At 43.5% G+C, this 144,179-nt stretch overlaps 3 protein-coding genes and 1 long non-coding RNA gene across 6 annotated transcripts; 2 read left to right on the top strand and 2 right to left on the bottom strand.

The window, feature by feature from the left end:
* The first annotated feature begins 36,084 nt into the window (after nucleotides 1–36,084).
* Nucleotides 36,085–47,123, top strand: LOC110529371 (reticulon-4-interacting protein 1 homolog, mitochondrial). Its single transcript, XM_036984754.1, has 9 exons — nucleotides 36,085–36,760; nucleotides 36,897–37,048; nucleotides 37,779–37,847; nucleotides 38,938–39,062; nucleotides 39,503–39,551; nucleotides 39,724–39,860; nucleotides 40,689–40,872; nucleotides 45,297–45,389; nucleotides 46,553–47,123. The coding sequence occupies exons 1-9, from the start codon at nucleotides 36,463–36,465 to the stop codon at nucleotides 46,757–46,759; spliced, it is 1,314 nt and encodes a 437-aa protein (XP_036840649.1). The 5' UTR covers nucleotides 36,085–36,462; the 3' UTR covers nucleotides 46,760–47,123.
* On the bottom strand, nucleotides 45,961–93,418 carry LOC110529370 (beta/gamma crystallin domain-containing protein 1). 2 transcript variants are annotated; one of them, XM_036984752.1, is made up of 23 exons: nucleotides 92,015–92,281; nucleotides 88,719–88,794; nucleotides 86,606–88,098; nucleotides 82,417–86,230; nucleotides 81,583–81,750; nucleotides 81,014–81,052; nucleotides 79,796–79,914; nucleotides 75,092–75,251; nucleotides 72,047–72,186; nucleotides 68,903–69,029; nucleotides 67,867–67,902; nucleotides 67,331–67,482; nucleotides 66,672–66,798; nucleotides 65,734–65,879; nucleotides 62,798–62,924; nucleotides 62,407–62,436; nucleotides 62,176–62,288; nucleotides 61,819–61,951; nucleotides 58,578–58,717; nucleotides 50,218–50,341; nucleotides 49,658–49,813; nucleotides 48,415–48,574; nucleotides 45,961–47,731 (listed from the first exon to the last, which is right to left on the bottom strand). In XM_036984752.1, the coding sequence occupies exons 2-23, from the start codon at nucleotides 88,767–88,769 to the stop codon at nucleotides 47,643–47,645; spliced, it is 7,644 nt and encodes a 2,547-aa protein (XP_036840647.1). In that variant the 5' UTR covers nucleotides 88,770–88,794; nucleotides 92,015–92,281; the 3' UTR covers nucleotides 45,961–47,642. The 2 variants fall into 2 exon arrangements, with proteins under 2 accessions (XP_036840647.1, XP_036840648.1); XM_036984753.1 differs by lacking the exons at nucleotides 88,719–88,794; nucleotides 92,015–92,281 and adding an exon at nucleotides 93,063–93,418.
* Nucleotides 93,419–106,695: 13,277 nt separating this feature from the next.
* Nucleotides 106,696–115,197, bottom strand: LOC110529368 (melanocortin-2 receptor accessory protein 2A). The gene is made up of 4 exons (XM_021611508.2): nucleotides 114,902–115,197; nucleotides 114,584–114,743; nucleotides 111,892–111,991; nucleotides 106,696–108,147 (listed from the first exon to the last, which is right to left on the bottom strand). The coding sequence occupies exons 2-4, from the start codon at nucleotides 114,708–114,710 to the stop codon at nucleotides 107,676–107,678; spliced, it is 699 nt and encodes a 232-aa protein (XP_021467183.1). The 5' UTR covers nucleotides 114,711–114,743; nucleotides 114,902–115,197; the 3' UTR covers nucleotides 106,696–107,675.
* Nucleotides 111,682–129,027, top strand: LOC118965492. 2 transcript variants are annotated; one of them, XR_005052773.1, is made up of 4 exons: nucleotides 111,682–111,795; nucleotides 111,921–112,031; nucleotides 125,960–127,017; nucleotides 127,145–129,027. It is a non-coding gene; the product is annotated as an uncharacterized LOC118965492 (long non-coding RNA). The 2 variants fall into 2 exon arrangements; XR_005052774.1 differs by having other exon boundaries at nucleotides 111,687–111,795; nucleotides 111,924–112,031.
* Nucleotides 129,028–144,179: the final 15,152 nt, after the last annotated feature.

Genomic DNA, 144,179 nt, shown 5'->3' with positions numbered 1-144,179 from the left:
GGCCCAATATATCATGCCAATGTGGACATGTATGATGGGACATTGCATCGATTGACAGTCTGCTGTTCATTCACTTGCTGACGGCTCGGTATGTTTTAAGGAACACCTGCCAGTGGGTGTCAGACAGCTGTCATTTTCGACCATTTCTACAGATCTAGGATCTTAATTTGATCAGTCTTTTGTTGCTGAGAATTTTCCTTGTACTGTCTTTTAGTTTTAAAAGTGCATCTAAAGTTTGTAATTTCCATTTCAGACTTGATTTGCCCAAATCAAAAATATATCAACTCCTACAATCATTATAATCCACATAATTATTCCCATTTCCTGTTGCTGCAGGATTGTTTTCCTGCTGTAGCAAACTGGCTCAAATTATGATCTTACTTTTCTGTACATGTAGAATCGGTTTAAACTTGGTTTGCAAATTATGGCCGACACTACTGGTCTGTCTGTGCCTTAAGATCAGCTTCCCCTCCCCTCCCCCAATCTTAACCTTAAGAATTAGTGGGGAAAATGCAAAAATTATCAAAAATCAGCCTTTAGGGGCAACTTCACCCTACATATACAGTATATGCTGCATCCCTCTGACCCCTCTCTCCACACTGCCCCACCCTCAATTATATAATCCCCACAGAGAGCAATTTTGAAGACTTTAACAGCGCAGTCCAGCTTCAGTGCAATCATCCCAGAATCAATATACAGTAAGCACTAAAACAACTACCACTCACCCATAAAACCAAACACTTGTATATGACCCCTGTTTTCTGTCTAGCTGTCTATCAGTTTAGTTTAGTGTAGTGTAGTAGTGTGGTATAGTGTAGTGTAGTAGTGTAGTAGTGTAGTGTGGTATAGTGTAGTCTAGTAGTATAGTGTAATGTAGTGTGGTATAGTTTAGTGTAGCCGTGTAGTGTAGTGGTGTAGTGTGGTATCGTGTAGTGCAGTCGTGTAGTGTAGTATAATTTAGAGTAGTGTGGTATAGTTTAGTGTAGTAGTGTAGTGTGGTAGAGTAGTGTAGTGTAGTTCAGGGTAGTAGTGTAGTGTAGGATTGTAGTGTAGTGTAGTCTAGTGTATTGCAGTAGTTTAGTGTTGTGTAGTGTAGGGTGATGTAGTGTAGTGTAGTGTAGTGTAGAAGAGTAGTGTTGTGTAGTGTAGTAGTTGAGTGCTGTGTAGTGTAGGGTGATGTAATGTCGTGTAGTGTAGTATAGTGTAGTGCGATGTTGTTTAGTGTAGTCGTAGTACATTAATGTAGTACACTAACTAGCGTAGTCGTAGTTTAGTGTAGTATGGGCTCACTCACAATTTTGCCAAAGAACACAGCCATGAATAAAGAATGGTACCAACACATCCTTCGAGAGCAACTTCTCCCAACCATCTTGGAACAGTTTGGTGACGAACAATGCCTTTTCCAGCATGATGGAGCACCTTGCCATAAGGCAAAAGTGATAACTAAGTGGCTCAGGGAACAAAACATCGATATTTTGGGTCCATGGCCAGGAAACTCCCCAGACCTTAATCCCATTGAGAACTTGTGGTCAATCCTCAAGAGGCGGGTGGACAAACAAAACCCCACAAATTCTGACAAACTCCAAGCATTGATTATAAAGAATGGGCTGCCATCAGTCAGAATGTGGCCTAGAAGTTAATTGACAGCATGCCAGGGCGGATTGCAGAGGTCTTGAAAAAGAAGGGTCAACACTGCAAATATTGACTCTTTTCATCAACTGTCAGCTCGGGATTCTATCCAGCAACCTTCCGGTTACTGGCCCAACTCTCTATCCACTAGGCTACCTGCCATCCCGTAGTGTAGTATAGTGTAGCGTAGTAGTGTAGTTTAGTGTAATAGTGTAGTGTTTTGTAGTGTTTTAGTGTAGTGAAGTGTAGGTTAGTGTAGTAGTGTAGTATAGTGTAGTGTAATTTAGTTGAGTGTAGTGCAGCAGTGTAGTATAGTGTAGTGTAGTGTAGTATAGTGTAGTGTAGCAGTGTAGTTTAGTGTAGTATTTTGTAGTGGTCATGTAGTATTGTGTCGTGTAGTAGTGTCGTGTTGTGTATTATAGTGTAGTGTAGTAGTGTGGTGTAGTAGTGTGTTAGTGTAGTACAGTGTAGTGTTGTAGTGTATTGTAGGGTAGTATAGTGCAGGGGTGTTGAGTAGTGTAGTGTAGTAGTGTTGTTTAGTAGTGTAGTTTATTGTAGTAGTGTAGTATATTGTAGTGTAGTAGTATAGTGTAGTATAGTGTTGTGTAGTGTGGTAGTGTGGTGTAGTAGTGTAGTGTAGTGTAGTACTGCATTGTGGTGTTGTAGCATTTTTTATTTTTTTTTATTTATTTAACCTTTATTTAACCAGGTAAGCTAGTTGAGAACAAGTTCTCATTTGCAACTGCGACCTGGCCAAGATAAAGCATAAATATACAACAACACAGAGTTACACATGGAATAAGCAAAACATACAGTCAATAATTCACTAGAAAAAAATATATTTAAAAAAGTCTATATAGGGTGAGTGCAAATGAGGTAAGATAAGGGAGGTAAGGCAATAAATAGGCCATGGTGGCGAAGTAATTACAATATAGCATTTAAATACTGGAATGGTAGGATGTGCAGAAGATGAATGTGCAAGTAGAGATACTGGAGTGCAAAGGAGCAAGATAAATAAATACAGTATGGGGATGAGGTAGTTGGATGGGCTGTTTACAGATTGACTATGTACAGGTGCAGTGATCTGTGAGCTGCTCTGACAGCTGGTGCTTAAAGCTAGTGAGGGAGATATGAGTCTCCAGCTTCAGTGTTTTTTGCAGTTCGTTCCAGTCATTGACAGCAGAGAACTGGAAGGAAAGACGGCCAAAGGAGGAATTGGCTTTGGGGGTGACCAGTGAGATATACCTGCTGGAGCGCGTGCTACAAGTGGGTGCTGCTATGGTGACCAGTGAGCTGAGATAAGGCAGGGCTTTACCTAGCAGAGACTTGTAGATGACCTGGAGCCAGTGGGTTTGGCGACGAGAATGAAGCGAGGGCCAGCCAACGAGAGTGTACAGGTTGCAGTGGTGGGTAGTGTATGGGGCTTTGGTGACAAAACGGATGGCACTGTGATAGACTGCATCTAATTTGTTGAGTAGAGTGTTGGAGGCTATTTTATAAATGACATCGCCAAAGTCGAGGATCGGTAGGATGGTCAGTTTTACGAGGGTATGTTTGGCAGCTTGAGTGAAGGATGCTTTGTTGCGAAATAGGACGCAGAATCTAGATTTAATTTTGGATTGTATATGCTTAATGTGAGTCTGGAAGGAGAGTTTACCGTCTAACCAGACACCTAGGTAGTTGTAGTTGTCCACATATTCTAAGTCAGAGCCGTTCAGAGTGGTGATGCTGGACGGGCGGGCAGGTGCGGGCAGTGATCGGTTGAAGAGCATGTATTTAGCTTTACTTGCATTTAAGAGCAGTTGGAGGCCACGGAGGGAGAGTTGTATGGCATTGAAGCACATCTGGAGGTTACTTAACACAGTGTCCAACGAAGGGCCAGAAGTATACAGAATGGTGTCTTCTGCGTAGAGATGGATCAGAGAATCACCAGCAGCAAGAGTGTAGTGTAGTATGGTGTAGTGTAGTAGTGTTGCTTAGTAGTGTAGTTTTGTGTAGTAGTGTTGTATATTGCAGTCTAAGGTAGTGTGGTGTAGTGTAGAACTGTAGTGTAGTGTAATGTAGTGTAGTGTATTGGTGTAGTAGTGTAGTATAGTGTAGTGCAGTATTGTAGTGTAGTGTTGTAGTGTAGTACAGTGTAGTGTAATGTTGTTTAGAGTAGTTTCGTGTAGTATAGTGTATTTGATTTCAGTTCATTTTAGTTTAATCTCCCCATGTTTGGTGATTATATTGCAAACAGTTTAATAGACATAGATCATTGTTTCCCAACTGCCACTCTCCCCCATTCCTCCACTCCTCCACCTCTACCTCACCCCCTCCCCACACACATCTCATCTACCCTCTACCTAATCCCTAACCTACTCCACCCCTTACATTACCCCCCCACACCTCTACCACTACCACACTCCCCACTCCTCCACCCCTACCAAACTCCCCACTCCTCCACTCCTACCTCAACCCTCACCTCCTCCACCTCCTACCTCGACCCCACCCCCACACCATCTCCTCCACCGCCTACCCCACCCACCCCGCCGCACCACACCTTTTCCTAACCCTCCACCCCCATGTCTTCATTGAATGCCACTAAAGCCAGCCCTGTGTGGTGTGAGGTATGATACATGAATACCTTTAATCATTGATTGGCACCATGAATTATTCATGCCACTGCTTGTGTTCCTGTTACAGGGCCTGTGACCATGTAGTCAGACACACAAACGCACAGACACATACGTGCAGACACACACACACACGGACACACACGTGTGGGTGTGTGTAAGTGTGGACAATGGATATGTGTATGCAACCTGGTCTCAGAGCATTTCATATTATTCTGTAATTAATCCAAAACCCTAAATTTGGTATGATATGTTTGGTATGGTTACAGATGGTTACCTAAGGCAATAACAAAAATAGGGTGCAACTACTTAACATGTTAGCTAAGCCTTCCCCTAATCCTAACATGTAAATCTTGGTGGGAAAAATAGTCCTAACACCTTACCACTACTACACATGCCTATCAGCGGAGCCTTGTCTGGCAGCGAAAAAGTTCATTCAGTCTTTAAAAAAACACATGAAATGGCTAACTTGCTTAAACAAAATGGTTTCTACTGACAATTGAGATGTACAAACTATGACATAAGGGGACGACACGTAGATAAGAGGCAATCCGTAATTTCGATTAAGACATTAATGAGCGAGCTCGGATGGATGTAGTTAATATAACAACTATTTGTTCAGCACTTTTGAAATGTACAGCGACATAGGTCTTAGTATGTTCTCCCTGTACACCAAGTCAGAACCGTAGGATAAATAAAGGGGGCATATAAGCAGACAATGAAAGCTCTTACAATATTCGATGATTACATTTCTCTAAAACAGGTTACAGGCTTCATGTGAACCACCAAGTCAGAACAGTAGGCGAAATTAAGAGGGGAAAATATACCAAATTATTAGGTTGAGGCACATGAGCTTACTACACAGCATACACTTAATATTACTATCTTAGCTACAGTATACATAACTCCCTGGCATATTACATCATTTATGCAGCAACATACAATACATTTTTGGACTTACCTTGCTGTGCTCACTTGAACAGGAAGGTGGCACGGCGGTCCTTCAAGAGCAAATTTTGTAATCAAACTTTGTCATCAAAGTCTGGCATTCTCTGGATTCATGGTGCTTTCAAGACAACTGGGAACTGAAAAAAAAACAAGGTCAAATCATGATGCCGTCAGCGATCTTCAGGTCGTAGCTCTAGAAAGAGGCCAGAGTTCCCGACTTACAATTCCCAGTTGGATGACAGTTGAAAAAGTATTTTCCCAGTTGGAAGTCAGATTTCCCAGTTCCGAGGTAACAGTTGTTTTTAGCGCAGCAGAAATCGTGCTCGATTGACAGCATGGCCAATGTTGAATGTTTATCATTTTAAGCTTGGAAAAGAGACCCTTAAATCCAGATTTGGGACCACACAGCCACTACTGAATAGCAGGCTAGTGATTGCTTTGCAATGCTTGTAGTTAGCCACTAATCCCTTCTGAACCACTCATTGCTGAATTTGCGATTTCCAACTTGTTGTTGTTGTTGTTGTTTATGTCCAATGGCCGATGAGCACCAATACGTTTTATCTATAATTTCTCTTCATATACAAAGATTAAAAAGCATTTGCCAGTAGATTGTCAACTTGTTTCATGATGATGACTGCTAGCTTGCTAGCTAAGATTTTAAAAGTATGATGTTGACATCAAATCAAATTAAATAAAATGTTATTTGTCAAATATGCCGAACACAACAGGTAGTGTTGAAATACTTACTTACATGCCCTTAACCAACAATCCATTAAGAAGTTAAGAAAAAAAGAACAAATAAGTGTCAAGTAAAAAAAATAGATAAGTAAAAAATGTAAAATAAAAGTAACAAATAATTCAACAGCAGCAGTAAAATAACAAGCAAGGCCATATACAAGGGGTACCGGTACAGAGTAAATTGAGGTCATTTGTACATGTAGGTAGAGTTAAAGTGTCCATGCATGGATTATAAACAGAGAGTAGCAGCAGCGTAAAAAAAGGGTCTGGGTAGCCCTTTGATTAGCTGTTCAGGAGCGTTATGGCTTGTGGGTAGAAGCTGTTAATTAAGAAGCCTTTTGGACCTCGACTTGGCGCTCCGGTACCGCTTGCCGTGCGGTAGCAGAGAGAACAGTCTATGACACGGGTGGCTGGAGTCTTTGACAATTTGTAGGGCCTTCCTCTAACACCGTCTGATATAGAGGTCCTGGATGGCAGGAAGCTTGGCCCCAGTGATGTACTGGGCCGTTCGCACTACCCTCTGTAGTGCCTTGAGGTCGGAGGCCATACCAGGCAGTGATGCAACCCGTCAGGATGCTCTCGATGGGGGGAAATAGGCTTTGTCGTGGCTTCTTCATGACTGTCTTAGTGTGTTTAGACCATGATAGTTTGTTGGGGATGTGGACGCCAAGGAACTTAAGGCTCTCAACCTGTTCCACTACAGCCCCGTCGATGAGAATGGGGGCGTGCTCGGTCCTTCTTTTGATGAAGTCCACAATCAAATCAAATCAAATCAAAGTTTATTTGTCACGTGCGCCGAATACAACAGGTGTAGGTAGACCTTACAGTGAAATGCTTACTTACAGGCTCTAACCAATGGTGCGAGAAAAAAAGGTATATGTATGTGTGTGTGTGTGTGTGTGTGTGTGTGTGTGTGTGTGTGTGTGTGTGTTTGTGTGTGTGTGTGTGTGTGTGTGTGTGTGTAGGTAAGCAATAAATTAAAACAACAGTAAAAAGACATTTGAAAAAAGAGTAGCAAGGCCATATACAGACACATGTTATGCTTACTGAGGTAGTATGTACATGTAGGTATTGTTAAAGTGACTATGCATATATGATTAACAGAGAGTAAGAGAGTAGCAGAAGTGTAAAAAGAGGAGTTGGCGGGTGGTGGGACACAATGCAGATAGCTCTGTTAGCCAATGTGCGGGAGCACTGGTTGGTCGGGCAAATTTAGGTAGTATGTACATGAATGTATAGTTAAAGTGACTATGCATATAAGATAAACAGAGAGTAGCAGCAGTGTAAAAGAGGGGTTGGTGGGGGGCACACAATGCAAATAGTATGGGTAACCATTTGGTTACCTGTTCAGGAGTCTTATGGCTTGGGGGTAAAAACTGTTGAGAAGCCTTTTTGTCCTAGACTTGGCACTCCGGTAACGCTTGCCATGCGGTAGTAGAGAGAACAGTCTATGACTGGGATGGCTGGGGTCTTTGACAATTTTTAGGGCCTTCCTCTGACACCGCCTGGTGTAGAGGTCCTGGATGGCAGGCAGCTTTGCCCCAGTGATGTACTTGGCCGTACGCACTACCCTCTGTAGTGCCTTGCGGTTGGAGGCCAAGCAATTACCATACCAGGCAGTGATGCAACCGGTCAGGATGCTCTTGATATTGCAGCTGTAGAACCTTTTGAGGATCTCAGGACCCATGCCAAATCTTTTTAGTTTCCTGAGGGGGAATAGGCTTTGTTGTGCCCTTTTCACGACTGTCTTGGTGTGTTTGGACCAATCTAGTTTGTTGTTGATGTGGACACCAATGAATTTGAAGCTCTCAACCTGCTCCACTACAGCCCCGTCGATGAGAATGGGGATGTGCTCGGTGCTCCTTTTCCCGTAGTCCACAATCATCTCCTTTTGGTACTGGTACTGGTCTTGGTTACGTTGAGGGATAGGTTGTTATTCTGGCACCACACAACGAGGTCTCTGACCCCCTCCCTCTAGGCTGTCTCATCATTGTCTGTGATCAGGCCTACCACTGTTGTGTCATCGGCAAACTTGATGATGATGTTGGAGTTGTTCCTGTTTACTTATGGACGTTTTCAGGTCATTGAGTGTGGTCTTAGTGCCAGCATTGGTCTGCGGTGGTATATAGACAGCTATGAAAAATATAGATGCAAACTCTCTTGGTAAATAGTGTGGTCTACAGCCTATCATGTGATACTCTACCTCAGGCGAGCAAAACTTTGAGACTTCCTTCGATTTTGTGCACCATATTTTGTGCACCGCCCCTTATCTTACCAGAGGATGCTATTCTATTCCACCGAAAAAGCTTAAAACCCTCCAGCTGTATGTTAATCATGTCGTCATTCAGCCACGACTCTGTGAAACATAAGATATTACAGTTTTCAATGTCCCGTTGGTAGGATATAAGTGATCATAGTTTGTCAATTTTATTATCAATTGATTGTGAATTGGCTAATAGGATAATAGTTACCCTCTTGGCGACAAATCCTTACATGGCACCCAGACCGTCGTCCACAATACCTCCGTCTTTTCCTCCTGCGAATGATGGGGATGAGGGCCTTGTCAGGTGTCTGGAGTAAATCCTTCCTGTCCGACTCGTTGATGAAGAAGAATTCCTCCAGTACGGGTTGAGTAATCGCTGCCCTGATATCAGGAAGCTCTTTTCGGTCATAAGACTCGGTGGCAGAAACAATATGTACAAAATTTGTTTAAAATAACACGAAAAAATATACACAATAGCACAATTTGTTACTGGATCGCAAAATGGCGGCCATTTCCTTCGGCGTCATTATCCTGATTTGACTGATCATCCTCAATCCAATCAAAGCTACTGTAGATATAACGTGATTTGACGCCATTTTATCTGTGGCCAATGACCTTGAGATTTATTGGATGGCACTTCTAATGTAACTCTACGGCAGCACCCAAGGGGCTTGAATTTTCAAGCTCTACCTTTAGATAAGGCAGTAACTTAGTGTGCCCATGAGTGACAGAACACTGAGCCAATCACGGCGCAAGTAGAGAACATTACCAACTCCTACACTCCGTATATTTACCACTGGCACCCCCACAGCAACCACAGAAAGCACTAAGCTAGGCTGAAACACCTACATTTTGGAGCTTCCTTACTCAAGAACGCAAAAAGAGACCATGTTTGTATGCGGCTTTATTGACGCAATGATTATTATATATATTTTTTACATTGTTTGCAAAGTGATATGTGACATATATTAATGCCCCAAAAAATATGGGCCTTAAAACAGGTGGGGCTTCTTTAGTAGTGGTTTCTTTGCAAGAATTCGACCATGAAATCCTGATTCACGCAATCTCCTCTGAACAATTGATGTTGTGTCTGTAACTTGAGCTGTGAAGCATTTATTTACGCTGCAGGCTGAGGTGCAGTTAACTCTAATGAACTTATCCTCTGCAGCAGAGGTAACTCTGGGTCTTCCCTTCCTGTGGTAGTTCTCATGAGAGCCAGTTTCATCATAGTGCTTGATTGTTTTTGTGACTGTAATTGAAGAAACTTTCAAAGTTCTTGAAATGATCCATGTCTTAAAGAAACAATGGACTGTCGTTTCTCTTTGCTTATTTGAACTGTTCTTGTGATAATATGGACTTGGTCTTTTACCAAATAGGGCTATCTTCTGTATACCCACCCTACCTTGTCACAACACAACTAATTGGCTCAAACGCATTAAGGAGGAAAGAAATTCCACAAATGAACTTTTAACAAGGCACACCTGTTAAATGAAATGCATTTCAGGTGACTACCTCATGAAGCTGTTTGAGAGAATGCTACAAGTGTGCAAAGCTGTCATCAAGGCAAAGGGTGGCTATTTTGAAGAATCTCAAATATATTTGGATATGTTTAACACTTTTTTGGTTACGACATGATTCCATATGTGTTATTTCATAGTTTTGATGACTTCACTATTATTCTACACTGTAGAAAATAGTAAAAATAAAGAAAAACCTTGAATGAGTAGGTGTGTCCAAACATTTGGTACTGGTATACTGGTACTGTACACTGAATAGAAACAGAAACGTTATTTCAGGTATATCACCTTCAAGTAAACTGGAATCACGTTCAATCAAAAAAGTAAGCCCATAAATAGTATTTCAAAAGTTGTTTAAAATTTCACAACAAATATGTTCATTTGTAGGTTTGTAACCAAAGCACTTAGTTATGATATGAGCAGGTAACAGCAGGTCAGTCAGTAATGAGGTGGGGTTTAGGCGCATGAATAATCCAGAACATATCTTTGTCTACCACGTATCTCTGTGTCACACACCTGCCCAACGCATAGTCTGTTGCCTAGCGCCTGGAAGCGCCCCCTCTGTGTTGGAGGAATTGGAGGGAAGGCTCAAGGCTGAAGGATACTGAGGCCAATAGGCTTTAACAGGTTTCCAAAAAATCTGACAATTACAGTGAAGCACAGCTACTAATTTATGGTGTGCGTCCCATATAGCATATTCCCTATGGGACTCTGGTCAAAAGTAGTGCACTATGTAGGGAATAGGGAGCCATTTGGGATGAAGTTAAGGTTCCAATGAACCAGTCTTCAATGGTGTCAGATTTTTTAAGTGTGAGCAGAGCATCTCTTATCTCCCCATCTTTACAACCATTGAATTATAAGTTTTTTATTTATTTAAATTTGTACCCCTTTTTTTTCTCTCCCCAATTTTGTGCTGTCCAATTGTTTAGTAGCTACTATCTTGTCTCATCACTACAACTCCCGTACGGGCTCGGGAGAGACGAAGGTTGAAAGTCATGCGCCCTCCGATACACAACCCAACCAAGCCGCACTGCTTCTTAACACAGCGCGCATACAACCCGGAAGCCAGCCGCACCAATGTGTCGGAGGAAACACTGTGTACCTGGCAACCTTGGTTAGCGCGCACTGCGCCCGGCCCGCCACAGGAGTCGCTAGTGCGCGATGAGACAAGGACATCCCTACCAGCCAAACCCTCCCTAACCCGGACACGGACCTCCCGGTCGCGGCCGGTTTCGACAGAGCCTGGGCGCAAACCCAGAGTCTCTGGTGGCACAGCTGGCGCTGCAGTACAGCGCCCTTAACCACTGCGCCACCCGGGAGGCCCGAATTTATACGTTTTGACCATGACAGATTACAATCTAGGATAATTTAGTCTCCTCAACTTGTTCAACAGCCACACCATTCATTACCAGGTTGTAAACTGTATTGTAAACTGTATTGCCAGGTCTAGAACTTAACTTAACATTATCACAATGATTTGTACCAAATACAATGCTTTTAGTTTTAGAAATGTTCAGGAACAGTTTATGACTGGCCACATATTCCAAAACAGACTGTAACTCTTTGTTGAGGGTTTCAGTGACTTCCTTAGCTGTTGTGTATATGGTTGAATCATCAGCATACAGGAACACACACGCTTTGTTTAATACCAGTGGCAGGTCAATAGTAAAGAGCAGAAGGTCGAGAGAGCTGCCCTGCGGGACACCACACTTTACATATTTGACATTAGATAAGCTTCCATTTAAGAAAACCCACGGAGTTCTATTAGATAGATACTGTAGCTCTGCATCCACAATATGGCAGAGGTTGAAAAGCCGTAACACATACATTCTTCACAACTAGGATATGGTCAATCATATCAAAGACTGCACTGAAATCTAACAGTACAGCTCCCACAAGCTTCTTATTATCTATTTATTTCAACCAATCATCAGTAATCTGTTACAGTGCAGTACATGTTGAGTGCCCTTCTCTATAAGCATGTTGAAAGTCTGTTGTTAACTAGTTTTCTGTAAAATAAACTTGTATTTGGTCAAACATGATTTTTCCCAAAAGTTTGCTAGATCCCTTTCCACAGAGGGTTGGTTCTACATGGAACTCAAAGGGTTCTACCTGGAACCAAAAAGAAAGTGTTCTATCTGGAACCAAAAATAGTTCTCATATGGCAGGAGTGTCAAACTCATGCCATGGAGGGCCTAGTGTCTGTGAGGTTTTGTTTTTTCCTTTCAATTAAGGCCTAGAAAACCAATTCCTTACTAATTAGTGACCTTAATTCAACACTCAAGTACAAGGGAGGAGCGGAAACCCACAGACACTCGACCCTCCTTGGAATGTGTTTGACACTTGTGTCTTATGGGGACAGCCAAAGGACCCCTTTGGAAGCCTTTTTTCTAAGATTGTAGTATTATTGTATTTCCATCAGGAGTGTGACACTTAAGACTTAAGATGAGCAGAATAAACAACCTGTCACGTTCTGACCTTTATTTCCTTTGTTTTGTATTTATTTAGTATGGTCAGGGCGTGAGTTGGGTGGGCAGTCTATGTTTGTTTTTCTATGATTTGGGGATTTGTATGTTTCGGCCTAGTATGGTTCTCAATCAGAGGCAGGTGTCATTAGTTGTCTCTGATTGAGAATCATACTTAGGTAGCCTGGGTTGCACTGTTTGTTGGTGGGTGATTGTCTATGTTGATTGCTTGTGTCATCACAGTTCTCATTTAGCTTCACGGTCGTTATTTGTTTATTGTTTTTGTATTCAGTGTTCAGTACTTTCTTTAATTAGATATCAAGATGAACACAAACCACGCCGCGTTTTGGTCCGCCATTTCTTCAACAGAGGTAAACCGTGACACAACCTCAATAGTTGCTTTGTGAGAAGGTGTTAAAGTCCAGAGTCAGCCGTTGTTATGTAAATGCCAGCTGAAAGTACCTGTAGCCTGGCTTTGGTTTCAAGTCAGAGCAGGCCAACTGATGCCACAGTGCAGGTCCGCATCGATAGAAACAGTAAAGTCTGAGCCTTTTGGATTAAAACAGTGGGGTAAATCTTCAGCGGAAATATGGCAAAAGTACCATTCAGGGGAGATAAGAGCATTGGGTAAGGCCCCCCCCCCCCCCCCCCCCCCCCGCCCGCACAAAAAAAACAAAAAAAAAAAAAACGTATCAGCCATTTAGATCCTTATCTTCATTTGCCTAAACAAACAAAAAACATTACAACAGGACTAGAGCCTAGGGGCTGGTCACAGGTGGGCTGTGGGGAGGGCAGAGAGGAATCCCTGTGTTTGCTCTGTAACCGATGCACCGTGCAGTGTGTGATTATAGAGGTCACTGGCAGTGATGTAGCAATAGCATTGTGTTACAATTTTTTTTTTTATTGATGTTGGTTAATGATACAGTGGAAGGAAAAAATGGAAATGCTAACAATTGATACCATCCTCACTACAATATTCTTTAGACATGTCCACATAACCATCTTTAACCATTACAAGGGTTTATTCTTGGATGTACTGAACATTGTGAAAAATAGCCAGAATCAGTTGTTGAATGAGGTTATTAGTGTGGACAGGGTTTCTTCTGGTCTTATTATATATCACTTTTCACAATTACATTTTTGGTCATTTATTATTCCCAAAGAAAATTTGTCAAAATGTATTTAGAATATGTGACATTGTTTCTGTAATAATTGTTGAGTTTTTGTTTGAATCGTATTGCAACTGTAAAAGTACTGGTATGATTTCAACATTTCAATGAGATTAAATATAATCCAATCATCTGATAGCAATCATTTGATAGTCCGATATGAAACTGACAGTGCTGCTTTATTGAGGAAAAATGTACTTAAGATGATGGTGATATGTGCTTATCTCAACTAGCTACCTTAAGATGAATGCACTGATAAGAGCGACTGCTAAATGACTAAACATGTACATGACAAATGGTAGACCAGGCCCCAGTTTGAATTTGGTTTGTTTGTAGGAAAAACAAAGCTATTCAAATAAAGATGAAAAAACAACACGTTTTCTTCTGCGTACACAACAGCCGACTCAGCGGACTTTGGATTTGCATGGATTTACACATTTCCAAGATGTCAGATACCAAGATTTGCAAAGATCCCCAAGGATCTCAATAGGTTTGCAAACTTTCCATTGTGAGGATTACCTTTTTGTGGGCTACCAGGGGGGAGTTTCCTCTAGCTTCCTGTCCCCAATACTAATCTAAGATCAGCTTCCTGTCCCCAATCCTAAAATGCTAAACTGAACCAAGATCAGCATCTAGGGCCAACTTCACTCTTCTCTGACTAGCAGCCAGACGTACTGGTCCCCCTTGTTCTTTGTACGGTGACCTATGACTAAATGTAAACATGAACTTCAGTGGTCAGGCTGATTGGTGGGTTTACAATTGTAATATTGTAGGATGTTTTTTTTTATAATTGTATTTTATTTATTTCACCTTTATTTAACCAGGTAGGCTAGTTGAGAACAAGTTCTCATTTGCAACTGCGACTTGGCCAAGATAAAGCATAGCAATTCGACACATACAACAACACAGAGTTACACATGGAATAAACAAAACATAGTCAATAATACAGTAGAACAAAAGAAAACAAAAAGTCTATATACAGTGAGTGCAAATGAGGTAAGATAAGGGAGTTAAGGCAATAAATAGGCCATGGTGGCGAAGTAATTACAATATGGCAATTAAACACTGGAATGGTAGATGTGCAGAAGATGAATGTGCAAGTAGAGATACTGGGGTGCAAAGGAGCAAGATAAATAAATAAATACAGTATGGGGATGAGGTAGGTAGATAGATGGGCTGTTTACAGATGGGCTATATACAGGTGCAGTGATCTGTGAGCTGCTTTGACAGCTGGTGCTTGAAGCTAGTGAGGGAGATATGAGTCTCCAGCTTCAGAGATTTTTGCAGTTCGTTCCAGTCATGGGCAGCAGAGAACTGGAAGGAAAGACGACCAAAGTAGGAATTGGCTTTGTGGGTGACCAATGAGATATACCTGCTGGAGAGCGTGCTATGAGTGGGTGCTGCTATGTTGACCAGTGAGCTGAAATAAGGCTGGGCTTTACCTAGCAGAGACTTGTAGATAACCTGTAGCCAGTGCTTTTGGCGACGAGTATGAAGCGAGGGCCAACCAACGAGAGCGTTCAGGTCAAAATGGTGGGTAGTGTATGGGGCTTTGGTGACAAAACAGATGGCACTGTGATAGACTGCATCTAATTTGATAAGTAGTAGTAGTATTTTATAGATGACATCACCGAAGTCGAGGATCGGTTGGATGGTCAGTTTTACGAGGGTATGTTTGGCAACATGAGTGAAGGATGCTTTGTTGTAATATAGGACACCAATTCTAGATTTAATTTTGGATTGGAGATGCTTAATGTGAGTCTGGAAGGAGAGTTTACAGTCTAACCAGACACCTAGGTATTTGTAGTTGTTCACGTATTCTAAGTCCGAGCCGTTCAGAGTAGTGATGCTGGATGGGCGAGCAGGTGCAGGCAGTGATCGGTTGAAGAGCATGCATTTAGTTTTACTTGCATTTAAGAGCAGTTGGAGACCCCGGAAGGAGAGTTGCATGGCATTGAAGCTTGTCTGGAGGTTAGTTAACACAGTGTCCAAAGAGGGGCCAGAAGTATACAGAATGGTGTCGTCTGCGTAGAGGTGTATCAGAGCATCACCAGCAGCAAGAGCAACATCATTGATGGATATAGAGAAGAGAGTCGGCCCGAGGATTGAACCCTGTGGCACCCCCATAGAGACTGCCAGAGGTCCGGACAACAGGCCCTCCGATTTGACACACTGAACTTTTTCAGAGAAGTAGTTGGTAAACCAGGCGAGGCAATCATTTGAGAAACCAAGGCTGTCGAGTCTGCCATTTAGAATTTGGTGATTGACAGAGTCGAAAGCCTTGGCCAGGTCGATGAAGACGACTGCACAGTAATGTCTCTTATCGATAGCGGTTATGATGTTTAGGACCTTGAGCGTGGCTGAGGTGCACCCATGACCAGCTCTGAAACCAGATTGCATAGCGGAGAAGGTACGGTGGGATTCAAAATGGTCGGTACTCTGTTTGTTAACTTGGCTTTTGAAGACCTTAGAAAGACAGGGTAGGATAGATATAGGTCTGTAGCAGTTTGGGTCTAGAGTGTCACCCCCTTTGAAAAGGGGGATGACCGCGGCAGCTTTCCAATCTTTGGGAATCTCAGACGATACGAAAGAGAGGTTGAACAGGCTAGGGATAGGGGTTGCAACAATTTCGGCAGATAATTTTAGAAAGAGAGGGTCCAGATTGTCTAGCCCGGATGATTTGTAGGGGCCCAGATTTTGCATCTCTTTCAGAACATCAGCTATCTGGATTTGGGTAAAGGAGAAATGGTGGGGGCTTTGGCTGGTTGCTGTGAAGGGTGCCAGGCAGTTGACAGCCGTAGAGACATGCTTATTGAAATTATCAATTATAGTGGATTTATCAGTGGTGACAGTGTTTTCCTAGCCTCAGAGCAGTGGGCAGCTGGGAGAAGGTGCTCTTATTCTCCATGGACTTTAAAGTGTCCCAGAACTTTTTTGAGTTAGTACTACAGGATGCAAATTTCTGTTTGAAAAAGCTAGCCTTAGCTTTCCTAACTGCCTGTGTATATTTGTTCCTAACTTCCCTAAAAAGTTGCATATCACGGGGGCTATTCGATGCTAATGCAGAACGCCACAGGATGTTTTTGTGCTGGTCAAGGGCAGACAGGTCTGGAGTGAACCAAGGACTATATCTATTCCTAGTTCAATATTTTTGTAATGGGTCATGCTTATTTAAGATGGTGAGGAAGGCACTTTTAAAGAATAGCCAGGAATCATCTACTGATGGGATGAGGTCAATGTCATTCCAGGATACCCCGGCCAGGTCGATTAGAAAGTCCTGCTCGCAGAAGTGTTTTAGGGAGTGTTTGAGAGTGATGAGGGGTGGTCGTTTGGTCGCAGACCCAGTACGGATGCAGGCAATGAGGCAGTGATTGCTGAGATCTTGATTGAAAACAGCAGAGGTGTATTTGGAGGGCGAGTTAGTTAGGATGACATCTATGAGGGTGCCCGTGTTAACGGATTTGGAGTTGTATCTGGTAGGTTCATTGATAATTTGTGTGAGATTGAGGGCATCAACCTTGGATTGTAGGATGGCCGGGGTGTTAAGCATGTCCCAGTTTAGGTCACCTCGTAGCACGAGCTCAGAAGATAGATGGGGTGCAATCAATTCACATATGGTATCGAGGGCACAGCTGGGGGCAGAGGGAGGTCTATAGCAAGCGGCAACTGTGAGAGACTTGTTTCTGGAAAGGTGAATTTTTAGAAGTAGAAGCTCAAATTATTTGGGTACAGACTTGGATAGTAATACAGAACTCTGCAGGCTGTCTTTGCAGTAGATTGCAACACCGCCCCCTTTGGCAGTTCTATCTTGGCGGAAAATGTTTTAGTTAGCGATGGAGATTTCAGGGGTTTTGGTGGTTTTCCTAAGCCAGGATTCAGACACGGCTCGTACATCCGGGTTGGCAGAGTGTGCTAAAGCAGTGAGAAAACAAACTTAGGGAGGAGGCTTCTAATGTTAACCTGCATGAAACCAAGGCTTTTACGGTTACAGAAGTCAACAAATGAGAGCACCTGGGGAGTGGGAGTGGAGCTACGTTGGGAGGAAGTAGTCTAGGATTCATGGGTGCCTTCCTTGAATGTTGGTGGAACATTGAGCGAAAGTTGAGGGAACGACTTACGCCAAGTAAATCTTTCAGTGATAAGGTCCAGAATGCATTGCTGAAGGGGACGTCTTGCCAAATGGCTGGAGCCTTTTCACTGATTTGGTTGGTTTTAGCTGCTCTCCTGTTAAGAAAACTGTTCTTGTTGTTGTTGGACAGACTAAGCTTCCCCTTATTCTCTATGTCAATACATGTGCACTTGTCAATAGATTTTGCTCTGTAGACATTTAGGGCCAGTTTCCCAAAAATCAGATGAAGCCTATTCCTGGATTAGACACTTTTGATGGAGAATAAGAGTTTTCAATCTTGTAAAACGCACAAAAATCACATACTCTTTGCTAACTATGACTCTAAACTGCTCCATTACGACCACCAACTCCCCTGGGTACAATTTTTCTCATTCACATCATGCAACCACTATCACCATGGAGACCAAAAACAGGAGAAATCTTTGTAGGCGGCCATCCTAGACAGCTGCCTCACGATTGGCTGTGTGTGTCCCTGGGTTAAACAGCAGAGAGATTCTGGGTATTTTACCTCAGCTCTGACCAGAGCATCTCACATATCATAACATATAATCCTTCCATGTAACTACAGAAGATGTTTTTCTCAAATAAAAAAAAACTAATTTGGATTTTTCCAATGTCAATTTGGTTTGGTTGGATACATACGGTCAGGGACTACTGATTAAACTTAACCGCCATATTGAATTCTCTACCTGCTCTTTCTCTTTCAGCTTCAACAAGGCTGTAATGTTCTGATGGATAAACCAACACAAACACGCACGTACGCACGCACACACACACACACACACACACACACACACACACACACACACAGCTTCAACAAGGCTGTAATGTTCTGATGGATAAACCAACACAAACACACACGCACGCACGCACACACACACACACACACACAGCTTCAACAAGGCTGTAATGTTCTGATGGATAAACCAACACAAACACGCACGTACGCACGCACGCACGCACAGCTTCAACAAGGCTGTAATGTTCTGATGGATAAACCAACACGCACGCACACACACACACACACACACACACACAGCTTCAACAAGGCTGTAATGTTCTGATGGATAAACCAACACAAACACGCACGTACGCACGCACGCACAGCTTCAACAAGGCTGTAATGTTCTGATGGATAAACCAACACGCACACACACACACACACACACACACACACAGCTTCAACAAGGCTGTAATGTTCTGATGGATAAACCAACACAAACACGCACGTACGCACGCACGCACGCACAGCTTCAACAAGGCTGTAATGTTCTGATGGATAAACCAACACGCGCACACACACACACACACACACACACACACACACACACACTGACCTGTTTAAATGACAGGAGTGATGAAACCCACTTGTCTAACCTAATTTCTTATGAACAAATCAGCTTCCATCCCAGATTTACACCATGGCTACCACCTTGTGTGAAGTGGCTCTATAACCTGCTGATGAAACCTGGTTTCAAATACTATTTGAAATCATTTCTATTACTTTATCTGTGCTTGAATGAGCTTTCCTGGCTTAATGGACCAATATGAAAGTTCCAAAACGGCACATAAGGCAGGCTAGAGCCAACACTCAAAGTATTTTAAATATTTTGAATACTATTTGAACCCAGATCCACTGCTCACTTGTCCTCTGAGAGCATCTGTTCTAGTAACAGCATATCTAGGACAAGCTCTGGCTTCATCTCTTTTCTATTCCTGACCTTTGGAAAGGACACCTGATGCCACCTGATGGCACCTGTTTGCTGCTGGGAATAGCTTCCACCCACTCTGTCTACTGCCTACTCTGTCTACTGCCTGGGGAGTGTGGCGAAAGATGCCATTTGAGCTACCATAGCCTGGCAAAACCAGACTGAAAGCTGTGGCTTCTTGAAACAATGGTGGGTGACCAGCTAAGCATTCAGTTTTGTTTAACCAGGATATATTTAAGCTGGCTCAGCCAGAAACCCACAAAGTATATGTGGATAATACCTGAGTACAATGACTGTTCAATACAATGACTGTTGACAACCAGACGCCATCTGCAGGCATCAGGGTTGTGTTCATTAAACACCAAATGGAAAAAAACTGACTGAAACACGGAGCACACCTGAACTTTTCCAATAAGAAATACTAATTCCCATTTTCTGTAGCAAAATATTTTCTGTCACATGGGGCGGCAGGTAGCCTAGTGGTTAGAGCGTTGGACTTGTAACCGAAAGATTGAATCGCCGAGCTTTGTTGTTCAACGCCTGAACAAGGCAGTTAACCCACTTTTCCTAGGCCGTCATTGAAAATAAGAATTTGTTCTTAACTGAATTGCCTAGTTAAATAAAGGTAAAATAAAAAAAATAAACATGACACAAGCTTCCCGAAACTCTCCTTACTGGTCAAGAACATCTGACAGCTCCCAAATCAGCACACTCACACAGTCTGGCATGCACACTTGGATAAAACATACAGTACATTCATACTGTAGAAAATGATATCGCCTCATTATAATTATATAATCAATTATTAATTAATTACTGTAGATGACAAATTTACTGACCTGGAATAAACAGTCAACCACATTTTCAAGTACTGAAATACCAAGTCACAAATGTTATGTTTCTAGACAGAAAATATATTTTTCACAAAACAGCATGGCACCCTGACTATTCTGAACTATAGCAACAAATATTTACAGTATATAAACAAAAAACACAGCAAGAATTAAGTCAGTGTTTTTGTCAGTATGGTGATTCATCAGCCCCATGGGATTGTGGGTCGGGTTGAGGAAAAGGAAGTGGCCCTCTTTCCCTGCATCAATCTGCCACTAGGTGTTGATAAAGCAAATGAATATTAAAATACTGATCAGATAAGTCAAACTCCACAAACAAGAGCCTACTACTCCGTCAGAAATGCCCCAGTCCAACATTGTCATAAAAACACTTGTCCTTAGTTACAGTTCTCAGAATAAAAAGTATTTGGGAATGTGAAAACTCTTGCAGAACCACAATGAGTGATAAAGTGCAGAAGTGGCTTATATCATCCACATCATCCCCCTCTTCCTATCATTGATTTTTTTCATTCCCTTCTTCAGTCTCTGCTCTCATCCCAGATGTCCATGACACAGGCTGTCCTACATCATTGGCTGGTCCATGTGACATTCTGCAGGGTCCTGTGGCTAGAGGAGACACTTGCTCACTCCTTATACACACGGAACCCACCAAGCAAGCATTGGAGTACAAATGTATTTTTCCTGATGTAATTGTTGGATACCAAAGAATAGGAGGCTCCTCCAGGAAGGGAAAATTATAATCAATACAAACAATGAAACACTAAAATATCTAAATGTCGTCCATGTAATTAAAACGATGTATACACCATTGACAACAAAGTTCTCGCTCTTCAAAAATGGATGATGTTTTAAGTCACCCGCTGCCGTTGTATCGAAGACTCATTCTAGTATTCACCAAAAACACTTCTTTACAGCAGCTGCAGTTTCTCAGAAACCATTGAGGCACTGGTTTCTTTCGTCAGAGATAAAGATATCTCACTCATCACTATATCAACACTAACAGACCCTCCAACAACTGACTGGCATAACACCTTGCAGAGCACCTGGCAGAGCACCTGGCATAGCACCTGGCATAGCATTTTTCCCCTTATTGTTTCATGGCAAACAATAGGGCTAATGTTTGCCCAAATCACATACCCAGGAGGCATTGCTTTCAGACACACATTGGGTGCGTTTGAATGGTAAGCCGAAAGCAGCCGAAAGTCGACGAGTAATGTCGGGGAGGTACAGTACAAATGCACCGACAGCAGTCAGACAACTTCTGCTGTTACTAGGAATCACAACTATGGCAGACATGGCATTCACCTCTGTTATTGCCAAGGAAGTTGATGTAAATCAAAATTCCACTTCTCCTACACAAAGCAGAACAGGATCAACATGGTCCAAGGAATGAATATCCTGATGATAAGGAAATGAAATACCAGCCCAAGCTCTCCCTAGCATTCACAAGACTTGTATTGTATTTTTGCGATGGTTTTCTCAAAATATTACCAGGTAGTGAACGCAGAGGCTTCTAGAATGAGAACACATAGGTGTTTTTGCAGCTCTGTTGTTGGTCATTACATCATGCCCTTGTACCTTCCTCATTATTATTTGTGACTGTACAACATGGAATTGTAACAGATGTGATTAAATGGAGTCCACAAAGAGTGTTCATGAACCTTTATGTTGTTTTTTATTCAATCACATGAAGGACAAAACACTCACTTTCTAGAAAATAATTAGCCTACACGTGTACATCAGTTCAAATAAGTTATTGGATAAACAATATGAAAATAATTAGATGATGTCAAAATATGCCAGGCAGTCAAATAGACCTGGTATTGACCCCACGACTGGTGTCTAGGGTACTTGATCATTAAGGGACGGTTTTCCAGACACAGATTAAGCTACAATTTCTACAATAATCCATGTGTAGTCTACAATATGATTTAAATTTTATTCACATTTAAAATACAATCAACAAATGTATGTTTGTTTGTTTGCTGACAACAATATTACAGACAAGACTAATTGTAGGCTACAACATGGGACACCACATTACAGTAACATCTGGATAAATACATTAGCTATATTGTCGTAAGTAGGATATTTCATTTATTTGTGTTAGAAATTTGGATCACATGTAGGCCTATGTAATTCGATCTTAAGGGTGTCAGGATAAAGATGTATTTAAGCTCTAAATAGTCATCCATCCAAAACAGTACACATGCATTGATAATAACCAATGATAGGTGGCGACATCAACCATTTATGAGCATGTACAGTTGTGCCTTTTAATTCCCCAAAAAATGAAGAAGGTCGTCTCCCACAATCACAGAACAACGAGACAGACATTACACCGGACGTATAAATGTGAAGCATCCGCTTGCCGTTTCCACTCACTACCAAATATGGTAGTGAGAGGAAGCCCACAGCCGGCATTGGGAGAAGATGGAACGAGATGGATTTTGGCAGACATTCTGCAAATCTTCTCATCAATGAAATATTTGATCTCAAATCAATTTTCTCTTCCCAAAACTATAATATTTTATGAACAGAGTGGACTAAGTTTTGTCGACTTTACCCATTGCGTAAAAAAAAAAAAATGGAGTTCCCTGATGGAAAAATGCAGATGTATACTAGAATGTGCCAATAGGATCTCGATAGCTTGTGCTTGGCTCTGCCCACCTCCTTGCTTGTTCAGCCCACTATGACTCATTTATTCCCATTGTAAACGATTAGCTGTGGTCTATCTTGGTTTATTTATACAAATCTTTGCCACAATGCTTTGTTTCTGACTTCAAGTTTCAGTTGGCGAGGAGCAACTGCAGAAATGTCCAGTCTACTGCAGTTGAAAGTTCATGACCTTTGATCACATGGTTGTTATAAAGGTCATGCAGTCGACAATTTTTATATCCATAATGCAGCACACTTGGAAAGGCGGTGACCAACATTGGTCAACATCTTGACAAAAGTGATCTGCTGGAAGGCGCCCAAAGGCTACCCTGTCTCCCTCTCGCCTCAGGGGAATCAAACAAGAGCTGTCATTTCCTGTTCACACCTACGGATCACACCTACAATCCCCCTATAAACAGGAAGTAGGTTTCAGGCGGATTTGCATGGGAAATTAAGTCCATGGGAAATGTCGCATTGAGGAGCGGATTGTCACATCAGTGAGGACAGTGATGGCCCTCAATATATAGATAAATCGACCTCAAATCAAAAACTGAGTTGTGTTCAGTAGGCTAAACTGTTGCCTGCACTGCAGGCTCCGGACTGGAGGGTGAGTCTGGAGTGAAGGGCGCCTCTGGACTGAGGGGCTGCACTGCAGGCTCCGGACTGGAGGGCGAGACTGGAGTGAAGGGCGCCTCTGGACTGAGGGGCACCTCTGGACTGAGGGGCTGCACTGCAGGCTCCGGACAGGAGGGCTAGTCTGTAGTGAAGGGCGCCTCTGGACTGAAGAGTGCCACTAGACTGAAGGGCTGCACTGCAGGCTCTGGACAGCAGGGCGACTCTGGCAGCTCTGGACAGGAGGGCGACTCTGTCAGAGCTCTTTCAGAGCTCCACGCTTTGAGCGCGCAATGCAAATAAAACAAAATTGCACAAATCCTATATCACACAAATACACAAATAGAATAACACACTTATAAAGAAGAGAACCTGATCATTAAACTATTGAACTTCCAACAAGTAACACACAAACTAAATTGTACAACTAATTGCATTAGTACTGTACAAAGTTAGAGGTGCGCTGTTTGATAGATTCCCCAACTCCCCCTACCTCGGGCTTCCAGTGGGGAGACCTGAGGTCAACCTACCCCCGCCCCCCTCCCCATACCATACTTCAGAGTGGGAGCCTGCCTAGCTCACAAACTAGAATCAGGGCGCCCACACCGACAAGGTTACTTGACCCACAGTCCCACACTGTGACATGATATCATTGACGTGACGGACATATGAGCGATAGAAAACCGATCGTGCAAACGTCACCATTCCATTTTGCTTTTGTGCGAGCACCCGGTGCCACCCATGTCACCTGTACCTAAATCTGCCACTGCACACACACACACACACACACACACACACACACACACACACACACACACACACACTGGATGTGAGGTCTGACTGAGAAACCTTTCGGCTGGATGAAATCTCATTAGCAGCTCCACTCTCCCACTCCTTCATTAAGTCCATCAGCTCCACTCTCCCACTCCGTCATTAAGTCCATCAGCTCCACTCTCCCACTCCTCTATTTAGAGTCCATCAGCTCCACTCTCCCACTCCTCTATTTAGAGTCCAGCAGCTCCACTCTCCCACTCCTCTATTTAGTCCATCAGCTCCACTCTCCCACTCCTCTATTAAGAGTCCATCAGCTCCACTCCCCCACTCCTCTATTTAGAGTCCATCAGCTCCACTCTCCCACTCCTCTATTTAGAGTCCAGCAGCTCCACTCTCCCACTCCTCTATTAGAGTCCATCAGCTCCACTCTCCAACTCCTCTATTTAGAGTCCAGCAGCTCCACTCTCCCACTCCTCTATTTAGAGTCCAGCAGCTCCACTTTCCCACTCCTCTATTTAGAGTCCAGCAGCTCCACTCTCCCACTCCTCTATTCAGGCCATCAGCTCCACTCTCCCACTCCTCTATTAAGAGTCCATCAGCTCCACTCCCCCACTCCTCTATTTAGAGTCCATCAGCTCCACTCTCCCACTCCTCTATTTAGAGTCCATCAGCTCCACTCTCCCACTCCTCTATTTAGAGTCCAGCAGCTCCACTCTCCCACTCCTCTATTTAGAGTCCAGCAGCTCCACTTTCCCACTCCTCTATTTAGAGTCCAGCAGCTCCACTCTCCCACTCCTCTATTTAGGCCATCAGCTCCACTCTCCCACTCCTCTATTTAGTCCATCAGCTCCACTCTCCCACTCCTCTATTTATTCCATCAGCTCCACTCTCCCACTCCTCTATTTAGTCCATCAGCTCCACTTTCCCACTCCTCTATTTAGTCCATCAGCTCCACTCTCCCACTCCTCTATTTAGAGTCCAGCAGCTCCACTCTCCCACTCCTCTATTTAGTCCATCAGCTCCTCTCTCCCACTCCTCTATTTAGTCCAGCAGCTCCACTCTCCCACTCCTCTATTTAGTCCAGCAGCTCCACTCTCCCACTCCTCTATTTAGAGTCCAGTAGCTCCACTCTCCCACTCCTCTATTTAGAGTCCATAAGCTCCACTCTCCCACTCCTCCATTCCACCCTCCCTCCATCCCCTGGCAGCACGGCACTGACATTTGTATAATGAACTTGGTGTATTTTTGAATGTGTGCCCAATCAAGTGGCAGACGCCATTGCCGGTGACAGATGTTATGATGTGTGTTAGACTGGAATATACAAGTCAATTTTGTCTGGAGAGAGAGAGAGTGTGTGTGTGTGTGTGTGTGTGTATGTGTGTGCGTGCGTATGTGCGTGCGTGCGTGATTTACTGTAGCTAGCAAATCCTTCATTGGCTTCGATACTCTGATTGGTTAGAGATGATCCTATCGCTGATAACTTTGTTTTGGACAATACCCCTCATTTTGACGTCACCACAAATGGCTTCAATGATGGCAGTCTCAGACTGAAGAATGTAGCAAACATAGAGCAGGGGAAGAATTCAGTTTGAATCGTCAGGCAAGGGCAGAGCAGGAATGAGCACTGATCTCCTCAACCAAAACACAACCAAAACACAACCTCCAACTCTCATAGAAACTCAAACTCAGGGTGACGTGTTCCAAACCTGGGTTCAAGTAGTATTTGTTGTCTTCCAAATACTTTAAGTGTTTAATCAAATATGTCTGGAGTGATGCCAGATGGGTGGGGTTTGCCACTTTGGGTACTACTCTATTGGTTCCATTTAGCCGATTTGCACTTTTGGAACTGCTCAATTGGTTCCATTGCACTGCCAGCCAGGCAAGCTTAATCGAGAGCAGCTAAACTATTTGATCGACAATGAACACCACTTGAGCCCAGGTTTGGTGGTGTGTGGGTCGACTAGTACTGTCCGTTCTGAAATCAATGTGCTGACCGAAGGACTTCTCTCTGTAGGCTACTTTTCCAACACAGAGGGCAATAACTCCCCCACCAGCATAAAAAGCCTGCTAATCTGCAGGATAAACAGAGGCCGGAGCGTGTATTATATTTCCTATGCTGTCCTTGCACTGTGGAGGAAGCCTGCAGATAAGATGCTATCTGTCCTCCGATGAATGACGTACTGCATTGTGTTTCCTATATGCTAGAGCCTCCTTTCTGAGAGACAGTGACCAATGATGCGAGAGACCTGTGTGTGTTTGGGACGGGGGTGGTTGTATCAGGGGAATGTGGTGACACATTTTTACACATTTTATTAGACAGGGACACCCATGTTGATTCACGGGTCTGTCTGATATTAAGCAGGTCTGGCTGGTATTAAACAGGTCTTTCTGATATTAAACAGGTCTATCTGGTATTAAACAGGTCTGGCTGATATTAAACAGGTCTGGCTGATATTAAACAGGTCTGGCTGATATTAAACAGGTCTGGCTGATATTAAACAGGACTGTCTGATATTAAACAGGTCTGGCTGATATTAAACAGGTCTGGCTGATATTAAACAGGTCTGGCTGATATTAAACAGGTCTGGCTGATATTAAACAGGTCTGGCTGGTATTAAACAGGTCTGGCTGATATTAAACAGGTCTGGCTGATATTAAACAGGTCTGGCTGATATTAAACAGGTCTGTCTGGTATTAAACAGGTCTGGCTGATATTAAACAGGTCTGTCTGGTATTAAACAGGTCTGTCTGGTATTAAACAGGTCTGTCTGATATTAAACAGGTCTGGCTGATATTAAACAGGTCTGGCTGATATTAAACAGGTCTGGCTGATATTAAACAGGTCTGGCTGATATTAAACAGGTCTGGCTGATATTAAACAGGACTGTCTGATATTAAACAGGTCTGTCTGATATTAAACAGGTCTGGCTGATATTAAACAGGTCAGTCTGATATTAAACAGGTCAGTCTGATATTAAACAGGTCTGTCTGATATTAAACAGGTCTGTCTGGTATTAAACAGGTCTGTCTGGTATTAAACAGGTCTGGCTGATATTAAACAGGTCTGGCTGATATTAAACAGGTCTGGCTGATATTAAACAGGTCTGGCTGATATTAAACAGGTCTGGCTGATATTAAACAGGTCTGGCTGATATTAAACAGGACTGTCTGATATTAAACAGGTCTGGCTGGTATTAAACAGGTCTGGCTGATATTAAATGGGTCTGGCTGATATTAAACAGGTCTGTCTGATATTAAATGGGTCTGGCTGATATTAAACGGGTCTGTCTGATATTAAATGGGTCTGGCTGATATTAAACAGGTCTGTCTGATATTAAACAGGTCTGGCTGATATTAAACAGGTCAGTCTGATATTAAACAGGTCTGTCTGATATTAAACAGGTCTGTCTGATATTAAACAGGTCTGTCTGATATTAAACAGGTCTGTCTAATATTAAACGGGTCTGTCTAATATCAAATGGGTCTGTCTGATATCAAATGGGTCTGGCTGATATCAAATGGGTCTGGCTGATATCAAATGGGTCTGGCTGATATCAAATGGGTCTGGCTGATATTAAATGGGTCTTTTTGATATTAAATGGGTCTGTCTGATATTAAATGGGTCTGTCTGATATTAAGCAGGTCTGTCTGATATTAAATGTCATATAGCCTACTCTACTGTAAATGTATTGGATTGAATCAACTGAGACTGCAGCAAGTGAGGTCTCAAATCAAATTTACGAGTAACCTTGTTGAAATGTACACTCGCGTTCAAAAGTTTGGGGTCGCTTAGAAATGTCATTGTTTATGAAAGAAAAGCACATTTTTTGTCCATTGAAATAACATCAAATTGATTAGAAATACAGAGTAGACTTTGTTAATGTTGTAAATGACTATTGTAGCTGGAAACTGCAGATTTTTTAATGGAATATCTACATAGCTGTACAGAGACCCATTTTCAGCAACCATCACTCCTGTGTTCCAATGGCACGTTGTGTTAGCTAATCCAAGTTTATAATTTTAAAAGGCTAATGATCATTAGAAAACCCTTTTGCAATTATGTTAGCACAGCTGAAAACTGTTGTCCTGATTAAAGAAGCAATAAAACTGGCCTTCTTTAGACTCGTTGAGTATCTGGAACATCAGCATTTGTGGGTTCGATTACAGGCTCAAAATGGCCAGAAACAAATTCCTTTCTTCTGAAACTTGTCAGACTATTCTTGTGCTCAGAAATGAAGGCTATTCCATGCGAGAAATTGCCAAGAAACTGAAGATCTCGTGCAATGCTGTGTACTAATCCCTTCACAGAACGGCGCAAACTAGCTAAATTAGCTAACACAACATGCCATTGGAACACAGGAGTGATGATTGCTGATAATGGGCCTGTCACGCCCTTTCACAAGCATTTTTTATTCTCTATTTTGGTTAGGTCGGGGTGTGACTTGGGGGGGTGTTCCTATCTAGGTTGTTTCGTTCTACAGTATGTTGGTCTGGTATGGTTCCAAGTCAGAGGCAGCTGTTTATCGTTGTCTTTGATTGGGGATCATATTTAGGCAGCCATTTCCCCACTGTATTTTGTGGGATCTTGTTTTTGTGTAAGTGCCTTTGAGCACTCCAGAACGTCACGTTTCGGTTATTGTTTTTGTGTGTTTCATTAAATGAATATGTGGAACCCAGATCACGCTACGCTTTGGTCCGAGTTTATGACGATCGTGACAGAAGATCCCACCACAACAGGACCAAGCAGCGTGCCCAGGAGGAGAGGGTATCCTGGACTTGGGAGGAGATATTGGATGGGAAGGGATCCTGGACTTGGGAGGAAATCCTGGAAGGACAGGATCACTTTCCGTGGCGGCAGACGCAAGGAGAGAAGGGAGGACAGCGACGACGTCGGGGTTCGTGGCCACATAGAAAGCCCAAAAGACAGCCCATATTTTTTTGGGGGGGGCACACGGGGTGGTCGGCGGAGCCGGGGAGTGATCCAGAGCCCGTCTGGGAGAGGATGGAGAAATTGGATGAGAGTGAACAGAGGGAGTCAGCTCCCCGTACTTGTCCTGAGGAGCGTGCGATCAGTCTGGGGAAATCTGTGCCGGCTCCACGCACCAGGTCTCCAGTGTGCCTCCACATCTCAGGACGTCCTGTGTCAGCTCCCCGCACTCACCGTGTGGCGTGTGTCATCGTTCCGTTACAATTTGTGCCGGCTCTACACACCAGGTCTCCTGTACGCCTCCACAGCCCAGTTACGTCCTGTGCTAGCTCCACGCACTCACAGTGCGGAGGTTGTCATCTGTTCGGTACCAGTTGTGCCGGCTCCATGCACCAGGTCTCCAGTACGTCTCCCCAGTCCGGTACCTCATGTGCCTGTTCCCCGCACTCGCCCTGAAGTGCGTGCCACCTTTGCCGGATCCACGCATCAGTCCTCCAGTGCGCCTTCTCAGTCCGGTAGGTCCTGTGCCTTCTCCCCGCACTCTCCCTGAAGTGCGTGTCACCAGTCCGGTGCCACCTGTGCTGGCTCCACTCACCAGGCTTCCGGCGATGTTCCCCAGTCCAGAGCTTCCGACGACAGTCCACAGTCCGGAACCTCCTGCAACGGTCCACAGTCCAGAACCTCCTGCGACGGTCCACAGACCGGGACCTCCTACGACGGTCCACAGTCCGGACCCTCCTGCGACGGTCCATGGTCCAGAACCTCCAGCTCCAGGGCAGGAGCCTCCCTCTGCGCCTGTGCCCAGTCCAGACACGGTGTCCAGTCCCGCTCCATGGCAGGAGCCTTCCTCTGCACCGATGTCCAGTCCAGGCACGGCGTCCAGTCTCACTCCAAGGCCAGAGCCTTCCTTTGTGCCGGAGCCTTCCTTTTTGGTACTGTCACGCCCTGACCATATAAAGCATTTTATTCTCTATTTTGGTTAGGTCGGGATGTGACTTGGGGTGGTGTTCCTATCTAGGTTGTTTAGTTCTATGTTTGCCTGGTATGGTTCCCAATCCGAGGCAGCTGTTTCTCGTTGTCTCTGATTGGGGATCATATTTAGGCAGCCATTTCCCCACTGTGCTTTGTGGGATCTTGTTTTTGTGTAGTTGCCTGTGAGCACTCCAGAACGTCACGTTTCGGTTATCCTTTGTTGTTTTTGTGTGTTTCATTAAATAAATATGTGGAACCCAGATCACGCTGCGCTTTGGTCCGAGTATGCTTACGACGATCTATGTAGATATTCCATATATATTCCATAAATCAGCTGTTTCCAGCTACAATAGTCATTTACAACATTAACAATGTCTACACTGTATTTCTGATCAATTTGATGTTATTTTAATGGACAAAAAATGTGATTTCCTTTCAAAAACAAGGACATTTGTAAGTGACCCCAAATAGTGTAGTGGTAGTGTAAGTTATCATACAGACGTGTAATTGGTGTTGTTTTATATCCTCTTAGAGCCAAGATTATCACATGATAAACTGTACTGAATATGGTCTGTCAACCGCTGCGCTTGAAGCAGAGGGGTAGGGGAAGCAATGGTTGCATACCAATAACCTCTCCATTCTCCCGAAGTATACACTTGTTCACTTGACCGGTATATGAAAAGTCCTTCTTTCTAGCCCGGGCCTACATCGGTCCAATGCTTTTAGCCTTGTGGGGAGTAGTGAACGAGTGCACACTTCAGGAGGAAGAAGAGATTATTGGGACGCAAACCAAAGGGATTTCCAACTGACCAACCAGACACGAAGAAAAGACAAGTCTCATGAGTGTGAATCATCCCCACACACTAGGATAATGCTGAGTTGATTGTGCTGTGATGAACAACATCATCCTGGGTTGTGATCATTGCGGCACAAAAAAAATACAATAAATAAATCAAATGAAAACAAGCATTTCTCATTCGACAAGCCCAGCTAAAACATCCGTGTTTCAGCTGGTTTCCTCCATTTGGTGCTTAATGAACACAACCCAGGTTACTCTGAAACAGAAGGGGCATTTACTACGTACAACACCTCTGCCTTGAAAAAAAGCTTTGGGTTCCAGCCCATCCATAGTGATAAGCCTTCCAGGAGCTAGTTAGGCCTCTATTCCTTGGTCCACGGCTTGGCTTGGCTGACGTCAAGTACCCAATCACTGAAGCAGCAGCAGGCTGGTTTCCAGGGAGAACAAACCACTTGACCGTTCTAAAAATATCCTCCTTCAGCGCAGCCCCTTTCATATGGGTTGTCGTGGAACCTGTGCACCTCTCAGTCTTTATTAACGCATCCGCATCAAGGCATCCATTCAACATCAAATCAAATCAAACCACGTGTTATTTTTCACGTGCCGAATACAGCTGGTGTAGACTTTACTGTGAAATGCTTGCTTACGAGTCCTACTCAACAATGCAGATTTTCAAAATAATAATTCAAATGAAATAATAGCACAACAAATAAAATAAAATATGCAAGAATGGAGCTATATACAGGAAGTAACAGTACCAGATCAATGTGGAGCTATATACAGGGAGTACCAGTACCAGATCAATGTGGAGCTATATACAGGAAGTAACAGTACCAGATCAATGTGGAGCTATATACAGGGAGTACCTGTACCAGATCAATGTGGAACTATATACAGGAAGTACCAGTACCAGATCAATGTGGAGCTATGTACAGGGAGTACCAGTACCAGATCAATGTGGAGCTATATACAGGGAGTACCAGTACCAGATCAATGTGGAACTATATACAGGAAGTACCAGTACCAGATCAATGTGGAGCTATATACAGGAAGTACCAGTACCAGATCAATGTGGAGCTATATACAGGGAGTACCTGTACCAGATCCATGTGGAGCTATATATAGGAAGTAACAGTACCAGATCAATGTGGAGCTATATACAGGGAGTACCAGTACCAGATCAATGTAGAGCTATATACAGGAAGTACCAGTACCAGATCAATGTAGAGCTATATACAGGGAGTACCTGTACCAGATCAATGTGGAGCTATATACAGGGAGTACCAGTACCAGATCAATGTGGAGCTATGTACAGGGAGTACCAGTACCAGATCAATGTGGAGCTATATACAGGGAGTACCAGTACCAGATCAATGTGGAGCTATATACAGGGAGTACCAGTACCAGATGAATGTGGAGCTATATACAGGGAGTACCAGTACCAGATCAATGTGGAGCTATGTACAGGGAGTACCAGTACCAGATCAATGTGGAGCTATATACAGGGAGTACCAGTACCAGATCACTGTGGAGCTATATACAGGGAGTACCAGTACCAGATCAATGTGGAGCTATATACAGGGAGTACCAGTACCAGATCAATGTGGAGCTATGTACAGGGAGTACCAGTACCAGATCAATGTGGAGCTATATACAGGGAGTACCAGTACCAGATCACTGTGGAGCTATATACAGGGAGTACCAGTACCAGATCACTGTGGAGCTATATACAGGGAGTACCAGTACCAGATCGATGTGGAGCTATATACAGGGAGTACCAGTACCAGATCAATGTGGAGCTATATACAGGGAGTACCAAAATTTTGAAAGGTAGGATATATAAGATATAGATATTTGTCAAATATATATATGGCCATTGGAAATGATGCAGACAATTACATTGATGGAAGCCAGATTCTATCTGCAATATTGAAGCTGATCTACTCCCAATTTTTATTTTATTTTTTATTAAAAAAATTAACACACTAAATGTGATCAATTAAACACATGTCTATTTAGACTGTAGTCTGCCTCGACCATGTGATGTAGGCTATCAGTCCCAGGATGGCAAAAGAGACCCAGATAAGAAGCTATACCAGGCTGTTATAAGACTGAGAATCAGGACGCCCCTCCACAGCCCCACACACAAACACATTTTAAAAGGGATGCTAGTGAGAGTCTGATCCATTTGTGTCCTCATAAGTCTCTGAGGGAAAGCGCTAGCCATCTCTAAACCTTTTCATACAGCGTGAAATCGTAAGGACACTCAGAACACAGAACTGCAGCCAGGTTCCTCAGGGTGTGTCCCAATAATACAGGGTTTATATACAAATGTAAGCAAGATTTGAAGTAATTATGTTTTAGTCAAATATTATATCTGTTTGGGCTTCTTGCAGTCAATTTGCAGTCTACAAATGATTTGTAATTACGTTCTGGCCCCCCGACCGTCCGCTCAAGAAGAAATCAGCCTGCGGCTTAATCTAGTTGATGATCCCTGCAATAATATCTCCTTTCTCCCAAAGTTTGCACTTGTTTACTTGTTCCCCACATATCCAAAAGCATTGGAAACACACACCATTTTAGGTAAGGTGCTGGCTAGGCGAAATTCCACCATATTAATTATACCAGCAATTTTCTTTCAAATCAGTGAAGGGACATGAACAGCTGCACACTTTGGGAGAAAGGAGCGATAATTGGGACTCACTCCTTGTTATAATGAGAATGGCCCCTCACACTTCATTAGGCAGCCTCTACTGTAATGAGGTGGTCTGAAACAAAGTATCCAATATGTGCGTCCTCCTTCCTATCCCCCAAGAGATCTGTGTGATTTTAATACCAGCTCAGTTTATTGGCATGCTGAGTCATGGGCTATATCCCAAACGGCACCTTATTCCATATGTAGTGCACTATTTTTGACCAGGGCCCATAGGGATCTGGTCAAAAGTAGTGCACTTCATAGGGAATATGGTGCCATTTGGACGAGGACCATGGTTATTCCGCTTCAGAGGCTCTGGGTACAATCTTTTGCTCCAATCTCAACTAGCACTCATTTGAGGCAGAGTATTTCTGTGAAACTCTATGGGTTCATCTTCTACTGTTTGAAGTTGAACCAATGCTCTGTAGACTACTGCTCGTGAGCTCATTAATCAAATTAAATCAAATGTTATTTGTCACATGCGCTGAATATTAACAGGTTTAGACATTCCGGTGAAATTCTTTCTTACAAGCCCTTAACCAACAAAGCAGTTTTGAGAAAATAGAGTTAAGAAAATATTGACTAAATAAACCAAAGGAAAAAAATAGATAAAGTGATACAAGTTGGGCTACTGTATATTTCTGACTAGTGTCTTTTCATTACAAACAGGGAAGCAGTAGTGAAATAGGCTGCACATGTAGTATAACTGTAGTAGAATCAAGGCAGAGATACTGCAATCAAGATAAACCAGGATAGGCTAAGCTCATTCAAATGATCCCCATGTCATTATCATCCGAAAACCCAAACCATCAACTGATACCCCCTGTATATAGTCTCGCTATTGTTATTTTACTGCTGCTCTTTAATAAAAAAAAATTTTTTTGTTTTTTTGAGGGGTATTTTTCTAAAAACGGCATTATTGGTTAAGGGCTTTTAAGTAAGCATTTCACTGTAAGTTCTACAATTGTTGTATTCGACACATGTGACAAATACAATTTCATTTGATTTGATTTGACACAAACTATTCCAAATGAATGTGAGCCAATCTCTGTTGAACTGTCCTCTCTGGCCTCAGGGGACCCAAGGCATCTTTATTCATATAATTTGGTCCCAAGATCCTGGAATTGCATGTCACCATGTCTGTGCAACCTGTTAAATAAATTAACCTACATTAGAATCTATGGTGTGGCCGGAGGTCAATCCTAGGGAACCAAAAGCAGGAGTATATTCATTAATGCACACCGTAGAAAAATGTTTTGCAACTGAAACAAGGGTTTCTTATTGGACAAATTCAGTTAATAATGCCTCCCCTTTTCGTCCTGTTTGCTTCCGTTTGGTTCCTAGAGTAAATAAACCCCTGTTGTTCTTTCCCTGAACACATACTGTACTGTATAAAGCAGGGTTGGGGTCAATTCAGAATTTCAGAATGTAATTCAATTCAAACAATGAATCTAATACATTATCGGAAATGTATTTTTCTGATATTAAAAAAACATTAAGAGGATTATGAATTATTATAGACAACCCACAACATAATCTTAGAATATTTCCAGACCACTGTAATTATTGAAAATTGTTTTAGGAGAATGAGTTTTAAAAATGAACTACATAGTAGTGTTAACCATAGAGGATGGTCAAATAAACATGATCATGGTGATGTGTAGAGTAAACAAGCCATTTGAGTTGCATTGGATTCAATTCTACTTCCTTTCATTCAAATTCAATTCACATTCTGTGGCCAATTTTAAGTCAATTCAAATTCAATAATTTAATTGGAATTAAAGAGCAATTTCTCAACTCGATTTAGAATTGACTCTAACCCTGGTATAAAGCTCCAGAGTCTCAGGTGATCGATTATGCAAACAGATGCTAAGAGAAACACTACAAACAAATCATTACAGCAAGCCAAAGTTACTGATCTGTCCCTCACACCATTTTATCAAGCAGATTATTCCTGGCTGACACAAAGATTTGGCACACTAGAGAGAAACAGTAATGGAGCCTTTTTGTAGGCAATAACTCCAGCATTGATTCGGTGGACAAAGCCTATAGGGAAATAATCGTTTTTTGTAGGGTTTTTTGGATAACTGTTGAAAATAAGGTATGTGATAAATACAGGTTTAGGAGATCTTATGCGTTTTGTTTTATGACATAATCTTCATCAGCTAACGTCACCTTTTTTTATGTTATCAAAAAGTGCAGAAGGCACATAAAGGCTTCATAATTCATAAAGGTCGTGTTAACTGGCTGATATCATCCTAGAACAAAACATATAAGATATCCTAAACCTGTGTTAACCTTGGACCTTGTTTTCTGCATTTTTCCCAAAACCCTAATCTTCCCCCATTTATTTTCCCCATAGGGATTTAGGACGACAAGCTGGCGAGTTCTATTAGCCTAGTTCAGTGGTGGCTGGAGGGAGACATGTTAGGTGGATGGGGTTGAGAAGGGAGTGGGAGGTTGGGGTGGAGCCTCACGTCTTTTTCTTCTTCTTCTTCTTTTTTCTCTCTTTGCATACTAAATGTATAGTTCGTTTTCGGCTCTGTGAAGGAAATGTGCAATTCACACTCCGACCTGTTAACGGCAGCAATACACGAAAAGCATATAGTCTGCCGGAAAACTACACGAAGAAGAATGAGGTCAGCGGTAATTGAGAGCACAGAGTAGGAAGCGAATGTTGTGTAAGTTATGTACCAGAGGCACGTCATGTAACTTATTAATTTTAGTTATCAAGATAAAGATATTTTGGGATTTTCGTTCGTGCATAATTTCGGGTAACACTCTCGTAGCTTCATGGTAATTAATTAAACCTTTAAGGTATTTCTATGAGCGTGTATGTTTAATGAATGCTACATGTCACCTCAACGCTGACATTCATAATTATCGTACTATTGACATGTAGCCCTTACATTAGACAGTGCATGAAGCCATTTCTACTTTTATACACAGTTGATTTGATAGACATTTCAGGAAGTGGATAATAACATTCGATATGGGCTCTGTCAAAGTCACGGCGTGCTGCAGGCAGCTATTTTTGCCCCATGCAAGAGCACTTGCTTTAACTACAAAGATGGCTAGTTCTGGGAACATCATATGCTCCCTCCGAAGAAATCTCAGCTCCTCTTCGAGATTGCGGTCCAGCATGCCAGCTTGGGTGATTGACGAGTATGGCAACAATGGGGTACTGCGGTTCACTGAAGATGCCACAGCTCCCAGTGTCAACTCAGCAAGTGAGGTCTTAATCCAGGTCCACGCTGCAAGCCTCAACCCTCTCGACATATCCATGAGGAGTAAGTATCTATAAGTCTATAATGTCAATATGCTCATTGTCATATCTCCTTTCAGGCAGTTGCATTAGCTGTCACGGGAATAATTTTGCATCAAAACCACGATTGTTTTACTAATCTGTCTGTTTATATTTCTCAGGAGGGTATGGGTCAAATCTTCTGAAGCTGAGACGGGACCCGGTGTCTTTGGGTCAGAACGGCGGCGAGTTTCCCATCATACTGGGTCGGGATGTCTCTGGCATGGTGTTGGATTGTGGGTCGGGAGTGACCCATTTCAAACCAGGAGATGAGGTACGTAGTTGAGCAGCTCTGATGTGATGTGGCCTAGTAACAGTCATTAGGTCCGACCGTAGCAAAACGTTTTGCAACGGAAAATGAAAATGGACATTTGTTATTGAACAAGTCCAAGTTGTCTCTCCAGTTTTTACTCGGGTTCCTTCATTTGGTGTTTACTGAACACAACCATGCTGAGTCGGGATGGCATGCACAGTGCCTTCTTGTGACATTCAAGAGAACAGTCGTTTTGCTGATCGAATGAAAACGCACCTGGCCATACTTTTTACCTACTGGTAAATTATTTGCATTGTTGGCAGGAATGAAACAGGTGTTGTTTTTTCTTCCACACTTGTCACACTCATTATCTGGTACCTTGTTAATCAAGTAGGATTACAGAGATACCCTTAGAATGTATTTTTCCATCCCTAGTGGTTGTGGCTTGGCTGGCCCCCTCAGCAGGGCCCCGTCTGGGCTCCTCTGCTGAGCCTCCGCCGGGCTGCAGGTGGTGTGCAGAAACTCATCTAGTCCAAACGTTCCAACTGTCTGGTGGTTGCCTGTCTGCTTATTGTAACAAGTTTAATTTTGTTTTTAGAGGACTTCGGCGTTGTTTTGTGTTTTTCGTATGCATTACGATGTTATTGTAAATAACTGATGTGTTGAAAATATAAAATGTTTGAAATAATATATATATTATTTTGCATGTGTTTTTTTTTGTGTGTGTTTTGTGTGTGTTTTTTCTTCACAGGTGTGGGCGGCCATCCCTCCATGGAAGCAGGGCAGCCTAGCAGAGATGGTGAATCTGACAGAGTATGAGGTAATTCTACTATGACTGTGTATGCTACGTGTACATTTTATTAATGCAATGACATAGGGTGGTTCTCAGCTAGTAGAGCATGTCCCCTCCGATGCCAGGATAGTGGGTTTGATTCCCGGGACCAACCGTCCATAAAATAAGTGTGTGTGTGTGTGTAACAATACATTTAATTTAGCAGACGCTTTTATACAAACAAACAAGCATGCATGTTTGTTTGTGCATGCATGCATGCTTGTTTGTTTGTTTGTTTGTTTGGATAAAAGCGTCTGCTAAATGGCATGTAATTGTTATTATGAATTGTTTTCCAAACAGGTTTTCATTCATTGTGTTATCCCATTATACATGTAGAAACTGAATTGTTTCATGAAATATATCTTAGTCTTTGTAAGACAGACCACCCTCTTGGTGTTCAGTCATCTGCTGAATAGAAAAGAACATGGGCTGTTATAGAGGAGAATATTAGCTTATTTTAATGGCTCTGTTTTCAAACAAATGGAAGTACCAGGGGGCATCGCTTTCTATGAACCCTTCAACTGAGAAAACGTGGAAAACAAACTTGGATGAGGTGCAAGTCTATTATTATGTAATCATATTGCAACGAAGTGTGCATAATTAATTAAGACTCACAGTACAACTGGTCCCATGAGCCAGTGAAAGCAGCAATTAGGCTAGCCAGACAAACTGAGTTGTGGGGTGCATCATTTGTTTGGCACTTATCAGCATGCTATCCTGGTGTCCTGCTCTCCTGTCCTGCTGTCCTGTCCTCTGTTGTCATGTCCTGCTCTCTGTTGTCCTGTTGTCCTGTCCTGTTGTCCTGTCCTGTTGTCCTGTCCTGCTGTCCTGTCCTGCTGTCCTGTCCTGCTGTCCTGTCCTGTTGTCCTGTCCTTGCAGCAACTCCAGTCGTTCTGCTTTCCCATCGTTGCCTGAAACAAAAGAAAGGGTAATGGGAGGGAGGAGTAACAGTTAAGCACGGACAGATGTGTGTTTGTGCCTAGTTTGTGCCTACTGTATGTCCTTCTAGTAGTTACCCTGTGTGTATGTGTGTCCTTGTATGAATGAAAAATGGTATTTGTGTGCCCTCCCACCTCAGGTCTCCCACAAACCAAGGTCGCTGAGTCACAGGGAGGCGGCGTCCATCCCCTACGTGGCTGCCACGGCCCTGTCTGCCCTGGTCAACGCGGGCGGCCTGTGCAGAAACAACTGCACTAACAAACGGCAAGTACACACACATCCATACGTGACCAAATTTCTCCCTCTCCAAGACATCGCTCCTGCTCTGTGACAGTAGGTCCCCACCGTGTTCCACTTTGGCCACAAACCCTCGACCAACACTTTGCACTTCTGAAGCAGCGTTCTAACCAATCACTATACCAAAAACCATGGTCTTGGTTTGAGCAAGAGTAGCTTTACTTTAAGTGTCACGTAGAATGACATCACTGCTGCATGATGCTCACTCTGGCGCTCGGCTAAGCAGCCAGCGATACTATGTCTGATATATGTGTTACACTGAACATAGATGGATCATCTTCTCTCTTTGAATCCTGACCTCCATGTCTGATCTCTCTCTCTCCCACCCTGTCTCTCTCTCTCTCTCCCACCCTGTCTCTCTCTCTCCCTCTGCCCCCCCCCCCCCCCCCCCCCATTCTCTCTCTCAGAGTTCTTATCACCGGAGGCTCAGGTGGTGTTGGAACGTTCTCCATCCAGGTAAGGACCTTTCAGATATGGCCAGCAGCTCATAGCACCAACACTAAAGACTCACCTCACACCAGCACCAGTGGTTGGTTGACCTTGTGCAATCATAAAGAGTATACACACATCAACACACAACCACACACAGAGGTGTGTCTCGCTCACTAAGTGTCTGTTTCTTCTGTAGCTGCTGAAGGCCTGGGGCGCCCACGTGACAGTGACCTGCTCCCACAATGCCGAGGGACTGGTGAGGGGTCTGGGGGCGGATGAAGTGGTGGACTACACGGCGGGAGACGTGGCCACGGAGCTGGGACTGCTGGAAAAGTGTGTTTTATTAGTTGGAATAATGTAAAAGTGTGTGTATCAAGGAATGTTTAAAACACTTTTTACAACCCTGTGATGTGTCGACTGAGACAGGGCCACAACACTAGAAGGTAATGAGTGCCTCAAAGAGATCATGTATCGTAAATAAACCCTATTTTATCCATTGAGATTTTCCTCTAGTTTTGATCTGTTAACATATTTCTAAGACATGAGAGTAGCTAGCTGGCAAGGTCCAATCTAATGACATACTACATAGTCACGTTCCCACTTGAATACCACTTTCCCCACCGACTCTCTCCCTGGCCAACGTCATAAACAACATTACCCACCCACGCAGCTGAGCATGGTTGATTTGGCATACCTGCTCACTGATTCACTTCCTGGTTTCCATGGCAACGTGGCTCAAGGACTAGAGTGGGAGACTAAATGCTCTCCATTGGGGGAGGGTTGGGTGGCTGATAACCTTGTCTCAGTGGTCCTGAGTGAAGACACACTTCAATCCCTTAGGCTTGGCTAGACATCTCAGTTTATCGTCAGGTCGACTTCTATATTTGTCTATTGAATAGCATGAAGGTATAGTACTTAAGACCATCTTGAGTGTTGTGTTGTTGTGGATCGGATTCTCTCTCTTTCTCTTCCTCTCTCTTACCATGTTTACACTAGTGAATCAAGCAGAATTCTACTGCGCTGAGCTGGTTACACATCCTCCATCTTAGTTGGAACCGTGCTGGACTGAACAAAGAGAAAGAACCCGAGTCAATACAGAGTCTCAGGATCGTGTGTTAGACTTTTTCATTATAACCACTGTCTCCCTGTGTTCCCCCTCAGGTTCGACGTGATCCTGGACAATGTGGGCGGGGACTCGGAGCAGTGGGCCCTGGGCCTGCTAAAGTCCTGGTCAGGGGCCAAATACGTGACCCTGGTCACCCCCTTCCTGCTTAACATCGACTCCATGGGCTTGCTGGAGGGAGCCGTCCACTCAGGACTCAACCTGCACCAGAAGGCCATCACGGTAAGCTAGCAAAACAAGTTGATGCCGGCAGTGTGAACATTGCATACGTGTCACGGATGAGGTCTGAACTCCGGTCTTACGCTCGGGAAACAAACGCCTTAACCATTAGACCAAGTCGCTGGTAGGGCTTGAGTCCGATTCACCTCTGTTACATACGTATGGCAAAACTTCCTAAAATATCAATGCACTCTCATGTAAAAGTTTAAAAAGCCTTTATTGTAACTTGACGAAACCAACCGACCCCGCCCCTCTGTCAGGGTGGGGGTTACAGGGGTGGGGGTTTCACACCGCTGAGTTGCGCTGGCCAGGTTACACATCAAACATAGTTGCTAGAACCATGCTGGAAAAGACCATGTAAAAAATAAAATCTGTGCCAATGCTTTACAATAGTGTGAAAAATAGATAAGTGAAACCCCTTAGTTTGGCCAGGGTGGGGCAGTTGGCACCATGTGACTGATTCAACCATGGCCTGTATGACTTATATTTTTGTTTTTATGAGCGTTTGTCTGCTTGTTCTCATGTTGTCTTTTTGGTCTTGTTCGCTCCTTCTGTGCTGTGCACCTTCCCATTTACACCAGAGATCTGTATATACAGTGGGGCAAAAAAAGTATTTAGTCAGCCACCAATTGTGCAAGTTCTCCCACTTAAAAAGATGAGAGAGGCCTGTAATTTTTATCATAGGTACACGTCAACTATCACAGACAAAATGAGAGAAAAAAAATCCAGAAAATCACATTGTAGGATTTTAAATTAATTTATTTGCAAATTATGGTGGAAAATAAGTATTTGGTCAATAAACTTTTGTTATCTCAATACTTTGCTATATGCCCTTTGTTGGCAATGACAGAGGTCAAACGTTTTCTGTCTTCACAAGGTTTTCACACACTGTTGCTGGTATTTTGGCCCATTCCTCCATGCAGAACTCCTCTAGAGCAGTGATGTTTTGGGGCTATTGCTGGGCAACACAGACTTTCAACTCCCTCCAAAGATTTTCTATGGGGTTGAGATCTGGAGACTGGCTAGGCCACTCCAGGACCTTGAAATGCTTCTTACGAAGCCACTCCTTCGTTGCCCGGGCGGTGTGTTTGGGATCATTGTCATGCTGAAAGACCCAGCCACGTTTCATCTTCAATGCCCTTGCTGATGGAAGGAGGTTTTCACTCAAAATCTCACGATACATGGCCCCATTCATTCTTTCCTTTACACGGATCAGTCGTCCTGGTCCCTTTGCAGAAAAACAACACCAAAGCATGATGTTTCCACCCCCATGCTTCACAGTAGGTATGGTGTTCTTTGGATGCAACTCAGCATTCTTTGTCCTCCAAACACGACGAGTTGAGTTTTTACCAAAAAGTTATATTTTGGTTTCATCTGACCATATGACATTCTCCCAATCTTCTTCTGGATCATCCAAATGCTCTCTAGCAAACTTCAGACGGGCCTGGACATGTACTGGCTTAAGCAGGGGGACACGTCTGGCACTGCAGGATTTGAGTCCCTGGCGGCGTAGTGTGTTACTGATGGTAGGCTTTGTTACTTTGGTCCCAGCTCTCTGCAGGTCATTCACTAGGTCCCCCCGTGTGGTTCTGGGATTTTTGCTCACCGTTCTTGTGATCATTTTGACCCCACGGGGTGAGATCTTGCGAGTATCCCCAGATCGAGGGAGATTATCAGTGGTCTTGTATGTCTTCCATTTCCTAATAATTGCTCCCACAGTTGATTTCTTCAAACCAAGCTGCTTACCTATTGCAGATTCAGTCTTCCCAGCCTGGTGCAGGTCTACAATTTTGTTTCTGGTGTCCTTTGACAGCTCTTTGGTCTTGGCCATAGTGGAGTTTGGAGTGTGACTGTTTGAGGTTGTGGACAGGTGTCTTTTATACTGATAACAAGTTCAAACAGGTGCCATCAATACAGGTAACGATTGGAGGACAGAGGAGCCTCTTAAAGAAGAAGTTACAGGTCTGTGAGAATCAGAAATCTTGCTTGTTTGTAGGTGACCAAATACTTATTTTCCACCATAATTTGCAAATAAATTCATTAAAAATCCTACAATGTGACTTTCTGGATTTTGTCCCCTCATTTTGTCTGTCATAGTTGAAGTGTACCTATGATGAAAATTACAGGCCTCTCATCTTTTTAAGTGGGAGAACTTGCACAATTGGTGGCTGACTAAATACTTTTTTGCCCCACTGTAATGACTAGATGCTCATGTCTCCGCCCTAACAATGGGAGTCGTTGTCCCCCTTGTCCCAAGGCAGACAAAGCTTAAGTTCATAAAACCGCATTGGGCTTTTTTTGGACAGATTTTGGCGAGAGTGGCACCTCTCGCTTCGCCTCTTTCTCCCAAGCCCCTACCACACACAACAACAAATATGAGAGATCACCACTTCTTCTTTGTGTGTGTTTGTGTGTGTGTGTGTGTATCTCTCTGTGTGTGTGTGTGTGTGTATCTCTCTGTGAGTGTGTGTGTGTGTGTGTATCTCTCTGTGAGTGTGTGTGTGTGTATCTCTCTGTGTGTGTGTATATCTCTGTGTGTGTGTGTGTATCTCTGTGTGTGTGTGTATCTCTCTGTGAGTGTTTGTGCGTGTGTCTCTCTCTGTGAGTGTGTGTGTGTGTCTCTCTGTGAGTGTGTGTGTGTGTGTGTCTCTGTGAGTGTGTGTGTGTGTGTCTCTCTGTGAGTGTGTGTGTGTGTGTCTCTGTGAGTGTGTGTGTGTGTGTCTCTGTGTGTGTGTGTGTCTCTGTGTGTGTGTGTGTCTCTGTGTGTCTCTGTGAGTGTGTGTGTGTGTCTCTGTGAGTGTTTGTGCGTGTGTCGCTCTGAGGGTTTGTGCGTGTGTCTCTCTGTGAGGGTTTGTGCGGGTGTCTCTCTGTGAGTGTGTGTGGGTGTCTCTCTGTGAGTGTGTCTCTCTGTGAGTGTGTGTGTGTCTCTCTGTGAGTGTGTGTGTGTCTCTCTGTGAGTGTGTGTGTGTGTGCGTGTTTCTCTGTGAGTGTGTGTGTGTGCGTGTTTCTCTGTGAGTGTGTGTGCGTGTGTCTCTCTGTGAGTGTTTGTGTGGGTGTCTCTTTGGGGTAGTGTGTGTGGGTGTCTCTCTGAGTGGGTGTGTGTGTGTGTCTGTGTGTGTCTCTCTGTGAGTGTGTGTCTCTCTGTGAGTGTGTGTCTCTCTGTGAGTGTGTGTCTCTCTGTGAGTGTGTGTCTCTCTGTGAGTGTGTGTCTCTCTGTGAGTGTGTGTGTCTCTGTGAGTGTGGGTGTCTCTGTGAGTGTGTGTGTCTCTGTGAGTGTGTGTCTCTCTCTGTGAGTGTGTGTCTCTCTCTGTGAGTGTGTGTCTCTCTCTGTGAGTGTGTGTAATTGGTCAGCTGCTAGATTAAGTTCAAGGTCCAGACATGTTAAGAGAAGAGATGAAGAGATGTTAGAACGAGGAGCTCCACCCTCTCTTTCTCTCTTTGCGGGCAAATCTATGGGCCGAATGTCCCGAATGTCCCGAATTCTAAAGATGTGAAATCATGATTGGTTCAAATAAGCTTAAGCACGGGAACTATTGCTGTTTGTTGGCTATCAGTGCCCATAGTATAAAGACTGATCTATGGCACCATTCATGTTTAAGTAGTCTGCCCACGACAGTTTACTGCTTTGGGGACTTTGCTATGTAGCAAATGTAACAAGCTATGTAACAAGCCTGGTAGGCAAGGACAATGACTCTGGCAGGGAGTTATAATAGTCACAAGACTGTCTGTCTGTGAGTTACACACACCGGGGTGGGGGGCTGCTGAAACGGTAGTTTTTAGGCAGTCAAATCCCTAAATGCCTGTATGTGTATGTTTGTGTGTGTATGTTTCCTGCCAAGCCTCTGGCTCAGGGCCCTATTGTCTGGGTGAGCAGCTGGCTGGCCATATCGGGCGACTGCGGGGCTAAAGCATGAGTCACACTGGACAGACAGACAAACTAGGGCTGGAGCTGGACACAGTACCTGAGAGAGCACAGCCAAATGGGGACCTCTAGTGGGCCAACATAGCCTTACTAGTCAGGCACACAAGTGGCACTTTCATAGCCTGTTCTGAGATCTGTTTGTGCCATCATCATGTCGTATCCTTGTCATGACGATAACTTGACATGTTTGGCATAACAAGGTGTTGACATAATAACGCAGACCTGGGACCAGGCTAGCACATTCACTTATTTCTGGAGACACATAATATAATGCCACCATGTTAACTTAGCATTATTATGTGACTATGCAGTGTTGTATAGGATGTGTCCACTGCAGTAGATGGTGCTACCAAACAGTCATTATCAAGGTCATTTACCAGCGTTTGCTTGCTGTTCATATTTAGTCCCTGGTCGGTTTTCTGTATGTTTATGGCCTTTGGGGACAATAAAGATGTATTGAATTGAAGTCGGATAGTATCTTGACGTTCAGATCTTTCCCTGTCAGAACATGTGTAACGGGGTGTTCTACCGCTGGGGGTTCTACGCTCCAGACGGCCCGGCGCTGGACGAGGTCAGCCAGCTGGTGGATGCCGGAAAGGTACTGCTACTGCATTCTCTAGTCTATAACATCCTACAGTAACTCATTTCTACAGATGGAAACTAGCCAGGTAGGTGGGTCTATACATGCCACAGATTCCAAGCATTGTCCTATATTCAGAGTCCCTCTGTCTTTGTGTGTGGGCGTTCCCCTTGTCGATGGCTGCGAGTCAGATTTGAACAGTGAATGGGTTTCCAACAGTGCTGAGCAGCCATTAGCTAAAGTGCCCCCCCCCCCCCTCAGTCACGGGTGTAATCCATACCCCTTTGTCCCAGGGATTATAGGGACAGCATGGCATTTTGGGGTGCGGGGGTGCCGTGCTGGTGGCAGGAATCCATTCACACAGACATACCTCACACACACACACACACACATCCCAATCGCTGTCAGTATGGAGATAGATTTCTATCAAAATGTTTAAAATATATTAGTTGTGAGTCATGAATAGAAGATGCAACTTTTAAATATCAGACTGTAAATATGCCCATATAGTTTCACGAACATATGTCATGATCCAAAAGCAAATGAGTCATCAACAACAACAATAAATAACAAATAAATGCAAGACAGGTTTTTTCTGGTTAAAACAGAACATTTTACAAACATATTTCTTTCTTTGCAAACAAAAGTGGTCAAATATTCTTTTGTGAATTTGACAACATTTGTTACTCCACAGATTGCATTTATGACCTTCATTTGACATATTTGTGACTCACTACTTAGTTTTCTAATAAAACGTTAAAAATATATATCTCCACCGTCTCTCACTGTGACTCCAGTAGCCGGTCGATTCATTGTTAATGACGAGACGCAGACGAGAATAACATGTTGGGTGGTGGGAGGGGCGGTGGCACAGGATTGTCATTTCCTCATCACATTTTTAACACTAGCCCCTCCCTCGTTGTGCATTCATTTGGAGACGATTTGCGCATGGGCGGTTGAATGTATTCATAGATTACAAATGTGTTTAGGGTTCTCCTGCCGTATATATTAGTTTGGTTGGTTGAGGTCCATACACACAGCTCACTGCAAAAACAAGCAAGTCATTTCATTGGTTCTAGTTACACATAGTCCTAGGGCATTTCCTTGAGGTGGTTGTTCATTGGTGGATTGTGTTTTTACTGTTCATGTGTGTACAGACACTCAGCGTTGTCATTCCTTAGATCCTTCCAGTGGTGGAGGACACGTTCCTGTTCTCCCAGGTGCCCCTGGCCTTCCAGAAAGTAGAGCGTGGTCACGCCAGGGGGAAGACTGTGGTCACCGTGGCCCAAGAGGAGGAGGGGACCGGAGTGACTGAAGAGGAGGGGGTGACTAGTGACACCCCAGAGCAAGTCAGGGAGGAAGTCAGGCAAGCAGCGCCAAAGAGCTAAACCGCTGTGATGTCAACACTAAGCATTGGGGCATTAAGGCACGCAACTGTTTTGTTTTTTTAAACGCTTTGCAACGGGCAACTTCAATCATTTTAGTTGTTTGGTCCCGATAGTCCCACCCTGTTTGTCAGTTTTCTTACATTTGCCTAATATGTACAAACCTGGATATGGTTTGTCCATGTCCATCCTGTAGAATGCTGAACTCTTGAGCTCTACTGCAAAACACTGGTTGGTATGCATTGTTTGCGCTTTTGCAGATAAACTGCTTGTTTGAGAAAGGCAACATTTATTTATCTTATAGTTTGTCTTGTGTGTTGAGAATTCTTTACGGAAAAGTCAAATATATACATTTTGGCCTGCGCAATTGATTCATTCTTTTATGACATGTTTTGTTAGGCAATTTGTTATTCCAAATATTCTAGATAACAAAATATAATCACATTGCATATTTATTTACATAAGGACGTTAATGGCAGAAGGGAATAAAATGTCAAAAAAATACATATTCATCAAAAAATATTATTCATCAAACTCGTATATTATCAGATATTAAAGGGTAGGTAAAGTATTTCAAGTTTAGTCTGAGTCCATTTTCCCATAATGTAGTAATGAATACTATTGTTTTGTCCCTGTTTGTTCGTGAAGAAGTAATGCGATATTATAGATTATCCAGGAAATTGTATATATTTTTCATCTTGACCTCAGAGGAAAGATTATACTGTATATAAGCTTCTCTTCCAGCAGCAAATGTTCTGTTCCTGGGGCATCTTGTCCTTGAGACTTGTGTGGGGCCCACGCTGCAGCTGCGCCACAGAGCGCTGAGGCCCCTCACCATACTGCACCTCAAAGACTACACCTAGTTCTTCCCTCTCAAAACAAGACCTCAGAGAATCTCCACTGTCCATCTTTGGTTGGGTTTGTTTGGATCAAACGCGTTGAGAATCACCTGGTTTCTGTCATAGTGTTGACCACCTGCAAGGACAGACAAAATTATTTGAGTTGTGCCTTGTTTAAATACAATGTGTCCCTTCCTTCCTTGGGCCAATCACTGATCTGCCAAGGTTGGATCAGTGAAAGCACAATGGAAACGTTGCCTTAACTTATCCAGACAACATTGCCTTATCTAATAACTTACTGATTAGTGAATACCTCAAAGGAGGGGCAAATTTGAGGGGGGTTTTCATAGCCTATCGGTGAATCCCAAAACACCCCGTGGTCCCTACCAACTCTCTTGGAAGGCCCTTCCTTGGGACTTGTGCATATGGCGGAGGCGCGCGCAAATGGAGGAACGAGGAGAAGGGAGTGATTTGAGATTCAGCCTGTCTGTCTGAACTTGTCACAAGCCTACTTGATACTGAATCCAACTGCAACCCATTGTCATGTCTCTGTCCATCCACAAGGTGTCACTAATTCACAATTATTCTAGTCAAGTTATCTAATATAAATAAAACCCCAGATCTGAATGAAGTGAAACCAGTGAACAATACAATACACAGACTAGTTCATGTAGAACTGAGAGGTAGAAGCATTATTGCAATCGGTTTCTCTTTCCTTCTGATTGGCTGGGTGGCGATGTCGTCATATTGCTCCTACCTATCAAATCTTCTCAGATCTACAGGAGTGGCATCCCATATTTGTTGTTGTTTTTGCCTCACCTTTGACCTCCAGGAGCAGGTCAGGGCTGGCGGTGTAGCGGATGAGGCCATCAGGCGTGATGCTCCAGCAGGAGGGTTGTTTGCCAGGCTCAGGTGAGAGGCCCATACGACTGCCTGGCATGGCCACGCTGCACGGAGCCACACAGCAATCCTCCTGCACCTGGCCAGACAAGAGTAGAAAACTTTATTATCCTGTTAAAGAGGAAATCATTTGTACCGACATTCAATCACACACTTTAAATAAAGAATGTGCCTGCATCAACTAGTTGAGTGTTGTAATAAACCATATAAGTGCAACATAGAGCATGATGCTGTGAGACGTGGCAGGGAGTCCAGAGCTGGAGCACAAAGGCTGTCATAAACTCACTAATTGAAGTCATGGGTTGGAAATTTAAAGTTCATGAAATAATAATCAACATGCTTACTCAAAAAGTTCTACTCCCAAAAATAGTTGGGTGCAGGATCCTCGTCGATAGTCCATGAACAATGAAATGGATGGCATTCAATTTATGTGAAGTTACAAGTGTCAGAAGTGCTTCAACCTCGTCAAATATAAAACAAAGATTATTTAAAATAACGTCTCATGTTCCTTGAGTTTAGTGACCAAAAGTAGCTAACAGCTAACTGCTCTCTCATGTCTATTCGTTTGTTGAGCAGAGCCAGAGATACTTTTAAGGAGATGGAAAACTCCATTGGAATCCTATTAACGGCCATTGTGTACATTGCCCATGCTACATCAATGGGACACATGACCCATTCTGGGTGATTCTGGGACAAGGAGAGCTTTCTCTCAAGGCGTGAATGGGAATCAATTGGGTGCTAGCTAAAAAACCCAACATTAGCATGAATTTTGTCAACAAGAAGTACAACATTACAAATCTTGGGAGATGTGAGATAATTAACTTGCTATCTGTATAGCTTTGGAATTGTGACATTATGTACTTATTGAGGAAAATAGGCACATTTCTGGACTCGCACCCTGATTTTGAGAAGGGATTGTGTGACGATTAGCTTAGCAACCACATGACGCAGCATGAGAACGTGAACGAGATTGGTTGACAGTCTGCTGGGTGGGGCGTTATACGTTCCTCCATTCATCCTCCATTCATCCTCCAGGGCCTTACATTGGTCAGAAGCAATCGGGCCTGGGTAGGGTCTGAATGTCACGGGCATGGGCAAGGCTTAAAAATTCATGCCCCTGCAGGGCTTTACTCTAAACACACTGTTGCCATGACGATGCTACCTTGCAGTGGAGATGTCCGTCCCGATAGAACCATATCTGTTCGACTCCGCCCATCTCATCCGTTGCCTGGATACGCATCAGCTTGATGTCATCCATCTCCCCAGTTACAGACATTAGAAGGCCCTCCTGGCTCCTCAACCGGAAGTGCACCTGTCGCTGCTCAGGTAACAAACACCCCCCCCCCCCCCCCCCCACACACACACACACACACACACACACTGGATTAGGGTTCACTGTCTATGAACCATAAGTAGTTCTCAGTTCAACATGCTGTCAATGTATTCCTGTGTGCCATGCAGCCCCTGTGCTCACACAGAATATTATGCAAAGCTCCATTGATGGGGCCGTTACAGAGCAGTGCACTATAGAAGCCAACAGCGCACCCTTTAATAGGTATTTTCCCTGACTTTTGCAGAGATCAGATTAACGGTACGCAAGTGTAAATTACCTTTAAAAATCTGTTATAGTGCGTAGCTCTATAACGAAACTAGGATTGAATCCTGGCCTTAATCTCCGTGTGCCCATATAATCATGTTATCACATTTGAGATGGCTTCTTACCTGGATCAGTGGGCGCAGGGATCCGATTCGCTGCCAGCTACTGAATGTTCGCCAATCGAGCACCTCGCCGGGCTTCAGCAGAATCTGAGCTCCGCGGTAGTTGATCCCCTCATACAGCACCCACCTGTCAATCAGAAGTAACCAAGTGTCAATCGAAAAGTATCAATACACACTAGCAAAGCTTAGTGTCTCACATATCAGACAAATTATTCCTTGAACTTTTCACACGGTGTCAATCAAAGACGAGGTCAAAACACAGTTACCAAACTAAGCATCTCACATATCAATTAGTGAGGAATGATTGCTTTGCCTTTTCACCCACTCAACCCCCATAGAAACTGGAACACATCAACACAGGAACATCCTGTCTGTGCTGATGTCATCACTTTATCTGGATCAAAAGCTCCATTCATTTGGCCTTGTCCCATGTCTCTCCCTGCAAGAAAGTCCCACTCATGAGTTATAGGTCTGACCCTGCCGTGTCTCCTTGTTTTTCTGTGTGTTGCAGAGCTGAGTCCACATCTCCAGTCTGAATGTCACACACCATTGGGAACTTTCCACTGGTCTGGACCAAGCCTCACTACCTCATAATATCCCATGATCCCAAGACTCTTCCCTTCCAAATCAAGCTTTATTTATACAGCACTTTTCAGACATGGAATGCAATGCAAATTGCTTTAAAAAACTTGAATATTTACTACACAACAAACATAAGAGGATAAAAAAAACAAAATAATAACAATAACTGAAAAGCACCCTTAAGAAAAACAAAGCTAAAAAGGTGTGTTTTAAGATGTCTTTTAAATATATCCACAGTTTCAGCCCCCCTCAGGTTCTCTGGCAGGCTGTTCCAGAGGCTGGGGGCATAGTAACTAAAGGCTGCCTCTCCATGCTTCTTGGTCCCCCTCAGGTTCTCTGGCAGGTTATTCCAGAGGCTGGGGGCATAGTAACTAAAGGCTGCCTCTCCATGCTTCTTGGTCCCCCTCAGGTTCTCTGGCAGGTTATTCCAGAGGCTGGGGGCATAGTAACTAAAGGCTGCCTCTCCATGCTTCTTGGTCCCCCTCAGGTTCTCTGGCAGGCTGTTCCAGAGGCTGGGGGCATAGTAACTAAAGGCTGCCTCTCCATGCTTCTTGGTCCCCCTCAGGTTCTCTGGCAGGTTATTCCAGAGGCTGGGGGCATAGTAACTAAAGGCTGTCTCTCCATGCCTCTTGGTCCCCCTCAGGTTCTCTGGCAGGCTATTCCAGAGGCTGGGGGCATAGTAACTAAAGGCTGTCTCTCCATGCCTCTTGGTCCCCATCAGGTTGTCTGGCAGGCTATTCCAGAGGCTGGGGGTATAGTAACTAAAGGCTGCCTCTCCATGCTTCTTGGTCCTGGGCTTTGGGATAGTTAAAAGGCCATTGTCAGAGGACCTGAGGGACTTACTGGGTACAACTTAAAAGCATGTCTGACATGTATTGGGGTGCACAGTCGTGGATTGATTTAAAAACCAATCGAATAATCTTCAAATAAATTCTGAAACTCACAGGCAGCCAGTGCAGAGACCTTAAACCCAGTGTAATGTGTGCTGTTCGTCTGGTCTTGGTCAGTATCCGTGCTGCAGCATTCTGTATGTTTTGCAGTTGACCAATGGCTTTTTTGGGTAGACTAGACAGGAGAGCATTACAGTAGTACAGCCTGCTTGTAATAAAAGCATGAGTGAGTATTTTTGTATCAGCCTGAGAGCGAAACAGCCACACCGTGGCAATGTTCCTCAGGTGGTAAAAAACTATTTTGGTCACATTTCTAATGTGTGATTTGAAGTTCAGAATCTAAAATAACACCTAGATTTTTTAGTTAGTTTTTGATCTTTTATTGCCTGTGAATTAACATTTGTGGCCAGATTCTCTCTCTGTGCTTTGGCTCAAGCAATAATTACCTCAGTCTTGATTTAGCTATAGGAAGTTGTCAGCCATCCAAGTATTTAAATCCCTAATAATTTATCCATGGAGCTAAAAATCCTCTGATGACACAAATGTAAAGTTGTGTATAGTCTGTGTACGTGGGAAAATCAGTGCTGTGCTTTCTGATAACGCTGCCAAGGGGTAACACATTAAAACTGAACAGTACCGGACCCAAAATCGAACGCCACATGCTAATTTGCTAAGAGCTGAAGAATCTACATTACTTTCTTCAGAAGGGGTTTCACCATAGCAGTTTTTAGTGCAGTGGGGAAAATGCCTGTAAACAGGGAGTGATTAACAATAGCTTGCATTTCTTCAGAAATGCAATTAAAAACAGTTTTGAAAAGGTGGTGTGGATAGGATCGACAAGGCAGGTAGAATACTTAAGTTATAATATAACTTTCCTGAGCATGTCTGTGTAAACCACGGAAATTAAATCCATAGTGCTTTGCGTGTTAGGTTAGCGGACATATCAAACTTCTCATCAGGTCTTGCTTGTCTGATAGCCAACATAAGGCAGGGTATCTTATCTCTGAAACATGCTACAAGCTCATCACATTTAGATGTGGAGGAAAGTTCACATAGGTCTGCGGGGGTAGGATTTATCAGGCCATCAATGGTTGAGAAGAGCACTCTCTAATTAAACTGATTATTAATGATCAAAGTTAGAAAAATGAGCCCGTCTGGCATTTCTAATTGCCTTGTTATACAGTCATTCAGAAACTATTCAGACCCCTTGACTTTTTCCACATCTTGTTACATTACAGCCTTAAGCAAAAATGTATTCAATCGTTTTTTTCCCCCTCATCAATTCACACACTACCCCATAATGACAAAGCAAATCCAGGTTTGTAGAAATTTTGCAAATGTATTCAAATAGAAAACGGAAATATCACAAGTATTCAGACCCTTCACTCACTACTTTGTTGAAGGACCTTTGGCAGCGATTACAGCCTCAAGTCTTCTTGGATATGATGCTACAAGCTTGGCACACCTGTATTTGGGGAGTTTCTCCCATTCTTCTCTGCAGATCTTCTCAAGCTCTGTCAGGTTGGATGGGGAGTGTCGCTGCATATCTATTTTCAAGTCTCTCCAGAGATGTTCGATCGGGTTTAAGTCCGGGCTCTGGTTAGGCACCTCAAGAACATTCAGAGACTTGTCCTGAAGCCACTCCTGTGTTGTCTTGGCTGTGTGCTTAGGGTCATTGTCCTGTTTGCCCCAGTTTGAGGTCCTGAGCACTCTGGAGCAGGTTTTCATGAAGGATCTCTCTGTACTTTGCTCCATTCATCTTTCCCTCGATCCTGACTAGTCTCCCAGCCCCATTCACTGAAAAACATCCCCACAGCATGCTGCCACCACCATGCTTCACTGTCGGGATGGTGCCAGGTTTCCTCCAGACGTGACACTTGACATTCAGGCCAAAGAGTTCAATCTTGGTTTCATCAGATCAGAGAATCTTGTTTCTCATGGTCTGAGTCTTTAGGTGCCTTTTGGCAAACTCCATGTGCCCTTTACTGAGGAGTGGCTTCGGTCTGGCCACTATACCATAAATGCCTGATTGGTGGAGTGCTGCAGAGATGGTTGTCCTTCTGGAAGGTTCTCCCATCTCCACAGAGGGACTCTGGAGCTCTGTCAGAGTGACCATCGGGTTCTTGGTCACCTCCCTGTCCAAGGCACTCAACCCCTGATTGCTCAGTTTGGCCATCTCTATGAAGGATCTTGGTGCTTCCAAACTTCTTCCATTTAAGAATGATGGAGGCCACTGGGTTTTTGGGAACCTCCAATGCTGCAGAAATGTTTTGGTACTCTTCCCCAGATCTGTGCCTCGACACAATCTTGTATCTGAGCTCTACGAACAATTCCTTTGACCTCATGGCTTGGTTTTTGCTCTGACATGCACTGTGGGACGGCCCTGAATTTGTTTGAACCGTTTTGGTGCTTCTCCTTCCAATAGGGTGCTTCCCTTTTAACCTCTCTGGGATGGTAGCGTCCCACCTCGCCAACAGCCAGTGAAATTGCAGGCCGCCAAATTCAAAACAACAGAAATCCCATAATTAAAATTCCTCCAACATACAAGTATTTTACACCATTTTAAAGATAAACTTGTAAATCCAGCCACAGTGTACGATTTCAAAAAGGCTTTACGACAAAATCGCGAGGCGCGGGCAAGTCCAGGCGAAAGTTCAGACGAAAAGTCACATTACAGTTCGTAGAAACATGTCAAACGCAGTATAGAATCAATATTTAGGATGTTTTTATCATAAATCTTCAATAATGTTTCAACCGGAGAATTCCTTTGTCTGTAGAAATGCAATGGAACGCCGCTAACTCTCACGGGAGCCCGCGAGACTGAGCTCATGGCACTGCCAGACACCTGGCTCAATCAGCTCTCATTCCCCCCTCCTTCACAGTAGAAGCCTCGAACAAGGTTCTAAAGACTTGACATCTAGTGGAAGCCTTAGGAAGTGCAACATGACCCCATAGACACTTTATATTCGATAGGCAATGACTTGAAAAATTACAAACATCAGATTTCCCACTTCCTGGTTGGATTTTTTTCTCAGGTTTTTGCCTGTCATATGAGTTATGTTATACTCACAGACAACATTCATACAGTTTTAGAAACTTCAGAGTGTTTTCTATCCAAATCTAATAATTATATGCATATTCTAGCTTTTAGGCATGAGTAGCAGGCAGTTTACTCTGGGCACCTTTTTATCCAAGCTACTCAATACTGCCCCCCCAGTCCCAAAGAAGTTAATTCCTAATTATATAGCCAGCATCAGCTGTGCAAAAGGGGGTTGTGATGGTGGTACGAATGAGGATGTGTTCAAACCTCCGTTCCGAATCTTCGTCCCTCATTTGTTTTGTTGTATTTAAAAGTGTGCTTTGTAGCCTTGTCTCAAGTTTAACCAGGATCGGATCCACTCATTTCTTCCCTTGGACTACACATCTCAGTTGGTCTCCGCTGTTTCTTCGTGGCCTTTCTCTGCTGGAGATCTGTTGGTGGATTGGATTGTCTGACTGACCGACTGACTACAACTTTTTGCATAAGGTATTTTAGTTGTTTTGGTGTGATGTATACCATGATGATTTATGTGTTTAGTTGTAGTGAACACTACAGAGATGACACACTTTATAGTTTTGTGGTAAAAGAGTTGATTGCAATCTGATTTGTATTAATGAAACCAAGTTTACGTATCACTTTATTAAATGACAATTGAGTGACTGAAGTCACTTGAGTTCACTGAATTCCTTTACCGGGCTGGACTCTTTTAGGCCCGAGGTACGTGACTTTTCTTGAGGAACCAGAGCTCATTGTTTGTTATATTATTATGTGTGTGATCATTTATTTTGGTAAGACAACCAATGCAAAAGAACACAGTTGTTTTGCAGTTATTTCCAATGTTTTAAGGGTTTATGAAAAGTGTATATCCATACTAACTTTTACATGAGTCCTTTGTATTGGTGTAGACTTGACGGACCAGACAGGACTCATTCCCTCACAAACCTCACAAAATGTTCTCTGGTAGGCACAACCTACCTGGCACCTCTACAAACAATAACCTCAAGTCAAAACCGTTACAAATGTCAACAATGGGCCCTTATATAAACAGGTGTGTGCCTTTCCAAATCATGTCCAATCAATTGAATTTTCTAGAAGAAAAAGAAACGCACACCTATTAAGACGAGGTGCTGGCTAGCGGAGTAGAAAACTTGAAAATAAAAGAGAGCCGCACACTCTCGGAGCTCAGATGCAAAAACTGAATTACCAATGTTTCCACAGCCAAGCTGTCTTCATCAGGGTATAATCACAAACACTGCGGGATGACTCGTTTATATAGTGTCAAAAGACACAGGTGTCTGTAATCTTGGCCAAGAGTGGCCTAATATCATTGGTTAATAATCAAATACTAAAATGTCATACAAAGAACAGCATACAAACAACAAATGGATAGCATACGATCATAAATTAATTTGACTACACAAGCTTACAAACAATTACTGACCGTGTGTTCTACACTAGACTAAACTCCTATTTCCTGCTGACCCGCGTTCTACACTAGACTCCTACTTCCTGCTGACCATGCGTTCTACACTAGACTCCTACTTCCTGCTGACCATGCGTTCTACACTAGACTACACTAAACTCCTACTTCCTGCTGACCATGCGTTCTACACTAGACTACACTAAACTCCTACTTCCTGCTGACCATGCGTTCTACACTAGACTCCTACTTCCTGCTGACCATGCGTTCGACACTAGACAAAACTCCTACTTCCTTCTGACCGTATGTTCTACACTATATTAAACTTCTACTTCCTGCTGACCGAGCGTTCTACACTACACTAAACTTGATGCAACATTTCCAAAACTGTGAACTGTGCAATAGTAGCTCCAACTATAGGCACCTGATCTAGTCTGTTCTACACTAGACTAAACTCTTTCTTCCTGCTGACAGTATGTTCTACAATAGACTCAACTCCTCCTTCCTGCTGACTGTGCGTTCTACACTAGACTAAACTCAATGCAACATTTCCACAACTGTGAACTGTGCAATAGTAGCTCCAACTATAGTCACCTGATCTAGTCTGTTCTACACTAGACTAAACTCCTTCTTCCTGCTGACTGTGCGTTCTACACCAGACTAAACTCAATGCAACATTTCCACAACTGTGAACTGTGCAATAATAGCTCCAACTATAGTCACCTGATCTACTACCCACGCAGGTGACTTGTGTGAAGTGTACTTCACTCTGTGTTTACAAAAGGTTGATTAACTGGTCTGGGGGTGTGAAGTAGTGCTATGACTCATGAGCAACCTTTTGGCATTTTTAAATACTGTGATTAATTGGCGCAGTGTGTGAACTGCTTGTATTAAGCGTTGAAAGAAAGACTACAAATGGCTTTGTCAGTTGGATTAAGGACTACACATGGGCTGTGTCAGTGGATAAAGGAATACAAAGGGCTGTGTCAGTGGATAAAGGACTACAAAGGGCTGTGTCAGTTGGATTAAGGACTACACATGGGCTGTGTCAGTGGATAAAGGAATACAAAGGGCTGTGTCAGTTGGATTAAGGACTACACATGGGCTGTGTCAGTGGATAAAGGACTACACATGGGCTGTGTCAGTGGATAAAGGAATACAAAGGGCTGTGTCAGTGGATAAAGGACTACAAAGGGCTGTGTCAGTTGGATTAAGGACTACACATGGGCTGTGTCAGTGGATAAAGGAATACAAAGGGCTGTGTCAGTAGATAAAGGACTACAAAGGGCTGTGTCAGTTGGATTAAGGACTATACATGGGCTGTGTCAGTGGATAAAGGACTACACATGGGCTGTGTCAGTGGATAAAGGACTACAAAGGGCTGTGTCAGTTGGATTAAGGACTACACATGGGCTGTGTCAGTGGATAAAGGAATACAAAGGGCTGTGTCAGTGGATAAAGGACTACAAAGGGCTGTGTCAGTTGGATTAAGGACTATACATGGGCTGTGTCAGTGGATAAAGGACTACACATGGGCTGTGTCAGTGGATAAAGGACTACAAAGGGCTGTGTCAGTGGATAAAGGACTACAAAGGGCTGTGTCAGTTGGATTAAGGACTACACATGGGCTGTGTCAGTGGATAAAGGAATACAAAGGGCTGTGTCAGTGGATAAAGGACTACAAAGGGCTGTGTCAGTGGATAAAGGACTACAAAGGGCTGTGTCAGTGGATAAAGGACTACAAATGGCTTTGTCAGTTGGATTAAGGACTACACATGGGCTGTGTCAGTGGATAAAGGAATACAAAGGGCTGTGTCAGTGGATAAAGGACTACAAATGTCTGTGTCAGTGGATAAAGGACTACAAATGTCTGTGTCAGTGGATAAAGGACTACAAATGTCTGTGTCAGTGGATAAAGGACTACAAATGTCCGTGTCAGTGGATAAAGGACTACAAATGGCTGTGTCAGTGGATAAAGGGCTACAAATGGCTGTGTCAGTGGATAAAGGATCAGCTTTTGTGTCACACGACGGTGTCGTTTCTAACAGCTCCATAGAAAAATGATCTTTCCAGTTTGGTGTTCCTTTATATAGTATGCACTGTAAGGATAGAAACATAACAGATAGCTTCCTGGAGAACCGTCAGTAGGATTCTCTTAGAGACACACACAGAGACACACACACACACAAAAAAAAAAATATCACTACCCATTGACACACCCACACAAAGAACATAGAGCTCTGTCTGTGGATAGGAAGGGCCCCAAAACCTTGTCCACAGGCTATTGTGCACAATCTGGGGAGGACTATCTGGTGCATGAGACTAGGAGGCCCATATATACAAATATATGACCTTCGACAGAGAGACAAGCAGGCAGGCAGACAACAGACAAGAGACATGAGGACAGAAAGGCTGTGCTGTATGTACTCACATGCCTCCCTCCACCAGGACAGACTGGACCAGGCTGCAGCCTCCGGCAAGCTGCAGGTTAACTGAGCTTTCGGTCAGAACCACCCTCTTCCCCCGCAGACCTGACCTCTCAAACAGGGTGACAGAGGGCATTGAGAACTCCTATGGGGAGAGAGTGAATAGGAGAGGGAGGGGGATGGAGAGAGGAAGAACGAGAGGGAGGGGGATGGAGAGGAAGAGAAGGATGGAGGGAGGGGGAGAGAGGAAGACAAGGATAGAGAGAGGGAGGGAGAGAGAATAGGAGAGGGAGGGGATATATAGAGAGGAAGAGAGAATTGGAGAGTGAGGGGGGTGGAGAGAGGAAGAGAAGGATGGAGAGAGGTAGGGGGAGAGAGGAAGACCGGGATGGAGAGAGGGAGGGAGAGGAAGACAGGGATGGAGAGAGGGAGGGAGAGAGAATAGGAGAGGGAGAGAGAAAGAGAAGGGGGAGAGAAAGAGAAGGATGGAGAGAGAGGGATGGGGAGAGACGGAGTGGGAAAGAGAGAGAGAGGTTATTTATAGACCTGACAATGGTATGAGAACACCAACTCTTACCATTACTGGTGACCGTTTTATTGTTTGAATGACTAAACATATTAATACATTTAAATAGTGACCTTCTTTGTTTGATACCGACCGTCAAGCTACTTAAACGTCTCCTGAGCCCACATATACAGTCGTGGCCAAAAGTTTTGAGAATGCCACAAATATTAATTTCCACAAAGTTTGCTGCTTCAGTGTCTTTAGATATTTTTTGTCAGATGTTACTATGGAATAGTGAAGTATAATTACAAGCATTTCATAAGTGTCAAAGGCTTTTTATTGACAATTACATGAAGTTGATGCAAAGAGTCAATATTTGCAGTGTTGACCCTTCTTTTTCAAGACCTATGCAATCCGCCCTGGCATGCTGTCAATTAACTTCTGGGCCACATCCTGACTGATGGCAGCCCATTCTTGCATAATCAACGCTTGGAGTTTGTCAGAATTTGTGGGGTTTTGTTTGTCCACCCGCCTCTTGAGGATTGACCACAAGTTCTCAATGGGATTAAGGTCTGGGGAGTTTCCTGGCCATGGACTCAAAATATCGATGTTTTGTTCACCGAGCCACTTAGTTATCACTTTTGCCTTATGGCAAGGAGCTCCATCATGCTGGAAAAGGCATTGTTCATCACCAAACTGTTCCTGGATGGTTGGGAAAAGTTGCTCTCGGAGGCTGTGTTGGTACCATTCTTTATTCATGGCTGTGTTCTTAGGCAAAATTGTGAGTGAGCCCACTACCTTGGCAGAGAAGCAACCCCACGCCTGAATGGTCTCAGAATGATTTACTGTTGGCATGACATAGGACTGATGGTAGCGATCACCTTGTCTTCTCCGGACAAGCTTTTTTCCAGATGCCCCAAACAATCGGAAAGGGGATTCATCAGAGAAAATGACTTTACCCCAGTCCTCAGCAGTCCAATCCCTGTACCTTTTGCAGAATATCAGTCTGTCCCTGATGTTTTTCCTGGAGAGAAGTGGCTTCTTTGCTGCCCTTAACACCAGTCCATCCTCAAAAAGTCTTCGCCTCACTGTGCGTGCAGATGCACTCACACCTGCCTGCTGCCATTCCTGAGCTAGCTCTGTACTGGTGGTGCCCCGATCCTGCAGCTGAATAAACTTTAGGAGACGGTCCTGGTGCTTGCTGGACTTTCTTGGGCGCCCTGAAGCCTTCTTCACAACATTTGAACCGCTCTCCTTGAAGTTCTTGATGATCCGATAAATGGTTGTTTCAGGTGCAATCTTACTGGCAGCAATATCCTTGCCTGTGAAACTATTTTTGTGCAAACAATGATGACGGCACGTGTTTCCTTGCAGGTAACCATGGTTGACAGAGGAAGAACAATGATGCCAAGCACCACCCTCCTTTTGAAGCTTTCAGTCTGTTATTCGAACTCAATCAGCATGACATAGTGATCTCCAGCCTCGTCCTCGTCAACACTCACACCTGTGTTGACGAGAGAATCACTGACATGATGGTCCCAGTTGCTCCTTTTGTGGCAGGACTGAAATGCAGTGGAAATGTTTTTTGGGGGATTCAGTTCATTTGCATGGCAAAGAGGGACTTTGCAATGAATTGCAATTCATCTGATCACTCTTCATAACATTCTGAAGTATATGCAAATTGCCATCATACAAACTGAGGCAGCAGACTTTGTGAAAATGTATATTTGTGTCATTCTCAAAACTTTTGGCCACGACTGTACTGTATATAGATTGCCACTATTCCTATTGTAACCCTTTATACCAAACAATTGTCCAAAAACAATTATTTCATTGGATGAAGTCACGTGATTATGTGGATCCAATGTATTGGATGAAATAGGTTTTTCTTTGTGCCATAGAAGGTTGACATAGACCAGGGATGGGCAACTTTGATGTGTGATGTGAGCAAAACATCTTAGTGGCCCACCTCTTGTCAGCAGAGATAAGTTGTTTATGTTTTAGAGTTCATTTTTTGCAATTCTACACATTTTGCCATGAGGGAGGAGAGAAATGTTTGCATTTTTTAATATGATATCTAAGTGACACTGACAACAAAAAAATCAATGGGGGACCCCCGGCAGGTAATTTGACCAAGATAACAAGTTTAGATAGCTGGCCGCTAAACAAATTTAGCATTCTGAAAAATTTTAGCAGCCTTGGGCTAATTGACTGACTATCAATGACTGACATAACAAGAGTAAATCTGCTGATGCACAACCACATTTCAAAATTGCACTTTGGGTAGTCTACTATTCTCAACATCAGAAAACGTCATCTTCCAATGCATTAACCTCCAGCAGAGAGATGTGAGTTGCAGGAACAGTGTGGGAATGTTTGGGATGTCTATGCCCATCCCTGACATAGACATGTCTATGCCCATCCCTGACATAGACATGTCTATGCCCATCCCTGACATAGACATGTCTATGCCCATCCCTGACATAGACATGCCTATGCCCATCCCTGACATAGACATGCCTATGCCTATCCCTGACATAGACATGCCTATGCCCATCCCTGACATAGACATGCCTATGCCCATCCCTGACATAGACATCCCTGTTCATCTCAAATGGCATCCTATTCCCTATATAGTGCACTACTATATATCCTATGGCCCTGGTCAAAAGTAGTGCACTATGTAGGGAATAGGGTGCCATTTACAACACAGAAAGAGAGCTAATAGACAGAGTACTCACAAAGCCAGTAGTCTGCAGGGACAGGACAGAGGAGTTGGGCTCCACGCACCCCATGGCCCTCAGATCAGGGTAGTCCCCCTCCTCTAACACATACATCCTCTCAGTGAAGCCCTGGCCCTCAAACGCCAGCCAGCTGGAACACAGACACGCACAGACATGGCGATTATCAATATTTTTCTCCACCATTTTAACAGCGAATGTATAAAAGTATAGGCATCATTATAAAACTGTAGATATAAATGACTGTTGCCAACAGTAACTTCGTCTTGCAAATGATGTAGCTAATGGTACGGGAAAGATACTGTACGTGTTACAATCTGCAGATTACGTTGGATGAATAACAAGTACGACACTCACCTGCCAGCCAGCACCTTGCAGGAGCCCAGGGAAAAGCTGTGTGGCAGGGCAGAAACACTGTCCTCCACAACGTGGACAGAACCCTGGAACCCCGGCTCCGAGAACAACTGCATCTGAGACACATAACGGATACACTGTCAGATTCTGTCAAATATGGGGCTGTCATGGAGTGGTTTACAAAATCTCGGACAAAGAAATGTAGGTTGGTCCTGTTGCATTTGGTTGACATACCTTAAACTTGGAGGAATTTCCCAGATTATCCTAGAAGAGACCACAAATGAGGGCATTATTGAGAGAACTGAGGAAATAATTCAACAATTCTTGGATCAGTGTATTGGTCATTGATGACTTTGTTATCATCATTGGATGCATCTCAAATTGGCACCCTCTTCCCTATATAGTGCACTATCAAGTCTCTTTAGATCATCATTATCCCATACTGTATGGCTCATGTCATTCCCCCGACCTTGCCCCCTTTCCAAACGGATGTAACTGATTACAGAATATTTCAATTATTTAATATTTTATCATGTTAATCATTTATTGTTGCAACATGAATACTATATTATATGATTAGTTTATCATTATAATAATTTGTAATTTAATATTGTGTTGATCTTACCAGAATGACGGGCATGACTGATGCGATCTTGGAGCTGAGGGCCCCCCAGTCTTCTGGGCTTCCGTAGAGGCCTTTCTCCAACACATACGCCTTTCCAGAGAACCCTGCCTCCTCAAATGCCACCCATCTAGGAGGGACACATGAGGACCGTATTCAGGACTGTTTCTTATTGCTCAAGTTCAGGTAGTCAAATCAAATCAAATTTATTTATATAGCCCTTCGTACATCAGCTGATATCTCAAAGTGCTGTACAGAAACCCAGCCTAAAACCCCAAACAGCAAGCAATGCAGGTGTAGAAGCACAGTGGCTAGGAAAAACTCCCTAGAAAGGCCAAAACCTAGGAAGAAACCTAGAGAGGAACCAGGCTATCAAGGTAGTGCCTTGATGTGTCAGTCCGAGGGCCAACATTTTGCGTGAACAGTTGGCAGTTTGCAAAATAACAACATTTCAAACAGAAGTGTCAAAGACTGCAACTCGCAGTTGCGTCCACACTTGACTAAACTCAGGTTAAGGTTGACATTTTTTTAGTAACTTTCCAGAATTCCCAGGTTTTCCAGAAATCCCGGTTGGAGATTTCCCGGAATCAGGGTTGAGTAAGCAGGAAATCCTCTGTGGGAATTTAGGGAAAGATACTGTAATTTGGCAACCCTAAACGCACATCATTAGGGAAAGGGGGAAATTAAACTGTGCTGCACATTATAATGAGTTTTACGGTATTTTTTGTGCTCCTATGATGGATGACGCCAAAGGCAAAATCTATAACAACGAATAGATAGATGGAATCAAAGTAATTAAAACCAAGGTTAATATTAAATGTTGACATTTCAGATCAAACATGTAGATAAGATACAGATAGTGGTTAATTAGCTCTTACGCTCCTACTCAATATTGACTTTGATTAGTGTGTATCTGATGACTGTGCCTGTGTGTGTGTGTGTGTGTATCACACAGCATAGAAAAGACCACAGCAGAAGCTGACGAGAAAGAGAAAGATAGGGGAGAGAGAGAATGATATGAGAGATGGGGAGAGAGATAGGAGGAGATAGAAAGGCAAAGAGAGAAAGGGAAAGAGGGAGAGAGAGATAAGGGAGAGAGAGTCTGCTGGGTTGAGTCAACAGGTTGAGTAACAGAGTTTAGTCAGCACGACAAGGGAGAAGGACGATGGGGGAGAGGGACGACGGGGCGAGGCTATGTAGTACACTATAATAAGGGTTCACAACACTGTAACAGAACCAGAGACGTTCCTCCAAAAGCAAGTGGAAGTGCTCTGCTGCACATAGTGTACTCCACCCTGTTCCCAACTGACAGAGAGACCCAGGAAATGAGGCGTGGACTGAACTGAACGTCTCGGAGGAATTTTGGTCCCGTCTGAACGTGCCAGCCGGGGAGAGGCAGCCAGCCTACAGTCAACTGTTCATTAGGTTCCAAAAACGAAGTGAAACGTGTATGAACAACCTGATCTTGAAATGCTTGTTTTTGTATTCCGTTTTTAATGTTTTGGTACGGTGTGCCCTAATGAACAAGACCCTTATCCGGAGAGAAGGAACTTAAGATAACATACTGTACATGAATGAACACGCGTTAGACCTAGCTCTGCAGGCAATACAGGAAGATATTTCAGCCAAAGTGAGAAACAATTAGCTTGCACAGACACATTAGTAACAACGATTAGAGGGCTACACATGCTGTAGGATAGTATGTGTCAAGGTTCACTTATAAGTTAAACATCTGAGACTGAGATATGATGTTGCCACGAGCAGCACACCAGATGTTGCAGATGAGTGCGATGCCAGAAGATGCACTCCCAGAGTAGCGCAGGGTATCTGTGCATGTTTCAATAGCTCCAACATGCGGGACTAAAACCAGCAGGGAAGTTTAAACAGGGGCTTCAACGCTCTTAGTTGTAGAGGAAATCGGCCCAATATTGCTGTTTACTTGGTGCTTTGCTGAAACTCTCAAGGTAGACTCAGCGAGGGGAGGTTGAATGCACGTCTACACATAGTGGGTTCATTTCTGCAACAACTTCTTCGCTGTTTTGGCCCCGTAGCTAACACGATGTAGCAGCGTGAAGCACACACATGCACATGTTTAGATCAATGGGGGCTGGTGGGAGGAGCTATAAGAAGACGGGTTCATTGTAATTTACTGGAATTAAATGAATGTAGTCCAACATGTGGTTTCCATATGTTTAATGTGTTTGTTACCGTTCCATGTACTCCATTCCAGCCATTACAATGAGCCCATCCTCCTATAGCTCCTCCCACCAGCCTCCACTGGTGTAGATCCTCTGTGTGACTGTGTGAGAGCAAAGTCTTGCATCACGGTCATCTCACTATCTGCGGTACTGCTCGTTGCAACGTCATCTCGCTGAGTCTACCTTTAACTATACAGAATCAAACATGCTTTTAGAAGTTGCATTGTAACTTTGCCTCTGTTTATTAGAACTCTACATTTCCATCTTTGTAGTGTTCATTTTTAACTATGTAGTCCGCCAGGCCACAGGACACAGTGATAATAATGAAACTTACAAGACACCTGACCTGAGTTACTACAGATCACTGGAGTATTTAAATCAGGACAGTAAATGAGTGGTTAACAGTATGTAGACTTCTCATTACATTCACACTGAATAGCAGAGCACAGCCCGGAATTCCTGTAATCGACTAACTGGTCATTTTCATATAAAACACACAAGACTGGGCAAGGTAGATTTAAAGCCACAATCTGTAACATTTCCTGTGGTTCAATGGTCATTTCAATTAATTATCCATGATTCCATAGGTCTGTATGAATTTGAAAGTGGTTACATTTCCCCAGTCCCATCCCCAAGCTTACCAAACAAAGTGACAGGGTCAGGCTGTTGAAATGGCAGATTGTAACTTTAACTGTGCACATCAGAGGTAGAAACAGAGAAAGAAAGAGATCTTATACTTACACTCCGCCCATAACGTCAACAGACTGCGTTTTCAGCCCATAGCCGGTGTCCTCTATATTGATGATAGGCTCTAAGATGTCGATGTTGGCACCCAGCTCGCCAAAGTCTCTCTCACTGAACATCTTGAGGTGTGGTGACATGAAATCCTGTCATGGGGAAATGAAACAAAGAACATCCTTGGTCCTGCCCATAGAAGTAGAACTACTAGAATGTACAAAACCCTCAGTTCACAGCAATTTGACTGGTACACTCATAGGTACACCCAATATGACCGCTGGTCCATTAATCACAGAACATTGACCTGAATGGGGAAAGTCTGTTTTAGTACTGCATAACTAATTGTATGGTCATGGCATACCATAACAAACAATATCCTATCATGACTTCCCTTTACATCATTGGCATGGCATACCAAACAACATCAAACATTAGGTGCCCAACCCTCCTCATTGGCGAGAGCTCCCCTGCATGCTTTTGTTCCAACTCTAATATAGCATACCTGACTCTATTGATTAGATGAATCAGGTGTGTTTGTGTAGGGCTACAATACACTCTTAGAAGAAAAAGGTGCCCGGCTGTCCCCATATGAGAATCCTTTGAAGAACCCTTTTTGGTTCCAGGTAGAACCATTTTGGTTCCTGGTAGAACCCCTTTGGGTTCCATGAAGAAACCTTTCCACAGAGGGTTATACATGGAACCCAAAAGGGTTCTACCTGAAACCAAAAAGTGTTCTACCTAGAACTAAAATGGGTTCTCCTACGGGGACAGCCGAAGAACCCCTTTGGAAAGACTGTAGAGCACAAAATAAGAGTGTAGAGCAAAACCTCTCCAAGAGGAGGGCTGATGCTCATTTATAGCAGGGGTTCATCCATACTGTAATTCATAATTTCATACCAAATCGTACAACATTCAGTTCTTGGTCATAGCATGATACCTACAGCCAGTACAGGTCGTATAGATAGCAGCTGATCAGTCATTCCTCCCCAGTCCCTCCAGTCCAGGTACTCGCCTTCCTCCAGGACATGCTGGTGACCCTCAAACCCTAGTTGGTCATACCCCACCCAGCTGGGACAGTAAATAAAAGGGAATTAGACAATAGCTACATTGTAAGCACTGTATAGTATATTACTTCATATGTACAGTGGGGCAAAAAAGTATTTAGTCAGCCACCAATTGTGCAAGTTCTCCCACTTAAAAAGATGAGAGGCCTGTAATTTATTATAGGTACACTTCAACTATGACAGACAAAATGAGAAAAAAAAATCCAGAAAATCACATTGTAGGATTTTTAATGAATTTATTTGCAAATTATGGTGGGAAATAAGTATTTGGTCACCTACAAACAAGCAAGATTTCTGGCTCTCACAGACCTGTAACTTCTTCTTTATGAGGCTCCTCTATGTGGGAGAATTTTCACAATTGGTGGCTGACTAAATACTTTTTTGCCCCACTGTATGTTGCATCACTGACAGTACCATTTTGTAACACTCTATCACAACACGACACCTTGATTGTGTATTGTGTTTCTTAATAACCAGGAATAAAGTATTCTCCCACATAAATACACATGAATGTTTTAAGAGCTATATGAACTTACAGTCCTCTGAGGATCTTCACAGAGCCCACTGACTTCAGTCTGTTTGACTCCAGGTTTGATGCCTCTTCATCTCCTTCATCTCCAAAACAGAACACTTCCCCATCGATCTCCAGACAGGATCCCTCAAAGCCAGGCCGCTCATACACCACAGCCTGAGGAGACAAAGGTCAAATGTAGGAGGGAGCGGTTCAAAGGGTGTTTGACCCCTGATTGACCCCAAGACCTGATCGTAATGATTTGTGATTGGTTGTTTTTCAATGTGTTTCCATAGTCAGACCAACAATACGTTAGTTGACAACATGCTAAAATAGTATGTGAAATTATAAAAAAGGTTTTAAATGATTTAAACATTTGATTGAGCCTGTCTGGGGTGCCATAAGGGTTTGTCCTTTTGGGACTATTGTATTGGCTCCATTGTGCCAGGAAAACTCAATCAAACGAAGCTAAAGTATTTGAATGAACACAAATACTATTTGAACCCGGGGCAACTTGAGGACGACAGTGAAACAGAATGTAATGGTAAAGTAATGGCATACCTTGACTTCATTAGGATTCTCCACCTTGAAGGCACCCTGTAACAAACAGAGATAATCAATCACAACCGCACTATAGTCCACTAATTAAAAAAGCACACAACATTGAGGTGGGAGTCAGCAGTATGCAAATTCTTCCATTTACGCACATAGCATTACGAACTGCGACGCTGATGGGGACAGATAGGAGATATAGTGAGAGATTGCATTGCCCAGAGACTGGACAAGCCTCATTCAGATTGAATGAGTAATTTCAGTAATTTGGTACAACAGTGAACTTAATAACCTTCATGTAGAAGGGTATAGGACATAGAAAGACAAGGCAAAATGTCATTAGAACACTTGACAATTGCTCACTAGTCACTATCCAATTTTGAATGCTTGTTGGCCAACAGCTCACTCACTAGTCAGTCATGACTATTTGCACATTAATCTTATCACATGTCCATAAAATACATGGGTTAAACTACATGTCCATGAAGATACATGTTCATAAAGATATATATACTGTAGCTTTAGACACATTTCCACAATTCAATAAAAGCTCAAATGTGGCTAAACGAGAAGATTATTCCAAAAATAAAGATATACTTTTATAGATTAGTTCATCCTTTGCATGTACTGTTCTTCTGCCTTGGAAATTATTAAATTAATTTCAAAAGGTAATTAAACATTGAAAACAGAAAAAAAGGTCAAACAAAGGTTAGGAGAAAGAATAAAACAAAAAGATAAATTGTAAATGAACACAAGCCATGTATTTAATGTGCAGTACATATGTAGGATATTAATTTGAGCCAGTTTGTTACAGCAGGAAATGAATCCTGCAGTAAAAGGATACAGAATGTGGATTATAATTCATGGCCATTTGTTGTAGGGGTTGATATCTTTTTTCGTTAAAGAAAATCAAATTACAAACTTTAGAAACCTTTTGAAACCTTGAATATACTACAAGTTTGCATTTCCTACTGCATTCTCGGCAACAAAAGAGTAATCAAATTAAGATCCTACATCTGTTATTGCGAGATACTGTAGCACCCACCATTTTGAGGGGTCTGAGGGATCCGATGAAGGGTGTGTTGAACCCCCAGGCCTCGGGATAGGGGTACTCCCCTTTCTCCAACACCGCCAGGAGGCCCTGGAACCCTGGGTCACTAAACACCAACCACCTGTGTTGGGGAGGAACAGGAATCCCTAAACATTATGTACACACAAATGGATCTGTTCTTCCAAGCAGGGTACCTCCCATTCCAATTCAGCAGCGGGCTAATCCAGACTTGAGATCAGTGTTTACATCAATTTATTTTACCTTTATTTAACTAGGCAAGTCAGTTAAGAATAAATTCTTATTTTCAATGACGGCCTAGGAACAGTGCCTGTTCAGAGGCAGAATGACATATTTGTACCTTGTACGTTGTCAGCTGAACTTGCAACTTTCCGGTTACTAGTCCAACGCTCTAACCACTAGGCTACCCTGCCGCCCCAAATCAATAAATGATTTACATGAATGTCCAAATTGTCTTAAATTTAAATCGGTCCACAGGTGAACTGAGATTAGATTCAAATAATGGGCAATTTTGAAATAATGGATTCAATTTCCATTCATCGCCTGAATTGATTAAACTGAAATGTTAAGTTATTGATGCCAATCCTGGTTCATATTATGCCTGTGTATCACACATAAAACATCAGTGATAGATTTACAGATAAACTCTATTCTCCATCCAATGCTGTGCCAGCTTCTTTTACCCCCAGTTCTGTACAATGCTAGATTACCTTGAGTGAGGCTAAGGAAAGAAAGACTGTACAGTACTCAGATATTCCGTGTGTGAGTCAGAAAAAGAACCGCAGGGAGAGTTGCTAAGGAAACACAGGCGAAAGTATTCAGGGAATAACATTGGTGTTGAGTTGATTACTAGCCTGGTTCAACTAGACTGAACGCTGTGCTCACCATTCAGTCTGGTGCCATGATGTACTGTATCATTGGTCTGAGGCTAGATGATCACTTCTTTGACAGCCACAAGTATTCAACTCTAATTTTAACTGCCTCCAGTAAGAATTTCCGGGATGGTCGGGCACAGAAAATAAATTATTCCTGATAGGGGACTTTTCGATCTCACGTGCCTAAGTAAACCGTCTTTAGTCGCAGTTTGGCAACGAAGAGGGAAATGGTCTATTGTCTATTGTGGTGTACTTCAGCTAGAAGCCAGGGCACACAATGTTCTGAAACGTACCTCTCACGTGGGAAAAATAACCTTTGAAATCTTTGCCAGATTCTTTCTTTCCTTTTTTCTCTCTATACCTCTCTTTCTCTCTCTGCTTTTACCAGTTTCTTCCCTCACCCCCCCATTTTTCTACCTCTATATATCCCCCACCTTTACCAGTCTCCTAACCCACCTCTCTCTCTCTCTCTCTCTCCCTCCCCACTTTTACCTTTCTCTCTATAGCATGCAGGAGCAGGTTGCATATGGGACATTCTGGGGAGGGGGGGGGGGGGGGGGGGGGGGGCGGCAGTAGTAATCATTATCTGTCAGTGCTTTCTCGCTCTCCTCAGCCTGCAAATCAATTGCATTAAAACATTATTTATCCCTGAGGGGCAATCACTTTGAGCATGTGAATCTGCAACAACAACACCATGACAGCATACCACATGCAAGCCACATTAAAACGAACGCCTCATTGAAAAACATCAACATGCCCATCATTATTTAATCCAGTATTTCCCAATCCTGCACTAACACACATGATTCAACTAATCAACTTACGCCTTTGATTAGAATCATGTGTTAGTGCTGGGACAAAAACAAAAATGTGTACCTGGGTTCCCAGGACCAGGTTTGGGAAACACAGATTTAATAATTTCCTGACTCTTCTTCAATCCAAATTCTTTGAAATACTTAAAAAAAAAAAAAAAAAAGCTTATCTGATCTGGCACTCTGAGCAGGCTTAGTTTTAAGAGTAAACAAATTATATTTGAACTCAGGATCAGGTTCATTAGGGCACACCCCAGAAAGGAAAACAAAAATCAGCATTTCTTGTTGTCCCTCCCTGGTTCAATCAGTTTTATTCCCATTGGAACCTAATGAACATGACCCAGGTTTGGTTCAGTAGCAGCCAGAAGCGATGAAATAATTAACGTAGAGAATTAGGATTGCCTGGTCGCTCAAGGCTCCGAAATGTCATTATCTCCAACTGAAACAGTAATTGAATTCTCTACAATGGCAAGAGTTGTATTGCACGGCAGTATGTAATGCTGATCCCCCGCTGCCTACCCAGATCTCATTAGAAGAACCATGAGGAGAATGCCTTGTTGCTGAGGAGGTTTACAACAAGAGCCAAGCAGCATACTAAACAAACTAAAGAGGTACCATAGACATCTAGAGGTACCGTTCAGGAGGACTACACACACTGACAACCCACAGTGGATCAAAAAGGTACCATAGACATTTAGGACAGGGGTGGGCTAACTTTTTGTCTTGAGAGCCACATCAGGATTTCGAAAATCAACAGGGCCGTAGATTTATTTCTACCAATTTGTTTGTGAAAATCTATTTGGGGGCTAGGAAAAGGGCAGTTGTTTTAAAATATAAAGGTCCATTATAATTTTGACATACTTTTTAATCTAGTTTCAGACGTTCACGCGTGTCCTGGATTTTTTTTCTTCTTTCAAATAATACATAAAAATAAATCAAAGATGTATGCCGGATGTTTCAGTAACTACATATCTGCACGCAAGAGTAATAAGGTAGCGTACCAAATTACACCCTATTCCCTATTTAGTGCACTGCTTTAGACCAAAAACTGTCCGTCCCGTGGGCCATAGTTTGACCACCCCTGATTTATGAGGAGCAAATATGCACTTACACAGAGTGGACTGATCCACTGAACCACTACACCATAGACATTTATATGTAGCATTTTAGGAAGAGCAAAGATGCACCTACACCCAAGAGCAGGGTTTCCAAAAGCTCGGTCCTGAGGCCCCCACGTTGTGGTTTTTTGACCTAGCAGTACACAGTTGATTCAAATAATCAAAGCTCGATTATGATTTGGTTATCTGTGTAGTGCTAGGGCAAAAACCACAACGGGCACCCAGGACGGGTCACAGGAAAGGGCTTGGAATACCCTGCCCTAGAGTGGACTGAAGAGGTACCATGTAAATACAACAGCCATTAGATACACTTACACTCCAGAGTTGACTTTGATGGAAGCTGTGTTCTGTGGGATACCGAAGGAGCTGATCTCTACTGTGTCGTCATGGTACGGTGCTAGCCTGCCGTGGCCCTCTGGCTCAGTGAACAAGTCAATATGGGGAATGCTGTAGTCCTACAGAGGGGAACACAAACCCAGGAACAGTCACCATACTGTGGAGGGAGAATTGTGATTGATTGCATTGTGGTAACACTTTATTTAAAACTGACAGATATAATGCTTTATATAAGCATTTATACCACAGCATTGTTGAATACACGTTTCTAATTACCTTTACAGGGCATTCTAGGGTGTGCATTATGTTTCTCTTTATACAATGGGTGGGTCTAATCCTGGATACTGATTGGTTAAAACCGCATTCCAGAAGGTGTCTATTCCCCAAATTACCACCGGCAAAAGACGTTGAAATGACTGTTTACTCTGTTCTAATCTCACTGCGCAATCCACTGTCTCATCAGCCCAGCCAGGCAATTTATAAACTTGATCTCCGCTATAAAAAGCATCTAGACATTATCTCCCATTTCCACAGCGGTGATTTGTATAAACCTTGCTGCCTGTCTCTCTGAAATTTGCAACATTGTTTCAATATTGAAATTTGGTCTCCAGCTGTCCCATAGTAATGAGTGTGTTGGGAGTCGGGATGAGACAGACAGGCAGGCAGGCAGCTTTTCTCAGCCAGTCAAAATCATCAATCAACTGGCATCATTTTTATGGATACATACAAAGTAATGTCAATAGAAAACAGGTCAAATTAAACACAGCTAGTTTGCTGTGTTTTCAGCTGCAGTTTGAAGTGATTGTGTTAGCTGTGTGTACATTTAGCAGACGCACTTATCGCAACTTACAAGTAGTGAGTGCATACATCTCCATTCCTACTGTTCCCCCTTTGGACCCAAACTCACACCTCTGGCATTGCCTGTGCCATGCTCTACCCACTGAGCCACACGGCTAGCTCCCTTGAACAACAGTGTCCTGACAAGAGACCACATTTCCTATGCCAGGCAAAATTGTGCATCATTATCTCATTGTTATGGATGTATCCAAATAAATGTCACCAGAAAACAGCTTAAACAAATGCAGCTATTTTTCTGTTATTCTGTCTGCACTGTTTGACGTGACAGTAAGTTAGCCGTAGTTGGCTAGCTAGCAAGCAAGTGATAAGAAGATTGCAAGACTTAACAACTGGGTCAAGTCTCTGATCAGCCGATTTTGGTAGCAACCTTAGATTTGTGTCGACACTATATCTCTTGGAAGAATGAAATAGTATGAATAAATGAATCAATCATTATTTGAATATGTTGGTAACCCGTTGTATAAAAGTGATAATGCCCTCTAAGCCGGGGTTTGGAGGATATATTGGCACGGTTTGCCGGCCGTCGACTTAATAACACTCCAAACACCGTCTTTTCCAGCATTATCACTTAAGTAATGCACGGCAATAACCAACAGCTATGAGGTTCATTCTAATATGTTCTATGTTTGAGTTGCTTTTGAAATAAAATTTGAATTGAAAAGATCATTGGCATTGTTGAATTCGATTTTCATAATAGCAAGGACTAACGTTTTGGTTAGCTAAGCTAAGTCTATTTGTTTGGTTACCAAAACAACTAATGTAGCTATCTAGCAAAGTTAAACTTGCTAGGTACTTCAATGGATGTTTAACACATTTCTATAAGCAAATTAACACATTTCTAGCTGCAAATGGGTTATATTATAACCGTGGGATAAGCAGAATAATCAACTCAGGCCTTTATGCGTTCTGTGGAAAATAATGCAACTCAGTCGACGGTCAGTGGCATTCTGCTGTGCGTTGTGGCACACCTTTCATATCGTGCATTATTTTTAACAGAACTCAAAGCCCCTCGTCAGGGTTGCCAGGTCTAGCTACATTTCTAACCAATGACCTCGGAAAACCCGTCCACAAGGCCTGAAAACTAGCCATGCAGCAAGAGAGGAGTTGCCACATTTATCCAATAAACCTTTTACCCATAACGTTATCAAGTGAATTAAGAAGGAATATAGAAGTAATTTATAAGGATGTAGGCTACGAAGCAAAATTTGGTTTCCATCAAAATATTACTTATTGCCAGTTTAAGAATATGTCACAAGAGAAAATATAAATAGTCCGTATCAAACTTTCCAGATCATTTTCCATCAATGTATGTCGATTTAACTTGTTTTGACTGCTATGTGTTTATAATTGCAAATCAACTTTGCCATGTTTTGCTGAGCTAGATGTAGGTAGCCTATATATTGCCCCTGATAGTCCAACATCTAATTTCAGGGAAAAGTCCACAATGAAGCTGACATTAAATCAGGAGAATGATACATTTGTGATAGGCTGTGACCATGATCACAATTGATGACTTCAAATTGAATTAACTGACATGGCCATTAATCATTTCATAATAACACAAGGCTACAACTACAGAGTTATAGGCTATTTATTAAATCTGTTTGCCAGCTCCAGGTAGGCTGCACAAGTGGCGCAAATTGATTTGCAACGACTCCAGCGATATCGTAGGTTCAACATATTTATTGAATCAAATGGTAGGCTACAGTAGCCTAGAATGGCATAGAAATGAATAGCCTACTTGATGGCCAACAGATGCAGATGTACCCTATCATTCTCCACACGTTTTCCCATAACAGAAGCCCACCAGGGAGTTCCATAACTTCCAATTCAAATGTACACCCACGCTGTGCTCCAGACCCTAGAACTGAGCATGAGTAAAATGCAGTGAAATATACTGTACATTTCTTTGAGAGAAATGCCATGGCGGCCGCAGTGCAATTAGAAGTAGCCCAAAAACCTGCCACCCGCGACCAATACATTTTCACCAGCGACAACGTTTTCAAAGTAACCCAACTGGTGGGAAATCAGCAAACATGGCAACCCTGCCCCTCGTTGATTATCCCTTATGTAGTATTAGCCTTTATTATGTCTTATTATAAGGCTCATGATATGTTACGCTGTGTCTCTCTATGTAGCAACATTTACAGCAGAGTGGACACTCACCCATACAGCCAGTCGGATGGAGCCGATGACCATTGGTATGTCGACATGGGGGTGTGATCCTGGTGGCCCTGCATCTGCCCAGACATTGGTTAGCTCAATAGGCCCCTCCTCTAGGGCAATGGAACGTCCCTCAAACCCAGGCCTCTCGTAAAGCACCCAGCTGCAAAGACAGATAGGAGCAGGTAAACAAACACATAAAATATGAATAATAGAAATAGAATAATTTGAACAAATGATTATCTCTTTCTCTTAATTGATGTATTATTTTACATTTATTTGATCACTGTTGCATTGATTATAGATGATCTGCATTAAACATATTCGTGTGAGTGGGGAGACGCTGAGACTGCCTCGTTCACGGGCAGGAAGACAGATTTTCACCTTGTCAGCTCGGGGGATCAAATCTTGCAACCTTACAGTTAACTAGTCCAAGCAATAACGACCTGCCTCTCGACTGATTAATCGGTATCGTCTTTTTTGGTCCTCCAATAATCGGTATCGGTGTTGAAAAATCGTAATCGGTCGACCTCTAATCTGTACGGCTAGTTACCAAGACCACTGTGCCTTATTTGGAGGTTCATACAAGATTTAGTGACATTGTCGACAGAACAGTTGTTCCTGATAGTGGCTATGTAGACCTCCTTTATTCTAACTGCAGAAATGCATACAATTCACTCTCTCGTCCTCCCTTTGGCAAATCTGACCATGACTCAATTCTCCAGCTTCCTGTTTACAAACGATAGCTCAAATGGGAAGTACCAGTGATATGCTCATTACGGAAGTGGTGGGATGAAGCAGACGCGAGGCTACAAGACTGTTTTGCTAGTACAGACTGGGATATGTTCCGGGATTCACCCGATAGCATTGAGGATACCACAACAGTCACAGGCTTCATCAATAAGTACATAGACAATGTCGTCCCCACAGTGACTATAAGAGTGAATCCTAACCAGTGCTTAATTGTACATTTGGAGGTGCCGGAACAAAAAGTGAGCCAGAGAAGGGGGTTAAAAAACCTCCTTTGTAACAAAGCATTGCATGCATTATCTTGCTTTTGTGTACTGGCATAGATCAGTAGAGGCGCCTGCAGGAGTTGCACACAATGGGGATTTTTTTTAATAGCCTAAGTGGCCCTTATAAACGCATTTCATGCAATTCTATTTCATTTTAGAATACCTCACAAATGATCGAAATGATAGGCTACTTTGACACTGACAAACTGAGATGAATAAAAACGACCTTGACTTCAATCCATCATTGGCCTAGGCCTAGGTGTGTGTAAATGGATGGAGGAAAGGGGGAAGGAGGAAATTCTAGTCCTAAAAAAAGCTTTCTAGTTTCACTCAATGACTCACCCAATGATGCTCAGCTCACTCACCGGCGACGGCCGATACGCTCGTGCCAAAAGCTTCTCTCTCTTAATTCACTTGGTAAAACAATGCTGTTCGCTCAATAGGCCTATATGGAAGCTGATAACTTGGTAGCCTACAGACAGATTAGTATTTTTTTCAGTGGGATCCCTTTGTTTTCCAGCAATTGTATTTGAAATATTGTGAAAGGCTTGTTTTGGCTTTATGCTGTTCACTGACAGGTTTGCAGCATGTTCCTGACTGTAGGCATGCCTCGTGATTGGGCTACACACAATCCACAACTAGGCAATTTTGCTTTTTGATTGGCAGTCATTGTAAATAAGAATGTGTTCTTAACTGACTTGCCTAGTTAAATAAAGGTAAAAAGAAAAAGAAAGGTTAAATTATTATTTTTTTAAACAGGGCTGTTGTGGGGCAGGTCAAGAGCTTTAAGTTCCTTGGCGTCAACATCACTAAGGACTTAACAGGGTCCACACACACCTGCAAAGTCGTAAAGAGGAGACGGCAGCGCCTCTTCCCCCTCAGGAGGCTGAAAAGATTTGGAATGGGCCCTCAGATCCTCAAAAGGTTCTACAGCTGCACCATCGAGAGCATCTTGACTGGCTGCATCACCGGTTGGTATGGCAATTGCACCGCCCTTGACCGCAGAGCACTACAAAGGGTGATGCGGACAGCCCAGTACATCACTGCGGCCGAGCTCCGTGCCACCCAGGATCTTTATATCAGGCGATGTTAGAGGAATGGCCGAAAAATTGCCAAAGACTCCAGCTACACAAGCCAGACTGTTCACTCTGCTACCTTCCAGCAAATGGTACCGGAGCATCGGCAGCATCGACAGCTTCTTCCCCCAAGCCACTGCTAAATAGTAAACTAATGCGCTGATCCTACACACACTCACTAGACTATATATACACACCATATCATTCACACACACTACATTGGCACTCCCACACTTTGGCACTGCTACTCTGTTCTTTTCTAAATTTGACTCTTATTATTATTATCTATCCTGATATCTAGGTCACTTTACCCTGCCTTCATGTATATATTTTTTTTATTTCTTTAACCTTTATTTAACTAGGCAAGTCAGTTAATTAAGAACACATTCTTATTTACAAAGATGGCCTACCCTGGATGACGCTGGGTCAATTGTGCGCCACCCTATGGGACTCCCAATCACAGCTGGATGTGATGCAGCCTGGATTCAAACCAGGTACTGCAGTGACTCTCTTGCACTGAGATGCAGTGTCTTCGATCACTGCGCCACTCGGGAGCGCACATACAGTGCCTTCGGAAAGTATTCAGACCCATTTATTTTTTCCACATTTTGTTACGTTACAGCCTTACTCTAAAGTAGATTAAATAAATAAATAAATCCTCAGCAATCTACACACAATACCGCATAATGACAAAGCAGAAACAGGTTTTCAGAAATGTTTGCAAATTTATTCAAACTAAAAACCAGAAATACCTTATTTACATATGTTTTCAGACCCTTTGCTGTGAGACTCAAAATTGAGCTCAGGTGTGTCCTGTTTCCATTGATCATCCTTAATTGTTTCTACATCTTGATTGGAGTCCACCTGTGGTAAATTAATTTGATTGGACATGATTTGCAAAGGCACACACCTGTCTATATAAGGTCCTACAGTTAACAGTGCATGTCAGAGCAAAAACCAAGCCATGAGATCAAAGGAATTGTCCGTAGAGGTCTGAGACAGGATTGTTGTGAGGCACAGATCTGGGGAAGGGTACCAAAACATTTCTGCAGCATTGCAGGTCCCCAAGAACACAGTGGCCTCCATCATTCTTAACTCCATCATTTCTGCAGCACTCCACCAATCAGGCCTTTATGGTAGAGTGGCCAGATGGAAGCCCCTCTTCAGTAAAAGGCACATGACAGCCCGCTTGGAGTTTGACAAAAGGTTCTCTGGTCTGATGAAACCAAGATTGAACTCTTTGGCCTGAATGCCAAGTGTCACGTCTGGAGGAAACCTGACACCATCCCTACGGTGAAGCATGGTGGTGGCAGCATCATGCTGTGAGGAGTTTTTTTCAGCGGCAGGGACTGTAAGACTAGTCAAGATCGAGGCAAAGATGAACAGCGTAAAGTACAGAGAGATCCTTGATGAGACTTGAAAATAGCTGTGCAGCGACCGGGAGGGTCCAACCTGACAGAGCTTGAGAGGATCTGCAGAGAATGGGAGAAACTCCCCAAATACAGGTGTGCCAAGCTTGTAGCGTCATACCCAAGAAGACACAGGGCTGTAATCGCTGTCAAAGGTGCTTAAACAAAGTACGGAGTAAAGTGTCTGAATACTTATGTAAATGTGATATTTCAGTTCTTTATTTTAAATAAATTATCAAATATATTAAAAAAACAGTTTTGCTTTGTCATTATGGGGTATTGTGTGTAGATAGATGAGAAAAACAACAACAATTTAATCCATTTTAGAATAAGGCTGTAACCTAACAAAATGTGGAAAAAATCAAGGGGTCTGAATAGTTTCCGAAGGCACTGTACCTCGTACCTCTACACATTGATCTGGTACTGTTACTCCCTGTATATAACTCCATTCTTGTCTATTTTATTTTATTCCTCGTGTTAGTTATTTTATTTTGTATACATTTTTTTTAAAACTCTGCATTGTTGGGAATGGTTCGTAAGCATTTCACTGTAAAGTCTACACCTGTTGTATTTGGCGGCCATTAGACTTTTTCTGTGCTCTTGCTGGATGTCTTTCTGTTGCAACTTGAATTAATCCAGATGCATTTTTTATTGACTATCAGAGACCGCTCATCTTAATTTCACCTGGAAATTCTCTTTTACACTTCACGTTTAACTCTTTCTGTCGCCTGAAATCCTGAACCTGCTTGGCTAACATTCCACTCCTTGTACCCCATGTTTTGCATGACAAGGAGTGTAAAGACTGGTACCCAGGCCACTTGACTTTGGACTAGTTTATTGTTTGTGCATGTCCCATTATCATGTAGGACAATAACTTTGGGTGGTTGATTCAATAAAATGAAGTAATATGAATGATAAACAGTCCAATATAATTGTTATCACACATTGGTATTTCCTGACATGAGTCATAGGATGGGATGGTATTTGAAACCATCGAATAACTCAGCTTGGCATGCCAGATATTCTCTGCCAAGGAAGCACTACGCTACATGTTATGTAAATATGCTTTCTACAGACGCCAGACAGAGCATCCAAACTTGTGTTTTTTCTGTTAACTGGATATTCCTATTCCAGACCTTGCTTGAACTTTGAAAACAGAACATTTACTCTGTAGGATATAAGAGACAGTTTGGCTGTGTGACTCACCATCCTCTCAACACCTTCACAGAAATCCTAGGAGACAGTTGGAGCTGGGTGGCATCCACCACGTCTCTGAAGACTTCATAAGTCTGGCCGCTAAACTGATCATGCTCAAACAACACCATCTAAATCATAGGAACAGGGAAGCCATTTTGTCATTTCAAAACATCAAAACAAAAGGATGTCATGAGCAGCTCTGATGAAGGCAGAGAGAACGTAAGCTTAATAAACTAAAGTGATACTGGCAAGGTGCACTGTGGGTTTTATTTTCTTGAAGAAAGCATAAAGAGAGAAGGAAATGCTCAAACATCACCATGGAAACACCATGTGTCATTTCAAAATATCAACAGAAAAATAAATGCTGTCACTGCCTCATTTTGAAACGTGTTGGTTTAAAAAAAGAATGTATATGTTTTTGAAGAAGCAAACTTCCATTTATCCGACTACCAAAACGAACTGTCTTTTAATCAAGACATTAAGAAAAGGAAGTACATTAACTCTCCCTCGCTCTGAATCTGATGTCGATATTCCATCACATTGTATGACTCATCGGGTGACTCATCATATGACTAATTTGGCAGAGCTACCATGAGAGCTTGTTAGGATGTTTCATTCCATTCACTTGTAATTCTCATCTTCAAGCATTATATAACCTCACGATATAACATCCCAAAAGGCAGCCTATTCCCTTTATAGTGACTGCTTTTGGCCATCGAGCTCTTGTCAAAAGCAGTGCACTGTATATGGAACAAAGTGTCATTTGGGATGCCACCTTATCACTCTTGCATGCAAACCTACAGTTACTGAAACAGCATAAAGAAAATAAAGTACATGTTTAACTGCCTGCCTTCCATCCCCACCCCTGAGATTCCACAATGCAATGCTTTTACCACAGAGTTTAAATGACTCTTGGCAGTACAGAATAGCTTGTTCTTAAACATATCCAGCTGTAGATCTGCTCCTTTCTCAAACAACCCCATTTTCCCTTGATGCGAAACCATATGAAACAGATGTCTTCAATAACACAATGGTAGAGTCCCAAATGGCACCCTACTCTGTATAGTCCTATGGGTCCTGGTCAAAAGTACTGCACTACATAGGGCATAGGGTGCCATTTGGGACACAAATAATAGCTTCTCCTTCCATTCAGTTTCAATTCTATCCTGCTAATTCTTTCAATTCTATCCTGGTTCTTTGAAAATATCTGTTTGAAGCTGTGCCTACCTTTCCTGGTCTCCTATGGAATCCATTCACATCCTCTCTCTGTAACACCAAAATCACATGAATAGTGCAATTATCATGACATTCTAGATGGTTATCTTCAATTTCATAAAATCCAGGTTCCAGAGCTGCTTATCAGTGTTTAAGTTAATGATGTGTACTGTGTACTGTCCACTCTTAGAAAAAAGGGTTCCAAACGGGTTCTTCAGCTGTCCCCAGAGTAGAGACATTTTTGGTTCCAGGTAGAACCGTTTTTGCTTCCAGTACAAAGGGTTCTACATGGAACCCAAAAGTATTCTTTAAAGGGTTCTCCTATGGGGACAGCCAAGAACCCTTTAAGGCTCTAGATAGTTTTATTTTCTAAGACTGTGTTCTGCGTACTGTGTACTTGTTTGTGGGTCAGGCCTTTCTGACTCATGGTTTGACTATGGTTTGTTTTATTGACTATTATGATACATGTTTAAGTCAATTAATATAACTGTTTTATACATAATACTTAATGAATATTACACACGTGTAACCCCCCAACCCACCCATCCATCCATCCATCCCCTTCTCCCACACACACTTACATGGTCAGTACGAGTCCCTAGTGGGCCAGCCAGAGGGGCCATGGCCTCGAGTAGGGAGGATGGAGGAACCAGAGGAAGATTCGGTCTTCCATCCAGCATTAGGAGTCCAGGCCTGATATTCAAGTCTCCTCTACCACCTCCTTCAAGTGACTTCATCCCTCCAATAACCTGATATAACCAAACAATAACCATTAAATACCCATCAGATAAGGATCCGTGTGTGAGGCAGTAAGACACGCATCCCTCCCCGTAAAAACCTACGGAAATACAAAAACAATTACTGAAATAGGATAACATGTTTAAACACAGAACAGAGTGTCTGCGTTCTATGATAATGTTCTTCTAATCAACAGGAAATCCAACAGGAAAGCCAAACCCGGACGACGTTGGGCCAATTGTGTGCCACCCTATGGGACTCCCAAGCACAGCCGGATGTGCTGCAGCCTGGATTCGAACCAGAGACTGCAGTGACGCTTCTTGCACTGAGATGCAGAGCCTTAGACTGCTGCGCCACTCGGGAGTACACTGCTTGCATTTCACACCATTCAATCAAGATTGATCACACACTCTATAGCTTTCAAACATCTCAATGGCAGTGTTACCCAAAACACCTGCCAGTACCCGCACATCTGAATGGTCATCTAATCGTTAAGCATTGGATTAGAGTATCAGGTGTGTTGGTACTGGAACTAGAACAAATACGTAACATGACTTGGGATTCTCAAAAAGAGGTTTGAGAAACACTACCATTGAGATGTTCAAAACTGCTAGATTCAACATGTGGTGTGGGATGCAAGCACTACTCAATAGAATTGAGAGTTGTCGAAAACCTACCTCTGAGTTGAGCAGTTCCTGCCCTGTGCTCAGCTCTAGTTTCCCAGCAGGCTCTCGGAGAGGAAGGTACTTCTCTAAATACTCCGGCAGCTTGATGTCGTTAAAGGACGGGAACGGAGAAGCTGAGTCACTGACCACAGCAGTCTGGGCAGTGGGCCTGTTCCCCAGGTTACGACTTTGGATGGTAGCCTCCCCAGAGGAAGTGGGGGAAGTCTGGGGGACTGGTGGTGGTGGCTTAGTGACTGGTGAAGGGCTGGGCTGGAGGTGAGGGGCCTCAGTGGGAGACACCTCCCCACCCGGAGTGGTGTCCATCTGGAGTTGAACTCTGGGCCTCTTGCCCCGGGTGGAGGAGCTGTTCAGGCTACTAAGGATACAGCTCCCCTCCAAGCGTGACATACGAGATTTCACCACCTTCGCCTCCTCCTCTTCCTTCTCCTCCCCCTCACCCCCTTCCTTCCTCTTCCCCTCGCCCTCCTCCGTGGTGGTCTTCTCCCTCTCCAAGATGAGCCTGGAACGGGTGTCGAGGCTCTTGAGTAGGATGCTGCCCCTGTCCCGGTCTGTGATGCTGGCCCTGGCCGGCTTCAGCTCCCCTTTGACCTGGTTCCTCTGGAGCTTAGGCAGAAGACTCTGGGTCGTCTCCACAGAAAACTCCCTCTTCCTCCTCAGGCCGAACTGGAACTCCTCTGGGTCAAAGGTCTTCTCGAAGCGGTCCTCCCGGATGGCGGGCATTGCGAACGGTGGCTTGGGAGGATGGTGGTGGTGGTTCTGCCGCGGTGGCAACGAGAAAGGCACGCCAAGGCGTTTTATGTTCTCAATGAAGTCATCGTCATCCAGTTCTCCGGATGTGTCCAAGAGGTTGCTCTCACTGACCGATGAGCTGAGCTTGGGTTCAGCGGGGCGGAGGAGCTTCGGCTTGGGAAAGCGATGGTCCACGTCTAGCCAGCTGGAGGGGGTGTCGCGTTGGAGGGGCAAGCCACTGCCACCGCCCCCCAGTAAGGGGAGCTTATTCAGGGATGGATGTTGGGGAGAGACTGGGCTCTGTTTTTTGGTGGTTTCAGTAGAAGAGAGTATCTTCGGAACTTTGCCTGGACTGGGGAAAAATGTTGATTTTTCATTGGTTGTCTTGAGTTGTGTTACAGGGTGGATCTCGACATTCCCAACCAGTGTAGGATTTGTTACCACAATTCCTTTATTTTCATCAGTTGTCCTTTCTTGCACAGTAGTAGTACAACTACTAGTAGATGACTTTTGTTCAAGTGCATTCAATTTTCCCTCTTCTAGCTTTCCATTGGGCAACATCACTGTCTTTTCTCTGTCCTCACTCTGTGATTGGCTTGGTAGAGTGTTCCCCTCCTTCACATCCTCTGACTTTTTTACCTCTGGGGCTATAGTCTTTACAGTGGAGTTCTCCTTCCCAACATCCAGCCTTGGCCCCTCACTGCTCTTCGGCTTTGGCCCAGGTAGTTCTTTCTCTCCCTGAACCTTTGTCTTTTCTCGGGCTTTAGTCTCCAAAGGAATCTGAGCAGAATCTACCGCTGTAGGTTTTGAGGCCTTGCTTTCTGTTTTTACAGCAGTGGAGTTCTCCTTCCCAACATCCAGACTTGACCCCTCACTGCTCTTCGGCTTTGGCCCAGGTAGTTCTTTCTCCCCCTGACCCTTTGTCTTTTCTCGGGCTTTGGTCTCCGAAGGAATCTGAGCAGAATCTACCTCTGTAGGTTTTGAGGCCTTGCTTTCTGTTTTTACAGCAGTGGAGTTCTCCTTCCCAACATCCAGACTTGACCCCTCACCACTCTTCGGCTTTGCCCCAGGTAGTTCTTTCTCCCCCTGACCCTTTGTCTTTTCTGGGGCTTTGGTCTCCGAAGGAATCTGAGCAGAATCTACTGCTGTAGGTTTTGAGGCCTTGCTTTCTGTTTTTATAGAGGTGTTCTTCTCTACTACTGGCACTGTAGTGCTAGGCATTGAGGGGGTGGGTTCTGGGGTAGGCCTCACTCTGTGTGTCAGTGTGTCGTGGCTAGGTTCATCTGTCTTCGCCTCAGATGACATTACAGACTGGGTCTGCTTTGAGACATTGGTTTGCTGCTTTTCTAATACAGGGTCCTGATGATACGATTTTGTTTTCTGCTCAGGCACACGTGTAGACGACCCTTCCTTAGGAGGCTCGATTGCACATTTATCACTCTTTTTTCCCATCGCAGTCTCATCAATCTGAGTAACAACACTGGCAATTTTATCTGACTGAGAAGGCTGTGTAGGAGTCAGTGAGGCTGGAGGCTTAATAGGAGCTACAGAGGTTGGGACAGCTTTAGTACCAGCTGTCTCAGGGGTGTATTGTCTACTGCCTGAAGGCAAATCCTTCTCTGACTTTGTATCTGTATTTTTCTCAGGCTGTTTTACCATTTCCACCGCTTTCTTTTCAGGCTGCATTGGTCTGTTGTCGACTTTAGCGTGTGGGACAGGTGAGCCTTTCTCCACACGAGAGGGGTCTTGAACAAGAGTCTGTTTATTCTTAGGCAAATGTGAAGACAGGGATGTTTTGCTGTTGTCCTTGGAAACATTTTGATTTATCTTAATGGTAGAGGTCGTCTCAGAGCTTCCCCCCTCTGCCTTCTCTCCCTTGGAACTCTGTGAGGGTAGAATGTCTACAGTTTTATCATTGGGCCCCTTTCTTACACTGATAGGATCAGAGGTAGCCATTTTGTTGTCTTTGTTGACGTTTGGAGGTGTGGGTGATTGCATCTTTTCCTTTAACGGTTTGTTAGAATTTTCCTTTTCATCTGACAATGACTTGATCTGCTTGTCTGAGGCTGCTGGCTTTTTAATTACTACTTGTTGGCTGTTTTCACTAACAGACTCTTTTTTAACATCTGATTTTACGTCTACAGATTGACTGTATTGTGGCGATGTAACTGTATTAACGTCCTGCTCAAATGCAGTGCCCATTTTCTTTGTGGTGCCTGCCTCTTCCTGTTTGCTGTTGACCACTTCCTGCTCAGTGTTTGTCACTTCCTGTTTCATGTCACAGCTCGGGTTCAGGTGATTGGCTGACTCCCCTCCTTTGCTTTTCCGTCTCTTTGACCTGGAGTTTTGTCTGCTGTTGGCTTTGGATTGTGGGCTGACCTCATTGGTTGAGTCCACCTGAGGTGTCAGCTGGCTTGAGTCTGAGCTACTCCCCCCTTTAACTGAAGTATTTAGGTCAATATTGGTAGGTCTCTTTGGTAGCTCCACTGTTTCAGTAGCCTCTTTGTCCTTTGTTTTGGAGTCTGTCTGATCTGCTTTAGGAACTGGCATGACCCCTACTGGGGTGGTATCTGGCTCCGCTGGTTTCAATGTTATCTCTGCCTTTGGGGTGCTCCGAGTAGGAGTCTTTTCCCCACTGGCCAGTTTTCCCTGAATGTCCTGTTTTGTTGTCTTTGACGCAGCAGAATCTGTAGAATTTTCAGCTATTCCTGCAATACTAGAGGACTTTTGGGGTACCATTGTTTTATCATCCACCTTCTGAGCCTCTGCAAAGTTCCTCGCCCGCTCCCGTATCGTTTTTAATTTCTCCCGAACAGGGGGGGCCGAGCTGGACCTGGCATCGCCACGTTCCACCGATTTCTCCCGCTGATCTGGCAACCTGAGCTCTCTGTTTACATTTGTTCTTAGCTGCTCTGTGACTTTCCTGGTGGGAGAAACATCTGCACTCCTGGGGTAAGTCTTACTGGGACTGGCAACCCCCATCGCTCTCCCCTCAAAAAGGCTGATCCTATCTGCGATCCGCCCAATAGGCTGAGGAGTCTTGGATTCCTCGTCCACTTTCTTTAAATCAGGTGGTCTGTGACGAATGAAAACAAAGAAGCATGTTTTCTGTCTCAATATGAACAAAAACCTTGATATTCAATTGATCTAGCTGTAAATACACTACATTTGTTCTATATCACACACAAAATCTATCTCAATGGATTTAGTGTTTTGAAAATACTTTGAGCTAAGTGGAGTTAGTGGTTGAAATGCCAACAAATGTAGGACATATTTTGATGCACTACAAAGATAGTTTTCCCTTTACAGGTAGAATATCATTATTTAACTTTTTTTGCTATAAACAGAGATATTTAAAGTGTTTAAATAACATCTGATTCCTAAACTGCGTAGTAAGGAAGTAGGTTATCCAACGATACAGTAATCTAGTAGTCAGATAAACACAACTCACCTCTTGGTCACCTTCGGTTCCACCTTGCCCTTTCCCTTAGCTGTATCATGACCCTCCGTGACCTTTCCTGTAGCCATTCCTCCTTTCTCAAAGCTCACGGCTATGTGTCCTCCATCTCCCTCTGGACTCAGTGGCTGCTCCGAGTTCACCATCACTTTCTTCGCAAAGAACTTCACCTCGCTGTGTGACACCTTCATGCTCCGGCGTTTGGACTCGGCGCTCTCCGTGCGCCTCTCCACCCGACATGGGCTCGTGTCGTCGACCATGTCTATGTCCATGTTCCCTTCCACGTCCACCACGGCCACCAGGGTGGCGTGTACTGGTGCGTCTAGGTCCTCCTGGGCTTCCTCCCTCTCCTTCCCTCTGCGTATTTTTTTGGGAACTGAAGCATGTTCGTCTTTAGAAGAGGAGGGGGTGGAGTCTCCAGGTTTAGGTGTGTTATATTCTGATGATGTAGGTGAGTTCTCGGCTCCAGGCTGGGTTTTGGTGGGTGTATTCTCCTGAGAACTGGCTCCTCCTCCGTCTCCGGAGGAGTTCTTCCTGGACCGCCTCTTGCCTGAGTTCTTACGGCCCATCGTGTCTGTGTCTCTGTCTGACTCCTCTTCACCAGAGAGCTCAGGGATGGTCTGTGAGCTCGTCTGTGTCTCTGTGGGGGACTTCAGTGACACTCCCACCAGGGCACTGTAACTGCTATGACCTTTGATCCCTATAGCAGCTTTGAGACAAATCCTTTTGCTCTCCTCTGTCCTCTCCTTTGTATTGGTGTTCTCTGATGACAAGTCAACACTCTTGGATGATTTTGCTCTGGAAACCACCTGAAGTCTTTTCTTCACCCTGGTGGTGATGATGGCGTGGGGCACTTCCTGCTTTGTGTGGGTGTTCGTTCCGTTCTGGCTCAGGCTCAGGCTCGTCTCCTCCAGGTACACATGCAGCCTCTTGCCTGCCTGGACTTGGGCTCGGGGCAGGGCCTGGGTGTGTTCCTGTCGGTCAAAGTCCTCCCAGGCCACTCCCTCTTCAAGGGCAGATGAAAGAACACGTGTCAGATGGCTGGCATTCCTCTTCGGGGCAGGATTCCCGCTCGCTCCACTGCTCCTTCCCCCCTCCTCCTCCGTTTCCTCTCCCTGCGAGGCAATCCACCACTCCTCCTCCCTAGGACCTCCTCCTTCTCCCCACTCGCTGTGGTTGCTGGCTGCAGAGAGGGGGCTGTCCCTGTGGGTAGACGCTCTGGCGTCCGCCGTGTTCCACTCCTCAAAAACCCTGGAGAGATGCCGCTGGGCAGGCTGGGAATTCTGTCCCTCCTTCTGCTGCTCCTCTTCTCCCCTCACAGGCTCCTCCTGGGCCCCCTCTCCTTGTGGCCTGGGGCTCTGGTCTTCCGACGGGGACTGAGAGGCATCGTCACTTGGACTCCTGGGGCTCCCTCTTTCTTTCCAGGGGGAGAACCAGCTCCCGATCCGGCCCAAGACACCAGTACTGTGCTCTTCTGGGGTCTGAGACTGTAGTCGTAGAGGCAGACAGAGAACTAATTAGACATGTCTTTACAGTACCAGTACATACTCACTGACTGCCAGTGCCAATACACATGCATACGCTGCACATGCATAAGCATAAGAGGTTACCATTTACTTAAAATCTGCAGGTATAATGCATCATAACTTGTTATAAGCATGTATGAGCCTTTATTTACAATGCCTTGTTATGAGGCTATGTTTTGTCCCTCTCTATTGTATGTAGGAGATTTTCAAGTGACTCAAATAGGCTGTTATTTTAGTCAGGATGATTATAATAGGATAACAAGACAGTAAAGAGGCTCATTTGTGCCTATAGTCTTACAATGGATTAGAACGTCATAATAATGCATTATACCTACAGGCTTTAAGCAACGTGTTACTGCTTACAGTGTAGGTACCTACGGGCTTTAAGTAAGTGTTACTGTATACAGTGTAAGTTACGTGTGTACGGCACAGTGAATATTGCAGATAGGCGAAAGGAAGGAAGGGTCAGAGAGTCCAAGGGTTATTTGCTTTGTCAATGTCAGATTTTGTGCAGCTCTCAACATAATGAAAGCATGCAAGAGCAGTACTAATAATACCTTTGTTATAGGAGCTCAACTCACCCAAGAGCCAAGTACCATATCATTCAGAGTCTTTATGCCGCTTGTGAACATGTTTTAGGCTTTAAAACATTTAAACCTATAGACCATAAAACACAAATATAATATATAATCATCCTAAAATACATACTATTTAGCTCTGTTGCAAATTAACATGCACCTATGCAAATAATTCATATTTTAGAGCATTTCCCCCAAAAAATAAAATTGGGTAACGTGGTGTAATTCTAACAGAAACCACTTTATGTCACCAATTTTTTAACACCCTTGCTGCCACTACTCTTCCTCGACTACAATTTTTATCTGTCTCATCTAAAAAATGTACAATATCGGTTAAAAGTTTTACAAAACCTACTCATTCAAGCTTTTTCTTTATCTACATTGTAGAATAATAGCGAAAACATCAAAACTATGAAAAACACATATGGAATCATGTAGTAACCAAAAAAGTGTTGACTGCATTTCAGTTAACAAGTGTGCCATGTTAAAAGTTCATTTGTGGAATTTCTTTCCTTATTAATACGTTTGGGACAATCAGTTCTGTTGTGACAAGGTAGGGGTGGTATACAGAATATAGCCCTATTTGGCAAAAGACAAGTCCATATTATGGAAAGAACAGCTCAAAGAAAGAGAAACGACAGTCCATTATTACTTTAAGGCATGAAGGTCAGTCAATACGTAAAATTTCAAGAACTTTTAAAGTTTCTTCAAGTGCAGTCGCAAAAACCATCAAGTTTTATGATAAAACTGTCTCTCATGAGGACCGCCATAGGAAAGGAAGACCCAGAGTTACCTCTGCTGCAGAGTTCATTAGAGTTACCAGCCTCAGAAATTGCAGCCCAAATAAATGCTTCATAGAGTTCAAGTAACAGACACATCCCAATATCAACTGTTTCAGAGAAGACCGTCTGAAACAGGCCTTCATGGTCGAATTGCTGCAAAGAAATCACTACTAAAGGACACCAATAAGAAGAAGAGCCTTGCATGGGCCAAGAAACAGGAGCAATGGACATTAGACTGGTGGAAATCTCTCCTTTGTCCAAATTTGAAAATGTTGGTTCCAACCCCTGTGTCTTTGTGAGACGCATAGTAGGTGAATGGATAATCTACACATGTGTGGTTCCCTCCGTGAAGCATGGAGGAGGAGGTGTGGGGGTGCTTTGCTGGTTACACTGTCAGTGATTTATTTAGAATTCAAGACACACTTAACCAGCATGGCAAAAGGACAATGACCCACAACACCTCCAGACTGTGTAGGGGCTATTTGGACAAGAAGGAAAGTGATGGAGTGCTGCATCAGATGACCTGGCCTCCACAATCACCCAACCTCAACCCAATTGAGAAGGTTTGGGATGAGTTGGACCGCAGGGGTGAAGGAAAAGCGGCCAACAAGTGCTCAGCATATGTGGAAACTCCTTCAATAGTGTTTGAAATGCATTCCAGGGGAAGCTGATTGAGAGAATGCCAAGAATGTGCAAAGCTGTCATCAAGGCAAAGGGTGGCTACTTTGAAGAATTTGTTTAACACTGTTTTGGTAACTACATAATTCCATATGTGTTATTTCATAGTTTTGATGTCTTCACTATTATTCTACAATGTAGAAATGACTAAAAAATAAAGAAAAACCCTTGAATGAGTAGGTGTTATAAAACTTTTGACCGGTAGTGTAAGTCACTAACAAAACGAGTTAATTTGATCTAATATTTTGTAATTTATAAAAAGTTATATAATATAGTATTATATTATATAGTATTACATCTATAAATGTTTTATGTATGTACCATTAAGCTTACTGCAAGCTCTACGCCGACGCAAGATTCGGAGTGTTGCAATTACATTTTTAGTTACAAAAGGGACGGCTTCTTTTAATACGCTCTGGCATTCAACATACTTTTTTACTAACTGAACATTTTCACGCTGTATCATTCCTTCTGCAGTCGTGGGGGCAGTATGGCTTGGTTCCTTGATTTGATATATGGGCTATACATAGGCTATTCATCAAAGTAGCCTATTTTGCATTGATAACTAAATATAATCTCAGCCATTGTTCAAACAACAAGAATCCACCCAAAAAGGTGTTTTGTTTAAAAGTAATAACTAGTGAATACAGGATATTGTGAAATGGTAGAAACTGCTGTAGCCAACTAGCTAGCCATGTGCTTTTTTACTCTGTGACCAAAACACAATGTTTTAGCTGATATGGGAATGAATACACAAGCAGCATATCAAACTGCGATAATGTTTTAAGTTCAATCATCTGCAAGTATAAGAATATTTGCTAGGGCATATTTTTTTAAATTATAAATCAGATTTTTTCTTGTGTATATGTGGGAAGCTAAAAAGGCTAGCTAGCTTGCTAAGTCTTTAGCCAAGCTAAAGATAGCGGCTACAAGCAATTAAAAGACAAAAAAAACTGTGCTATCGCCCCCTTGTGAATGGCTGTGGGACTGGCGAGGATACCATGTTACCAAAAGGTGTCCACTAATCCAACAATCCCACTCCACCTACGTGCATGCACGGAGCTAGATCAACGGAGTAAAGCTTGTAGCGGAGACTAAATATAACTAATCCACTTGTTTAGAAAGAAAAATAGGAATCAGTTTTGATTAAAGCAGTAACATTTAAGTTACCACCCCTCCAATGGGGCAACTGCCCCCCCGGCAATCTAATGCAAGTCTATGCTACCTAAATTAGTATTTTACAAATAATGTCCAAATCATCTACAAGTAACTTCATTGAGTTATACAGTCATTTTTAGACACTTTAGAATGATTTGGAGTGATAAAGAAAAGCGAGGCCTTACATCAAAACCTCATCATAGTGAGGATATTAATAGTGAGATGTGCAATGCCATTTTGGTTCATTATTTGATGTATTTAATTAAAATAAGATACCTAGACTTAAGCATTTAATTATTCAAAAGTATCAAAATAAAATGTATTAAATAGATTTTAACACAGTAATCTTCAGGGGTACCCTTGTACTTGGGAAAACTGTCATTTTCTAAAAACGAAATGTCATTAAATAACCAAAAAAGTGTAAACTGTAGCCACTTAATCCTCTTCATAGTTTGCTTGCCTAAGTATGACAATCATTCCCATACCAAAGTTTTACCAAACTTAGCTTTTTTTGTGTCAGCAATTAAACATTGTTCTTAGGGGGGGCTTGTTACCCCATGTTCCCCTATATATGAAAATGTATTTCTCAATCTAAATATAAGTACATGATAGATAAAAGACCTCCAACATTTTCAACTGCTTCCATACCCCAGTGACAGAGAAATCTAAAGAACAACTTACCTTAAATTAGAGGAAAACTCCAATATTTAAAACCCAAAATGAACAGCTGTCAAGTACAGAATAAGTCAGTCTCACAATATAGTCAGTATGATAATAGTATTTCTCTCGTTTTCTTTGTAAAAGTATTTTCCATGTCTGACTAACAGAAAAAGCAAGCAGAACAAGAGGAAGACCGTTTGAAAGTGGAATCGAAGGTATGTGTGCAGGCTAAGTTGAAGTTTGATAATTATTTCTGTGCGGAACGGCGCGCATACGCAGCCTGGTGGTAAAATATCCGGCAAACGTTTCCCTCGGGAGATGACGCATTCGATTTGTAGGCTTGCCTGTTCCTTTTTTGAATCGTCTGGTTTCAAAGTGTGCCACTGTTGGCGGGCTGCTCAAGTCAGTCTTTCCATAAGCAGTTGAGAACTGTAGTTAACCCTTCAAATAACTGTCTGCCCCAGGATAACATGTAGTTGTTGTTTATCTGTTTGTTTTGTCTATTTGTCAATAGAATGACCATAACCACAAGGCAAATGAACAAATATTTACACATAGCCTATTTCTTTCCACTTAATTAAGTTATTTATGCACCTAAATGTCCGCTATTAGGCCTAAAGTGCGATTGTCATTGTTATTATGCTACTTTGCAATGTGTGTTTTTATCATTGATATAGCCTAATCATAGGCTAGACATTGCATACCTGTAATTAGAAAATAATAATATGATATAATAACATATAATAGAATATAGGCCTAAATAAACATTGAAAGAAAAGACAATTGATATATCACCAATAAATATAACCCAAGTCACACAGATGCATTCCCTAGGCTGTTTATCAAATATTGACATCAAATACAGTGCCCTTTGTAAAAGCCTTGGCGCGCAACAGGTAAACTAATCCTGAAACAGTCGACCAAAATGTCAATGTTGCATTCTTTTCTGTTTCCCATTTAACACGCCCAGTTCGTTCATCTGTTAGACAAATCCCAAAGTTCAGCCAAGCCGCCTGCCATACACTAATTATAGTCAAAGAAATACATTAGAGAGAGACGGAGTACTTACCATGATAACGCCTTCGTTATTGAATCCGTTCCAAATCTCCCAGGAATCGGTCAAATGGAACTTGCCGGGGCGACTTTGAGCAAGGACCCGGTTAAAATAACACTCTCACTCCGCCACCGTCTCTCTGAGGTGAGGTAACCTATGTCTGCATCACCAGGACTTTTCCCTACAAACTAATACCGTAAACAACTCATTATATGAGTCCAAATGTCCTTGTCAAGAGTTTAGAGGCAATTTTTTTAATTATACCAATAGCGTAGCATTATCCATGTCGTTTGAGTGGCTTTCTGAGAGGAGGGCTGAGGCTACAGCTGGAATCTGCCCAGCCCAGGTAACACACCCCAGGGAGAAAGACTGGTGACAGCAGGTATGGCAGTATGTTGTGCAACACTTTCAGTCCAACACAAAAGTAAAGCACTCTCAGAGACACAGACACATGAGACACAGACACATGACACACACACACACACACACACACACACACACACACACACACACACACACACACTGTTGATACCCCCCCATATTATAAATTATTCATCTATTGCATTTGAAACCTGTCTCTCCAACCCTATTAAACATTTAAACACTGTTTTGAATCAACGTTCTCATACCAACTCTTGTGGGAAACCGAACATAGACCTATTACATATGCAACAATTTATTATAAAATACCTGTAGACACACACCAGAAAAGCGGCCCTCTGAGCATATACTGGTTGAATCCACATTGGTTCCAACCAACAAGGAATAGCCTAGATGTTTCTGGCCAGAAGAGGAGATTTGGATTACATCCTAGATGCCATCACCTGCCTTTGTGCCTGTGAGCAAGGCACTTAACGCCCACACTGCTCCTGGGGTCTGGGCTGGTAACCAGGCTATCTATGCTAGACTGACCCCATAGGTAATCGTCCCCATCACATAATGGTGCTATATTATAAAACATACATCACGGATATCCCTTTGTGACCCTGTAACACACTTGCATTGATACTCCACCAAGCCAACTGACCCTGAGGTAAAACGACACCACTGTTGCTTTTCCACCTGCGCCAAGATAGCCAACAGGCATCCGTTTGTCATTCACCTGGACCTTAGTGCACTATCGGCCTACTTTAGGTACACTAATGAAACATTGCATATTTGAATATTATGTTAGAATAATTAAGTGATGGAAGAGTGCACTGCTCATGTGATGGAAGAATGCACTGTGCATGCAGAGGGTTGCAATTCCATTGAGACCTAGAATTGCCTTATATGTATCCTACAAAAAGTGTTCACTGTTATAAGCTAACTTTTTTTGATGAATTTAAGCAAAATTCCCCAAATTCGCCAGCTTAACTTCTAATGGGAAGTTTCTGACCCTTTGCCACCCTAGTTCCAATACCATATTTACAATGTGCAGGGATACTGGAGTGATAGAGGTAGATATGTATAGGGCAGTGGAGGCTGCTGAGGGGAGGATGGCTCATAGTAATGTCTGGAATGGAGTCAAAGGAATGATATAAAACATGTGTTTTTCATGGGGTTGATATCATTCCATTGATTCCATTCCATCTATTACTATGAGCCGTCCTCCCCTTAGGAGCCTCCACTGGTAAGGTGATTAGGCATCAGGATATATGGTAAACAGAGTAGCAGCAGCGTATATGATGATCGTATATGAGTGGGTGTGTGTGTGTTTGTGTAGAGCTAGTAAACATGTGTGTGCATGTTATGTGTGTGTGAGCAAATTAAGTGAGTGTGTGTGTGTTTGAGTGTCAGTGTGTGTGTGAATGTGAGTGTGTAGAGTTCTGTGAGTGTGCATTGAACCAGTCCAAAAATAAAATACAAGGATCAACTCAGATTTGTGTAGCCATTTTGTTTGCTATTTGGTAGTCTTATGGCATTTGGATAGAAGCTGTTCATGAGCCTGCTGGTGTCTTGATGCACCGGTACCACTAGCCGTGCGGAAGCAGAGAGAACACACGATGGCTTGGGTGGTTGGAGTCTTTAACGATATTCTGGGCCTTTCTTTCACCTGATATAGAGGTTCTGGATGGCAGGGAGCTCGGCCCAGTGATGTACTGGGCTGTCCGCACCACCTTCTGTAGCGCCATGAGATCTAGGAAGGTGCTGTTGCCATACCAAGCAGTGATGCAGCGAGTCAAGATGCTTTCAATAGTGCAGCTGTTGAACTTTTTGTAGCTGTAGAACCAATGACAAACCTTTTCAACCTCCTGAGGGAGAAGAGGCGCTGTTGACCTGATTAAAGACCTTACTAACGTCGGCCTTGGAGAGAGAGATCACCCAGTCCTCTGGGTTGGTGGGGGCCCTCACGCAGAGCACAGTGTTGTTGTTGTCAAAGCGTGCATAAAATGCATTGAGTTTGTCTGGTTGAGAGGCATCATTGGGCAGATCACGGCTGGATCTTCCTTTGTAATCCATACTGGACCGGAGCCCCTGCCACATGCGGTGTGCATCGGAGGCTGTGTAATATGATTCCACCTTATTCCTATATTGTCCTTTTGCTTGTTTGATGACTCTGCGTGGGATGTAGCGGGGCGTCTTGTACTTGTTCCTGTCCTCAGCTGTAGCTTCGGGGTTGTCTTAGCGCCAACGTCATAGTTAATCCAGGGCTTTTGATTGGGGAAGGCGCGAACCTTCACTGTGGGGAGAACATCACCAATGCATTTCCTAATGAAGCCGGTGACGGAGGTGGTTAGCTTGTCGATGTTAATGGCGGAGTCTCAGAACACATTCCAATCAGCGCTAGCAAAGCAGTCATGCAGCATAATCTCTGATTCTGATGACCATTTCTCAACGGAGCGAGTCACGGGTACTTCCTGTTTGAGGTTTTGCTTGGGGGACGAGGAAGGGCCTTGTATGCTTGTTTGTGGGTAGAGTAACAGTGGTCTTTATTGCCCTTAGTGGCAAAGGAGACGTGTTGATGCAAGTTGGGCATCTCGTGTCTTAATGGCGTGGAATTAAAAGCACCGGCAACAAGTAAAGCAGCCTCTGGGTGCAACTTTTCCTGCTTGTTTTTAGCCTTGTTCAGTTTTTAAGTGCCATCTTGTTATTTTTCTTGTCCTGAGGTGGAATGTATACAACAGTCACGATAACAGCTGGAAACTCCTTCGGGAGGTAGAATGGTCGCCATTTGAGCATCAGGTATTCCAAGACGGATGAACAATGGTTAAAGAGTTCCACTGCATTCGAGTCAGCACACCTTTTGTTGTTAATGAAGAGGCAAACCCTTCCCCCTCTCGATTTCCCTGACTCCACTGTCCTGTCGGCTCAGTGGATAGAGAATCCATCCAGTAGAATAGCCATGAAGGGTATCTTGTCCAAAAGCCATGTTTCAGAAAAACAGAGAATATTGCAGTCACGAGAGTCCCTTTGGTAGCAAATCTGCGATCAGAGGGTATCCAGACCCACACACGTTGAACTAGACACTGGCCTTTTATACACTTTAAGGGAGTATTGGCGGGACAATTCGAGTCACTGTGCAGGTGTGACACATACCAGATGCCACTGTTCAAGGACATGTCACCTTTTGTGAGGATAGCAACAGGCACAAGACACAGATGGGCAGTGACAGTGTATGTTTACAATGGATGGTTACGATGACAACAACACGTAATTTCCGCCACTTTCCAGCTGCTACAGTACCTAGGCAGACCTGTTAAACATGTTTCAGTAGACACAATTCCTGCCCAAAACAAATGATCCAGCTATGTCAACAATGTTAGCTATGTGGTTAAATAGGCTGTCTTCCTCAATGTTTTTCAGACACATCTTAGTTCATCTTTAATTAATGATACAGTTGTCTCTTGTCTAATATCCATACAACATACAGTACCAGTCAAAAGTTTGGACACACCTACTCATTCAAGGGTTTTTCTTTATTTTTTAAAACTATTTTCTACATTATAGAATGATGGGGAAGATGTCAAAACTATGAAATAACACATGGAATCATGTAGTAACCAAAAAAGTGTTAAACAAATCTAAATATATTTTATATTTGAGATTCTTCAAAGTAGCCACGATTTGCCTTGAAGACAGCTTTGCACACTCTTGGCATTCTCTTAACCAGCTTCACCTGGAATGCTTTTCCCACATATGCTGAGCACTTGTTGGCTTATTTTCCTTCACTCTGGGGTCCAGGGTGATTGTGAAGGCCAGGTCATCTGATGCAGCACTCCATCACACTCCTTCTTGGTCAAATAGCCCTTACATCTCCAGCCTGGAGGTGTGTTGGGTCATTGTCCTGTTAAAAAACAAATGATAGTCTCACTAAGGGCAAACCAGATGGGATGGTGTATCGCTGCAGAATGCTGTGGTAGCCATGCTGGTTAAGTGTGCCTCGAATTCTAAATAAATCACAGACAGTGTCACCAGCAAAGCACCCCCACAACATCTCACCTCCTACTTCCAATTTTCACGGTGGGAACCACACATGCAGAGATCATCCATTCACCTACTCTGCGTCTCACAAAGACACGGCGGTTGGAACCAAACATCTACATTTGGACTCATCAGACAAAGGACAGATTTCCACTGGTCTAATGTCCACTGCTCGTGTTTCTTGGCCCAAGCAAGTCTCTTCTTATTATTGGTGTCCTTTAGTAATGATTACTTTGCAGCAATTCAACTATGAAGGCCTGATTCACGCTGTCTCCTCTGAACAGTTGATGTTGTGTCTGTTACTTGAACTCTCTGAAGCATTTATTTGGGCAGCAATTCCTGAGGCTGGTAATTCTAATGAACGTATCCTCTGCAGCAGAGGTAACGGCAGGTAGCCTAGTGGTTAGAGTGTTGGGCCAGTAACCGAAAGGTTGGCAGATTGAATCCCCAAGCTGGCAAGGTAAAAATCTGTTGTTCTGCCCCTGAACAAGTCAGTCAACCCACTGTTCCTGTTCCGTCATTGCAAATAAGAATTTGTTCTTAACTGACTTGTCTTGTTAAATAAAAAAAACTCTGGGACTTCCTTTCCTGAGAGCCAGTTTAATCATATCGCTTGATGGTTTTTGCGACTGCACTTGAAGAAACTCTCAAAGTTCTTGAAAATGTTCCGTATTGACTGACCTTCATGTCTTAAAGTAATGACCGACTGACGTTTCTCTTTGCTTATTTGAGCTGTTCTTGCCATAATATAGACATGGTCTTTTGCCAAATAGGGCTGTCTTCTTCTGTATGCCACCCCTACCTTGTCACAACACAACTGATTGGCTCAAACGCATTAAGAAGGAAAGAAATTCCACAAATGAACTTTTAACAAGGCACACCTGTTAATTGAAATGCATTCCAGGTAACTACCTCATGAAGCTGGTTGAGAGAATGGCAAGATTGCGCAAAGCTGTCATCAAGGCAAAGGGTGGCTACTTTGAAGAATCTCAAATATAAAATATATTTGGATGTGTTTAACACTTTTTTGATTAATACATGATACCATATGTGTTATTTCATAGTTTTCATGTCTTCACTATCATTCTACAATGTAGAAAATAGTAAAAACAAAGACAAACCCTTGAATGAGTAGGTGTGTCCAAACCTTTGACTGGTACAGTACCTAGCATTGGCGTATGCTGTTGAACAAGTTTTCTACACACTCGAAGTCACACTATTCATGTAGTTTGATTGACAATACACTGACCAACCCACCACTGGCATTCCTAGTTATCTCATAGCCATAATCTTGTCACTTTGGGGGCGTTTGTAAATTGCCTCCAGTGTATCAGAGTGTGCTCTGGGTTATTTGCGTATCCAGAGTGTACACAGGACACGGACCTGGACACTCTGACCAAGGATTAGGCTTTCTGACCTCACAACAGCAGTCAAACACCCAAGCTAACTGGCTAAAGTTGGCTAGCTTGCTAGCTACATCCAGACACAAATGTGAGAACGCCTCACTCTGACCATTTTACTCCCCCTAGCAGAGCTGGTTAGGCAGTTTTCATGTTATCCAGAGTGTTGGTGACTGTAACTGTGCTGCTGGCAACAATTTAATTATGCTTTTTTTGCTGATGTTTACTGACACCTGTTCTATTGAATGGGTTTTGTGCGTTTGTAAATTCATCAGTATTTCTGCTCACTGGCATACTCAGACGAGAGTGCTCTGAAATCAGCGTAGATAGCCAGAGTGAATTTACACGCACACCTTTTGTCTCATTCTCTCTCACTGAGTCTCTGCTGGAGACATACCAAGGCGCTAACTCAATCAACATCCAGTCATCCATATTGGCAAACAAGAACTCTGTGTAGAAGTATGCACAGATCTAGGATCAGCCTACCATGGGTGGAGGACACAAAATGGGCCTCAGGGTAGCCGCAAAGCGTAACAGAGTAGAAAATTGGTCGTAAGTACCAAGTGTAGAGACATTTTACTCATGCTCTCATGGGTGAAAATAAAAGCGACACATGAAGCCTCTTTAGTCATGAGTTCCACCTAGTCAACAGATATTTAGGACACCTCATGAGCTGTCCTAACCAGTTAAGAGTTACCAGCAGGTAAAAAAGACAGCGAGTCAGTGTTTCCTACACCATAGACAGGCAAATGCTCTGGAGTTGTTGAAATATTAGTTTGATGTTTCTATATGATCAATCCATAAATAATCTAGACATTCATGCAACAGTGTCTCTTTTGCCAATGATTTCACATAGGCCTAGGCCTCATTGGGTGTCTTGGGGGTAAACCCACTCCCCTCCCTATCCTGTAATTCTCCCAGAAATCACTATGTCAACAACAACAAAATACCAACCCTTTCCCTGGCTTCCATTACTCTTGCTCAACTTAACAATTAATGTGTCTCATCTCAACTTTTTTAGTCAATCCAACATAACGATTTGTGATGGCCTGTCTCCACTGTGTCTTATGTTGAAAAATATGATTACAAAAGTTCCATTTCAGAGCTCCAAAATTGTATATCATACTATGTGATTGGAGGAAGCATGGGCAAGTTATGCTACTTTAAACATTAATAAACATGTTATCCCACTTGGGTGACAAGTAGGAGCAAATGACCTGAAAGATTTAATGTAGTCACATTCACCATGGTTGTCTGAAGCGAGCACAGCTGGCGATGCCTCATTGTGACTGGTTATTCCCAATGATATATTCCCCATCATTTGCAACAATGTCAATGAGCGTCATCACTATATGTCCTTTGTTGTACCTCAAACTGTTGTGATTACCAGCTGAGATAAACTTTTATGAGTTTATTTTACTCCTGGCTTTGTCTGGGCAGTGTCATGTCACCCTAAAACCTACTCTGAGCTGGGAGTTTTTTATTGTCTTAAAACGGGTTTTAGCAGGATTCCTAGGTACCTTTCTGAGACGCTTTGTGGATACTGCCTCAGATCAGCAACTCGGGGAAACTTCACCCTACTTTGTGAACCATCATCAGTGCCACTCCACTGTCCCACCCTCTGGTCAACAACAGTCATTACACCTTCAAGGCCCAGACTTCTCAATAGAAGCAGGAGATGTTAGGGTGAAGTTGCCTCTAGACACTGATCTTGAGTCAGTTTAGGATGTTCCCCACTCTTGGTTGAGGATAGGATTGCTGAATGGAGAAGCTGATCCTAGAGCTGTACCTAGGGGAAACTTTATTAATGGAAGCTCATGGTCAACATGTGGGGTGGAAATAAATGGTCATAATAACAAAAAGTATTTATTTCTAATGTGGAACTTGTTGTCTGTGTCAGAGTACTGAAATTATTTTCAAGGATGATTATGAATACTGTATTTTGCAAGAAGGACAAAGATACACTCAAAGCCTTAAGGTGTGCGTGTGTGTGTGTGTGTGTGTGTGTGTGTGTGTGTGTGTGTGTGTGTGTGTGTGTGTGTGTGTGTGTGTGTGTGTGTGTGTGTGTGTGTGTGTGTGTGTGTGTGTGTGTGTGTGTGTGTGTGTGTGTGTGTGTGCGCAAAATGTGACGTAGTGGACCAGTCACCAGTAGCCACCCACCCTCTTCCCTACATTAATTGATTGTGTTTCCACTCTGGATTCTGCTTTGCTGACCTAAACAGAACTCATTACTTTGGGGGAGGATGAAGTCTGCATCTGAAATGGCTCCCTATTCCCTTTATAGTGCACTACTTTTGACCAGACCCCATTTTGACTATGGAAGAATAGGGTGCCACAAAGGCTGATGGAACACTTCATTCAGAGGGAAATGTAAGAATGCCTGACTCCACACTTCCCACTCAGTACCGGGTCACCATAGAAACATTCCCTCTTGAACAATAAACACAGTGACTAGTTCTGAACTTCTACATTTATTCATCAGAGTGTATACTCCGTATTCAGTTTACACAAGTCATTCACAACACCAACTGTGTTCCTATTGTGAAACTTTTCAAATCAAGTTGCATATGTAACCCGACTCTTAGCTTGTGTTTACGTTATACAAATCTGTAGTTATCACATTTGAATTTAAAAAGCTCAAAGAGTGAGTAACAAAATTGGAGAAGCCAGAGCCTGTATTCATAAACATGTCAGACTATGAGAGCTGATCTGGGATCAGTTTAGCCTTTTAGATCACAATGAATACGATTATATGAACAGGTGGGAACTGACATTGCAGCCCACCTACTCTGAGAAGCTTCGTGGATACGGACCCTGGCAGACCCTGGCGCTTGCAACCCCAGGATTGTGGGTTCGATTTCCAAGGACCACCCATATGTAAAGTGTATACACGCATGACTGGAAGTTGCTTTGAATAAAAGCATCTGCTAAATTGCAGGTATTTTATTATTCTATTATTATTATGAATTGTTCAGTACCTAATATGCTAAGGGCCAGTGGTGTAAAGTACTTAAGTAAAGTCGTTTTTTGTTGTATATTTACTTTACGATTTATATTTTTGTCAACTTTTATTTTTACTTTACCACATTCCTAAAGAAAATTCTGTACTTTTTACTCCATACATTTTCCCTGGCACCCAAAAGTACTCGTTACATTTTGAATGCTTAGCAGGACAGGAAAATTGTTAATTTAACCAACTTATCAAGAGAACGCCCCTGGTCATCCCTACTGCCTCTGATCTGATGGAGTGTGTCCCTGGTTATCCATAAATAAAAAACAAAAACATTTGAAATTATTTATACTTTTACTTTTGATATGTAAGTATATTTAAAACAAAATACTTTTAGACTTTTACTCAGGTAGGATTTTACTGGGTGACTTTTACTTGAGTCAAGTATGACAATTGGGTACTTTTTCCGCCACTGGGTACTTTTTCCGCCACTGTAGCCCCGCTACAGTGTCTCAACCCCGCTAAGTGTCTCAACCAGTGGCGATTTTAGCATGTAAATCTTGGTGTGGAAAACAACATTTATTAGTATTTTTATTCATGCCAGCAAAGCCACTAAACTACACAACACTAAGCAGTACATTAATTGCACTATAATGGTGCCAGTCACACCAATGTGTCAGAGGAAACACCGTCGAACTGACGACCGAAGTCAGTTTGCAGGACACAGAGTTGCTAGAGCATGATGAGACAAGTCCGGCCAAACCCTCCTCTAACCCGGACGAAGCTGGGCCAATTGTGCGCCGCCCCATGGGTCTCTCGGTCACAGCTGGCTGTGACACAGCCTAGGATTGAACCCAGGGCTGCAGTCGTGCCTCAGCACTCATTGTTGAATTTGCATTTCCAACTTGTTGTGTAATGTTTATGTCAAATGGCCGATGCGCACAGATACATTTTATCTATCATTTTTCTTCATATGACAAGGATTGAAAAGGATTTGCCAGTAGATTGTCGACTTGACTCATAATGATGACTGCTTGTCTAGCTTGCTAGCTACGATTTGAAATTATGATATTGACATGATCAGTCCAATCAAAGCTACGTGATTTGTGATTTGACGTCATTTTATCTGTGGCCAATGACCTTGAGCCTTCTTGAATGGGCACTTCTAATGTAACTCTATGGCAGCACCCAAGTGGAAAAAACTAATTCTCTCCCAGTAGATTTTGCGGCGACGTAGTGTCCCCATGAGTGATGGAACACTGAGCCAATCACGGCTCAACTTGAGAACATTACCAACCCCTATGCTCTGTATTTTCCGCTGGCTGCCCCACCACTTCAAAAAACACTGAGCTAGGCTGAAAGACGTGCATTTAGGAGCTGCCTTACTTAAGAAAACAAAAAAGAGACCATTTTTACATGCAGCTTTATTATCTCAATTCTAGTTTTTTTTTTTTACATTGCTTGCAAACTGATATGTGACACGTATTAATGCCAAAATAACATGCAAAACAGTCAACAAATAAAAACTATAACAGGTGAGGCTCAAAACAGGTGGGGCTCTGATGCATCACCAATGGTCTCAAAAATGTTAGCTACTCTACAACACCTAACAGGACTTAGAGAAAGAGAGTTTTAGAGTGTGTGAGAGAGAGTGTTAAAGAGTGTGAGAAAGAGAGAGAAAGAGAGAAAGAAAGAACACGATGAAAACAAATTTCCCTCAAAACTAGTGATACGTGTCCTCCATAGAGCAAAACTGAGTCCTGTTTTTGTGAACATTACATTTGTCAAGGGACAACGGTCCACTCTTAGAAAAAAGGTTCCAAAATGATTTGTCGGCTGTCCCCATAGGAGAACCCTTTTGCTTCCATGTAAACTATATATTTACTTACAGTTGAAGTCGGAAGTTTACATACACTTAGGTTGGAGTCATTCAAACTCATTTTTCAACCACTCCACAAATTTCTTATAGTTAAATTATAGTTTTGGCAAGTTTTTTGCTAAGTGTCTCAACCAGTGTCGATTTTAGCATGTAAATCTTGGTGTGGAAAACAACATTTATTAGTATTTTTATTCATGCCAGCAAAGCCACTAAACTACACAACACTAAGCAGTACATTAATTGCACTATAATGGTGACAAATGGTGCCCACAAACTGTTAGGGCCTGCATAAAGCTGTCCCAACAGCAGAGCTTTCTTTTCAGCACCATGGAGTGAATGTTTACCACCACTACACCTGGCTATCAGCAGAGCCTTGTCTGGCAGCGAAACAGTTTTTAGCCTCATTTACTGCCTTTTTAAAAAACATAGCTGATATGGCTGACGTGCTTAAACAAAATGGTTTCTACTGACAATTGAGATGTACACACTTTTGAAATGTACAGTGAAAGAATTCAGAACATGGGCCGTTCTTACAGTATTCTGCCTGTACACCAAGTCAGAACCGTAGGATAAATAAAGGGGGAATATAAGAAGACAATAAAAGCTCTTACAATATTCAAGATGACATTTCTCTAAAATAGGCTACAGGCTACATGTGCACCACCAAGTCAGAATAGTAGCCTAAGTTATGAAAAGGGAAAGGGACCAAATTATTAGGGTGAGGCACATGGGCTACTAACAGTTTACTACCCAACATGCACTTAGCATTACTTTCTAGCTACAGTATACATATCTCCCTGGCATAATACATTATTTATGCAGCAGCATACATTACATGTTTGGACTCACCTTGTTGTGCTGTGCTCACTTGAACAGGAAGATGGCGAGGCAGTCCTTCTTGTGGGCTCTAGAAAGAGGCCAGAGTTTGCGATTTGGAATTCCGAGTTTTGTACTTGTGCATGACACAAGTACTTTTTCCAACAATTGTTTACAGATTATTTCACTTATAATTCCCTGTATCACAATTCCCCTGGGTCAGAAGATTACACACACTGAGTTGACGGTGCCTTTAAACAGCCTGGAAAATTCCAGAAAATGATGTCATGGCTTTAGAAGCTTCTGTTTGGCTAATTGACATCATGTTGGGTCAATTGGAGATGTACCTGTGGGTGTATTTCAAGGCCTACCTTCAAACTCAGTGCCTCTTTGCTTGACATCAAGTCAGCCAAGACCTCAGAAAAAAAATGGTAGACCTGCACAAGTCTCGTTCATCCTTGGGAGCAATTTCCAAACGCCTGAAGGTTCATCTGTACAAACAATAGTATGCAAGTATAAACACCATGGGACCACGCAACCATCATACCGCTCAGGAAGGAGACGCGTTCTGTGTCCTAGAGATGAACGTACTTTGGTGCAAAAAGTGCAAATCAATCCCAGAACAACAGCAAAGGACCTTGTGAAGATGCTGGAGAAAACAGGTGCAAAAGTATCTACATCCACAGTAAAACGAGTCCTATATCGACATAACCTGAAAGGCCGCTCAGCAAGGAAGAAGCCACTGCTCCAAAACCACCATAAAAAAGCCAGACTACAGTTTGCAACTGCACATGGGGACAAAGATTGTACTTTTTGGAGAAATGTCCTCTGGTCTGATGAAACAAAATATAACTGTTTGGCCATAATGACCATAGTTATATTTGTTGTCCAAATGGACAATGACCCCAAGCATACTTCCAAAGTTGTGGCAAAATGGCTTAAGGACAACAAAGTCCAGGTATTGGAGTGGCCATCACAAAGCCCTGACCTCAATCCTATAGAAAATGTGTGGGCAGAACTGAAAAAGCGTGTGCGATCAAGGATGCCTACAAACCTGACTCAGTTACATCAGCTATGTCAGGAGGAATGGGCCAAAATTCTTGTGGGAAGCTTGTGGAAGGCTACCCGAAACATTTGACCCAAGTCAAACAATTTAAAGGCAATGCTACCAAATACTAATTGAGTGTTTGTAAACTTCTGACCCACTGGGACTGTGATGAAAGAAAAGAAAGCTGAAATAAATCACTCTACTATTATTCTGACATTTCACATTCTTAAAATGAAGTGGTGATCCTAACTGCCCCCGTGCATAAAGCTTGACTGGCCTGCACAGAGCCCTGACCTCAACCCCATCGAACACATTTGGGATGATTTGGAACCTGACCTCACTAATGCTCTTGTGGCTGAATGGAAGCAAGTCCCCACAGCAATGTTCCAGCATCTAGTGGAAAGCCTTCCCAGAAGAGTGGAGGCTGTTATAGCAGCAAAGGGGGGACCAACTCCACATTAATGCACATCATTTTGGAATCAAGAGGTTCAATGAGCATACTTTTGGTCATGTAGTGTATATAGAACCAAAATCGTTCTACTTGGAACCAACTAGGGTTCTTCAATGGTTTCTCTTATGGGGAGAGTTGAAGAACTGTATTATGTTCTAGATAACAACTTTATTTCTAAGAGTGTAGATGGCAGGTTTAGTGTTTGTACCTCCCTCCCTCCCTTGTTTGTCAGCATCACGTCTCCTGGTTTGAATGCATTAATTGACATCTAATGCTGATCGGCTCACTTGTATTCGCCACACACCTCTTTGTATGTGTCCCAAATTGCAACCAATCACTACTTAGTGCACAATGTTTGACCAGAGCCCATAGGGCCCTGGTCAAAAGTAGTGCACTAAAGGGAATAGGGTGCCATTTGGGACACAAGGTAGTCTTTGCAAGATGAATGCAGGATGACATCTCCTCTAACTTACAATGAGACAATCTCCTTGTACCTTTTATTGTCATCTTGTTATTGACTAATGTGTTTGTATTATGAAAGGTTTGTTTTTTCTGTTCTTTCATAAAGATTAATTAAAGCAAACAAAGCTTAGATTAGATGCAGCTGCAGGTTCTGAAGCTGGCCGAAGACTTTAATTAGCTGTTTATGCTATGCTAGTGTAATATACCTGTTAACAAAAAACACTCAGAGACTCATGGCTGATGGTTTATATTACCTGTATAATCATCTATACATGAACAGTATTTATACATGCATTTATACGTTTAGAACCTGCTTCTTTAGTGTCTGATGATGTTTCTGTCTGGAACATTTCTCAGTCAAGATACGACAAGGGCAACGGAAGACCAGTGTTCATCAATATGTATTCCACACAGTCTCTCTCTCTCGCTCTTCTCCAACCCCCTCTCTGCTTTTTCATTCAATCTTTATGAGATGGTTTCTCATAAAGAGGCATCTCATCTCTCCAGTGTAGTGTCATCCAGCCCATACTTATAAAATGAATTCATGAGTTAGCCATTAAGATAATGTGATGGTTTGGTGCGGCAGGAAGTCTAGTGGTTAGAGCATTGGTCTAGTAACCGGAAGGTTGCTAGATTGAATCCCCGAGCTGACAACGTAAACATCTGTCGTTCTGCCCCTGAACAAGGCATTTAACCCAATGTTCCTAGGCCATCATTGTAAATAAGAATTTGTTCTTAACTAACTTGCTTAAATAAAGGTTCAAAAAAAGACGCTGCAGTTTCCACTTGAGAATATTCTCCCTTGCAGAAAACATTGTCACCCTGTGTCAACCTATTAGTACAAGCTAACAAGTAAGGTTCACCAGGGGCTGATGGTGATTTTCAGCCAATAGCCAGATGGAAAAGAGCTAGGTCATGTTCATGAGTCACCAAACACAGGAAAACGGACTGAAACAGGGCGGGACTAACTGGAATTGTCCATAAGAAACACAAATGTTCGTTTTTATGCAACAAAATGTTTTTTGTTGCATGCCCTAATGAACACAACCCTGGTAGTCATGGGTGAGGTCAGTGTGACTTTACAGTACCTGTTAGTCCACACTCCTATAAAATAAATGAGAAGAGGCCATTTGGAACTCAAGTATTGCCATTCATCTGCAGCTATGGTAACATATCTCCAATAATGATGTCAATGATGTATGTGGATGGGGCGGGGCCTCAGCTGATGACGTGGTGGCCATCCTGAACGCACGATTGGCTGTCCAGGAGGGCGGGCGGCTCACAGAGCAGCAGATCATCCTCTCCCGTCATTGAGCTGTGCTCTGAGTTCACAAAGTTGGGAATGTCGAAGTGGTGCGACAGGAAGCTGTGTTCCCTCTCTGACTTTCCCTCCTCTGGAAGTCCCTGGAGGTCGATACCGCCGTCTCCCCGCTCGCTGGCTTCCCCCGCCTCCCCCATCTCCTCCAACCCGAAGGAGCTGCGTCCTCCCAGACTCCCACGGACCCTATGCGGCCCACATCCACCCCCTCTCCCCTGCTTCTCCTTGCTGATGTAGAAGAAGGAGCGTGATTCGTCCAGAAGGGGGCGCGAGAAGGCCTTGTCCTCGTCGGCCAGGGAGTCCCCCTGGGGGCAGTGGATGTCCACGACGCAGTTCCCCAGCCGGTGGCGCTTCTCGCACGGCTCCGGGTTTCTGTTGGGGAGGGAGAATAGAGAGCGAGATGTTACAAGGAGAGGAGAGAGGGAGGGTGTGAAAGAGAGGCCTTCAATAGAGACCTTCATTTTAAAGTGTTTTTATTCCAAGTTTTTATAGAGCCAAACGTACCAGTAACTAGGTATTTTCCATAATTTTCAACCAATTGCAGTCGTGTTCATTGTCAACTGTTTCTATTGGTCCAGTTAATGGAAGTCGGCAATTGACACAGGGGTTTCAGCTCAGTAATTGGGTCACCTGCCATCTTAAAGTAGGTGTGCCAGAATGTTTGTGTCAGTAGAATGTGCTTGGAGGAGGGAGAACAGGGTCTCGCATTGATCAGTACTTCTTGAGAAGTCATTTAAGTCAGTCGAATGTTCAGTGACTCGAGCAAAACCAAAGTTTGCAGAATAACTCAAGCACATAAACATCAAATGTAGAGTGTATTGAGCCCATCCAGCAAGAAAGAAAAAGTGGGTATAACCCTAGGGTTTAGAGCCCTCAAACTAAACTCTGGACCTCAAAGCCAGTTCCACTGCGTTTATTCATTGTTCCCCTCTACTCAGGGACTGATTTAGACCTGGGACACCAGGTGGGTTCAATTAACTATCCCTTTCAAATTCATCGAAGCGCTTTTCACCAAGGAAAAAATAATAACTCTAAAAGTAAGAGCTGGAGGATCACCTGGAAAAAAACAAATTATTTTATAGAATAGCATGTCATATATCACTTAATCCGGCATAGCCAAAGACACGACAACAACCATGACCACTACTGCAGCATGCACCAGGTGCCTGCTTGGATAACTTCAAGATAACTTCAAGTGGGCCAGAATGAAGATTGAATAAATACCTTGCAAATCAAGAAGCATGTCTATCACCAAAGGTAAACTGTCTGACAAAAGGTTTCTTCATCAATGATGAGCCAATACCAACAGAGCAGCCCATAAAAACCCTTGGAAGTATTGTATGATGCCAGCCGCAAGGTCACAGACCAAGCCCAGGTGACGACGGTATGATGCAAGCCTCAAGGTCACAGACCAAGCCCAGGTGACGACGGTATGATGCAAGCCTCAAGCACATAGACCCAGCCCAGGTGACGACAGTATGATGCAAGTCTCAAGGACACAGACCCAGCCCAGGTGCTAAGGCAGGAAACCATCAGAGGACTCAAGAGCATTGACAGGTCCATCCATCCTGCCAAGCTGAAGCTTTGAAACCAAGTGAACAACCATCAATGCCTTGCCTCCCAGAACACCTGACCCTACGCAACAAAAAGCATTTGTCCACGGAGGAGAACAAAAACTGAGAAATCTCTCTCCAAGGACAAAGGCTGGAAATCTGAATGCGGCCCTAGAATGGAAAATGCTGACTGATGTGGACCAATGCCTCACAGTTCCATCTGAGATACAACAGCTGTTACCAACCTAAGACCAAACCTGGTACTATGGTCTACTATGGTCCCAGTCTCTGTGCGCTCTCTACTTTGTGAAGTTAACTGTGCCTTGGGATGATAAGGTGGACGAGGCACACGAGTGGAAGAGGCTGAGCTTGCAGTGGATACCGAGCAGGGAGGCTGGAAAGCAAGAGTTTGCCCAATGGAGGTTGGGTGTTGTGGATTTGTGGCAACATCTACTACCAGGTTGCTGAAGGACCTTGGGATTCACTGCCAAGCCTTATGTCAAACCATGAAGGCAACTTCAGAGGCTGCTGAAAGGGGCAGCCAGTGACTCTGGCTGTAGAGAAAATAACCCAGATGGGCCTCAAAGTGAGCGGGGAGGAGATTGAGCAGGTATAGAGGGGGCTGGTTCTGGGATACCAGAATTCACTGTTGAGCCTTCTGGAAATGCTGTGGACTCATCAACGAAACATTTAAGATGGAAGGTGCCCACTTGAAAACACCAATGAAATATCTGCCTTATCCTCATCTCAACAACATCAAGCAAGTTATGTTAGTGCTCACAATCCACTATTGGCACAAAGGATTTATAACACCATGTCCTTTGTATTCAGAACTACTTTTAACTACGGTGAGACATATACGTTTTAGCTGCCAGCTTTGTATGTTTAATTTGCTCTGCTACTGCAGTTTTAAATAAAGTTATTTTGAATAAGACATTCTCAGTCCGATTTTAAGCCTTTTAAATGTTAGAGTAATGGCCATCTCTCTCACAGAGGAGGTTAGAGTGGAGAGGAGGGGGGGGGGTTAGAGAGGAGGGAAGAGAGAGGATAAAAGGAGAAAAGAGGGGCTTAGAAAGAGAGGAGAGGATAATAGAGGAGAGGTTAGTTGAGGTGAAGGGTTAGTCGAAGATAGGGGAAGGTTAGGAGTGGAGAGAAATTCAATTTAATAGGACTTTAGGAAAAATTATGAGGATTGATGGATGGAAAGGAGAGGGCAGAGAGAAGTTTATGAAAGAGCAGAGAAGTTAAGTGGCGAGGATGTGAGCAAGATGAAGAGGAGAACCCCCTGGGCACAGACGTCAGTTCAAGTCTAGATTTACATTTGGTTGAGTTGTCAACTAACGTCAATTTAACGTGAAATCAACAACAAAAATGTCACCATGTCATTGGATTTAGGTTAAAAGTTGGGTGGGAAAAAAATACAAAATGACCTTACTTTTTGCAAATCCAATACTTTTCCCACATTGTTTCAACGACATCACATAGATTTTTTGGGGTTGCAATGACGTGGAAACAACGTTGATTCAACAGTTGCCCAGTGGGAAGGGACAAATCAGAAGGAGCAATACGTGTCAATGAATTTATATTACTTTCAAGGACAGCAATATAGCTTGTGAATGTCTTATAATCCAACATTTGATTGAATCTTTATTAGATTGTGTAATTCAGAAATAATCTTAACAGACTGACGATTTATCACATTACGGAGAGAACAGATTATATTCACTGGGTGATTACTAGATTATTATTTTTTTCCCAAAGGTAGCCTTTCTTAACCTGGTCCCAGATCTGTTTGTACTGTCTTGCCAATAACCATATGGAGGTGAGCAAGACAGCCCAAATGGTGCTTTTTCCATTGAGACTTACGTCCACACCAGTGTGTCACCAGTGTTTTGTGTTAATGGTAGCTCTAGTGTTAGTGTGTTTCCACTCCAGAGCCAAGCCATCTGCCTCTAAAGTGCCATGAAACAGCCTCGAGAGGTGAGACTTAATGGATTGATGCAGAGACAAATTAATATAAACAGATAAATACATCTCATTATTTCGCCTTGACATATACCTCTCTTTCTTATTTATTATCTACTAATGGAAATTCTGCTGATGGCATATTAACCAACAAGCAAAATGTTAGCCACAGTTGTTCTGCAGTGCGGTAGGTAAGACGGTTGGATATGATCGAGGGAATCAGTCTTTGGCTCTGTCTCAATTGTCTAAAAATCTGTTCTCTCCCCTGGTCTTCTCCTTCATTTGTACTGATTAGAAAAGACTTGGCAGGTGAAAACAATATGGTGGAAGCTCATAATTAGGCTGGCTTTCACCTGCTCAATTATTTTAGATTAGTGCAGATAACAGAGAAAAGGCGAGGTGGGGACAGACTGAGACAATTGAGAAAAAGCCCTTGAAACTGCAATGCTAGTTTCTGGGGCTGTCCATGGTTCTGGAAGGGCTCCCAGCAAAGGGTGGAGAGGTAAGGGGTAGAGGGTTTCAGGGGAAATGGGGAACGTAGATGGGGTAGACAGATTGTACGGTTTAGGGGGGGAAAGAGGGGCTGTTTTCAACTCACTCTTGGTGCGGGGCTCCTGTCTTGGTCAGCAGGGTGAGGATGAAGAACATGAAGACGACGAACACGGCTAGTCCCACCCAGAAGCCGATGACGATGGAGTCTGCAACATCAGATCAACAAGGGATTATGGTCCAGTTCCGGTCAGTAAATAGTCATTAAGTTGTAAAACAAGCACACTGCGTTGGAAGATGTTACATCATCTCCATCTCTCCCTCTGTCTTTCAGGTTTCTCTTATTCCCTCTCTTTAAATACAGTAAGATTGTTTTGGTGAGATTTTTGGATGAGATGGAGAAGTGAACGCAACATAAGTATTATTCACTTGTCGATTCCATTTGATATACAGCGGCTAGCGAAATTATTCACCCACCTTGGCATTTTTCCTATTTTGTTGCCTTCCAACCTGGAATTAAAATGGATTTTTGTGGGGTTTGTATAATTTGATTTATACAACATGCCTACCACTTTGAAGATGCAAAATATTTTTGCTTGTGAAACAAACAAGAAATAAGACAAAAAAACAGAAAATTTGAGCGTGCATAACTATTCACAACAATAGCTGTTGATGACTTCCTAAATGCTTTAGTCCTAAATTACAGAATTGAATATAAACTCAGCAAAAAAAGAAACGTCCCCTTACTGTGAACTGCATTTATTTTCAGCAAACTTAACATGTGTAAATATTTGGATGAACATAACAAGATTCAACAACTGAAACAAACTGAACAAGTTCCACAGACATGTGACTAACAGAAATTGAATAATGTGTCCCTGAACATAGGGGGGTTTAAGTACTGCAGTGCATCTCCTCCTTGTGGACTGCACCAGATTTGCCAGTTCTTGCTGTGAGATGTTACCCCAGTCTTCCACCCAGGCACAATGCATGTTCCCGGAGATTTCTGGGGGGGGGCTCTAACCCTCAACCTCCGATCCAACAGGTCTCAGACGTGCTCAATGGGATTGAGATCCGGGCTCTTTGCTGCCCATGGCAGAACACTGACATTCCTGTCTTGCAGGAAATCATGCACAGAACAAGCAGCATGGCTGGTGGCAATGTCATGCTGGAGGGTCATGTCAGGATGAGCCTGCAGGAAGGGTACCACATGAGGGAGGAGGATGTCTTCCCTGTAACGCACAGTCTTGAGATTGCCTGCAATGACAACAAGCTCAGTCCGATGATGCTGTGGCATACTGCCCCAGACCATGACGGACCCTCCACCTCGATCCCACTCCAGAGTTCAGGCCTCGGTGTAACGATCATTCCTTTGACGATAAATGCGAATCCAACCATCACCCCTGGTGAGACAAAAATGCGACTTGTCAGTGAAGAGCACTTTTTGCCAGTCCTGTCTGGTCCAGCGACGGTGGGTTTGTGCCCATATGCAACGTTGTTGCTGGTGAGGTCTGGTGAGGTCCTGCCTTACAACAGGCCTACAAGCCCTCAGTCCAGCCTCTCTCAGCCTATTGCGGACAGTCTGAGCACTGATGGAGGGATTGTGCGTTCCTGGTGTAACTCAGGCAGTTGTTGTTGCCATCCTGTACCTGTCCCACAGGTGTGATGTTCGGATGTACCGATCCTGTGCAGGTGTTGTAACATGTGGTCTGCCATGATCAGCTGTCCGTCCTGTCGCCCTGTAGCGCTGTCATAGGCGTCTCACAGTACGGACAATACAATTTATTGCCCTGGCCACATCTGCAGTCCTCATGCCTCCTTGCAGCATGCCTAATGCACGTTCACACAGATGAGCAGGGACCCTGGGCATCTTTCTTTTGGTGTTTTTCCGGAGTCAGTAGAAAGGCCTCTTTAGTGTCCTAAGTTTTCATAACTGTGATCTTAATTGCCTACCGTCTGTAAGCTGTTAGTGTCTTAACGACCGTTTCACAGGTGCATGTTCATTAATTGTTTATGGTTCATTGAACAAGCATGGGAAACAAATTCTTTGAAAGACAGGGTCCTGGCCAATATACCACGGCTAAGGGCTGTTCTTATACACAACGCATCGCGGAGTGCCTGGACACAGCCCTTAGCCGTGGTATATTGGCCATATATCACAAATCCCTGAGGTGCCTTATTGCTATTATAAACTGGTTACCAACGTAATTAGAGCAGTAAAAATAAATGTAATACGGTCTGATATACCACAGCTGTCAGCCAATCAGCATTCTGGGCTCGAACCATCCAGTTTATACTTTTTTCTTATAGAGGATATTGCATAGAGTATGTGATGTTGCTTCAAAGGTACAAATTCAACATGTTTTATGAGGTTTGTTGAAAATTGGTTACCATAATGACATAATCCTGTGGTTGAATTTTCACTCAAAACAAGTTGATGACTTTTTGCAAATCCACTGTATTTTCCACATAGATTCCACATTACAATATGTTGACAAATGATGTTGAAACAAGGTTGATTGAACCAGTCTGTGCCCAGTGGTGTCCTCCTGATTTGGAAAAAAGGAGCATTACAATTAGGGAAGCAGCTGCCTGATGCAATTATAGAAACTTAATTAACATAGGATGGACGTGGTGGGAGTGTAAACAAACATGCACGCGCGCAGACACACGCACAGCGACAAATTCACGCCGATAAAATGTAATGTGCACACACACTATCAATTGACTAATCAATTGACTTATCTAGCGTTTCATTAAGAGGCCAGGGAAGGCGTTTAGTAAAATAAGATGTCACTCACATCGATGAGCCTTGAGACCCTCGAAAGACACGGGCTCGTCATCATCATAATATTCATACTGCCACACATAATCACTGCCACGTGTGCTGCTGGGTCGACTTTGATTATAATTATGGATTTCGGACATCTCAAATGGACTGTGTCACTGGGTTTACCAGACCTAAGAGAAGACAAAAATAACAGCAAAAGTATTGGCATGCTGAACAACTGACTTAGACCAGGGCATCCGTATGAAAACCGAACCATAACATTTTCCAGAAATATAAGAACAGATGAAAAGTTTCCAATTGAAGTAAAATGTTCGTTTTTTTTGCCTACCTGCATTTCATTCAGAATGTAGAAATCCTACAAATGCACCAACACATGTAGCCAGCATCCACTCTTGGAAACGGTAATTCAGTCGCGAACAAATGACCAGATTCGGCGCGTCAAATGCGAATTCAAGATAAGAGAAAAGTAGAAAAACCATCACAAATAGACAAACTCAGCTGCGTTATTTTCAAGCATGTGCATCAGCAGGACATCACACCTAGGCTATGCATCACACTGCTGCTATAGAAGCCTGCAAAGCGCAGTATCAAGTAGCCTCCGCACGAGGGTCCACTGCGGTTGGATAAGCAGCAGCGCGGGTGGGATACCGTGTGACGCAACCTAGGATAATATATTCATATTGATCGGCTTTGGGTATTGAATTGGATTGGGTGAGCGAAGGGAGGCGTTGTTGTCAAACATCTAGTGAATGGGTAAACTCAGTAATGTAGGCCTATTGTAAAAAAATATGTTAGGCCTTTTAAAGGGGCAATCTGTGATTGATTCAGTCCAAAAATTGATGTAATTAAATGAACCATACATAGACATTGATTCTTGAAGAATATAAGATACACATGCCTCATGAGCTTGGTTCAACTAACACCACCAGAACCCAAAATATGATCTTGTTTTGCTCCTTTGTTTGTAAAAAAAATATGCTTGTAAACAAACATTGTATAGCCTCACAACACGGTTAAAACTATAATGTTGATATCATATCATGAACTTGAGTGGTTACATTTCTCCAGACCCATCCTTCAGCTGCAAGGTTATTATAGTTTTGTGATTTTGTAATAGTTTTTATTTATTAGAGTTTTATAAAATAATTGATATTCCTATTTTATTTTTATTTAGTTTCAGATTCAGATGTGGTTGCAGTGTTAGGGACAGACAGTAGCCTATGTGTGGGAGGCTAAGAGCCATTTAAGTGTTTCAGGCTTATCATTTGTGTTTTTGGGGATGTCACTTCCTGCCACAGGGGGGAGAATACATAAGGTGATGAGGTTTGGTCATGTTCCAATTATAAATCAATCTTAATGTGACTTGGATTTAAAAGGATAATCGTCGGCAGGGGCACTCCAGGGATTTTGGGCCCCATGAAAAGATATCACATTGGGCCCCACCACCACAGGCCACACCAACCCTGCCCAATTGCTGTAACCACACACCCCCAGAACCCAATCGACCCATTCAACGCTTTAGATAACTCTATCTTTGCAGGCTTGTAACTCTCTTGTAGTCCAATATTACTGTGCGATATTTACTGACAGTGAGCTGTGAAAATATAACACTGTGCAGACATGCATGCAACATTCTGCATACAGTGAAATTCACTATTTGATACAAGACTGATACCCTCTTTAATAAATGTGCTAAAAGCCAACTTTTACAATCTAAATGTCATTTTAATGGTACAATTCTTGAATGGAAAATTCTCTTAACATTCATGAATAACTTAAAATCAATATAAATTAAATATATATTAACCTTCAATTAAAATAAATTAACATTATCATCTATAGAATGATATAACAAACCAAATAATAAAATCAGCAGCAGATTGTTGAACTTAGTATACATACCAACTAGAAAATCAGCAGCTGGAAAAGTGGAAATGGAAAATGGAAAACAAAATGGAAATGAAACGGCCTGATGGTGGCGCTAGAGGAAAGGTCACGTGGTCATCAAATCAATAGGTTTCTTCCACTTAGGGTCTTGATTGTGCACATCAAATTGTATGGCAATCCAGCCATTACTTTGAGATATATCTTGTTCTTAGTCTGTTCTCAGTCTTGTTCTCAGCCTGTGGGCATCATGTGTGTAGTGATCCAATATCCATAGCCATGCCATTTAACAGTTATCACTGACCCTTGCTCAGCCTTACTCACCAAGAGCCCAGCGCCAAGCCTTCTTGCTAGCAAAGTCACTGATCAAGTCTTTGAAGTCCAGCTTTCTAGCTAACTGACTTTCAATGGACAGCATGGCAAGACTACGAAGCCTGTCCTGGGACAAATAGTTTCTATCAGTTTTAGCTTACTGAAAGCGCTCTTGCCACCAGCTACATTCACAGGCAGTGTGCAAAATATAAGTAAAGCAATGCACACTTCTCCATAAATGCTTTGCAGCTGCATCTTACAAATTGCATTCAGGAGACCAAGAGGGGACATGTTAGGGGGGGAAGTGGCAGCATATGAAACTTCAACTTCACTTCATGATCAGTGGTTGGCACACAGAAGATACTTAATCCTCACTAATCTGCCCAACTTTCAGAACAGCAGAAAATGATTCTACAATTGTTGCAGTGGTGTGGAGCCTAGTGTCCAAGTCACTTATGATGTTGTCCATAGCAGTAAAAAACACTGTGTTCTGGAGCCTAGTGTCCAAGTCACTAATGATGTTGTCCATAGCAGTAAAAAACACTGTGTTCTGGAGCCTAGTGTCCAAGTCACTAATGATGTTGTCCATAGCAGTAAAAAACACTGTGTTCTGGAGCCTAGTGTCCAAGTCACTAATGATGTTGTCCATAGCAGTAAAAACACTGTGTTCTGGAGCCTAGTGTCCAAGTCACTAATGATGTTGTCCATAGCAGTAAAAACACTGTGTTCTGGAGCCTAGTGTCCAAGTCACTAATGATGTTGTCCATAGCAGTAAAAACACTGTGTTCTGGAGCCTAGTGTCCAAGTCACTAATGATGTTGTCCATAGCAGTAAAAAACACTGTGTTCTGGAGCCTAGTGTCCAAGTCACTAATGATGTTGTCCATAGCAGTAAAAAACACTGTGTTCTGGAGCCTAGTGTCCAAGTCACTTATGATGTTGTCCATAGCAGTAAAAAACACTGTGTTCTGGAGCCTAGTGTCCAAGTCACTTATGATGTTGTCCATAGCAGTAAAAAACACTGTGTTCTGGAGCCTAGTGTCCAAGTCACTAATGATGTTGTCCATAGCAGTAAAAACACTGTGTTCTGGAGCCTAGTGTCCAAGTCACTAATGATGTTGTCCATAGCAGTAAAAACACTGTGTTCTGGAGCCTAGTGTCCAAGTCACTTATGATGTTGTCCATAGCAGTAAAAAACACTGTGTTCTGGAGCCTAGTGTCCAAGTCACTTATGATGTTGTCCATAGCAGTAAAAAACACTGTGTTCTGGAGCCTAGTGTCCAAGTCACTAATGATGTTGTCCATAGCAGTAAAAACACTGTGTTCTGGAGCCTAGTGTCCAAGTCACTAATGATGTTGTCCATAGCAGTAAAAAACACTGTGTTCTGGAGCCTAGTGTCCAAGTCACTAATGATGTTGTCCATAGCAGTAAAAAACACTGTGTTCTGGAGCCTAGTGTCCAAGTCACTTATGATGTCATCCATAGCAGTAAAAACACTGTGTTCTGGAGCCTAGTGTCCAAGTCACTTATGATGTCATCCATAGCAGTAAAAAACACTGTGTTCTGGAGCCTAGTGTCCAAGTCACTTATGATGTCATCCATAGCAGTAAAAAACACTGTGTTCTGGAGCCTAGTGTCCAAGTCACTTATGATGTCATCCATAGCAGTAAAAAACACTGTGTTCTGAAACACTGTTGCTGCACTGTCCTGAGCCGTCTCCTCTTGAGAGGTCTCATCGTGGAATCTCTTCCTTTTCCTCTGGCGGCTGTGTTCCTTGCTAAATTGAGGTGCAACATCCATTTGCGCAGCAATCAGTATTGCCTCAGACAGGAGAGACTCCTATCCATCTCTATGAGTCTGCATCTCTTCCTTTAAGGCTCTGATATTGGCTGCCTCTGTGTCAAGTGAGATTTTTCCTGACTGGAGGATCACATTCCTGTCCTTAATGTATTGTAGTACCTGCAGCATCACAATGCCACCAGCCATACTGCTCGTTATGTGTGTGATTTCCTGCAAGACAGGATTGTCAGCGTTCTGCCATAGCCAGTGAAGAGCCTGGATCTCAATCCCATTGAGCTTGTTTGGGACTTATTGGATCGGAGGGGAGGGCTAGGGCTATTCCCCACAGAAATGCTCGGGGACTTGCAGGTACCTTGGTGGAAGAGTGGGGTAACATCTCACAGCAATGACTGGCAAATCTGGTGCAGTCCATGAGGAAGAGATGCACTGCAGTACTTAATGCAGCTGGTGGCCACACCAGATACTGAGTGTTACTTTTGATTTTGACCCCCCGTTGTTCAGGGACACGTTATTCAATTTCTGTTAGTCACATGTCTGTGGAACTTGTTCAGTTTATGTCTCAGTTGTTGAATCTTGTTATGTTGGTACACATATTTACACATGTTAAGTTGGCTAAAAATAAATGCAGTTGACAGTGAGAGGACGTTTTTTTTTTTGCTGAGTTTATTCAGATGATGCTGCGTACCATTTAGCTCAAAAACACTGTCGGTGTGATCGAGGCGTAAAGCTGGTTGTCCTAACATTGCCGTTGATGTGCAGTTACTATTAGCTGGTGGCTGTCCTACTTTGTCTTTATACTGAAATTGTTTGTATGATTCTTTGTGGGCGCTGTTCAGATTAACTTTGAGGTTGGTTGAGTTCAAGCTTAACAGAGCCGGGGCGGCCCTGCAAATTATGCAAGGGCCCCGCCTTCCTCTCGTGTCAAAGCGGGTGTCAGTGTTTACAACTTAGATGAGAGGATGAACTAGGCGGAACTATCTTTTTGGTCACGAAAAGAAAACAAAAAAACACCACGAGAGTGAATTGTGGGAACAGCGATCAGGTAAACTTGTGTTCTCTCCTCTCCAAGTTTGATGTCAGCAAATAACAGAAATGTTAAGTTGATGTGATAGCTTGCAGTGCATCTCTCTCTAGTCTGTCTGATTTGCTAACCTAGCTGGACAGTGCATCTCTTGGTCTGTCTGTGTCTTGCTTGCTTGCCAGCCACTTCCAGGGCTGTGTTCTGTGACTTTGTGCCTGACAAATGTGAGCGTGAATACAACTATTTATTACGTTTGATAAACGTCAACAGGCAACCTTGTTTATAACTGCAGCTCAGAAAAGATAACCGCGTTGCGTGTGAACATGCGTTCATATGCGCGTGCACAAAATTAAATTTGCACATCTCTCAGTAAATAATAACCATCAGTATTCATCCAAGCCATAGTGTAAATAGTATTTTATATTTGAAAATGTATAAAAGGAAATCTGGGGGAGCCAGTTTGAATGGGCCTGATGCAGCTGATTAAATTAATAATAGTATTGTTATGTATCATTTACAGGCGCTATGCTTAGGTTTGTCAGTAGAGGAGATGCTGGATCATCAGCCAGTACAAGAACAGACTCAGCTGATCCACTTCCAGCCTCAGCCAGTACTAACACAGACCCAGTACTGGCAGCTTCAGCAAGTACTAACACAGACCCAGTACAGCTGGCTTCAGCAAATACTAACACAGACCCAATACAGCCATCTTCAGCAAGTACTAACACAGACCCAGGTGAAGTACAGGCAGCCTTAGACAGTACTAGCACTACCAGAGGTGTACAACCAGCATCAGATACAAGCAGCTCAGACTCTAATAGAGCAGTTGCATCTCCACCAAATAACCCAGCAGATTGGCCCCAGTCTTAACAGACTTTATGAGGACTGAGTTAGTGAGCAGAGGTCCATTCAAACCAGGACTGGATTTTTCTTACCCTAAAGACAAGTCTAGAAGAGGTTTCCATTCAGGCTTATTACAGAGACAGTTGTCAAATGGGGAAAAGATTACCAGGAGCTGGCTAAATGGGGAAAGATTACCAGGAGCTGGCTAAATGGGGAAAAGATTACCAGGAGCTGGCTAAATGATGAAACGATTACCAGGAGTTGGCTAAATGGGGAAAAAGATTACCAGGAGCTGGCTAAATGGGGAAAAAGATTACCAGGAGCTGGCGAAATGGGGAAAAGATTACCAGGAGCTGGCTAAATGGGGAAAAGATTACCAGAGGCTGGCTAAATGGGGAATAGATTACCAGGAGCTGGCTAAATGGGGAAAAGATTACCAGGAGCTGGCTAAATTGGGAATAGATTACCAGGAGCTGGCTAAATTGGGAATAGATTACCAGGAGCTGGCTAAATGGGGAATAGATTACCAGGAGCTGGCTAAATGGGGAATAGATTACCAGGAGCTGGCTAAATGGGGAATAGATTACCAGGAGCTGGCTAAATTGGGAATAGATTACCAGGAGCTGGCTAAATTGGGAATAGATTACCAGGAGCTGGCTAAATGGGGAATAGATTACCAGGAGCTGGCTAAATTGGGAATAGATTACCAGGAGCTGGCTAAATTGGGAATAGATTACCAGGAGCTGGCTAAATGGGGAATAGATTACCAGGAGCTGGCTAAATGGGGAATAGATTACCAGGAGCTGGCTAAATGGGGAATAGATTACCAGGAGCTGGCTAAATTGGGAATAGATTACCAGGAGCTGGCTAAATTGGGAATAGATTACCAGGAGCTGGCTAAATGGGGAATAGATTACCAGGAGCTGGCTAAATGGGGAATAGATTACCAGGAGCTGGCTAAATGGGGAATAGATTACCAGGAGCTGGCTAAATGGGGAAAAGATTACCAGGAGCTGGCTAAATGGGGAATAGATTACCAGGAGCTGGCTAAATTGGGAATAGATTACCAGGAGCTGGCTAAATGGGGAATAGATTACCAGGAGCTGGCTAAATGGGGAATAGATTACCAGGAGCTGGCTAAATGGGGAATAGATTACCAGGAGCTGGCTAAATGGGGAATAGATTACCAGGAGCTGGCTAAATGGGGAAAAGATTACCAGGAGCTGGCTAAATGGGGAAAAGATTACCAGGAGCTGGCTAAATGGGGAATAGATTACCAGGAGCTGGCTAAATTGGGAATAGATTACCAGGAGCTGGCTAAATTGGGAATAGATTACCAGGAGCTGGCTAAATGGGGAATAGATTACCAGGAGCTGGCTAAATGGGGAAAAGATTACCAGGAGCTGGCTAAATGGGGAAAAGATTACCAGGAGCTGGCTAAATTGGGAATAGATTACCAGGAGCTGGCTAAATTGGGAATATATTACCAGGAGCTGGCTAAATGGGGAATAGATTACCAGGAGCTGGCTAAATTGGGAATAGATTACCAGGAGCTGGCTAAATGGGGAATAGATTACCAGGAGCTGGCTAAATTGGGAATAATTTACCAGGAGCTGGCTAAATGGGGAAAAGATTACCAGGAGCTGGCTAAATGGGGAAAAGATTACCAGGAGCTGGCTAAATTGGGAATAGATTACCAGGAGCTGGCTAAATGGGGAAAAGATTACCAGGAGCTGGCTAAATGGGGAAAAGATTACCAGGAGCTGGCTAAATTGGGAATAGATTACCAGGAGCTGGCTAAATGGGGAAAAGATTACCAGGAGCTGGCTAAATGGGGAAAAGATTACCAGGAGCTGGCTAAATGGGGAAAAGATTACCAGGAGCTGGCTAAATGGGGAAAAGATTACCAGGAGCTGGCTAAATGGGGAATAGATTACCAGGAGCTGGCTAAATTGGGAATAGATTACCAGGAGCTGGCTAAATGGGGAATAGATTACCAGGAGCTGGCTAAATGGGGAAAAGATTACCAGGAGCTGGCTAAATGGGGAAAAGATTACCAGGAGCTGGCTAAATGGGGAAAAGATTACCAGGAGCTGGCTAAATGGGAATAGATTACCAGGAGCTGGCTAAATTGGGAATAGATTACCAGGAGCTGGCTAAATGGGGAATAGATTACCAGGAGCTGGCTAAATGGGGAAAAGATTACCAGGAGCTGGCTAAATGGGGAAAAGATTACCAGGAGCTGGCTAAATTGGGAATAGATTACCAGGAGCTGGCTAAATTGGGAATAGATTACCAGGAGCTGGCTAAATGGGGAATAGATTACCAGGAGCTGGCTAAATTGGGAATAGATTACCAGGAGCTGGCTAAATGGGGAATAGATTACCAGGAGCTGGCTAAATTAGGAATAGATTACCAGGAGCTGGCTAAATGGGGAAAAGATTACCAGGAGCTGGCTAAATGGGGAAAAGATTACCAGGAGCTGGCTAAATTGGGAATAGATTACCAGGAGCTGGCTAAATGGGGAAAAGATTACCAGGAGCTGGCTAAATGGGGAAAAGATTACCAGGAGCTGGCTAAATTGGGAATAGATTACCAGGAGCTGGCTAAATGGGGAAAAGATTACCAGGAGCTGGCTAAATGGGGAAAAGATTACCAGGAGCTGGCTAAATGGGGAAACGATTACCAGGAGCTGGCTAAATGGGGAAAAGATTACCAGGAGCTGGCTAAATGGGGAAAAGATTACCAGGAGCTGGCTAAATTGGGAATAGATTACCAGGAGCTGGCTAAATGGGGAAAAAGATTACCAGGAGCTGGCTAAATGGGGAATAGATTACCAGGAGCTAGCTAAATGGGGAAAAGATTACCAGGAGCTGGCTAAATGGGAATAGATTACCAGGAGCTGGCTAAATTGGGAATAGATTACCAGGAGCTGGCTAAATTGGGAATAGATTACCAGGAGCTGGCTAAATGGGGAATAGATTACCAGGAGCTGGCTAAATTGGGAATAGATTACCAGGAGCTGGCTAAATGGGGAATAGATTACCAGGAGCTGGCTAAATGGGGAATAGATTACCAGGAGCTGGCTAAATGGGGAATAGATTACCAGGAGCTGGCTAAATGGGGAAAAGATTACCAGGAGCTGGCTAAATGGGGAAAAGATTACCAGGAGCTGGCTAAATGGGGAATAGATTACCAGGAGCTGGCTAAATTGGGAATAGATTACCAGGAGCTGGCTAAATTGGGAATAGATTACCAGGAGCTGGCTAAATGGGGAATAGATTACCAGGAGCTGGCTAAATTGGGAATAATTTACCAGGAGCTGGCTAAATGGGGAAAAGATTACCAGGAGCTGGCTAAATGGGGAAAAGATTACCAGGAGCTGGCTAAATTGGGAATAGATTACCAGGAGCTGGCTAAATGGGGAAAAGATTACCAGGAGCTGGCTAAATGGGGAAAAGATTACCAGGAGCTGGCTAAATTGGGAATAGATTACCAGGAGCTGGCTAAATGGGGAAAAGATTACCAGGAGCTGGCTAAATGGGGAAAAGATTACCAGGAGCTGGCTAAATGGGGAAAAGATTACCAGGAGCTGGCTAAATGGGGAAAAGATTACCAGGAGCTGGCTAAATGGGGAATAGATTACCAGGAGCTGGCTAAATTGGGAATAGATTACCAGGAGCTGGCTAAATGGGGAATAGATTACCAGGAGCTGGCTAAATGGGGAAAAGATTACCAGGAGCTGGCTAAATGGGGAAAAGATTACCAGGAGCTGGCTAAATGGGGAAAAGATTACCAGGAGCTGGCTAAATGGGAATAGATTACCAGGAGCTGGCTAAATTGGGAATAGATTACCAGGAGCTGGCTAAATGGGGAATAGATTACCAGGAGCTGGCTAAATGGGGAAAAGATTACCAGGAGCTGGCTAAATGGGGAAAAGATTACCAGGAGCTGGCTAAATTGGGAATAGATTACCAGGAGCTGGCTAAATTGGGAATAGATTACCAGGAGCTGGCTAAATGGGGAATAGATTACCAGGAGCTGGCTAAATTGGGAATAGATTACCAGGAGCTGGCTAAATGGGGAATAGATTACCAGGAGCTGGCTAAATTAGGAATAGATTACCAGGAGCTGGCTAAATGGGGAAAAGATTACCAGGAGCTGGCTAAATGGGGAAAAGATTACCAGGAGCTGGCTAAATTGGGAATAGATTACCAGGAGCTGGCTAAATGGGGAAAAGATTACCAGGAGCTGGCTAAATGGGGAAAAGATTACCAGGAGCTGGCTAAATTGGGAATAGATTACCAGGAGCTGGCTAAATGGGGAAAAGATTACCAGGAGCTGGCTAAATGGGGAAAAGATTACCAGGAGCTGGCTAAATGGGGAAACGATTACCAGGAGCTGGCTAAATGGGGAAAAGATTACCAGGAGCTGGCTAAATGGGGAAAAGATTACCAGGAGCTGGCTAAATTGGGAATAGATTACCAGGAGCTGGCTAAATGGGGAAAAAGATTACCAGGAGCTGGCTAAATGGGGAATAGATTACCAGGAGCTAGCTAAATGGGGAAAAGATTACCAGGAGCTGGCTAAATGGGAATAGATTACCAGGAGCTGGCTAAATTGGGAATAGATTACCAGGAGCTGGCTAAATTGGGAATAGATTACCAGGAGCTGGCTAAATGGGGAATAGATTACCAGGAGCTGGCTAAATTGGGAATAGATTACCAGGAGCTGGCTAAATGGGGAATAGATTACCAGGAGCTGGCTAAATGGGGAATAGATTACCAGGAGCTGGCTAAATGGGGAATAGATTACCAGGAGCTGGCTTTCATATTCAATCAAAAACAACGCTGTGTATTGCTTATGCTGTAAGCTCTTTTTTACAAAAGACTACAAAATAATAAAGGTGTGAATGACTGGTCAAATATCAACGCCATTCTGAAACCCCATGAGGGTAGTCCTGAACACACAGATAATATGATTAAGCAGAGAGAACTTGATCTGCACCTAAGTCGGGGACAGACTCTTGACGAGATACAAATGACAATTTTGTAGGCTGAAGAAAGAGATGGCGGGATGTCCTTACACGTTTAATAAGTATCACCCAGTCTCTGGCTCAAAGAAACCTAGCATTCAGGGGTTCATCAGGCAAACTCTTCCAACCAGATAATGTAAACTTACTAAAAGAGGTTGAATTACTGGCAAGATTTGACCCCGTAATGGAAAATCATTTCAGCAAAATTAAAGATGGAGAGACACATGCTCATTACCTTGGGAAGCGCAAAGAGAATGAGCTGATACAGATTGTTAGTGACAAGATTCTGGAAGCAATAGTGACTCAAGTAAGAGATTCAAAGTTCTTCTCCATTATCTTGGACTGTACGCCTGACATTAGTCACCAGGAGCAAATATCTATTATTTTGAGAAGCGTTGGTTTAAAGGGAAAGCCAGAGATCAAGGAGCACTTCCTCAGCTTTGTGAATGTTGAGGTTACAGCAGGCTTGAATCTGTCCACTGTCATTTTAGGTAAGCTGAACGAGCTGAAGATTCCATTTGAAGATTACAGAGGGAAAGCATATGATAATGGGGCCAAAATGAAGGGCAAGCACCAAAGAGTACAAGCCAGACTGCTGAAAGAAATCCCAGAGCCGTGTTCGTCCCATGTGGAGCACATACTCTAGACCTCGTCTTTGCAGATGCTGCCAAATCTGCAAAAGATGCAGTTAGGTTTTTGGGGCATGTGCAAAAGCTCTTCACCTTCTTTTCAGCTGGCACACAAAGATGGAGTGTTTTGAAGAAACACTGTGAAGTTATGAAGTACCACAAGGTGGGAGAGTAGGCTCCAAGGTATTCATGCAATCAGGTATCAGGCTTCTGAGGTTCGGGAAACATACTGGGAAACTGGATTCTTTGAGGCCCAGACTTTAGCCAAAAGCATTTGTGAAGAAATTCATGTGAAGGCTGTTCTGAAAGAGAAGAGACTGAGAAACAGCAAGAGTCATTTGAGCTATGAGGTTCCTGATGAACCAGTGACTGATGCTCTGAAAAACCTTGAAGTCAACTACTTCAACATTGTGGTCGTCTCTGCTGTGACATTCATGGATGAGAGATTTGAAACACTCAATCAGGTGAAAACGTAACATGGCGTACTGCTGAACTTCAGCACTGCCTCTCAGATGTCCAGTGAGTCTTTAAAGGCTCACTGCATGGAAGTTGAACACACTCTAACCTTCAGAGATGACTGTGACATCAGTGGAAAGTATCTGGAACACGAGATTCAGAATTTACCTGATCTGCTATCAGATAAGATGACTGCCTTTGAGCTGCTTTCATTTCTCTGTGAGAAAAACCGGGAGGAACTCTATCCGAATTACAGTCACTCTACCAGTAACAGTAGCATCGGCAGAGAGGAGCTTTTCAAAATAAAAGCTCATCAAAAGCTACCTGAGGTCTTCCATGTCACAGGAACGTTTGAGTGGTCTGGCCATCATGAGCATAAATCCTGACAAGGGGAAACGTGTCCTACGATGGTATCATTGTGATGATTTTTCCTCAAGAATGTGCAGAAGACGAGTATTGTGATGGTGAGATATGAACAAAAACATTCAAATGTTTACACACTTAGTACCATTTAAGATTGCATGGCAGAAGTGCATTTATGTAAATGACTGACTGCTTAACTATGTGACATACTTTCTCCATTTCTTCCAGACAGTCCAGACAGACGGGTGCCCAGACAGACGGGTGCCCAGACAGACGGGTGCCCAGACAGACGGGTGCCCAGACAGACGGGTGCCCAGACAGACGGGTGCCCAGACAGACGGGTGCCCAGATAGACGGGTGCCCAGACAGACGGGTGCCCAGACAGACTGGTGCCCAGACAGACTGGTGTCCATGCTGATGCTGAAAATGCCCAGGCTGTAAAGATTTTATTTGACTATTTTGAGACATATAGCTGCAGCCATAGCCTTTTAGGCTTATGTTTACATTGTATAGACAAAGCTAATTGTATAATATCGTGAGGACTGGACTAATTACCATGCAGCAGAGCCAAAACTCAGTGTTATGTTTTATAATTTCTACATTTTGTATTTTCTACTATTTCTTATTTATGTTAATGTTAATATTCACTTATCTTAAGATTCTATAGAAAATATTCTATTCCATAAATATTGTTTTTTATACCTCATTTTGTTCTGTATAGCTCTACTTATTCTTAGACCGTTAGAGGAAGCAAACCATTTTAAAGGAGGGAGGATTGTAGTGGGAGCACTGGGGTATCAGGTGTGACTGTGTGGAGGATTGTAGTGGGAGCACTGGGGTATCAGGTGTGACTGTGTGGAGGATTGTAGTGGGAGCACTGGGGTATCAGGTGTGACTGTGTGGAGGATTGTAGTGGGAGCACTGGGGTATCAGGTGTGACTGTGTGGAGGATTGTAGTGGGAGCACTGGGGTATCAGGTGTGACTGTGTGGAGGATTGTAGTGGGAGCACTGGGGTATCAGGTGTGACTGTGTGGAGGATTGTAGTGGGAGCACTGGGGTATCAGGTGTGACTGTGTGGAGGATTGTAGGGGGAGCACTGGGGTATCAGGTGTGACTGTGTGGAGGATTGTAGTGGGAGCACTGGGGTATCAGGTGTGACTGTGTGGAGGATTGTAGGGGGAACACTGGGGTATCAGGTGTGACTGTGTGGAGGATTGTAGGGGGAGCACTGGGGTATCAGGTGTGACTGTGTGGAGGATTGTAGTGGGAGCACTGGGGTGTCAGGTGTGACTGTGTGGAGGATTGTAGTGGGATCACTGGGGTATCAGGTGTGACTGTGTGGAGGATTGTAGGGGGAGCACTGGGGTGTCAGGTGTGACTGTGTGGAGGATTGTAGGGGGAGCACTGGGGTGTCAGGTGTGACTGTGTGGAGGATTGTAGTGGGATCACTGGGGTATCAGGTGTGACTGTGTGGCAATGGCAAATGGTTTACATGGTTCACAGATCAGGTAGTAGGGCCCCTTAGCAGAATTTTCCTTTTTTTTAAATTTCAATTTACTAAATTGTTTTTTCAATTTTAGTTTTTATTTTAGTTTCAGTTTTAGTTGACTATATATAATACATAACCTTGCTCAGCTGTTTGCCAGAAACAGTGGCGAGATGAGGGCTAATATATTTTTCGTTATATATTTTCATTGTATATTATCTAATCTGCCTCACCCATTATTTTGAATCAATATGACAAGTTGATATTTCAACTTTTTACATCACTCACCAACAACCAATCAAGGAGCCTCTTTTTTAAATCTTTCCTATCTAGCCTACCTCATGAAGGAACAATTGGTGTACTCCATCCAATAACATTTCTACTTGCTTCTAAAGGCAAGATCCAATGGTCTATCAGAAGTTCATCAGTGGTCATTGATGTGGTCTATGGTACATGAAAACATAAGAGATATTCATTTTCTGCACCATTGATCTATGGAATTATTTATTTATAGCACCATGAACAAGATTATCTCAAATCCCGTTCTGTTCCAAAAGGTTGTAGTTGTTTCAACTAAGTCTAAGGGTAGAGCTATAAAATTCAAGCCCCACATATATTTTTTTCCATAAAATCTCATGAATGTGTGTGAAACATATACACCAAAAACATTTTTGGTCATATATATACGAAAACGTAAAAACCTTGTCTGATGTTAGTAGTAGATGGTAGCCTAGTCAAGGATGCATCAGTGCAATATTGGCACACAACCTTTTGTTACAGACCAACGGAGCAAATTTGTAGGTTTAAAATATACCTCTAGTGGCCACGGTTGACCTATTTTAAGAAATGCCATTGGTTGGTGGATATAAAGTCAACAATCTTTGATAGGCTGATTAAGAATTTGTGCCAGGATATAATCAGTGCCACCTGTTGAGGTTACCATAAGGCTAACGTGTGTCATCAGATTTATTTATAATGCCCTTCTTACATCAGCTGATATCTCAAAGTTCTGTACAGAAACCCAGCCTAAAACCCCAAACAGCAAGCAATGCAGGTGTAGAAGCGTGGTGGCTAGGAAAAACTCCCTAGAAAGGCCAGAACATAGGAAGAAACCTAGAGAGGAACCAGGCTGGAGATTATTGGAGATTATAAGATCATGTTATCTGAGGCAACCAGCTACAATTTAGTGTTCTGTCACGTTTAAGTAAATCAATTATTTGAATTGGCTGATACACATTTTGTGCCAGAGAACCTGTTTAAATTGAAATGGTTGCTTATGTTCCCAAGTGTGGACCTGTCATGCCAAAGAGTGTCCCCCTGCCTAAAAGTGTCCCTCCCTGCATCACAATGAGATTCAAGAAGCTATTAGCGTCCATTACTAGGGTCGTTGCTAGGGTCGTTGTCAGAGCATGCCAAATTCATGCCATTTTCTCAAGTTGAACCTAAGTTTGGCACAACTAGAAATATTAAGTTCAGGTAACACTGACTGAAAAGTTGAGTAAACTGAAAAGAGGCTATGGAACCAGTTACTTAATAATAATAATTTTAAACAACTAGAATTTGTTTTACAGTGTAGCCTATGTGTGTGTGTGTAGTGGACGTTACACTGCTTGCTTAGCGAATACTGCTTCCTTCTGATTTGTCTCTTACCGAGGCGCCAACCCAGGACCTCTGCTAGCACACGTGTCAGTGCCACCGAAAAGCTAGCAATTTGGCAATGCAGGTGGGGACACGTCAGGCTGGGGAGTCAGTTTCGTACATCCCCATGCTCTACATGTGCAGGGATGAGGGATGTTTCATGTAGTAAATGAGGGGAACTTTGGAAATAATTTTCTCTGGAAGGAGAATAAACGTTCACAAATGAATGAATCTGTCCATCTACCCATCAACCCATCTACCCATTCATTCCCAACAGAATGCTGTGTCTCCTAATGCATTTTAGGCAGTATCAAAGGATGCTACACTCAACAAGCATATTTGTCCAAATCATAAATTCCTCTGGCCCTTCTCATGTAGGGAATGAACACTGTTGGCTTGTCGGTGTTGCAGCACGTGCATTATTTATGTGGCAAAAAAATAGGAACGAATTAGCCCCCCCATTCGTTCCAACTCAGAATCATGACTATCAAATCATTTTCTCATTCTGTGGACTTACTTGGAGAGCTAACTACTCATGTGTAGGTTGTAAGCTAGTTTACATGCTGTGCACTCGCACTCGTACGAAAGACAGGGAGTACCAATGACTTACAAAGGACATGCCTGGGATCTTTCTACTGAGGCTTTGTAGGCCTGCTATAGAACTAGGCCATTGTCTTCTGTAGTGCTCAAAGGCAGCTGACAGTCCTTTAAATAGAAGGATACAGTCTCTTCTCATCACTATCCCCATGTGGCCTTGTGATGTGGCCTTGTGATGTGGCCTTGTGAGCGAGTTGTGTTTTAACTGAAAAGTCTGTAATGCCTACTTTGTGGGGATCAACATGTACTCTATTAACAATTTGAGTAGTGTAAAATATTGTCAAGATCAGAAGAAGACATGAGAATTTACTATTTCTAGTTTACCTCCAGATATGAATCTATAATCCTTTCCTTAGACAAAGAACCACTCACATAACCTAGTCCTACACCTTTGTGCCGTCTTGCCAACAGTCTGTTTGGCACGACGCCAGCCAAATAGGAGTTGGCTAAACTGCACAAACAGATCTGGGACCACTCTACGGTGTCCATATTTACATAGATATAGCCTTAGTCTCAGCCAGGCTACCACTCATACATCTCCACCACCCAGAAAGGCATAATGGGCTCTGGCTACTGCAGCAGAACTCTCATGACTCACCCATGCATATAGGAACTAGGCTTACATTTGGCCTGAACCGACATAGGCTTCGTCCCAAATAGCACCCAATTCTGTACATAGTGCACTACTTTGTAACCAGAGCTCTATGGGCTCCTCGTCAAAATGTGGTGCATTAAATAGGGAATAGGGTGCCGTTTGGTACATATCCTGAGTTACACCACATTTCAATTAAAATTCAGTGTTACAACTGTAGCTCAGTACAAAACACATAATTAGTATAATATGACCTGTTGGTTCTACCCTATTTGAAAGTACTGCATATTTAAAGGAGCAATCAGGGCTCTAAATGAATGACAAGTAGCCATTGATTATTAAAGAACAGAACTCATGAGCATATTTCAAATGTCTTACCCCATCAGAACCCCCCCCATCAGAACTATATTTTACTCCATTGTTGGTAACCTTAAAATGCCGTATAGCTTCAAAACATTCTTAAAACTATCATTTTGATCTCATGGATGTATAGCTCCGTCTATGAATTTGAGAGTTGTTACATTTCTCCGGCCCCATCCCTCAGCTGTCACGGTCGTCCTCCTCTTCATCTGAAGAGGAGAGGCGAGAAGGATCGGAGGACCAAAATGCGGCGTGATATGTGTTCATGTTGAATGTTTAATAAAGAAAGAACTGAACACTGAAACACTATACAAAAACAGTAAACAAAATAACAACCGTGACGCTAATGCGAGCTGCGCTGAAACAAGCCATCAACATAGACAATCACCCACAAACAAACAGTGCAACCCAGGCTACCTAAGTATGATTCTCAATCAGAGACAACTAATGACACCTGCCTCTGATTGAGAACCGTACTAGGCCGAAACATAGAAATGCCCCAAAACATAGAAAAACAAACAGACTGCCCACCCAACTCACGCCCTGACCATACTAAATAAATACAAAACAAAGGAAATAAAGGTCAGAACGTGACATCAGCTGTTTACCACAATCCCAGATTTCCCCTTTAAACAATACTGGCTATTTCAGAATTCAGAGTGTGGCTCACCTACTGTGTCGCTCTGGGCTTAGGCACGACACAACTGGGGGACTGCAACATTTTATTGTGTCTCAAAATAACCCAAAGAGGGCTAATGAACTATTGATTGATTCTGTTAGCTATATTCACCGATACCTCCTGCCTCATTTATTTATCAATTTTTCTTGCTGTGCTGGAGACAGTATTTCCTCCTTGACAACTCAACTAGTGAATGAAAGGAGAGAAGACCTGAGATGATGTTACAGTTGCCTGTGCATGTTGTTTTTCCTTTTGGATTACCAGCCCTTTCATTTGTCTAGTTTGAGTTGCAGTGATCTTTATTCTTAATTTATGAGCATCGCACTCCCATCGCAACACCTTTCTTACTATTGAAGTCATCTCTGACTTGTGTAAAATTAGGTAGTTGGGCACCATGCGAGGACAGAGCCTCTTGTTCAATAGAGCTGACATGTGCTTTAACCAGATTGATCCTAGACCTACAGAGGATAAAATAAAAATGGCACCTACAAATGTAGGATCTTAATTTGATCACCTTGTTGCAGGAGATCTTTCCTGCAATGCAGGAAATGTTTAACTTGTAGTGTATTTGAGGTTTAAAAAGGCTTTGAAGTTTAGCATTTCCAATTAGACATTTCAGACCTCTACATTAAACGTATCAACCCCTACAAAAATGTTAATTCATTATATTTAATTATTCACATTTCCTGTTGCAAACTGGCTCAAATTAACATCCCAAAGCTGTTGCATACACACTTTTATCTATAGCAAACTAGAGTACTGAGTGCAAACATTTTTGTACTTCTTTCATATTGGTCCCCTATGGGATTTCAAACAACAACCCTGGCATTGCAGGCACCATGCTCTACCAACTGAATCACACAGGACCAGTAGGGATCCCTGAAAGTTTTAGGAGCGCTCTGTTGAAGTGTTAGAAAATAGGACCATGGATTTATTGAATTGCAATCGTAGGACCAATGAATTACAAGAACTACACTTTAGTCATTTAGTAGTTGCTCTCAGAGCAACCTTTCTGTTACTGGCCCAGCCCTCTTATCCGCTAGGTTACCTATATAGAGCTGGAGGGATTTTCAATGCACCGGCAGAATAGAGAAGCTACGTCTGGTAAGACGAGGGGTGGGGGTGTGTGTCTTTTTGTCAATAACAGCTGGTGCGCAATGCCTAATATTAAAGAAGTCTTGAGGTATTGCTCGCCTGAGGTGGAGTATCTTATGATAAGCTGTAGACCACACTATCTACCAAGAGAGTTCTCATCTATATTATTCGTAGCCGTCTATTTACCACCACAGACCGATGCTGGCACTGACAGCGCACTCAACCAACTCTATAAGGCCATAATCAAACAAGAAACTGCTTACCCAGAAGCGGTGCTCCTAGTGGCCGGGGACTTTAATTCAGGAAAACTTAAATCAGTTTCACCAAAGTTTTACCAGCATATCACGTGCAACCAGAGGAAAAAACAACTCTAGACCACCTTTACTCCACACACAGAGATGCATGCAAAGCTCTCCCTAGCCCCTCATTTGGCAAATCTAACCATAATTCTATCCTCCTGATTCCTGCTTACAAGAGCAAAACCTAAAGCAGGAAGTACCAGTGACTCTCTCAATACGGAAGTAGTCAGATGGAGCGGATACTACGCTACAGGACTGTTTTGCTAGCACAGACTGGAATATGTTCCTGGATTCATCCAATGGCATTGTGGAGTATACCACATCAGTCCTCTGCTTCATCAATAAGTGCATTGACGATGTCGTCCCCACAGTGACCGTACGTACATATCCTAACCAGAAGCCATGGATTACAGGCAACATCCCCATTGAGCTAAAGGCTAGAGCTGCCACTTTCAAGGAGTGGGACACTAATCCGGACGCCTATAAGAAATCCCGCTATGCCCTCAGATGAACCAACAAACAAGCAAAGCGTCAATACACGATTAAGATTGAATCCTGCTACACCGGCTCTGACGCACATCGGATGTGGTAGGGCTTGAAAACGGTTACGGACTACAAAGGGAAACCCAGACGCGAGCTGCCTTGTGACGCAACAGATGAGCTAAATGCCTTATATGCTTGCTTCGAGGCAAGCAACACTGAAGCATGCATGAGAGCACCAACTGTTCTGGATGACTGTGTGATAACGCTCTCGGTAGCCAACGTGAGAAAGACCTTTAAATAGGTCAACATTCACAAAGCCGCGGGGCCAATTGGATTACCAGGATGTGTCTTTACTGACATGTTCAACCTCTCCCTGACTGAGTGTAATATCTACATGTTTCAAACAGACCATCATAGTCCCTGTGCCCAAGGAAGCAAAGGTAACCTGCCTAAATGATTTACCGCCCTGTAGCACTCATGTCGGTAGCCATGAAGTGCTTTGAAAGGCTGGTCTTGGCTCACATCAACAACATCCTCCCGGATACCCTAGACCAACTCCAATTCACATACCGCCCCAACAGATCCACAGGTGATGCAATCTCAATCGCACTCCACACTGCCCTTTCCCACATGGACAAAAGGAACATCTATGTGAGAATGCTGTTCATTGACTACAGCTCAGCATTCAACACCATTGTGCCCACGAAGCTCATCACTAAGCTAAGGACCCTGGGACTAAACAAGATCCTGGACTTCCTGACGGGCCGCCCCTAGGTGGTAAGGGTAGGCAACAACACGTCTGCCACACTGATCCTCAACACAGGGGCCCGTCAGGGAGCTTAGTCCCCTCCTGTACTCCCTGTTCACCCACGACTGCATGGCCAAACATGACTCCAACACCATCATTAAGTTTGCTGACGACACAACAGTGGTAGGCCTGATCACCGACAACGATGAGACAGCCTATAGGGAGGAGGTCAGAGAACTGGTAGTGTGGTGCCAGGACAACAACAACAACAACAACCTCTCCCTCAATGTGATCAAGACAAAGGAGATGATCGTGGACTACAGGAAAAGGTGGGCCAAACAGGCCCTCATTAAGATCATCAGAGCTGTAGCGGAGCTGGTTGAGAGTTTCAAGTTCCTTGGTGTTCACATCACCAATGATCTAGCATCGTCCAAACGCACCAAGACAATCGTGAAGAGGGCACGACAAAACCTTTTCCTCCTCAGGTGACTGAAAAGATTTGGTATGGGTCCCAGATCCTCAAAAAATTATACTATAAGGGCAAAAGGCGAGACCCAAATGCAGACACAGGAGGCAGATGGTTGAGCTCCGATATTTATTATACCAAAAAGGTTAGGCAAAAGGCAGGTCGTGGACAGGCGAGAGTTCATAAACCAGGTCAGAGTCCAAACAGTACCAGGCAATAGGCAGGCTCGAGGCCAGGACAGGCAGAGTGGTCAGGCAGGTGGATACATCATCAGGACAGGCAAGGGTCAAAACCAGGAGTTCTAGGAAAAAACAGAGACTGGGAAAAATAGGAGCTAGGAGAAACACTGGTTGACTTGGCAAAACAAGACGAAGTGGCACAGAGACAGGAAACACAGGGATAAATACACCGGGGACTAATGGGGAAAACAGGAGACACCTGGAGGTGGGTGGAGACAATCACAAAGACAGGTGAAACAGATCAGGGCGTGACATCTACAGCTGCACCATCGAGAGGATCCTGACCGGTTGCATCACCGCCTGGTATGGCAACTGCTCGGCATCTGACCATAAGGCGCTACAGAGGGTAGTGCGTACAGCTCAGTACATCACTGGGGCCAAGCTTCCTGCAATCCAGGACCTACAGTATATAGAGAGAGAGAGAGAGAGCGAGAGAGAGAGAGAGAGGGGGGGGTAAGGGGGAGAGAGGGGTGGGGAGAGAAACATGGAGAGAAAGAGAGAGAAAGAGAGCGAGAGAGAGAGGGGGAGGTAAGGCAAGAGAGAGGATATGCCTAATCTAGAGAAGAAAGGGACAGTAGGGAGGGTTGTGAAGAAAGAGGGAGGAGAGATTAGAAAATGAGAGCCAAGTGGAGGAAAAGGAGTGAAAGAATAAATTAAAGATCAAATTATTGATTGAATGAATGAATAATTGTATTTTTGTAAAGGAAATAAATGGAAATTGTGAGGATGACTGGAGATATAATGGAGAGGGGTGGGTGGCGAGATAATGGAGATCTAATTGAGAGGGGTGGGTGGCGAGATAATTGAGATCTAATTGAGAGGGGTGGGTGGCGAGATAATGGAGATCTAATTGAGAGGGGTGGGTGGCGAGATAATGGAGATCTAATTGAGAGGGGTGGGTGGCGAGATAATGGAGATCTAATTGAGAGGGGTGGGTGGCGAGATAATAGAGATCAAATTGAGAGGGGTGGGTGGCGAGATAATGGAGATCTAATTGAGAGGGGTGGGTGGCGAGATAATGGAGATCTAATTGAGAGGGGTGGGTGGCGAGATAATGGAGATCTAATTGAGAGGGGTGGGGTGTAGCGATAATAGAGTGATAATGGGATATTATGTAGAGGGAGGGGTGGAGAGATAATAGAGTGATAATGGGATATTATGTAGAGGGAGGGGTGGAGAGATAATATTTGTATTTATTTATTTTTATTTATCCGTTATTTTAACAGGTAAGTTGACTGAGAACATGTTCTAATTTGCAGCAACGACCTGGGGAATAGTTACAGGAGAGAGGAGGGGGATGAATGAGCCAATTGTAAACTGGGGATTATTAGGTGACCGTGATGGTATGAGGGCCAGATTAGGAATTTAGCCAGGACACCGGGGTTAACACCCCTACTCTTACGATAAGTGCCATGGGATCTTTAATGACCTCAGAGAGTCAGGACACCCGTTTAACGTCCCATCCGAAATACGGCACCCTACACAAGGCGGTCCACAATCACTGCCCTGGGGCATTGGGATATTTTTTTAGACCAGAGGAAAGTGTGCCTCCTACTGGCCCTCCAACACCACTTAGTCATATTGGACAGATAATGGAGAGAGGTGGGGATGTAACAGAGAGATAATGGGAATATTATGCAGAGGGACACGGTGAAGAGATAATGGAAGGTTAATAGAGAGGGTCAGGTGGAGAGATAATGGAACAAATATGCAGATTGGCAGGTGGAGAGAAAATGGAGGGCGGACTGGAGCGATAATGAGGGTGAGGTGGAGAGATAATGGAGAGATGATGTAGATGGGTGGGCTGGAGAGACAATGAAAGGACAATGGAGAGGGTCATATACAATTTTATTGGTCATATACATGTGTTAAGCAGATGCTATTGCGGGTGTAGCAAAAGGCTTGTGTTTCTAGATCCGACAGTGCAGTAATATCTAACAAGTAATATTTTCCCCCCACAACAATACACACAATACACACAAATCTAAGTAAAGGAATGGAATTAAGAATGTATAAATATATGGACGAGCAATGTCAGAATGGCATAGACTAAGGCACAGTAGAATATAATATGCAGTAGTATATTGTGGCAAAGAAGGGTGTCGAGTGATAAATGGCAGATATGTGATCAGAACTACAGATCACAAAATGGCCGACCGCCAAAACTACAAGTCCCAGAAGCAAGGGGAACCCTCAGAAGGTGGAGCCGACCCACAGATAAAGGGTCAAGAAAAACCAGTGAAGAGAGAGAGAGAGAGTGCTGGAAGGATCTATGAACAATAGAGAAAGAGACAATAGAGATTGGCTGGATTCACCGTGTATGAGCTGGATTGTTTTGGACTTACATGTGGGCGCTTGGACCTGGACCTACCGAGAACCCGATTCGTGTACCGAACCCTGCTATCCTTGACCTCGCCTACGGGCTGGGTGGACCAGGACAGAGAAACAAACACACAGGTACTGTCCTGTTCGAAAGAACTCTCATTCTTGGGTGATTTGGTGACAGTTTACCACTTAATTTGTGACAAACGCTCCTAACCTTGAAGAGGTTTGCCACACGTGGTGGAGAATGCGGGTATGGACTAACCATACCACTGGCTAGGTAGAAGAAGAAAAAAAATGTTCAGTTAGCACTCCAAAGGGGAGTCAGGTTTTTTTTTTGGGGGGGGGGGGTTTTTTGGTTAGGACAGTTTCTCAGGAAAATGAGTATGGAGGGAGCCATACAGGCCCTGTTGCAAGCGGCGGCCGCCCAACAAGAGGCAACTAGAGCTCAGCAAATAGCTCATCAGGATGCAATGTGAATGTATCAGGACACGTTACAGGTCCAGCACCGCACCAACCAGCTGCTCAGAGAAGAGCAAGAGAGAAACACCCAGGAGTTAAGAAAAGGCCTAAAGGGGCTAGCGGACAAAATTGGGGCTCAATTACTAGCTGCAAATACCCAGAGGCGGGCCAATCATTTTCTTTAAAAAATGACAGCACAGGATGATGTGGAAGCATATCTTACCACCTTCGAAAGGACGGCAGAGAGGGAGAAGTGGCCGAAAGAAGAATGGGCAGGGCTTCTGGCACCATACCTGGCAGGGGACGCTCAAAAAGCGTATTTCGACCTGGAGTTGAAAGATACACAGGATTACGATAAACTAAAGGGAGAGATCCTGACTAGACTGGGAGTGATCGATACCGTGAGGGCACACCGCTTCCACCAGTGGTCCTACCGACCGGGAAAACCCCCACGAACACAGATGTTTGACTTGATTCACCTGGCACGAAAATGGTTGCGACCAGAGACCGGGTCATCCGCCGAGATCGTCGAGACCATCGTACTCAACCAGTTTCAGCGAGGTCTACCCCAAGAAGTGAGACGATAAGTTGGCCAGAATGAGATACTTCCCGCTGACCATCTCGTGGGCCTGGTTGAACGGTATTGTACGGCAGGAACAGCTGAGCAGGCACAGGAGGAAAGATTCCCGTTCCCCAGGCCTGGGCGAACCAGCGGACAGGGTAAGGCTGTCCCAACATATGGAGGGGGAAGAGAGCAGCGTGGGGCCATGAGGAAAGAATCAGAATCAGGCCGAGACACTAAGGGAAAAACGGAAACAGGGACTGGGTGGCGAGGGGGTCTCCCCCGCGAACCCCTATTATCTGTTACAATTGTAATCAACCGGGACATATTGCAGCCTACTGCCCTATTAAAGAAGAGCCAATGCAATGTAACCTCGGTGAAAATGAAGATGATATACGGTATGCATGTCCTGTTGTAACCACTGTACTTGAAAGATCAATAAACAAACATATGTGCAGGGTGAAGGTTGAAGGGAAAGAGGTTGAAGCACTGCTGGATTCCGGCAGTTTGCTAACCCTGGTCGTTGCAAGCCTAGTGCCGAATCATAAACTGGATACAAGACAGGATATCAGTGTTACATGCATTCATGGGGATACCCGTCTGTACCCCACGGCCTTAGTGAGCATACAAACAGAGGATGGTCTGCTGGATTATGAGGTCTGCATGGTCCCAAAGATGCCATATGATGTAAAATTGGGTAGATACTTTCCTAACTTTGCGAAGTTAGGCCAAAAGAATGGCATATTTGAGAAGCCAACAACCCTGACCAAGCAGGAAGAAGCATGGGGCTTTCAACCAAAGCCAAGAAAAGAGGTCTCCCAGGGGACAACATCACAGGTGCTAGTAGGGGAGGAGGAGGATGAAGTGGCAAATCTCGCTGATAACGAACAGCCCGGTACTAGTGGGGCTGGGGTCGATCTAAATCCAGAGGACGACGATCTAGAACCAACAGACCTGGCAGGGTCCTTGACTAATTTCGGGACGGCCCAAAACCAGGATCCAACCCTGCAGCAAGCCAGAGCAGGTGTGCAGGTCGTAGATGGTACTCCCATAAATGTTGGGATGATGCCTAATAGTTTTCCCCACTTCATCATGAAAAAGGGTTTGGTGTACAGAGTCTTGAAAATAGGGGTTGATGTGGTGGAACAGTTGTTGGTTCCCACCCAGTACCGGAGGACAGTACTGGATCTAGCTCATGGGCACATTCTGGGTGGACACCTGGGTATCGATAAAACCAGAGACCGGATTGTAAGGAGGTTTTACTGGCCAGGAATTCAAGCTGAAGTGGCTCGGCATTGTGGAGAGTGCCCGGAGTGCCAGTTAATAGCTCCCCGACCAGCTGTTAGAAGCCCGTTAGTGCCACTCCCCATAATCGAAACGCCATTTGAGAGGATAGCGATGGATTTAGTGGGCCCACTACCCAAATCCGCCAGAGGGCACCAACCAATACATTCTGGTTATTCTAGATTATGCCACTCGCTACCCAGAAGCCATTCCCCTTCGGATGATGGCTTCCAAAAATATCGCAAAGGAATTAGTGCTCTTGTTCACCAGGGTAGGGGTTCCAAAGGAGATCCTTACCGACCAGGGGACCCCCTTCATGTCCCGCCTTGAGAGATTTATGTCCCGCCGGTTGAAAGATTCCACCGGACCCTGAAGTCAATGCTCAGAAAGGTAATCGATAAGAATGGGAAAAACTGGGATTGCATGTTGCCGTATCTGATGTTTGCCATTAGAGAGGTTCCTCAAGCCTCGCTGGGGTTTTCTCCCTTTGAGCTGGTATATGGGAGGCATCCCCAGGGAATCTTAGACATCGCCTGGGAAATCTGGGAGCGCCAATCCACCCCATATACTAGTGTCATAGAGCACGCCACGGCAATGCAAGACAGGATAGCCACAGTCATGCCCATCGTCAGAGAGCACATGAGACAAGCACAGGAGCACCAGCGGCACACTTATAACCGGCAGGCTACCCTGAGGGAATTTCAACCGGGAGATGAGGTGTTAGTGCTGATCCCCATGGTAGAGTGCAAACTACTAGCCACATGGAAAGGACCATATGAAGTACTGGAGAGAATAGGAGAAGTTAATTATCGGATCCGACAGCCAGGTCGACGGCCCCAGGAACAGATTTATCACATAAACCTGTTAAAAGCATGGAGAGAGAGAGAAACACTAATGGTCACATACCCCACACACACTCAGGAGACAGCCAAAGTAAATATTTCACCCACTCTGTCCCCAGCACAAGTACAGGAAGTAAAGAGATAAAACAGAGATGTGTTTTCAGAGGTACCTGGCTGAACTGAGGTTACGGCTCATGATATCGTTTCCCTACCAGGGAGAAAAGTGAGTATGAGGCCATATCGGGTACCTGAGGCTCGACAGGCCGCGATTAGAGCAGAGACTGAGAAAATGTTGACAGCTGGAGTGATTGAAGAGTCACATAGTAGTGGTCTAGCCCAATTGTGATGGTCTCCATGCCCGATGGGTCTTTGCGGTTCTGTAACGACTTTCGGAAGGTAAATGAAATCTCCAAGTTTGATGCCTACCCCATGCCCCGAGTAGATGAACTACTTGAGAAAATTGGTAATGCTCGGTACATTACGACCCTTGATCTGACAAAAGGGTACTGGCAAATTCCTCTGACCTCCAGGGCCAAAGAAAAGACAGCCTGACGGTTTGTTTCAATACACCGTCATGCCATTCGGCTTACACAGGGCCCCAGCCACCTTTCAACGGCTCATGGACAAAGTCCTAAAACCGCACAAAGCATACGCCGCAGCTTATTTAGATAACGTGGGGATCTACAGTCCAGATTGGGAATCCCACTTACCCCGGGTACAGGCAGTGTTAGACTCCCTTAGAAAGGCAGGGCTCACGGCGAACCCTGCCAAGTGTTATGTGGGGTTAGAGGAAACAGAGTATCTGGGATACACTGTGGGAAGAGGGTTAATCAAACCCCAACGTAAGAAGGTGAAGGCAATTAGAGAATGGCCGAAACCAAATAAGAAGCAGGTTCGAGACTTCCTAGGGCTGACTGGTTACTACCGGAAGTTCATCCCAAGTTATGCCACAGTGGCCGCCCCACTTACCGACATGACTAGAGCCAGAGGGCCAAACATGGTCAAATGGGATGAAATGGCCACCAAAGCATTTAGGACATTACAGGAGGCTCTCTGCTGTAATCCAGAGCTGGTGGTACCAGACTTTGAGAGAGAGTTTGTGGTTCAGACAGATGCCTCAGAGGTCGGCTTGGGAGCAGTGCTATCCCAAGAGGTAGAAGGGGTGGAACACCCCATCCTGTTTTTAAGCAGGAAGCTGGAACCACGGGAAACCAACTACTCAGTCGTTGAGAAAGAGGCGCTGGCAGTAAAGTGGGCTCTAGAAAGCCTGAAATACTACCTGCTGGGGCGCCACTTCACCCTCATCAGTGACCATGCCCCACTCACCTGGATGCATAGGGCTAAAGAGAAGAACGCTCGGGTGATGCAGTGGTTTTTGAGTCTCCAACCGTTTCATTTTGACTTGAAACACAGAGCAGGGAAGGAAATGGGAAACGTGGATGGGTTATCCCGCATGCATGCATATTTTGCTGCGGTAGCCTAGGGTGTCGGATCTAGGGGGAGAGATGTGTGGCAAAGAAGGGGGTCGAGTGATAAATGGAAGATATGTGAGAGCAGAACTAATAAACGGGCTCTGCCCGATCACTAAAATGGCCACCCCTGTGAGAACTACAGATCACAAAATGGCCGACAGCCAGAACTACAAGTCCCAGAAGCAAGGGGAACCCTCAGAAGGTGGAGCCGACCCACAGATAAAGGGTCAAGAAAAACCAGGAAGAGAGAGAGAGAGAGAGTGCTGGAAGGATCTATGAACAATAGAGAAAGAGACAACAGAGATTGGCTGGATTTACTGTGTATAAGCTGGATTGTTTTGGACTTACCTGTGGGCGTTTGGACCTGGACCTACCGAGAACCCGATTCGTGTACCGAACCCTGCTATCCTTGACCTCGCCTACGGGCTGGGTGGACCAGGACGGAGAAACAAACACACAGGTACTGTTCGAAATAACTCTCATTCTTGGGTGATTTGGTGACAGTTTACCACTTAATTTGTGACAAACGCTCCTAACCTTGAAGAGGTTTGCCACAATATACATACTGTATGAGATGAGTAATGCAAAATATGTACACATTATTATTTCAAGTCTATGTATATAGGCAGCAGCCTCTAATGTGCTAGTGATGGCTATTTAACAGTCTGATGGCCTTGAGATAGAAGCTGATTTTCAGTCTCTCGGTCCCAGCTTTGATGCACCTGTACTGACCTCGCCTTCTGGATAATAGAGGGGTGAACAGGCAGTGGCTCGGATGGTTGTTGTCCTTGATGATCTCTTTGGCCTTCCTGTGATATCGTGTGCTGTAGGTGTCCTGGAGTGCAGGTAGGTTGCCACCCGGTGACGCGCTAGCCAGACTTCACCACCCTCTGGACAGCCCTGCGGTTGTGGGTGGTGCAGTTGCCGTACCAGGCGGTGATACAGCAGGGCAGGATGCTCTCAATTGTGCATCTGTAAAGGTTTGTGAGTGTTTTAGGTGCCAAGACAAATTTATTCAGCCTCCTGAGGTTGAAGAGGCGATGTTGCGCCTTCTTCACCACACTGTCTGCGTGGGTGGACCATTTCAGTTTGTCAGTGATGTGTACGTCTAGGAACTTGAAGCTTTCCATGTTCTCCAATTGATGTAGATAGGGAGGTGCTCCCTCTGCTGTTTCCTGAAATCTACGATCAACTCCTTTGTTTTGTTGACTTGAATGAGAGGTTATTTTTTGGCACCACACTCCCAGAGCCCTCTCCTCCTCCCTGTAGCCTGTCTCATCATTGTTGGTAATCAAGCCTACTACTTTTGTGTCGTCTGCAAACTTGATGATTGAGTTGGAGACATGCTTGGCCACGCAGTCATGGGTAAACAGGGAGTACAGGAGGAAGCTGAGCACGCACCCTTGTGGGGTCCCGGTGTTGAGGATCAGTAAAGTGGAGGTGTTGTTTTCTACCTTCACCACCGGTGGGCAGTTCGTCAGGAAGTCCAGGACTTCACAGGGGGGTTCAGACCCAGGGCCTCGAGCTTAATAATAAGCTTGCAGGGTACTACGGTGTTGAATGCTGAGCTTTAGTCAATGAACAGCATTCTTACATAGGTATTCCTCTTGTCCAGATGGGATAGGGCAGTGTGCAG

The sequence above is a fragment of the Oncorhynchus mykiss genome, chromosome 8 (assembly GCF_013265735.2).
Source record: "Oncorhynchus mykiss isolate Arlee chromosome 8, USDA_OmykA_1.1, whole genome shotgun sequence".
Classification (NCBI taxonomy): domain Eukaryota; kingdom Metazoa; phylum Chordata; class Actinopteri; order Salmoniformes; family Salmonidae; genus Oncorhynchus; species Oncorhynchus mykiss.
This window is presented reverse-complemented; position numbering and strand designations above follow the sequence as displayed.

What these genes read in the sequence shown, in the direction of transcription:
- LOC110529370 (XM_036984752.1), bottom strand. Translation starts at nt 88,769, where the DNA reads ATGTTCACAAGCGGCATAAAGACTCTGAATGATATGGTACTTGGCTCT. An exon ending in ATATGGTACTTGGCTCTTGG is followed by an intron (nt 88,099 to 88,718) that starts GTGAGTTGAGCT and finishes CTACGACTACAG; the next exon opens with TCTCAGACCCCAGAAGAGCA. An exon ending in ATCAAAGTCAACTCTGGAGT is followed by an intron (nt 69,030 to 72,046) that starts GTAAGTGTATCT and finishes TCCCCAACACAG; the next exon opens with GTGGTTGGTGTTTAGTGACC.
- LOC110529368 (XM_021611508.2), bottom strand. Translation starts at nt 114,710, where the DNA reads ATGTCCGAAATCCATAATTATAATCAAAGTCGACCCAGCAGCACACGT. An exon ending in GGGTCTCAAGGCTCATCGAT is followed by an intron (nt 111,992 to 114,583) that starts GTGAGTGACATC and finishes CTGATGTTGCAG; the next exon opens with ACTCCATCGTCATCGGCTTC. An exon ending in ACAGGAGCCCCGCACCAAGA is followed by an intron (nt 108,148 to 111,891) that starts GTGAGTTGAAAA and finishes CCTCCCCAACAG; the next exon opens with AAACCCGGAGCCGTGCGAGA.
- LOC110529371 (XM_036984754.1), top strand. Translation starts at nt 36,463, where the DNA reads ATGGGCTCTGTCAAAGTCACGGCGTGCTGCAGGCAGCTATTTTTGCCC. An exon ending in TTGGAACGTTCTCCATCCAG is followed by an intron (nt 39,552 to 39,723) that starts GTAAGGACCTTT and finishes TTTCTTCTGTAG; the next exon opens with CTGCTGAAGGCCTGGGGCGC. An exon ending in AGCTGGTGGATGCCGGAAAG is followed by an intron (nt 45,390 to 46,552) that starts GTACTGCTACTG and finishes GTCATTCCTTAG; the next exon opens with ATCCTTCCAGTGGTGGAGGA.